The sequence below is a fragment of the Ciconia boyciana genome, chromosome 17, assembly GCF_034638445.1.
Source record: "Ciconia boyciana chromosome 17, ASM3463844v1, whole genome shotgun sequence".
NCBI classification, from domain to species: Eukaryota; Metazoa; Chordata; class Aves; order Ciconiiformes; family Ciconiidae; genus Ciconia; species Ciconia boyciana.
This window is the reverse complement of record NC_132950.1, coordinates 6,344,646-6,466,275: the sequence shown is the minus strand read 5'-3', so window position 1 is coordinate 6,466,275 and position 121,630 is coordinate 6,344,646. Positions and strand designations below refer to the sequence as shown.

At 42.2% G+C, this 121,630-nt stretch overlaps 4 protein-coding genes across 18 annotated transcripts; all 4 read right to left on the bottom strand.

Annotated features, from left to right (window-relative positions):
• Nucleotides 1-21,153: 21,153 nt before the first annotated feature.
• Nucleotides 21,154-38,458, bottom strand: TMEM248 (transmembrane protein 248). Its single transcript, XM_072882039.1, has 7 exons — nt 38,197-38,458; nt 28,658-28,832; nt 27,695-27,980; nt 26,270-26,420; nt 25,300-25,483; nt 24,685-24,828; nt 21,154-23,907 (listed from the first exon to the last, which is right to left on the bottom strand). Exons 2-7 carry the CDS (start codon nt 28,814-28,816, stop codon nt 23,887-23,889), a joined length of 945 nt encoding a protein of 314 aa, XP_072738140.1. The 5' UTR covers nt 28,817-28,832; nt 38,197-38,458; the 3' UTR covers nt 21,154-23,886.
• A 1,339-nt stretch (nt 38,459-39,797) lies between these two features.
• RABGEF1 (RAB guanine nucleotide exchange factor 1) lies at nt 39,798-65,782 on the bottom strand. 4 transcript variants are annotated; one of them, XM_072881883.1, is made up of 10 exons: nt 65,669-65,782; nt 54,963-55,148; nt 52,403-52,569; nt 51,244-51,363; nt 47,983-48,152; nt 46,305-46,386; nt 45,348-45,480; nt 44,856-44,947; nt 44,231-44,487; nt 39,798-43,187 (listed from the first exon to the last, which is right to left on the bottom strand). In XM_072881883.1, the coding sequence occupies exons 2-10, from the start codon at nt 55,139-55,141 to the stop codon at nt 42,789-42,791; spliced, it is 1,599 nt and encodes a 532-aa protein (XP_072737984.1). In that variant the 5' UTR covers nt 55,142-55,148; nt 65,669-65,782; the 3' UTR covers nt 39,798-42,788. The 4 variants fall into 4 exon arrangements, with proteins under 4 accessions (XP_072737984.1, XP_072737985.1, XP_072737986.1 ...); XM_072881884.1 differs by having other exon boundaries at nt 47,983-48,149; XM_072881885.1 differs by lacking the exon at nt 51,244-51,363.
• Nucleotides 65,783-66,809: 1,027 nt separating this feature from the next.
• KCTD7 (potassium channel tetramerization domain containing 7) lies at nt 66,810-82,853 on the bottom strand. 4 transcript variants are annotated; one of them, XM_072881889.1, is made up of 5 exons: nt 82,741-82,853; nt 77,372-77,564; nt 76,408-76,577; nt 74,533-74,711; nt 66,810-74,019 (listed from the first exon to the last, which is right to left on the bottom strand). In XM_072881889.1, the coding sequence occupies exons 2-5, from the start codon at nt 77,513-77,515 to the stop codon at nt 73,643-73,645; spliced, it is 870 nt and encodes a 289-aa protein (XP_072737990.1). In that variant the 5' UTR covers nt 77,516-77,564; nt 82,741-82,853; the 3' UTR covers nt 66,810-73,642. The 4 variants fall into 4 exon arrangements, with proteins under 4 accessions (XP_072737990.1, XP_072737988.1, XP_072737989.1 ...); XM_072881887.1 differs by lacking the exon at nt 82,741-82,853 and adding an exon at nt 82,511-82,581; XM_072881888.1 differs by lacking the exon at nt 82,741-82,853 and adding an exon at nt 80,309-80,369.
• Nucleotides 82,854-85,623: 2,770 nt separating this feature from the next.
• Nucleotides 85,624-116,441, bottom strand: TPST1 (tyrosylprotein sulfotransferase 1). 9 transcript variants are annotated; one of them, XR_012045471.1, is made up of 9 exons: nt 115,808-116,118; nt 106,093-107,036; nt 98,785-98,983; nt 94,995-95,120; nt 93,889-94,083; nt 91,524-91,639; nt 89,629-89,749; nt 88,543-88,593; nt 85,624-85,671 (listed from the first exon to the last, which is right to left on the bottom strand). XR_012045471.1 is itself a non-coding variant. In XM_072881868.1 (6 exons), the coding sequence occupies exons 2-5, from the start codon at nt 106,935-106,937 to the stop codon at nt 86,736-86,738; spliced, it is 1,140 nt and encodes a 379-aa protein (XP_072737969.1). In that variant the 5' UTR covers nt 106,938-107,036; nt 116,274-116,441; the 3' UTR covers nt 85,624-85,671; nt 86,705-86,735. The 9 variants fall into 9 exon arrangements, 3 of the variants coding, with proteins under 3 accessions (XP_072737969.1, XP_072737968.1, XP_072737970.1); XR_012045472.1 differs by lacking the exon at nt 91,524-91,639; XR_012045473.1 differs by lacking the exon at nt 93,889-94,083.
• Nucleotides 116,442-121,630: the final 5,189 nt, after the last annotated feature.

Here is a 121,630-nt window from a genome sequence, read left to right as displayed (position 1 = left end):
CACATGAGGAAACACACAGCCACATGGTTTGCAGAAACCACAAGTTTGTGTGAACCAGGGACCTCACCTGGCAGTAAATCTCCCCAGAGAAGGCAGGGAGAGGCAGCCAATTTGCTAATGTCAACAGTGAGGCAGCAGGAAGCAATGCCTGACCCCCCCAAGCAGCATTTTCCCCTGCAGACTCCATCCTAGGTGCAGCCTTCTCCCTTTAAAACGATCAGTCCTCTTCGTGCTATTAGCAGGGTGGTAACACATAACAACATCAAACAATCAAACGCTGTTGTGACCCTGCAAGATGCTGCGTGGGGCCCGTGTCCCAAAATCCAATTGAAGGAGCATCATTTCAGACCTGGAGCCTCATACTGTGCCCCAAAGTCGGTGGGAACGGGACCGGTCACCTCACGGATTCATTCTGCACTAAGGCAGGTTTCCCACCTGAATCAACTGAGCATCATCAGTACTTTCCTGAGCAGCAACTGCATGCTCAGTCCTGCCGAGACGTGCTCCTAACAGGAGCAGGCAGACAAGGTGCTTCCAGCCCTAAAATCCTCTGCCTGTCCCTGAGTTTCATCTTGGAGCCTGTTCTTTACACGTCTGTAAGTCTGTTGTACACCGAGAAGCCAGCAAGATCAGGTCAGTTCACCTCTCCAACAAAAATATTAAATAATGGAAAAGAAGCAGAAAGAGGAACCCTGCCAGGGCTGGGATCCCCCGCGCCCCTCGGCTCCTGCAGAATTTGAGGCTGGACAGCACATCATCCTGCCCTCAGTAACAGGGCCTCCTCCAAAGAGACATCGCCGTACGAACAGAGCGTCTCATCCAAGAAGAAGGGAAAAGTGTGCAACTCCCTTATGCCAAGAGCCAAGTTCTTACACCGCCAGCCCAGGAGACCGGTTACCCGCAGCCCGGCCAGCTGACGGCCAAGACCCCAAAGGTCGCATGAAGCCTTGTCTCTGCTGGGAGCGGGCAGCGTGGGTCCTGTGCCCATTATAATCTTCATGCTGGTCCATACCGGTGCTGGTAGTGGTTTGCAATGCAGATGCTTGTCCTACAGGAAAAAAGGATTTGGACGTGACCGTCCCGGCTGGGCTGGGAGGAGGATGCTCACACCAGGTCGGCTGAGCGAACCCAGCCAGCAGCATGTTCCTGAGCTCACCTGAGACCCGGCGGCCACGGGGACAGCACAAGGCCAGTTTGCAGCATCCTTGCTCACACCAAGAAGCACCGGTGGGAGCTGCTCATCCGTGCAAAACTGGGATATACAGCCTGGTCTGAAGAGAGAAGCCACTGAGGGGCACAGGGAGAAAACTTACTACTTTTGATAGTTCAGGATTTGACCTTCTAAGACTGTATCAAGCTAAACACCTTGTTTCTAGAGGCATAGGGAGAGCCAAATCCTGCCCGTCACTGACTTCTCCCCACTTTAAAAAAGGCTGTTTGTGCCAAGCCCCATGAGATGGGGCAGCTTTGTCAGCACGGGCTGCAGGACTGACTGCGCCAGGAAGACACGGCCATCTCTCCACCTCTTCAGGTCCATTTCACATTCGTGGGAGACCACCGTACCCATCCCCTGGGGGTCCCAATGGAACGGGAGCTACAATGTGACCTCCCCTCTCCCTTCCCCACCCGCTGCCCCGGGGGAGAGGGGGGCTCAGCCCGCAGGGAGCCCAGCCGGGCAGAGCCGCGTCCCAGCCGAGGAGGCAGTTTTCCACAGCAACCACGGCACCAAGTAAATAAATAAAAGCCAACCTTTGCACTTATGACACTTCTGTCAGCAGGGCAGAGAGTTTATCTGCTGCTCCTGATCAGGCTTATTTATAGCACACAGGACAAAGCCAGAAAAAAAAAAGAAAAAAAAAAAGAGTGCGGTGCGTACTCTTGTTACACCAATGCAAAGCAACGCCAAGTGCTGCCGGGTCGGGTTTACGCTCCCCGTGAGTGGATGCAAAGGCACCATGACCACTCGGGGCAGCACAAGAGTAACCTCCAGGCTCTGCACTGGTGGCTCGATGGTACCAGACATGCAGATCCCTCAGTAATGCTCCGTCCCAGGGCGTTACTCACTTCTACACCCACAAAAGGGTCTCATCCGGCTACAGACCCAACCTCATGGCAACGCTCAGCTTTCATGCCCACATTCAATTTTCCATACACGCTCAAAACACCCGTGTACAAACCGAGCCCACTCAGCGCTGAAAAACCTGACCCCAGCACTTGTGTGCTGGGAACCAGGTCTGCCCCGCAGCTCTCCACGGGCTGGAGCTCACTCTGCAGCTCTCTGACCGATGAAATATTCTGCTAAACTCATTAGCAGATCCACAGCCAATATGCATTTTTTCCTTAGTGCAGATGTGTGCAAACTGCAAATTAGTAGATGTTTGTTTAAGGGAGTTTGCTTTTTATTTTCCCCCTCCGTTCATACTCCTTATGATATCTAATATTAAGGGTGTGTTAGAAAAGTCCACTGCTTTAAAAGGAAATAACTTCAGATGATGAGACCACGGAAGAAAACCATTTCTCCTCTCCCACAAAACTCGGATTTAAGAACGTTCTCACTTCTACATCAAAATGAAACTAAAGCTTTCCAATGCATTATGCAGAAGCCAGGGAACATCCATACCACATGAGTCAATAACCTGGTGGAATAAACTGGCGTGCAGGAGATCAACATCAAATACCTGAAAACGGAGATATGCAGCCTCAGTTCCCTGACATCCCAGGTGGGGGTACGACCACCAAACCGCTTTGCACACATGTACACATATACATTTGGCTTCAGATTAGTCACAGATAAAACTAACTTCCCGCTTCCAGGAAGGACTGACTGGTTTTACTGGAAGATGACAATCTAGTTACACTTCTCTCTTGACAGCCAACTTGTTTTGTCCTTTCCAATGTGCTTTTTAAGGTGCTGCGACTATACCCCTGCATCCACGTACTCACAGGCTTAGATGGGGGAGATTAATTTTGCAGCTTGCCTAAGGTAGAAAACCCCTTTCTGATCCCAGATTTTGACCAGAACTCCCATCCTAAACTGGAAAATCCACTCTGGACAAGTACAGTCCAACATGGGATATTCAAGAGGGGCATTACTCAAAACACTTGTAGACCTCCATAAATGGGTGTTCTGCAAGACATCCTGACCATCACTTCTGTATTCAAGAGCTCTTGTGCTCCACCTGAGACACCCAGCTACATGAAACCTTGGAGTTTATGACTTCTTCCTCACCTGACAAGTCTTGGGGGGGTTTCTTGGCAGCTCAGCTCTTGGTCTAAACCCCACAGTTACTGTTCCTCTAAGAAACAGAGAAGAAACACCCCCAAATTCAAGCACAGTTGTTCGTTTTGCTTGTCAGGGCACACCCCCAGCATTTAACCATTTCATCACCCCAAAAATCTTTTCTGCAGCCCAGATTGGCAGGACTGGACAAAGCCACAGCAACTGGAAGCACCTGGAGCACCAACCATCTCATCTACATCTGTCCCTTCCCCAAACGTTCGGGGCATTCAAACCAGAGATCGAGTGGGGACCAAGCTCTGCTTCTCATCAAACTCCCTTGCTTTGGAGGGCAGCGCAGGACTTGCTGGTTTTTCTTGATAGGGGTGGAATGATTAGGATTAATTTTAAATGTCAGCATCAGATTCAGGTTAGTGCTACTTGCTATGTGGAAAGGACTAAGCTGACTATAAGAAATATTACTTTCAAGGTGGCATTTAAAGGAATCCCAGAGTTAATGTGATTTTTGTCTCTTACTTAAAAAAATAAAACAAAACAGCCCTACTGTAAGACTCCACCAAATCCAGCAAGAGGAGAGCAGTCAGTCTTAACAGACAATCTCTGGGGAAGAAGGCCAAACTGAAAAATACGATTTTAAAAGAACAAAAGGCTATCCATATCCTAAGCTTGATTCAATTCAGCTTTGACAAGGCACAGCAGTGAGACAGGGTTGAAGGGCCTTGTGAAATGCTGCAAGATGTAATTGCAGATGAACTAAACTCCAGGATAAATGGGGCAATATAATGATGAGAACCATTACATGTACTGAGAGATGTTTTTAAGGAGAAATGAATCTCACGTAGAAGCACTTATGTTTCCTCCAGGCAATGGATGAAGTCTTCCCATATTCACCTTTGGATTAATTCCTACATTTGGCCCAAGCTAGAAAAGTGAAAAGGATTAAAAAAAAAAAAAAATCCCTGTCTTCATCCCCCAATGCAAGGGAGAACACAACCGGAGTAGCCAGAGAAATATCGGTGCAATATAGAGGGAAGCACCTTCCTCCTGCTCGTCTTTGCTGCTTGAAATCTGTCCTGAGCTCTGGCGTCTCTTTTCAGCCTAGCCCAGGGGAGATGGTTAGAGAGGGGCCAGAGACGAGGAAAGGAGAGACGTGTTCATCAAGCCTGGGTACCAGGGTGAAAAAAGTTACTACAGGCAAGAGCACAGAGCTGCCAAAACCCCCAAACCATGATGTGGAAAGCTTTCTTCTTAGTTATTAGTTTGCTACACCTTATTACTTTTATTGCACTAGAATAACTGTACCTACACAAGCGTTTTTAGAAGAATTAGCATTCATATCAAACCCTAGACCCCTTCCACGCAATTCTGCTGCGACAGAAGGAAATTGGGATTTTTCATGCAACACCCTTGGCCAAACCATTTCGCCTCCAGATGCCCCATTCCCCTCACAAAGCCGGGCTCGCTGGGGGGCCACCAAAATGTGCCATCACCCCATTATCCCACCAGCAGCCACTGCCTCTCCTCCACCGCCCTGGGGAGGCACAAGAGAAGGTCCCTCCGCTGCTCACTCATGGGGCTTTTAACATTAAAAAAAAAAAAAAATCCAGCAAAGGCTATATTCATCTCCCAGAGAATGCATGCGAGGGGCGTTGTTGGGATTTTTGTTGGTTTAGGTTTTTTTGCGGGGGTCTGGGTGTTTGGGGTTTTTTTTTGCTGCTGGCGAGTGTTTAATCACTTAGCCCAATCAGAAGAGGAGAAAAATATTTGTTAGATGCTAGAAGCATTTCCTCAATAAAAAGGGATGGCCTATAGAGGTGCTTGCCTGCGTTACACCCATGGGTGCTGGGAGGATGGACCCCTCTGCATCAAAACTGATCCCTCTAGAGCAGAGGGGAGCAGGGACGACCCGCCTCCCCCCCACGCTTAGGTATCAAACGTGCATGGGGATTGCTGTCAAGAGACGCTTCTACAATCTCATATTTTTCCAGATTCAGGTGCTTTCCCCATCCAGTGCCACCTCTCTCTCCTCCCAGATTTCCCATGCAAAATATGTCCAAACTCAAACCCTTAACCCTGAGAGAATAGAAAAATACTTAAGCTGCCAGAAGCAATACATCTTCCCTTCACGTGATGGCTTCAGCTTTTTTTCCACTCAACAATCTGGATGCTGTGTTTATAAAACCAGAAGACTGTTTACACACTGTCCAAAAGTTGTTTAGCAAGAGGTTAAAGCTGCCAAATATTTTTCTGGAGTCATCTTGAAAACTACCCTCTGCTTTCCCTCCAGCAGGATGAAAACGGCTTGGCCAGTTTTCTGCACTTTGGTCTGTAGGGAAAAATTATTGCCTTGAGATGCTTTAGCAGTAAAAAAAAAAAAACCAAACCAAAATCAATGAGCATTTTTATGGAGAATTATCCTTTTGTGCCATTAGGGAATCGGGCAATTCAAATACGGGATTGGGAGTCAAATCTCTGGGACCGTGTTCTTGAATTTTTCCTGAAGATAGCTTTGTGCCCCAGAGTCGCATCCCCTCCCGGGCTCCGGTACCGGACCCGTAACAGGATGTGAATACCCAACAGTGCTAGAGGGGTTAATCCATCACCAGCCGAGCACCTTATCAGCACCAACGGAGGCCGCGAAGGGCTGTCGCACGCAGCCTAAACCAAAGGGCTGGTTGCTGCCGGGCAGGACAGGTGAATCACCGGGAAGGGGGAAACCCCGGCAGGACCAGCCCCGCGCCTGGGGAGTGCTTTGCAGGATGGCACCCAGCCCTCCCGGAGGAGCCGGCCGCTCCGCACCATTTCTGCGGCGAGGGAGAAGCAAGCACAGTGCCCATTCGAGCCAAGAGCCACGAGTCAGTTTGACTCACGCTCCTGATGCTTTCCAAATGTTTCCCAGCATCCAGCCGTGACGTGAAGACGAATGTTTTGGAGGGGCCGACCCCATCCGTCCCTGCCACAGCCCGACTCTGACCGCGTTTGGCGTTGGGAAGAGGGGTCATCAGTCATTACGGGAGTTTATCGGGTGCGTTTTGCATGTGTCGGTGTCTGGATTAAGCACTCTGGTTATTTGCTCTCTAATTTCTGTTTGGGATTAACACCCGTTTGGTGGAGCTGGCCTGGGGCGATGGATGTGCTGCTGCGAGCACCAGGCTGAGGTGGCTTCTGGGGACAACGTGGGGCCACAGGGACACAAACCAAGCTGGCTGGCCCATTTCACACCACGGGCCCTGCCTTTCCAGCCCATTCCTGCCCATTCCCCATTCAAATCGGTGGCTTCAAGAGGTTTCTATCACGAGCACCAACATCCCCAACCACGCATGCCCCCAAGCTCCTCCATCCCGACCCTCCTGCTCCCTGCCTGCATCATCTGCTGCTCCAGGACGTGGAGTTCAGCGCCAGAGATCAAGTTGCTGCTATTTGGCAGCCTCAGCCTCATCAAATCTCAGCGTCAGATGCCGGGGAAGAGCCCGGTTACCTTTACAAACGTGCACAATAAACTGCCAGCCGAGCTCACGGTGCCTTTTGTTTAGAGGAGGAACAAAATAACCTCCAGCCACCCGAGCTACTCAGGCTGAGTAGGAGGAGCTGAACTCGGAGGTTGTTTATCAGAAACAAACTGGTGCAAATCCTATTTGTGCAAAGCTGCTTAAACCCTCTTGTTTGGAGTCTTTTCGCTTTGCCCGGTGCAGGGGTTGGGCATGTTTGCTGATAAGGGTCAGGGAAAAGCAAATTTACAGCCTGGGTTTGCCATCAGCCTCCACACCTGAGGGCTGTATTTCAAGCAGGCTAGAAATTTGCAGCTCTCCAGGATTAAAATAATAAATAAATGAAAAAATCTAGGCTCAGTTACCTGCTGCTCAACAGAGCCTGAAAGGAAAATAAGTGCAGATGGGAGTGGGAGGGCAACAAATAAATCCTCATAATTTCATCTCCCTTTTGGATTGCGTACCTTCATTGACTGGATGTGTCCTCGGCGAGCTGTGCTGTCATCAGGGGCTTTATCTGGGATGAAGGAACTGTTCTCAGAGCATTCAAAAAAGCAGAAAATTTAGGCTTAAACTCTCAGTTACGAGAAGCAAACTCCATCCTGCGCAGCACAACAGCCTGGTCTTAGTTTAATTGCAAAAGTGAGTTTTACCCTCCTCATTTTAACTTTGTTAAAGCTGAAAAGAACTATATTCTATTTAGAAGAAAGAGTGGCATGGCATGTTTTTCCAAGCAAGAGTAAGACCCCCAGCATGGACTGCACCAAGATCTGGACCTTCCCGAAGTCCAAAGCGATGCCATGATCCAGCTCGGGCACCTTCTCTATTTGTAAAACTGAAAAGACCCTTCTTTTGAGAAGGAATAAGTGAAGTCTTTTGTGTTTGCAGTTCAAATCTCCCAAGTTTGGGGTAAAACTGACCTAAATCCAAGACTTCCTGGCCACAGAGAGGCTTAAACCATGGGTTTCTTTCCAACCTGGAGTCAAAAGTTGGTATTTCAAAAATAATAATTATAAATCAAAGTTTTCATTCACTTGTGCAAGGAAAACTTTCTGATTTTGGAAACACTAATTTTCTTATCGGTTTAGTGTGATGAAGTGACTGGAAGCAAGGCTGCTGGCATCAATGTTACCCTGCATTTCTCTAATAATGCATCTCCTCCTGCCTTCATCCTCCCTCTCGGGCAGGGTCCCTGGTCTGGCTGGGCTCCAGTTAGACCTTGCTGGGAAGCCTCATCCACGAGATAAAATAGGCAATAAAAAAAATAAAAACAACCTTGCATCATGCAATGCACCAGCAGCAAGATTCAATTTTGTTTCATTGAAATAATCAAACATTTTGGGGTCATTTCAGCAAAACACAGTAAGCGAGTCAGGCTGACCTGATCCAGCGTGATATACTCACTCGGTGCTCCCCTGGCAGGAAACACAGCCGTGTTTAGAGGGTTATTTGCTGAGCAATCCCGAGTGCTCGTGGGGTCACGGCCCTCCATCCCCTCCCACCGCAGCGGGCGAGCAGAGTGGCCAAGGGCTTTGCGAAAACCAAGCCCGGTTTTAGATTATATCGAAAGGATTTATTCAGGTATTAAAATCCCAACACTCCCTCGGTCTGGTCCCCGAGCACATCCCCAGGTAAGCAGCCCTAATTCCCAGCCAAGTTGCCCAAGACCCTCGTCGGTACAGCAGTGGGTACGGCTCAGATTTTAACCTCGCTGACGAACGCTCCTCTTCTTCCTCCGGTCACCCCCAAAGGGTCAGAAGAGTTGATGGAACCCAGGATTTTCCCTTTTCCAACCTGGCAGAGAAGCCCAGACCCAGATGCTCAGCCACCGGAGCTCGCTCTGCTCCAGCTCCTGGGCTTGTCCCTATCCGACAGCCCCATTCACCACAAGGCGATTAATTAACCAGCACTATACGAGGGGCTGGTGCAGTCTTTTTGCATAAAATATTTGTTTCCCGGGAAGAGGGGGAGGGGAGATGCAGCTTAAAACATTCCTTGGGATGCCTAAATAATCTAGTCCAGATGGAAAATGCGTTCATAAAAGGAAGATGTTAAATACAAAACAACTGTGGGGGAATGCAGAGGGCAGGAATGGAAGGGAAACGGCCGGGGGAATGCAATTCACAGCCTTCATGCTGCAAGTGACATCCAAAATCTGCTCCTCTCAATTTTTTTTTTTTTTCCAACAGCACAAACAGGATTATTTTTCTCATCATGACAAGCGGAGGTAGGACAAGGAAATAACAGCACAAACGTTCTATAGAAGGCAAATAGAAGGAAAGAAACTGCAGCTTTCTTGAGGAAAAAGAAAAATGGGGCTAGAGGAAGAGGATGCAGATGGACAGCCCTTTCCCCTTCACAGGTGGGAGCATCAAAACTTTAGGGCATTTTAGAAAGAAAAGACAAGCTGTGCAGATGAGGCGCAACCTGAAATTTAGACCTAAAATCTGGGGAAAAATTTAGAAACAGCGTTGAGAAGTGTGGATCTACTTTCCCTTTACTGTAGGGCTCCTTTCATGGCATTGCTCAGCATCTCAGCAATGCCACGTGCAAGAGGAATGCAGACATGAAAGTACCGTAGGATCAGAAGAGCGACATTTTTAAATGCAGTCACTGGACTTAATCTCAGAGCAATTAGAAATAATAGCCACCCTCACTTAGCAAAATTAACATTAAAAACTATTACAGAAATCAACCACCGATGGATCCGACCTTCATCGCGCCTCCGCAGAGACTCAACGCAGAGGCCGTCCTCCAAAGCCCTCTCCAGTGCGGGAGCTATCCTGTCCTCTGCAGAGCCAACACACTGCCGTGCCCAGAGCAGCATTTTTAGGACTCTGTCATCAGCACAGCGATAGCAGCGATCACTTCACAGCTCTTCAACGACCCAGAGCCTCTGCTACTACCAGCTGCCATCAGAGGGGCAAGAGCAGCTGGGATGCTGAGAAGCTCTTGCCCTGGGACAACCAGTTCAGATGTTCAGTGATTTTTTATTTTTTTTCAGCATAATGAGCACAATTTAACCCAAAGCCACAAAAAGATTCAGCAAAGAACAGACAGAGCTCATCCCAGTGCCAGATGGTAGCAGTCCTGACCAAATTCAAAGGCCTCTTCCCTGCTTAGTCTTCTCAGCCCTAATCTAGATAAAAGCCCTCGCTTCTTGAGCGAAGAGCTTATTTTCTGCAGTAAGAAGATGAGGGTGTTAAATCTTGGAGGGCCAGGGGAGTATTGCTATTTAGAGGAGGGGATGAGACCTCCCAAGACCCAACTGTGTCAGATCTTGCACTAAATGCTCCCAGTCTCGCCCTTCTTTGTAAGTGGGGGCAAATCAGTAGATGACCTGGGATAGCGTACAGCCCCATCAGGAAAGAAGAGCCAAAGCTCTTCAGAGTAACTTCAGTTGGTTGTTACCAAGGCTCAGACCCCTGAAATAACAATTTTGCCAACGTGTGTTCACATATTCAGACATTTTAGACCCAGGTTTGTAAGGCTATATAGGCTCCCAAATGCTAGAGTAAGGCCACCCGTAAGCAAATCCCTGGGGGAAAGCCAAGCACATGTCTCTTTGGATCACACTGAAGGCTATTTGCAAGGAATGGAGTCTGGATTTCCATATGACACCTTCAGCAGGAAACCTGTGCTTGGACACGGTACCCCAGGGGCACATCTGGCATTGGAAGGTCGATCCATGGATGGGCAACGGACACACCAGTTTGCCCCGTGCTGTCGTGTGGGAATGCCCTGGCCACGAATAGGAGGAAAAACTCATGAAAGCACAGGGAGACCTCCACTCTCGGGCACCTTCTAGTCCTTGCTCTTGCTATCAAGATGGCTGCCAACATAACCAGCTGCATTTCTGCTGCCGAGGACGGGAGCGAAGCTGGCTGTCTGGCAGCTGCAGATAAGGGATGAGCAGATGGACATGGCGGGGTGGATCCTGGGGGGTAGGAGGGAAAGTTACGGGCCTGAAAGTCTTAAAAGGTACAAGAAGAAAGAGAAATCAAATCAAAGTTAAATGCTGCAGCTCTCCCTCTTGCTACAACCTTCGGCATTGAAATAATCCAGGAGCGCTTTGAATTCCTGCAGGGAGGGCTCTGAACATCTGATTTGGGATTCAAGCAGCGGCGCAGAGCAGCGAGCACCAGCAGCGTGAACCCAGAGCGCGGCGGGAAGCACCGAGCCCTGCCTTTCTTCCTGGCCATCCCAGGGAGGCTTACAGACCTTGCCACCCCCACAAAATCATTCCAAAACACAACCTCCCATTTAATAAACATGGATAGAGAGGTGCAAGACTGCCATCTATGACTACAGCAGCCTCATGCCGACGCTCTTCCCTGCTGAGTCTATCGATCCTGTCCCAGTCTGGGGCTCTTTCTGTCTTCTCTACCATCAGGGCAGAGAGGTTTTATCCCTGTTTTGCAGATGAGGACATGAAGCGAGAGGCAGACTGGAGCAAGAGCACGAGGCGGTCTCCAGAAGCCAAGGTCAGGGTCTCTCTCAGATTCACTCCAGCTCGTATCTTTGCCACAACAGGAGAGTTGATTTTTTTTTTTTTTTTTTAAATTTAAAACCCTAAACTGCAGAGGTACAGCTATGCTTCTATTCAAGCCTGCTTTCTCTTATCGCACCCCTAGCTCTGTAAAGCATTTCCTGACCAGAAACAGCAATCTTAAATTCTTCATGAACAGCAGTTAGTCTCACCACAATTTTTATTGTGCATCATGAATTTTAATAGAAATACACACAAATGCAATCCCTCGGCACCAAGGTATCAAGACAGGCGAGGTTTGTACAAAGCGAGAGGTGCTACTGGTTTTTTAAACACAGTCACAGCAAATAGCTGTGGTGGGTGAGAGAGAGCCCAACGGAGCTACTTCCATCCACCGAGAGCATGGAGCTGCCTGCAACTTAGAAATCATCTTGGTCAGGCCCTACATCACAGCAGGGTTTCCTGACTTGGGTGCTCTCTATCAGCATTTGTCAGAGCTATGACAGCCCCCAAAAACACCCCAAAAAACCCAAAATGAAACCAGTGAACCCACCCATTCCCATCTGACATGCAGCACTTCCCACCCCATCCCTCCATCCATCCCTCCATCCATCCACGCGCAGGAGATGACCCCACGCACCAGCAGCCCTCCCTGCCGCTAACACCACCCCTGGATACGCAAGGCAAAAAGCCCCAAGCACAAACCCCAAACCAACCCAGAGACATCAAAGAGATTGCTGGCTTAAATGATCTTTCTGGCACTGCCGAAGGGGTTCTTCTCCGTTGTGGCTTTGGTAGCAGATAAATCAATCGCTTTGCTTTCTCTTTACGTCAGTCTCAAAAATGCCTCCCCATTTACAGACATCTGTGCTGGTACGACGCAGATCCCTGCCTCCCCACACGGAACGGGTTAGTGATTCACCCTCTGGTTTCAGCACCTCCGAGAAATTAAATTAAACTTCTCTAACACATCCTTGGCATCTTCTCCCGAAAGGTTAAAACAAACAAATAACAAACAAACCCAAACGCTTTCATTTGCCAGAAGGAAAAGCAACCCCTACTAATGCTCGGCATGGAGAAGCTTGGGTGACGTGATGGATGGACAGTCAGTTCAGTGGAGGGTTTCCCATTTCCAGGAACGGGCTTGCTCACAGGCATGCCGAAGGTTGCAGTCTTATTGGCAGCTTTCTGCAACAGCAAAAAACCCAGACGCTTGTGGTTGGAAGTGACCTATTTTGGGGAAATGAGCAGAACGATGCCCAGAGCACCCTCTCCCTGTGGAGAGGGCAGCAGGGAGGGATGTTTCCCAAAATCTTTTGGCAGCAAGGTGCCGTCTGGTTTTGCAATCAATGGCACACTTACGGGCAAAGCCGTGTGTCACATGAAACAAGGCTGGGAGGAGGAGGCAGCAGCATTGCCAGCATTACTAAGAAGCCTCAGAAGAGACAGATCCCACCGGGGAGACCTCTCCAGCAGAAAGCTGATGGCTCTCCGGGGCTGTCCCACGCAGATATGGCAGCTCCTGGAGACATTGTGCTTCCAACAACGTGAACATTTGCAAGCTGCTCTCAGGAAACTTGGCCAAAAATAGGAGACACACTGTGCTATCTGGAAGAGTCACAAGCTTTGGGCACCCCTGAAGTCACACCACGGGACTCACATGAAGAGCACCTGTAGTAGCTCCTACTCCATTTACCAGCCTCCTCCGTCACACCACAGCAGAGCTGTCCCAGTGCTAAAAGCTCCTACAGGCCATGCCTGTACCCGGAGAGATGCTCGTTGCTTTTGAAGGTCCTCCGAGAGATGCTCTTGGTGGAAAACATGCTACCATCTTGCCCTAAAGCGTGGCAGCAAACAGAAACACGGAGGCGTGAGTGCATCCAAGTCTTACCAGCACACAGAGGGAGCAGTGGCTCTAAATTCACTGAGGTTTCTGAAGTCACCTGCTGCTCAAAGCAGGTTATGAACCTGGAAGGACTCAACACTACCAGAAATGTTGATTTTGGCAAGTTTCTGTCGCCCACGACCTTAAACACCAACCCTGTTCATACGCAGAAGCTCATGCCCTTAAGCAAACCTTTGCCAGACCTGTCCCCATCCCGGTCAGGTCAGCCCTCAAAGCTAACGCTCGCCACGCCTGGGTAAAGACCACTCAGCTCTAATCTGATGGTTAAGATATTCACACGGCAGCCAGATCAGCAGCACCAGACGGCCTTAAGGGACTTAGAGCTTGCAAGAGTTTAGGGGAGATGCCAGCAGCAGATGGCAGGTAATGGGAGAAGCCCCCCGGCCTTGGCGGCAGGGCTGCGAGCACCAGCCGGCACAGCGTGCTCCTTCTCCTGGGGACCATCACCACGTCCTCCCCACCCCATCCCATCCGGGAGCGGCAGCCTGGGCTTCATTATTGGGCAGCTATGGACTTTAGCTCAAATTTAGCAGTCTCTGCTGCTATGATGCCACGAATGACTCGAGGGGAGATCTTGATGCTGCCGTAGCTGGCACATTGACCTGAGGTTGTATTATTCAGTGCATGCTCATACTTAGCCCTCCAGTTTTCAGCAGATCTGCTCCGATCCCAATTGTCCACGATGGGGAAGTGCTTCTCCAAGTATTTTGACTTTGTCAGGGCAACTGTTCCAGGGGGCCATTATCTGCTCCAGCATATTCAGCTACCCCAGCTGAGCAAGTCCTGGCAGTGCTGGACTCCAGCAAGCCCTGGGTGATGGGGGTCTCCTTCCTCCAGCCAGTCAGCTCAAACACAGCAGCTTTCAAGCTGCTTTAATTGACACTAGGGTCCATTCAAGTTGCTTTAATTGACACTAGGGTCCATGCCAGCCTCCAGCTGTGCCTGGGCTTTGAGAAGATGACGGCCACCTCGTGTGCCAGGGTACAGGCTTCCCCCCGTGCTACAGTCACTTGTTTGTTTTACGCATGTACAGTCATGCCTGGGCAACCAGTTGCTGGAGGGAGCTTTTCTGCTGAAAAACTGCTTTGTTTTTGTATTGGTCTACATCCCTTCTGCACACAAAATGCTGCGGGGAAGTAACCCCTGAAGAAGGGCTACGTTGACACCGGGCAGATCGTGGTGCTCTGGCGATGGCAGAGCGAGCTCTGCGAGCGGCGTGCCCGGGGCAGGCGCTGCTGGGAGATCTCCTGCAATGAAGGCTTCCTGTATTCCTACAAACCATTTTATTCATGCACAATGGAGTGTCATAAATAATTACAAAGTAGGCTGTGCTCCCGAAGCACTGAGTGCAGCATGGTTTGCCAGGAGTTTGCCTCGCTTGCTAACAGCCAGCAGGAACCATGCATGCAGCATCTTCATTCAAGCAAGATCCAAAGCAGCGGGAGAAAGGAGAAGAGTTCCCTCATCCACCACAGCCAGGAAATATGGGGACTGTGGCTTTATTTAAAATAGGAGATGGGGGAAAGCTCAAATCCTCCACTGAACAGTTAGGTACCTAATTCCTGTGGCCTTCAGAGCAAAGGCAGGCACAGAAGCTGGGTCCTGGTCAAGAGATACTAATGTCTTGCTGCCAGCAAGAGTTTGAGACATCTTCCTGGAAACATCGCCTCTCTCCTCCCGATATTGCTGTTGATATTAATTCTGATTAAGACAGACCCTGTGCTTGTTAGCCAGCATCAATGTCAGACCTGGGGGGCAAATCCTCTGCAATGCCTCCTTTAATTGATACCAGAACAGCTTGTCTAATTGCTTTGACCTTTGCTTGGTAAGCCTTCCACTCACCAGACTAGGCTTCAGCAAGGGGAGATCCACAAGCCCAATTTATTCCTTACAAATTTCCTGCTGTTCCTTTTCCCTGCCTAGGAGCAGGACCCAGGAAAAATGAACCAATTCCCCAGGCTTTCCCCAAGCAACTGCATATGTGGAAGGACCTGTGGGAACAGAACTGAGCTGAGCATCGGGCTGTCTCTGCCGCACCCAACGTATCGAGGAGCTACTTCTCTCTGACACTCACTTGGAGCGAGCACCAGTTTGTAGGACCAGCTTTGAGCCAGTCTAAAAGCCCTACACAGCAGCCCTGGGAATGCTACAGGGCCTCTGTTGCATGAAAGATTTGTTTCTAATTCAAAGAGTGCATCCGTGGCCTCGGATGCTGATCAGGGGCTACCACGCGCCTACTGCTAAGCGAGTGCTAAGGCTGGGTGTGTTGTTTATTGAAAATACAGACAGACACAAAGACACAAGGCAGTTTGTCAGGCAGGAGGTGTTTTGGCACAGTGTGGTCTCCTGCTGTGCTCGGTGGCAGCCAGGGAACATGGTGGAGAGCGGGGTGCAGGGGGGGAGCAGCACGGGCACGCTCCTGGCTGGCACCCAGAGCCCCCCTAAACCCAGTGCCAGGAAGGGCCAGAGACCCAGTGCCAGCTCCCAGGTCCCTGCATGCTGTCTGGGATCACCTCTCCCATGGGGAGATCTCACAGCTCTCCCTTTCCCCAGCAGCACCTTGGCTGGGTCTGGCGCAAGAGGAAATGCCAAGGGGAACAGTCTCGACTGGAAACTACAGATAAAGTCAACCTCGCCGAAAAATCGCCATCTTTGCTCCTACAGCTGAGCTTGCTGCACAAAACCTGGGCACTGACCAAGTCCAAAGGAGCACATCAACTAAGAGACCACTTGGGAACATCAGGGGAAAGGGCTGGATAGCTCCTGCTGTTCAAACAATTTTCCATCCCTTCCTAAATGAACCCCCTCTGTTTTAGGGGGTCCACAACATCTGACAAGGATACATTTATCAGGGGAAGGAGGGAAGCAGCCTACATTTGCAGTACCGTTCCTTACGCTCCTTCAGGAGACGCAGCCACGCCACCCGACTGATGCAGACCCTGGCTCCCCAACAGTCCCAACAAGGGGTGCTCCCACCTCCTTTTGGGGTCACAGACACCCCGGGAGGGCTGCGGGGTCCCTGCGCTGGAGCTTTTCACTAAGAAAAGGGCCCTTTTAGCTGCAGGCAGAGCCACGAGCCCTCGCTGCTGACCTGAGGCCCAGAAGGGCTCTGCCTGAGTCCGCTCTGAGTGGGTAGGGCGGCAGCACAGATGGACAGACAGACAGACACACAGCCCTGCGTGCCCTGAACAGGACTCAGGACACCTTACACCACATGCTAGATCACATGCGTTAATTTGTACATTATTCTATTTGACCCGATGCTCTCATTTCTCCCCCAAAGCCCTTTCTGCTCTGTTCCTCCTTGCAGAAGGCCTAAGTTATCAGTGGCTATGAAGCGCTAAAGGATCCTGGAGAAGGTAAGGGCAGAGACCCCAGGATGATGCGGGAGGAGGTAAAACACAACAAAAATGAATTCATTCTGTTCTAAAGTAAAGGTGAGCAACCTGCTGCCTGGAATATTTCCCAAGTCTCCTACATAGGGAAAGTCTTGCTGTAGTTTAGTGGCATAGCCTTAAGTCTGATTCTTTCAAGGCCCTCACGACTGCAGGACAGAGTGGAAACTGCCCAATCTCGGCCGCTCATTCTTCGCGTGGCTTTGCCGGAGTTGCTCTTCCCCTTCCCCCGCAGGATCGGAGGCAGAAGTGGGTTCGTCTGCCCGACACCCCACGCCCTCTCAAGACAAAGCCCCGCTCCCAGACCCGCACAGCCGCCGGCTCTGCCCAGCTTCGGGGCGAGGCTGCTCGGCAAAGGGAGCGGACCCGTTCCCGGCCCAGGCTGAGCTCCTGCCCCCACCTAGCGGTGCTCCGCCGAACGCAGCATCTCCCCCCGCCAGCCCGGGAGCCGCCCGCCCGGCGGAGCTGCAGCCCTGCTGCCGGCCTCCGGCTCACCCTGCAGAGCCCCCGGTAGGGTGCAGCCCCCCTTCCCCAGCTGACAACTTTCAGTTTCTCGCAGTGCTTCAAATTATTTTGCTTGCGGGAGTTTCGGGTTTCTTTTCCTGACCCAGATCAGCTCTTGGCTTCTCCTCGTTTCTAGGCGCTCTCAGGTCGCCTGCACTAGCTCCGATCTCACTGAGGATTTCCTTGGAAATGTTCATTTTCGAGCTGTTTGCTCCCTCCCTGAGCCATGATGAGCACAACCAGGTTTTCAGGAGGGTGACTCTCAAAGGTTAGGGGCACGTTCAGCCACCCCCATTGCTCTGAGCCCTGTAGTGAGCCCTTAGCCCACTGACCAGTCTCCTAAAACCCTCTGAGATCACTCTGAAGCCCAGTTTTGCCCCAAAACAGCAAAGGCACCGCTGGAGACACCCCTGCAGCCCCTCGCACCACAGCCCTCCCCACGGGCAGGCAGGGACTCACCAGGGCCAGAGGAATCCAGTAGCTCCAGTGCAACCTGTTCACTTCCAAGCAGTTACTCGTATCATGCTAAGCCATCACACCCAAACCATCAATTTACCGCCTGAAATACCTCTCCAGGGTCCCCTGGGGAGACAAGTCACCCCGCTGGCCGGGGAGCAGCAGGGAGTGGGGGGTGGTGGCTGCCCCAGCTCAACCACAGCCTCCCACCACCCAGCTGAGGAGCAATCAGGGTGATCAGCATCTCCTGTGCGGAACGGCCAGGCTGCATCTCACAGCCTTCTCCAGCTGTGCTGGGCCAGGGCTCCCAGCCTACCTGGCTCTAGCTAAATGCCAGAGCAAAATCCAACTGCTTCCCTCTCGGCGGCGTGCATGAGATTGCTCATCCTCGTTCCTCTGCAAAATGGCGAATCCACCCACTTGGGACCCTCCACAACAGAGCAGGCAGTCACCTGGCCCCCACTGCACAGCAAACACTGCTGCTAAAGGAAGGAGAGGGTTAGAGTCCAGGGGAAACAGAATTAAACTCCAGGGTGAAAATCCTGCCCGGGGTGTTGAGCCATGGTAAGTGCTGCTGGGAAGGAAACGCACACAGCCACGGCCTATCTACAGGCCACAAAATCACATTTCTTATCCGTTTGTGCCTGCCAAAAGATGATAATTTTGTTCATACAGGGCTCTGGGGTGAAATGGGTACAAGGACATAATGGGTTTACCCACATTTCTCACTCAGTCACTTTACCTGAGTTGCTCCTGGGCTCTCACCCTTTCCGCACAGACAAAACAACTCCGTGGTGTGATTTATACCAAGATCATAGAGAGGATATTGCCATCCCCCTCTTGCTGGAAGACAGAGGTCGTTACCAGAAGGGATCTTTTCAAAGGATAAATGATAATGTAGTGTATTGTGAAACGTTTTATTCACAAACATTAATAAGGCCTATGAAAAAGCTGGTCTATGGATTGTCCTACTTTTTTTTTTTTTGTAGTTACAGATTAAATCTTATGTTGTTATTTATTTCATCAAGGTGCAAGGATCATGTTGCAAGGAGCTAACAATAGAGATAGCACAAGGAAATCTAAGCTTAGGTCCCAACTGTTTCGTTAACATCCTGTAAAGAAACACCTTCAAGAGGTAAACAGGGAATATTGGTTCTGCTAGGAAGCCTTGCAGGTTAGGACATAGCCTCCCCCTCCCTGTCACAGCATGGTCAAATAGATGCATTTTCTAGCCGAGGATAAGTTACTTCTATCAGTAAAGGTCATAGCACTTAGCAGAGCTGTAAAAGCCCTTTATAAAGGAGAAACTGAGACCTACAAACACAAAGCAAGCTGCCCACATCACCCAGCGAGGCACAGCAAGGAACCCAGATCTCCTGAGCACTGGTGCAGTGCACTGAGGGACAGGGACACCGCCGAGCATCAGTGCTGAAGGAAGATCCAACTCCAGCAAGCTTGCACCTCGCTTCTCAGCATTGCTGCTATTTATTTAGCTGAGTTGTTTTCAACCCTGGGTTAACAGACACCTCTGGCTACCTCTGAAAAGTTGGCAAAAGCTAACAGAAAGGATACCCAGTCAATGGATGCCACAAAGGAACCTTTGTGTGTGCAACTTCTCGGGGGTCTTCCAGAAGGACAGTTGAGGGGCTGAGAAACCAAAAGTTTGAAAGTCACCAAGTTAGCTGGTTAACAGCAGGCAAACACGACGCAAGAGTTTAACGCATACATGGTTTGCTACCTTTAGCTACAGCTTTATTTGCTCACTCTGCCAGGCAATTCATCACTAGCAAAATTTTGATTAGAACTGGAGGGAAAAGGAGAATTTTTAATCCAAATTTCAGCAGCTGCCAGCATACCCATTCATATGAACTTTTGAGAACATTTCTTTGAAACGCTCTATTTTAAAAAGAAGGCTACAGAAATTTGCTTGCAGAAAGAAGGCGCTGCTGTGAGAAGACAGAGGCTGTTCCTCATTTTCAGCAATACTTCCACGTAATACCAAAATATTTGGCACAAAGCACCTGATTAAAGAAATGCCATCGCTGACAGCAGATGGTAATTCTCATCCCAATCTGTAGCAGCCTGCTAACGTCAGATGTAATCTGATTGCAAACACAGCACCTGCATTTTTTCCAGATGAGCAAGCTTTACATAATTTTTCATTGCCCTTATTTTAGTTTGTTAACAAACATCATGGTTATGAGCAAACAGCCCGATTATAGTGTTATCAAATCAATCCCTTCTGCTCACCCCACCCTTCCAACTTTCCAGCACCTGGCAATGTCCTGTTATATCAGCAAAACAGCCTTTTTTCCCCCCTCATTGTACTACCTGCTTGTAACACCTAGCTTTAAGCTGCTCATACTATCGAGCCAGGAGGGGGCCTTGAAAGAATCAGACTTAAGGCTATGGCACTAAACTACAGCAAGACTTTCCCTATGTAGGAGACTTGGGAAATATTCCAGGCAGCAGGTTGCTCACCTTTACTTTAGAACAGAATGAATTCAATCACATATTGATTTGCCAAGTACTTTTTCCTCAGTGGGAACTCACCATAGATCCTCCTATAAGTTTACTCAAGTGTAACTCCATGCAGCAAGCGCTATGAAAACAGGATATTCTTCAAGGAAGTTGCACTTATAAAAACTCATTGAACAAAGCTGTGCACTTGCCAAATAGTGGCTGTTCGAGTTATGAAAGAGAGTTTGTTTAACAGAAAACAAGTGAATACGTGTCCGACTGCCTTTCTCTTCCTCTTCACTGGCTGAGGGACAGGATTCAGTGGAGGCCAAAGACGACTGCTTTGCTCACTAAAATAGTGACAGACTCACTCAAAGTCGAGACCATGCGAACACAGGGCATTAATGCTCATTCAGGGCAGACATTTCAGAACTAGCCAGGTTTCCTAGAGCCATGCCATGGAGATTTGTAAAAAATATTCCATTAAAATAACTTTTTTCTACTAATTCTCAGGGTCCCTCTCCCCAGTAAAAATTATAAAACAATGTCACAGATTTGCTTTTAAAACAATGCTCCCATTCGCCACCAGATTTGAATAGGCACCATTTGGATGTTTTGAACTCTGTTTTTCAGAGAAGCAAGACAGGCTGGCCTTCTTGCACTTGTCAAATGCACAGTGTCTAGCTTTTAACAGGCTTCCAAGAGTAAAACGAAGTATGTTTTTCCTACTCTCTCAAGCACTGAAAACATGCAGGTGCAACTTGTTCCACCTGCCCAGTAACTGGAGCTAGAATTTTACAAGCCACACTATCTTGATTTCAACAGCCATCCATATACGTCCTCCAACCATCTCCAGGCATTCTGAAGCACTCAGCATCTGGTCTTGCTTCAGCTGAGTCAGTTACGCAGCACCTGTAGCGAGGAGGCAGTGGAAGGCATGATCATCATCAAGGAACAGCAACAGAAGAGAGGGATCCAGGTCACAAATTCTGCGTTTCTCATGATGGGCACCAGCTACATTCCCCCCACCCCATGATACATAAAGAAAAAAGTCTACGTAAGGTGCTCACTGCACCACAGGTACAACAAAGGGTTTGAAATTCCAATCTATTGCGGACTTTCACTACTAATCTTCTCCAATGGTCCACATAACGTAGGTGGTTTATGAAACCTCCACAGCAACTCGGCAGTAGAAATAAAGACAACAAGATAAACTTCATTGTTTTTATTCTGCAAAGCAATATGCACATCTTACAAACACAAAATTAATCTAGGAGAGAAATGTCATTTCCAAATCAGCTATTAACCATCATGCAACAAGACAAGTGAAATGTAAGACAAAACAAAAAAGCCATCTTAACCCTACAATCACCTGCAGAGGGTTGAAAACCAAGGCTCAGATTTTCTATGTAATGCCAAAGAAAAATGCAAAAGAAAATGGCAGCTTTCTAAGAACAAGAAAACACGTACAAATAGAATCAAAACTGATTCAAGTCATAGTTAAAAAGAAAAAGAAAACAAAAAAGGAAAGATCAATATGATCTGAACTTTAATATTAAGTTTTTACTCTTCTGTTTGGCTGCATTTAACTTTTGTACATTGCGCCTAGGAACAATCCAGTATTCCTCAGTATTACAGCATTTCAACCTGATGGACACCCTTACCTCTCTGCTGCAATACAGGGGTGCAAAGGGATAAACTAAGGCCCAAAAATACAACTCGTAACATTTTCCCTTTTGCATTTGTGGGTTGCAATCTTAGTATTTCTGGGTACTTCAATATAGTGGGTGATAAATTGCAAAGCAGGCTCCTCTAATTACCAAATAGCAAAACCAGATTAAAAAAAAAAATTCTGTTTTCCCCGACAGACCAAATTCCAGTTAGAACATTTGGGGTTTGATTTTTAATTTGCTGAAACAGAAAGGACTCAGCTTTGCTTTTTTAAAGGAGCTGCATTGTGTTGGGTGTTTTCTAGGTATTTCCAGAATTTGCAACACCACCCGAATCCATTTCCTATTCCTGCCTTTGGTCCCCAGATCAAGCCACCCTCGTAGGCAACTCTAGAAGTCAGTATTAATGCAGAAGGCTGGGTATGTGTAAATTAGGAACAGCTCAGATAGTTTTCATGAGAAGCCGTCTACCTGTTTTGACTTCACTGATTCATTTCAGCAAAGCAGTATGAGCCCATAGCAGCATCAGGAGAAAACTGGAAGCTTCATTTTATCCCTAGACTTCAAACTAGGCCATCTCTAAAGCTTTGCCTTAACATCCCTGGAGAAAAATGCATGTTAGTTAACACCACTTAAGTAACTGAAATTCTATAAAGGAAACATGTTCTGAAGAATAGTGCGACTATTTTGCTTCAGATGCTCTGAAGACTTGTGAACTTACTGAAGTCCCATACACACAGGCCTACAGACCAGTAGGGTACCATTCAATAGCGTCTATAGGTAATAAACTAAGAATCTTATGCCAGCATAATTGAGACTGTGAGATTTTGACTTGGGTTTCTTCTTTTGTGTAATTTAGAGCGAAAGGAGGAAGAAAAAAATGCTTCTGTGTGTGTATGCAGACCTACAGTTATACTACCTGACAAGAAAGCTGAAAGACAAGATGAAAGGTCAATTAAGGCAACCAGTGCAATTTTAAAAGCAGTGGTGGAAATGTCTGCAGGAAAACCCTGACTCCTGAAAATTAAGGAGGCTACTCAATAAGAAGCCAGGAAGAAATAGCAAAAGCCAGAATAGGAAAGGGAAAAACGCACAGAATAAAACCTCTGGTTTAAGAATGGACACAGAGAACAGTGTGTGTTTTACTGTGTGGTTTCTTTGACCTTAATCACAACAGCCCTAGTTCTCCCCTTGTCATTTTCCCCTGAGTGGACAGCATTAAATGGAAATCGGACAAAGCTAATAAAAGTGTCACTTTCAGCTGCCCTTCAGAGATGGATGGAGCGTCCCAAAGTGAAGCTCTGTAACAGACTATGGGATTTCTTTTCCTTTCGTTATTTGCACTTGCCCAACGCTGTGCAGAGCCCCAACAGACTGTTACTACAATATATCTTTTTATTAAGTTTCACTTTCTAGAAAAAAAAAGGGTTTACAGAAAGCTGCTCTGCAGCAGAGATGCACAATCCTGGTCTGAGGGCTGCGGAGGGGAGGCCATGTGGAAAGCTTTCCAGGTAGTCTCTATGCTGACTGATTCTCCAGCATTCAGCGAGCCAAATGGAAAGGAAAAAAAAAAACCAAAACAAACCAAAACCAACAACAAACTTAGCACTTTTCAATAAGAAACATTTTAAAATGGGACTTCACTTCTTAATTTTTTTACTATGAATAAAAGCACAAGTTTGTCTTAAATACAGCACTATTAAAATGTGAATATGTATTTCTTCTTTCAAAAAAAAAATCTAAAATGTTGATATCTTTTCTTGCAAGCAAGGAGCAAATGGAAGAAAGTATTAGGCCACACAAATACACATTTAATTCATGTAGTAGATTGGTGGCTTTGGAAATGCAGTATTATATCAAAGGTGCATACTGTTTCAAACACACTGTACATATCATTGGGCAAAAAACAAAGATCTGTTGGTTTGTTTGAGACACTTGCAAAGGCATCTTAACCTGCCCAGATGCAGCTAGACAAAAATATCTTGCTCTGACTATATGTAGCCATATCACTAAACATATCTACACAAACATTCGGCTATGTCCACAGGTAAAGACTGAAAGTTTCCGGCCGCAGTACAATGCGGAACAAGTGCATCATCTCACCTATTCTGAATATAATTTTATAAATATGTACAAATCAATTACAGGCACTTGAAATGTCTTTGGTTGGAATAAACCAACATTGCAAGATAATGTATTCACAGAGTGTTAAGACCCATTCTGGGTTCAGCAGGCAATGATTACGGTTCTCAGTCATTCTCAGTAAAAGGAGAGGATGGATTATGCTTCTGACAAAGCAACCTAAACAAAAGAAAACATTTAATTAAAGTCAAATTCTTAATCCCGTAACAGTGATATCACTTATCTCCATGCAGCTGGCATATCTGTCCTTGCCTTCTCAAAGAACCTTGCGAAGTCTAACTTGGAAAGGAAATCAAAGTGAGTCTGAAGGTGTTTTGTACTTAGCATAACCAATTTAAAAAAACCCAAAAAGCAAAAACAAAAACCCAAAACAGCTTATATTACAAAATATCATTACAATCAAAAGGTGCCAACATTAGCTTCCTACTTCACAATTAAATATATTCATATTTAATCCTTCGAGCAAAGTGCAGGTCTCCAAAGCAGTATTGAGTAATGACTGTTTCAATAGCTTTGTCATTGTTTTAATTTAATTCTGATTTAACAACCATTAGCATTACGTGTCACGTTTTATTCAAAGTTTTCAGTCTGTTGTGATAAAAGATAAATAAAACTACTCAATGCTATTATTCAATGCTTCATAAAAAAAGGTGCAAGTAACTTCAGAATTATGGCAGAAGAGTTGCATTACAGCACTTACTGAGCTGCAATAATCCACTTCTGTAGGAGAGAAATCTAACTCTGAGGATCTACAAAGCACATATATGTATTTTGTAGCACCCATCTGTACTGTCCACAATGAAACACCCACGTTTCTTTGAAAGGGAATTAAATCTACATCTCCAGAGATAAGAAAAACCAGTCTGTACTATGTAAAAAAGGAGGTTTTCTATGTTTTCTTACCAGATTCAACATTTTGTTATTACACAGACTTACCTTTTCAGAGCAGAATTCTGTATTGTTTTGCCTCAGTTTGCTTGGTCTGCCTTTAATAACTGCATAGCAGAACATTGTAATCACCATCACAAAAAGAAAGTAACTGGTATGCATGAGATGCAGGTTTATTAGAGAGCGATCATCCTGCACAGAGAATTAAAACCATTTACTGACAATGCACCAATAGTTGGCATTTTATATTAAGGCAATAATTATCAGATCAGCACAGAAATTACTTCATGAATCAACCTTCTCCCCTTTGTGCAGCTGGCATAGTAATGAAAGTGATTCCTAACTGTGGCACATAAAGAGCCAAAATGTTCCTCGTGTTAAAAATCTGTACTAGAGATCTCTCCCCATATACTAGCAGTATCTTTGGTCAAATGACTTCAAAATATAAATGTTAGTTATTAAAAGCTGTGAGGCACATGGCGATTACATGAAGACCATAATGCCCCCCAGGGGTAAAGCATACCCAACTCTGTCTCAGCCCTTGCGCTACATAATAAACCAGCACTGAATATGACTATTTTAGGACATGAACAGAACCATATTCAATTAAAACAGAGCTAAGCGTTTATTCAACATAACATATAAAAACACCATGGCACTTACATCTGGAACTATAACAGTTAGTTTGGGATTTAAAGCATGATACACTTTTCCGATTGCTCCTTTGTAACACCAGAAAGGGTTATAATCTTGTGCATATTTTGTATTAGAGTCCCTTGCTGTGGTAAAGATCTTGTACCAAAGTGTAGCATTGCTGTATGTTTCAGGAACACAATGCGGTGGCTGACTGCAGAAAAACAGAAATAATTAGCACCTCAATTGCCATTCTCCATGTTCAGTAAGGCTAACTTTTAGAACTGAGTCAAGCCCAGACTTCTCAACAGCAGCATAAAACACGATTTTATTTTGGACCTTCCAAAACAACAACAAAAAACAAAGCTTAACCAAAAGGGTGTATAAAAAAAGCACATATGACTCGTATACTAAGATTAGAATTTAACTGCATGTTGTTCCACTAAGTCAACATCCCACAGCTTAATCAGAAAAACACTGGTTTCCATAAGGCTTCACACAGTCATGTGAATCTATCTGGTGGTTCTCCAGGGTATATTGAATAGAGAGTCTAGAGAAGACAAAGGGAAACTGTTTTGATGAAAGGTCTGTACCTGCTGGGGTATGGTAGCAAAGCAGCATTCGGCTTACGCTGATCTCTCAGCAGGGAAGAGGATAAGAACCTTAGAGTCAAGCCTCAGCTCTCACACAAGGTAGTGAAACTAAATTATAGGGTATCTTTCTTAAATATTCACAGATTCTTTTGTTCCTAGTGAAGTTTAAATCACAGGCAGCATGTTGAAAGGCAGGTAGGGGCTATAGTTCAAAACATCCACAGAAAAATCTAGTGTTGCTAAAAGACAGCGAAAGTCTTAAGACTCGAGACAGGGTTTTTACTGGGGGGAAAGGAAGGCAGGTACATAATTTCCATGTTCATCAGGAAGTAACAACCTCAGAGAACCAGCTGAGGAATTAATCACCCAGTAACCAGTCTATGAAGAAGTGTTTAAAATGCACTTACACTGTAACAGGAAATACACTGCTGGCTGCTGTCACAGTCATGCAGGTTGTGAACACGACCTGCTCACAGTGGCCATGAAGCACGCAGTCGTCTGAATTCCAGGCAGCCGGCAGGGTGAATGTAATATTTATCTCCTCATGGGATACTCTGCCTTTGAGAAAGAGAGAAGGAAAGCTGCTTTTCGTTCACAAAAGTATCTGAGCAACAATCACTAGGATAAGGACAACACGCAAACGACTAAGGCAGCAACCATAACCCTGAATGTGTACCTTTGAAGTCATCCAGGATCTCTACCATCAACAAAGAGAGCAAAAAAAAGTTAAAAACCAAAACAAAACAAACTACAAAAACCCCAGCTGCTAGTCTTTCTAATCTCTCCTGCCCCCAGAAGAAGTGGGATCATTAGGCTCCTTTTAGAAATGAAAAACTCACTATTTATAAGTGAATTCATGCATGTTCAGAGGACTTTACTAGAAAGTAAAATCACACATCTTTAGCCTTTCTCCTCCCAAAGACTTTACTCCACGTTGGCTTTTTCTGACACTTACTTTTCAAACTGGAGATATTCGTGTAGACAAAAAGGTGCCAGCAGATATTGAACTGCAGATTAAGTAATGTACGTTAACTCCATGTGGGTATATTCATACTGAAAATAAATCCAGGCTACTGGAAATGGAACTTGCATTTGATAGCTCTTAAAGCAGTAGCAAAATAACAACAACATAAAATACCGTAATGCAGATTTACAGCTATGGCAAACATCTCTTCACAGCCCTCTAAGGTTCAAGACACCTTCAGGCATTATTATAAAGTGCAACCCTGGCTAAAAGCTAAAATTCAATGAGGTTCTATTATCAATTTCTACTAATTTTTTACAATCTCCTGCCAAAACTTATTGTCAGGGCAGCCACATAGCAGATCAGTCTCTTCACACCACAGAAATTGTAACCATCTCATTTGTTGCTGTTTGCAATATTAAAGCTTATTCATGTATGCGTTTTAAATAAACTCTATTTTTTTTAGACAACATGCTACTTGATCTCTAATGTATATACATTAATGCCTTTAAAGTGTGAGTTAAAGACTTGAAGATCTATGAAGACAGACCTGAAGATAGTCACTGTAGAAGCTTTTGCTGCTTGGAATTTTGCTGGCTTAAAAATTACCTCCCATTGTCATTAGGTTAATCATTTAAAACTGCAAAGCCTAATCTTGGCAAACCTGCAGGTTCTTTTCCATTCTGAATGCAGGGAAAAGTTTTTCTAGCAAACAAGTGAAGGGCTCTATACAGGAATATACTCACAACAAATCTGGAAACACATATATGTTCTAAGCAAAAGATTTATCTCACCAATAATAAGCTGGTGAGTTTTTATTTGATTATATAGTTACCATTCAAATTTATAAAGGTCAAGTCTTGCATACCTGAGAGTCCAATTTGGTGTCCAAAAATTGTGGAACTTAGATGTGTGACATTGCGAGAATATCCGCCGAATGGTCTGAGTGGGTCCAGCGTCAACGTGATTGTAACAGAGATGTTTATTGGACCAGAGTCCTCAAGAGTTTGTGGAGACTGTGTAGAAGATCTCGCCTGTCCGCTAGTCACAGTACTTTCTGGAGCTGTGGTATCGTTGATGAGATGCTTTAAGGTTTCATTCTCAGATATACAGAAGTCCAAATCATTAAACCTCAGAAGGAAAGTATTCCAGTCCTTAAAACAAATGTGAAGATTTCAACCAGATTAGCAAGTTAACTCTTGGCTGCCACTTCTCCAGAGCAGTGCAGACCTTGACATGTACCATCCCACCCGCAGTTCCAAGCCATTTAACAGAAATTACATGGCTCACAAATACCACCATGGCTATCTCAACAACGGGGCAAGTTGTTTACAGAAGTTAGACGCGTTCAATCGCAGTCAGTGCCTGACTGCCGCTCAGCACAGCAGCAGAATATCCTCCTTTAAACTACAAAAGGAATATACTAACTTCGTCCGTTCTCAACACGCTCAGGGTATGAGCGGTTTCTAGCAAGGTTTCCCCTCATTACAGAATAGTACTACTTGATAAGATCAGAAGTTGCACAAACAAGCTAGCTGGCACAACAGAATAAGAAAAAGAAAGGCTCCTAGCCATAGTAGGGAAGATCCATGTCAGATGATTCGGCCTCACCCTCAAACTAAAAAAAGGCTATTCAAACATTCATACCAATAGCCTCTTTCCTTATGAAATTAGAGGCAAGTATAAATGAAGACAATCTCCCATAAGACTCTGCACACTCCCATGAGAGGGTTCTTGGGAGGGGAAAAAAACCCCAAACAACTCGTTAGCTTTGGGCGTGTTTTTCAAATTAGTATTCCCACTGTTTAGCTCAGGAACTTTTTGTACCTACCTCTGTCATTTCTGGTGACTTGATCTCCTTGATTTTGAAGAAATAACCCAGTGTCAGAAAAGCTATTGCCATAGCACTTACACTGATCATAAAGACCACAAGCGGAGGTCGACTGCTGATGTAAACCTTCAAGTTCTCCAACAGGTTTATGTTGAACATTATTCTGATTGTTCACCTGAAAACAAAGAATATTACAACAGAGTGACTGGGCTCTGTGTGTTACAGGGTGGGGGTTGGTAAATCGCTTAAGACAAAAGTTTGACAACAAAAAATGGAATCACATACCAAAATGCGATGCAGCTATACGACTCTGTACTGTTCACTGAACACAGTATGCCTTAAATAAAGCACAAATCAAAACATGCTCGACTTCACCTTCTCAGTGCCTGAAATTGCCAGCTAGGAACAGATTCTAATAAATGAGGACAACTTCTAGTACAGTCAGATATCGCTGATGAGCAATAAAACCAGCTCTTTTCTTTCCCCACACACTTAGGCAGAATATACACTTCTACATGTTAATTCCAGTAATACTGGAATTCACCAAATTACAGTGCGGATGGAGTTGTAATGCAGCCCATAGATCAAACTTTGTACATCCCTGCATATACTTTGAAAACTGACACTGAAGCCTTAAAAGATCCCCTTTCCCCCATCCCTAGCCCCAAAGGACCAGACCTTCAAAACGGGATCCGAAAAGCAGCCTACATCATTTTAGGCTTCTGCATCAAGAATCCTGTGGTAAGAAACACCTAACTGCATTAGGGTGGAGGCTGGAAGACTCCTTTCTTTATTTGATTCTTGCAGGATCTAGAGAACTTTATTGCTAGAGTCTGTAAACAAAGAGAAGACCCTACATGTGCTGAGGAAGTGTACCAAATCATTAATTTTTGTCCAAAATATACTATTTTGTCTGATTCCCCTTCTGAATTTTCTTTTCATTTGCAGAGCAGAAAGACCCAAACTAAGTTTACTGTATCAGCTTCCCCACCTCCACTCACAACGGAAAGCAAACAGTCCAGTGATAAAGGGCAGCCTTGCGGCATCTACTTCAGAAGCTCTGCAAGGAAGGAACTTAAAGCAAACCTCTTATCTTTGTCTTACCTACAATCCTGGTTGAAAAGGCTTTTAACCCCAAATAAACTAGAAGGGCGGTAACTGTTCCTAGCAATGTGTTGCTTATCCCCAAAATTCATAGGAAAAGGCAAGCTTCAAAACTAGTATTTAAAGAATGCTGCACTGCAATGGTTAATGTGGGAGCATTCACACAGATCTGGTAACTTTTAATTAAGTCAGGGAGTCTGCTCCCTGCAGGTCTGGCTGATTCTCATTGACTTTTATTAGAAGTACACGTCATTTACAATCCTGATGTAGCAGGGCTGAAGCCATGGTAAGTCTGAGGATGAGAGAGGGACAGGTTCTGAAAAAGAGGGCAAGGGAGGGAGAAAGCAATCTTTGATCTGATCTACTGATTTAAAAGAAAGCAAGAGAAGGGAAAAGGACAAGTTTTCAGACAAAGTCTTTTTCAGATCCCACAATGTACAAAGATCACAACTTTCTTGCGTATACTCAAGATTTTACTGGCAGAAATGCTTCTGTTATTCTTAACAGAAGGAATATTGACAAAACCTACAAAACTGCTCTGGAGAGGGGAAAATTCCACTCATTGAGAAGAGACCCGAGATCCTGTGGCAATAACACAACAGCGAGTTGTGCATGCTGACTTTCCCTGTCTCCTCCCCACACACCTACTTGCTCGCCTCGGTGAAATCTGCTGAAACAGGGCTCACTCCAGAGCACAAGATCATGTCTTGGGTTTGCTATTTTGCACCATCGACCAGTTTTCATCCACTCTGCAAAGACCAGGAAAGCTGGCAGCTTTTTATCAGCAAGAATGACTGGGTAACAAACACCTCTACAAAAATACCTGGTGTGTCTGAGAGTGAAAAGCACAGTGCAGAGAAAGGATGGAGAGGAGAAGAGAGGAAAGAAAAGGTGATTACAAATGTGCACCTTACCAGAACTTCTATCTTTGTCCAAGACCAGCTGTGCTATGGCCAAACAGGCCAGTGAAGGTGTCAGGAGAACGCAGGAGTGAGAGGGAAAGGGAGAGCTGCTGTTGGCAAGGATCACGCTGGGTACGATCTGCGCTTCCGTACGTTCTGCCGCCTATCTCGTCACTGGCAGCAAATTTCTTAAATGAGCCCTAGTTTAAAATCCCAAACACTCCATCTAGAAACACTGGAGACACATGTTGAGATGGAAAAAGATAAACCAAAAGCAGGGTTGTATTCACTGTTCCCTTCTGAATTTCCTTTTGAAAATAACGACACAGATGCAGGCTTTATTACAGCATTTAATCAAAGCTGAATGTCACCCACAGCATATACAGTAACTGTGATTCCTTTTTAAAGGGGCTTCCAACAGCTCCATTAACATGCTTGTTTACCACAGGGTCTAAAATCAGCCATAAAACTGGATGTGCTGAAAAGCATACATATAAAAATATTTGGGCTAATATTTTTATGTAAGAGATCACCAGCTTTTAAGTGCCAGTTGTTTAATATGCTCCCATAACTCAATGGCTTTGAAAGCAATTAGAAAAATGCTATAAGCTGCAATGTCTGAAGCGTAATATGCCTTTTGAGCATTTGTGAGAGAAAAGGGAACAACTGTGGATTTCAATACTAAAGCTGACATGAACATAGCAACTGGACACGGTTAGCGCAAACCAGAACTAAGAAGGATGTTTCCACACTGCTGCCTGAAGAACTACCGATTTTTTATGAAATAAAGTGCTTAAATAACACCAATTATCAAAGAACTTGTGAAACAGATCAGCGCACGTAAATCAAAACGTATATTCCCACTAGATTTTAGTGGTTCAGTTAATGGTCCACACACTTAAACTCCTTCTTTCTGTTAGGACCTGTTAGAAACACAACATAAATGCTATTCTTCTACCAGCTCTGGTTGTAACTAATAACTTCCTCTGTGTAAATGAATAACCTAAAGAATATAATTTAAACTTTTATTTCTTTTTCACACAGTTAAAAAAAGAAACCAAATGCTATTACCTCCTGGCAGGTCAGGAAAACAAGATCAGATTTCAGTTTTTAGCTAAATAAATAATTTAGAAAGTGGCTCTAATAACTGCTGCCTGCCTCTCTCCACTCCGGCTAAGCCTTTTAATACTTGTGCAATAAAAATCTCCACAGTCAGCCTTACAAGTAGCTCAAGCGCAACGGGAAGAATGAAAACTGCCAGCCTGGAACATTGGCCACCAACTCCAAAGTAATTGCTTGGTATTGAGGTGTATATGTCAAGACCAAAAGCCACGTTCAGGCACAGTTACAGCTGACGGTACTCATCGGGAAACACTCGACAAGCACCGGAGAGATATTGTGCCCTTAAGTCAGGCCCTACAAACCCTGGAAATTCAGTTATACAGTTAAAAAGATAAAAATGGTAAATGACGGAAATACCCAACAGTTAACGTCAGAGTCCCAGGCAAACACAGCATTGGGTAGCCGTCTAAAAAGTGAGGAAATTGTCACTTATTCTACAGTTTAGGGAGTCTTCCTCCACAACAGCTCAAGACCATATACAGCAACCTCTAAGAAGTAACATTTTAAATTCCTCCTTATTTGTATATGAAAGTACAGAAAAGGTAGCTTCTGAAATAGACCTATAAGTTTTTCAAGAATAAATGACAAATAAGGAAAATCTTGAAGTCTATTGCAAAGACCAAAAAGTCAATGAAATGAGTCATAGCAGAAGTATTAAATTCCCATTTCGGGGCTTAATATCAAAAGGAACTGAATTCCTAACAACAATTAAAAAAACGCATGCTGTACTAAAGCAGGTATTAAAAGTAAAATTGCAGTTGCCAAAAGGAAAAAAAACCCAAACCATGATATTAAAGAGATCAAAGTAAGCGTCTGACAATTTTTACATGTATCTTGCCATGATGTCAGCTACCATCTTTCCACCAGAAAGCTTAAAATCATGTAATTTCCTTACAAATATTTCCCCTTCTTGTTGTGCACGTAAGATAGTCAGGCCTCTCTCTCTAGAGGAGAAAAACATTTGGAGGGGTTTAAATAATAAAAAACACCACTGAAATATCTTAAGGAAGAAAACTGTGGGTGAAAGAGAAGGACAGCAGGCCAGCGCTAACCCATCCCAACAGCACTCCATTAAGACCATGCATGTTTTCTAAGCCTGAACATCTTATTGCCCATAATAGCGTTTCATCTTAACTGTGCAGTTCAGTTTATTTATAAATCAATTATGTTTTCAAAGATGCCCCATTACTACTAGTACAATGGGGGTTAGGAAATGGGTCACAGCAGGGTTAACCACTTTGAATGAAAATAATGTTGTGTGCCAGAAAAACACTCATAAACACAAATCAACCGAACTGTGATTTTCCTAGCAAACCATCCATAGATAACATGCAAACAAAGCAATGGTGTTGATCTCAAACTAAAGTGCCTCTCATTTAAGAACAGTAAACAGTAGCAGGTACCAAAAATATCTTTAATTTGGTTTTCTTCTCTTCAAACCGAACTTGATGTCTAACAGCTGAAACACAAAAACAGTAAAGCAAAATAGATCACAGTTGTTGTAATTGTGAAGCTGCCTATTAAAGTTCAAAATATTCAAAATGGTCTGTCAAAGCTTTATAAAGACTAATTAATAAGAATGTCTATATCTCTAATCTAATATCACCAGCCTGTTGAACAGAACTAGCAAAAGTAACCTCAGCTGATTTTACAACTGAAAATAAAGCCTCTGCTGGTTGTCAGAGCAGCAGCAATTATTATTCCCCCCTCCTTTTTTTAAGGGAAAGAAAACAGGATAAAAATTAAAATTAAACAGAAGCTTCTAAACTCACCAGAAGGCTGCCCTTTTATGCCCTGAAATGAACTACTACATAAACTATCAAGAGCTTTTACATTCAGTTTCTTTCAGGAATTGGGGAAGGCTAATCAAGATTTTTTTTTTTCTTTAAAACTTTGTTAGAATTTTGCAACATAATATTTTTATCATAAAACATGCAGTTGGGAAGAAAAGAAGGGTTTCCTACTAATTTTATAGGAAGACTTACTTTACCATACTAATATCTGTGGAAAAAAAAGAGGTGCCAGTATCTGCAGCTGTTTCAGTTCATCTTTTTAGGAAGCACATCAAGACCCCGCGGGATGAAATTGTACAGCCTAAAACCTCTGTCAGCAGCAGAAGGGCAGGCAGGGCTGACTCCTAGAGGAATGAAGGGAGGGGAGTCCTCCGGAGCAGAGCGGTTTTTCTGTCCAGCTGATCCTCTTCCCCTTCTCCTGTCCTTCAGTGTTAAAACAAAGTAAACAGATTCATAGTAAATGCCATCAGTCTTCTTCACAAAGTAGAGGAAGAGAAGTAATCAAGACTTGCGGAGGAAGAAAGTTGATGAAAACATCACTTAGGATCCCTCAATCCACTGCAACCAAATATAACCAAGAGATCAGCAGCCAGATGGGCACAAACATCTACTCCCGCAAGACCGCTCCAGGAGAAAGCACCCAAGTGGGACATAACAGTGAATCGGCTCAAACGAGTCACTGGCTCATCACAGTTTTCTGAGCTATTTTATCCTATAAATATGTTTACTGATTAAAAAAACATTTTCCTAGAGCCCAGAAGCAGAAAGCGTGGCAGGAAAATGGCCTGGCCCTTTGCACATGCAAAGAGCACAGCCAGAAGACACTGTACAGCACAGAACGCGAGCGAGAATGTCACCTGTTGAAAAGGAGACTCCTTCCTCATGTTATTCTGATAATAGAGTCAGTCAGGAAGCAGATTATTAACGAAAGCCTGAGAGCCCAGGGACTTGCAAGAACAGAAGGAAGCAAAATGCTTCATACTTGCACGAAATGTTTCTTTTCACCTCTCAAAACACTTTTCAAAGCATACTTAAGCATTTCAACATCCCCAAGAGCTACATAAACAGCAAACATTTCAGTTCTACCCATAAAACAAAGCCAAGGAAGGGAAGTAATTTGGTCAGTTATAATAAATTTTAAGGATCAAATTGATACTGAATTTCAAACACCCAAGTTCCTGACTATAACTCGTTAAAAGACAGAAACCTTACAATAAAAAGTAGATGAGTTAAAAAAGAAAAAGGAAAATACGTGGATGAAACGTTACTCAATCTGTGTATGCGACATTTCCAGATACTTAACAGCCCTGCCCAACAAACGCGTGCTGTAGTTCAAAATGTCTGTGGTGGATTTAACACAAGCACCTGAGCAGCATGTCATCTAATGCTCCTGGAACAGCAAAGTTGACAGTAATTTACCACTGAAAGAAAAATTTATGCAGAAACAAACAAATGCAAACAAGTTCCAAATACTTGTTTTAAATGTTAAGAGTTTTAAAAAATTGAAGAACCAGAAAAGGGTAGAAAGGTTACAAGCCAGAAAATATAAATGATGCGAGGAAAGCCTTATTTCACTGGTTCAATGAACCCAAATTCTGATTTTTTTTTTAAAGTGAAAAACACAATTTAGAATATACCCAGCTGTAAAATGAAAGTAAACCTAACCTCTGGTTGAAAATAGACATTTTGCTGCTGAACTTTAAAAAGGCAGCCCTCTTTGCCAAGTGAGCCTGTGCCATGGGAAAGAGTATACTTTCACATACAAGAGTCCTGGCTTGGGCATTTTTAAAACCTTCCAACCTTTACAAGTCAAAGTCGTGACTTACAACATGACTTATCACAATCTAGATCATGCAGACTACAGTAAAACATACAATAGACTTAGGGGCTTTGAAGTTGTATTAAAAAAATGCTATTCTGGTTACTGCTGATTAGGATGAGAACCTGGGAGAGGAAGGCAAAAGTAAAATGATTCAGTTTTACAGGATCTGTCGAAATTCCATGAGAAATCAAATGCTGCCTGTACCATACTGACAACAGCCAAACAAATGCAGTTCACAAAAGGGCTTTACTCAAAAAGTATGAAAAGTCTCAGTAACAGTTTAATCATCAGAAACCAGCTTAGTGACCAATTTAAGAAAGTTAATCGTTGACTTCATTAAGGCTACTCTTTAAGGAATGCGGTACAGAATTCAGCAGTGTAAGTACAGAAAAATGCCAGAAAAAGGTTCTTCAGGCTGTTTGTAATGAAAACTGTTGCTTGTAATGAGAACCGTAAGGCGACGGAGACGCAGACAGATACACAGCTTGAATCACAAGCAGAAAATGACTGACAAGTTGAGGAAATGGCAGCTTTAGTGGAAATGGCAAAATCAGGCTTCTGGATGTAGAAAGAAGGTAAGATTGGCTGTGTGAGACGAGAAGGAAAACAGCCAGTGGCCACTAGTGAAGGAGAGAATACAAACAGCAGCAAAAATGACTGAAGTAAGGGACTTAGGCAATAGCTTAGATATCAAGGATATAGCAATAACATTACCATGTCTCTACACTTCATCCCCACTGGTCAAAAGAAACAGGACTTTAATTTGTTTAGCCCAAGCTCACGTAGGTAAGTACGGTCTCCGTTTTACAGATAATTAACAAAACTCGACATGCAAGTTTTCTTCCAAAACAAAAGCTGGGAGTTCCGAGTCCTGGGAAGCAGCTTTATTCACAGGTCAAAACGGTCTTCTCAAAAAAATGAAACTCTGAACAGAGACACGCTTTTGGCAAGGGTAGATTTGGGAAAAGCAACAAAATTCTGACAGCAATGAGTTTTGTTAATACTTAGTTTAGGGCTCATTTGATAAAACAGCCTCATTTCTACAAAAAATGTTACGCTATTTAATAAAAAAAAAAAAACAGAAGATCACAGCTAACAGAGCTGCAGGAACACTGTCAGAGAGTGTTGAAGGAGGGAGCTGCACTCCTGTGGTACGACATGCATCCAGGGGTGATGGACGTGCCAGCCTCCTGTCTCTTGCCGGATGCATCCGGCTCACACAAAGGACACCGAGGTCTGTTTGTTCGCGCCCTCAGATGCTCCTCTCCACTGACGGAGCACACTGCCTGTTTTGTATTATCAGGTGGCATTTCAAGTTCTTGTCTTTCAAGTGGAAAAGAATCACATTCCACCGGCCCTGAGCCACTCCTCAAATCACGGGAAGTAACAAAGCTACTGAGGTCTTAATCCTCTTTGACGGGCCTAAATCTAGGGTGAAAGAGCATTCAGTCTGGCAGGCACAATTCAATGTTATTTCTGCTCAGTCTGCCTACAAAAGTTGTCCCCTGTCCTGTGGACACCTGCTGACCAGAAATCGGATTGCAGCCATCGGCTCATTCCCAGAGACCAGAGGGAAAGCAGTAGATGAAGAGGCAGCAGCTCACTAGATGAACCTAGAACCATTTTGTATGTCCAACCTAGAAGCAAAAGGATTAGTATGTCTTCCCTGTAATTCAACCATTTATAAAAACACATTAATGGTTTACCAAAAAAGGTAGGCCCAGCCCTGACAGGCTTTCACTGCACAACATACTTGCCATTGCAAAACTTATTGGAAGTTCAATGAGGATGTGGAGAGTAATCCCTAATGAATTCTTATCTAGACTCAAGGTTTGTCTAGTAGGGCAAATTTGCCCATATAATTATACCGCTAGAGCTAATCATGCAAATAAATTTCCCCAGAGAAGACAAGCCCTCAAAAAGCAAACAAAGGGAAAGGGGAAAGAAAAAGCTAAGCTGTGATCTTTTCTTTCCCTTGTCAGGCAGAAACGTTTCCCAGGGTGTCCGTATCTGTGATTATGATATACAGTGCAAATTTAACGTTGGGTATCTAGCAGCCATGTTCTAGGCACGGTGCACCAGAAATGTTATTATTTAAAGCATCATAATATCTTTAGACACAAATTAAATCAAAAAAGTAAAACAGGATAAAAATATGGATATGTCGTGAATAGCAAAAAAAAAACCCAATGAAGGAATCGCTATTCAGAAGCTGTTTTGAAACGGAAATATTTTTAGTGCTGCCGGAATTATTCTTTCTTACTATTTTTTCCTGGTACGATGCCACACGTACAAAGTCCAAGCCAACAACCTTTTTAAACAAATCTTTAAAGTCAATAATAAAGTAAAACTAACGCTGAAACACATCAGCCAAGCCCAAGGACACCCGTTTATCGTGTGGCCGTCTAGATCTGAACCCCAACCGCCTCCAGCGAAGCCCTGCGGGGCGGGGCGGGGGGGCCCAGCTCGCCCGCTCCATCCCCGGCAGCGGGGCCCAGGCTCCGGCAGCCGCTCCCGCGGCGGCTCGCACGGCGCTGTCAGCCGTTACACAACCGGCACCGCAGCAACCCAACGCCCCGCTCCTGCCCGCGGACCCGCCAGCGGCATCTCGGCGTCGAGGAGCGGAGGTGCCGCCGCCGCACACCGGTGGGACCCCCCCCGGGGCGGAGGAGGACGGAGGCGACCCCGCATCCACCGCGCCCGGGCCCGCCAGGCTGGCGATGGCCGGCACCCCCGCGCCCGGCACGGGAGGCCCGCCGGCGCCGTCAGCCACAGCCACCCCCGTCCCCATCTTACCGGCGCCCGAAGCGGGGGAAGAGGCCCCCGGGCCCGGCGGGTCGAGGCCCGGAGGCAGCGGCGGGGCTCAGAGGCGGCGGGGCTGCCGTGCGGGCGGGCTCTGCACCATCCTCCTACCCTGACGGGGGCTACGGGGAGGGGGCCGGACGGGGAGGGGGGGGGAGGCCGCTGCCGGCGCCGCTGCCCGGACACCCGCCTCCTCCGCCGCCGCCTCCCGCTGCTTCCGGGGACGCAGCCGCGACCTCTCACCCCGGCCGGCCGCGCGGACGGTGGCGCGGGGGGGACAAGATTGCTGCGGCGCCGGCAACGCGCGGGCGGAGCCAAGGCGGCGGGCGGGGCCCCGCCGGCCCGGACCCCACCGGCGGCTGAGCGGGCACCGCCGCCCGGCCGCGCTCGCCGCCGCACCGGGACCGGGCTCGTAGGCGGCAGCTCAGGGGCTGCGAAGCGCTCACGGCTCATCTCGTACCGCCGCCCCGCCTGTCCCCCGTTGCCTTCTCGGGCCGGAGCGCGGGTTGTGCAGCCCGGCGGAGCCCCATAACGGAAAGCCCTGCTTGCGTCAAAGGTGTTGCCCACCAGCCCCTCTTCCCTCCGCCGCCTTTACCGCTAAAAACTATCCACACCACCACAGAAGCGTTCAGGATTAAATCCTTAAAGCAGAGGGTTTACCAAACCAGAAGAATAACGTTTTATTTATAAAGTTCCCAAGAGGAGACAGTAAGGTCTTGCCTCCGGGAGGTGTAACACGCTGGAGGGAAGCCAGCAAAGCGCCATGGCGATGGCGGAGGGATGGGCGAAGGGGACAGAGCCCGGCTCTTCTCTGTGCCATCCAGCGAAGGGACACAAGGCAAGGGGCCACGATCCAGCGGAAGGTACCAGTGCTCCCAGCCCTCTGGCAGTGCCGAGCTGTTGTGGCCAGTTACTCCATCGTAATCCTGCTGCTGTTCAGAGCAAGGACAGCTGCAACAGCCTGCAGTGTTACAGCCAGGGTCTAACCTATCCCCCGCTCCAGCAGCAGCAGTCTGACAAGCTGGAAGGAAAGCATGCGGAAGTATTTGCTATGGGAAGGTAAAACTACAGTATTTTCCTGAAGATGAGAAAGGTCAGAAATCACCCTGCCTCCACAGATGTCCAAGGACAGTATGGAATTACTCGCATTAGTTAATGACTGACTCCCTTCTTGACCGTGGCTTTTGGAAAGCAGGAGGGAGTAGTGCCAATGCACGCTTGGCAAGCCTCTCAGACAGTTAAAAAACCCCCAAATGCTATACACTAGTTCTGTGCACGTCTCTGACAAAAGGATGATGGCTGTAGGTAAAGCAAAAGGACACCTCATCTCCTACTGGATACCTAGATGAAGTGTCAAAACCATTTTGTCCTGTGTTGCAGTCACTATAGTGTACGAGCCTCCAAGGTCCAGCTCTTTATCAGGTGGAACACTGCTTCCTCTCCCCTCAACCATTTTAACCCTTTTTTCCAAATTGCTGTTAAATAGCACTAGCTCTATATATCAGCATCTATCTGTGCCTCCCTACCTTAACATGAGATACCCTGCCACAAGAAAATATACACCAAAGAATTTGTAAGCATTGATGACAACTGGGTAGAAGAATCGATTTAATTTCATCAGTTACGTGAAACCAAAGATGTTGTACAGTTTAATTAACCAGTACTTCCTATAAAATAGGTTCTTTACTACAGCAAAATGAATAGGTAGTTCACATGCAAAGAAGTAGTTTACAACTTAACTTCTGATTCCTAGTAATGAGCTCACAGTCCTCATTTTGAGGAATACGGAACTAGTAGCGGGCTCTTGGAAAAAAAACCAAATAATTTCTGCTGCTGTGACTGTCACCAAAGCAGCCTGTATTCCAATTCACTTTAAGACAGTATTTCAGTTAAACTCTCTGGTTCACAAGCAACTTGTTCACAGACACTATTTCACCACTTTTTGCATCACTGGGGGCCCCCACTATATCTTACCCCAAACTTGCCTGCGGGACGAGGGCATCTCTACACTGCAGTGATGCCCAGCACCTAAAGCCTGGAGCAAGTACCAAGCCGATCTGGTACTACTTACTAGAGGGTTCATCAGCTCATGCTGAGCCCAGGACTGACGCAGCATCTTCCCAGCTCAGCGAGCAGCACCTGGCAGCGCCCTGTGCACGGTGGCTTGCCCAGTCTGAATTTTTAAACACTGGGAAGACACGCTGCAGTTATTACTATGGCAACAGAACTACCTTACTTTTAAGCAAGACAAAACTATTTACCTGTTTTACCTACAGACAGGTCATTTGCCTTCTGAAATATTGACGAGGTCTTATAGCAGTCCAGTTACTCAAACACCGGAATGCAAGTTCCGGTGAGAGCTGCTCCCAGAGTTGTTACCACTTGGGCTATGCTACGGCTAGGAGCAAACCACTCCCGCTTGCTAACTTTCAGATGGGGTACGGAAACCCATCTTACCTGCCTTTGGGGGGAGCCTGAGGATTTGTTGGCTGCAAACACTCCCACTTTAGTGGCTTGATAACAAGATGGCATATGAATAAGAGATACTTTAGTTACAAATGCACCAGCAAGTCGTTCTTAAGTACTTAATCACTACAATGATCTTTCTGCAAAGAAAAAGACATTGTTACCTAGACTTGCACTTCAATGGCTAAGAATTCTGTCTCCCAAAACACAGAGAATGCAGAAGCAGTCACAATTATATTAATATTAATCATTAACAGCATAACAAAACCCAGTGACAAGATCTTTAGGAACTCATTAACAAGGGCATAATGTACACACTTTTATTTAAACATGGCAATTTACACAATAGCTAAAAGTTTGCTTTTTTTTTTTCTTTTTTAACCACTACCTCAGGAAAACCTGTGTACCTGGATATCAGAATTAGCACCTAGTGTTTATAAAGAAAATAAAGACTTTGCAGTACTATCATCTGCAAGCACTGGTCAGATCCTAAGCCATTTAGGCGCAGTGACACATGGATACATTAAATAATCTAATTTCTTGTGATCATCCAATTAGCTCATTGCTTCACCTCAGCAGTGGAGTTTTGGGGAGGTGGTTCTCTCTGAAACACTAGGAATGCATAGGTCATAGGCTAAATACATTTGACAAAAAGGGACAAATCACAGTTGTGGTCTGAAATTATTGCAGTGCAAATTTAAAACAGCAGTGTTTTTAAAGCAGTGGAACATAATAAAGAGGTAGGTACTTTCCTCCTTGATGGTAAGAATTTAACATTGCTTAAGAGTAGTTCAAGCTAAGTAGCTTCATGTTAGATATCTCAGGTACACAAACAAGTCATGGCAGACTGGATTAACTGGAAGATATTTAAAATGATATATAAAATGTTTCACTGGCATAAAAAAGTTATATTGCAAGAGGTTACTTTTTGTGGAATGAGCTATTACTCTTAACTTGAAATACATCAATTAAACTTTTAGTGACATAAAGCCATATTTACCTTGATGTTCAATATTTTAGCAAGGTAACTCTCTTTGCTAAAGGGGGTCACTAAAGATCAGAAGACTGATGTTTCCTGAAAATAAAGTGCACTTTTCCACTCAGAGCAACAGCTCATGCTTCTTCTAAAAAACAGCCTCTAATTATATGAACTTATTTATCTACCGGGATTGTCAAAAAAAGCAATAAAGACCCAAACCACTGATGGAAATTACTAGGCAATGCCAGAAAAGAAAGCCACTTTTGGTGCAACTCTTGCCGTCCCCTTTTTGTTCCACATTATGGAATTTTTAATAAAAATATTGCCTTCCTTTCTGAAGCTTGGCTCAGCATTCTCTTCAAAAGTAGTAATACCAGCACTTATGTGCACCACTGAAGGCTATCAGGTGTACTGACAAAGCAGAGAGAATGTTTACATGGAGAAATGTCAGACTTTAAATAGCACTTTTTTTTTTTTTTTTTTTTTTTTTTTACAGAGCAGATTGAGATGAGTGTCAAGTTTTCAAATCATTACAACAATATCTTTTCTGACTGTAATTCATCTGTTATACCATCTAGCTTACGGAAACATTAACAGTGTACTTGCCTTTATACTGCAACGTGATTTAACTGAAAGGTGCTAAAATGAACACTTTTATATCATTTTCACGCATACACAAGATGTCATGCACAGTTGAGACATTAGCTTTTAAATCTATTTACAATTTTACATATTTTACAATATATTTCATCTTTACAGCTACAGAATAAATTCAGACTAACATTGGTACCTTTCGAGTTTCTGCTGGAACTTGAATTCTTTAAGTTAAACTAATTATTAAAAACAAGTAAGTGCATGCCTAGAAGGAAGCTTTCAGGAAAGATGTCAATGGACTAGTGTTGCTTAAAAATTACACCAGTTTGTGTAGAAAATTTAAATTCAGTTCAAAAATCCACAAAAGCCTAATAGAAATCTACTTGACTAAAATAAATACAATTCATTACACTTAACAAAAAAATGTACCTTTAAAAATGTACTGATTTGAGCTCATCTGATTTTTAGCCTTAAATTTACTTCCCTTCCCAAGTAGCAGATAGTACTAGGTGAGGATAATGATGCTTTTCAAAGTTAACACTGATAATTATCCTGCATAAACCTGAGGCTGCAGTGGTGGGGGCAGCTTGTCATTCTCCACATTTTCAGAGTCAATAGCTGCTAAGGCTTGATTTTTTGGTTTTATTTCTAATGGATATTTCTCAACAATATCTTGGACTTCCTTTGTAATTCCATCAGTCCAATCTATTAGGTCTTTCTCAAGCTTCTTGGCTTCATTGACAATTCTTTCCTGTCTCTCATTCAACTGAGATAGGAGGTCTAAGTTTTTATACATTTGCTTAACACCCAGGCACACATCAGGTGAAAAACTGTCAGATTCTTGCTTCTTTGGGGATGTCTGACCAGTCATAAAACGATCAAAATCTTCTTGGCTTAGATTTAAAGACTGAGCATCCAGTTTTTCAATGAAGGCCACAGCACAGCACTACAAACAAAACAGAGAGTAAGCATCATTGCAAGCTACAGATTGGAACTTGTGTTCCACTTTTTTATCCTGCTGTTAGACCAGTAACTGATTACTTTATTTAATGCCTCAACAGGTTGCTCCTAAAGAGCTTTTCCAGAAGCTAACTACATCAGACAGTTCACATGCCTCTCTCCCCTCCCCAGAGTTTGAAGAAGTTGAAAACTCAGAGAACGATACAGGAAGACACCATTTCAGCTGAACGGTACTGACTCACTGGATAACGTCCGTTACAAACCTCAGGGTCACTGCATTTTGGAGGTGAGAGACAGAACAAGAGAGAAAGAACAAGACATGACAACTAGACAAAAGCACTGTATTAATATTTAATAATCTGATCAGCAGAGATCTGCTATGCTCTCTATTCATTTCCTGAAGGAAGGAATGTCAAATGCCCATCTTACTTTGTGGATGCTCTCCTCCTACTGAAAGGAATTTTTAACATTCCAAGTATTTAATTCAACTACATATGTTCCCTCGAGAATTGCTTTACAATGAAATGCAGAGAAGCCAAGTTCATAATCATAATTTCTTCTAATATAAACAAGCACATGAATAAATGCCTCCTGCAGAAGCTTTAAAAAACCTGTTTACCTCCGCACATTAATGGCCTAGTTCTGCAGTCCCTTCAAGAGAGAAACTCATGGTTTAAATGGGGAACTTCGCATCCGTAACATCTGCACAGTCCAAACTCAGGATTTTAGGAATAGAAAGTACTTATCTCTTCACAGAATAAAAATATACCCAAGTCTTAGCATCAGACTGTTCAAATAAAGGGTTTAATATTATAAAGAAAGCAAAGCACTGACTGGTTTGGAAAGTAGAGAAGAAAGATAGAGGAGATAAAAAGACCTTGTTGTACTCTAAGTAACCTCAACCACTATTTGAAGAGTAGTTTTAATTTTCCTTCTATGTCATGCTGTGTTTGCCCTTGCTGGAAATTCCTACATGCAAATAAAAGACAATCTTGTTGTATAAAACATCAACACTATTCCTGCACTTACCAGATTGGTAAAATAGTAGCCATCTTCTCCTGTCATTAGCCTGCTTGGATTACAGAAGCGTGTTATATACTGGATGTTAGACTGCAGGCGGGGTGGGTTTCCCTTCAAAACAATGTATATAAGTGTTGGAAGAAAGTCATCAGCTGAAGCTGGTTCATTTTTTGTTATTTTAATAGCATTAAATATATGCTTGCTGCACTTGGTGATGCATGCTAATTTATCACGAGGGACACGCTTTGAATCCATTTCGATAATATCTGTAAGATTGAAAAGTTCTCAAATCATTAAAACCATAGTAATCAGATACCTGAATGAGTAGGACACTTACTAGACAATACTAAAATTGCATCATTTTTATCTGTGGTGCTTGATGTTCCATAAAATTATCTGTTTATTCAACCTTCTCTTGGTTCAGTCCAAGTATTTCAAATAGATCAGGTAAGCCTAAATGCTTCTGTGATGGAAAAATTATTCCTGCTTCACAAACGATATACTAGTCCAACACCACAAAGACTACTGCAAATCTAAAAGCCTGGACCCCCTTCTGATGACAGCAGAAAATAATCTCTATGAACAAGATATCTAAAATTTAAAGCTGTAAATGTAAACTTCATCATTCACAAACCTGTAATTGCTTTTACAACCATATCGGAGACTTCTGGAATTTCTTCATTGACAGGAACACACAGCATTTGTGGAGTTACCCAGTGCAAAGCTCTACAACAAGAAAAAACATTAAACCGTTCTGTGCCAGTAACATTCAGGTGTTTGAAACCAGCCACTTCTTGAATTCAGTGCACAAGGAGTGCTTTGTGTAAATGAGGCACTAGTCCAGTTACAAGCTAGTTTATTCCACTGAAGTAATTTATTTCCAGAAAACATGTTCTCTTTTTTTGCTATAATTTAACAAAAGCACACCAATTAGTTTTCCTAGCGTAGTAGCTTTCATTATTCATTCTATTAATTCCTTCTGTTTCTTAAATAAAGTGTTTTTAACTCTTTCTGGTTAAAAAGCTTGCCATTTTTGTATGCACAGCAAAAGATTTTTAACGTGCTTGATTCAGAGCTCATTCACAGGACTGTGGATTACTCAACTATTTTTCTTTCAAACACTTACCTAATTCTCTTTTGGACAGCAAGATCTTTCTTCTCATCATCAGTTGTTTCAGGGCAAAACACATATTTATACTGTCGAGTCATAATGTATTTTTCAATCTGATCCATTGCTTTCTCAACTTTTTCAGGGGGCACTGAAAGGTACAAATCCGACCCCAATACAGTAAATAAAGTATTCTGTGGCTGTTTTGAAGATTTAATACAGTTGGGTCTTAATACCACCAAATCAGGACTACTGACTTGAGCCAACCTGAGTTAACAAAGAATGGATATACTTGGAGTATTTTCACTTTCTACAGCAGAAGTAAAAATATAATGGTGAGAACAGGATAGTGACATGCCAAAGTAAGTACACGCATAGGTTCACAATGAAGCACATTCATTTAGCACATTCAACACACAAATTAGATTCAGCTGCTTGTAGCTTACAAGAATATTTCTCAAAAACACAGCCTTTGAGAATAAATCCAGTGAGGTCTTCCAAGTCCTCTGTTCCTGTTTATGTCTAAAAAAAATCCCTGGGTATGTTTAAGCTGTGCCACTTACATACCAGGCACATAAAAGCAGTCTGCAACAGCAACGCTCCCCTCTCACTGGCTTCTTGTGCATTACAGTGTAATGTAAGGCTCACAGCCTGTTAATTGGGTTGAGACTCCACATCTAACCTTAGTTTTAAACAAATAGTATTGAATTTAAAACAAGAAATGAAAACAACTGAACCACATTTAATTGAGAGTTTAAGAAAAAACTGTAAAAACAAATAATTTAGGCTACAAAACTTTATAGAACTGGTGCTGCTGGGAATAGTTCTAATTATGGTACTAGAACTTGTTAACAGCATTTCCGAAAGCCAGTTAGGAATGCTTTGTTTTCACTTGAAAATGCAAGAGGCTTTATCCTCAAATCATTACTCTTTCAGCAGTAAGATATGAGGAAGAGAGGAAGAAGAACATGATACCTTTCCAACGTGTCTGTAATTTCTCTGCTACATTTTGATAGAAGTCCTGGGCACATTCAGATTGCTCCTCAATACTTAAGTCCTGTAACAGAAAAATTATTAAGTGTGCATGTGTGGAAGAGATGGCAGCGATGACTCTGATGTTCTGTTTTTGTTTAAGAAAAGCGTCCAGCTGCGGTAACAGTCTGAGAATGCAAATACATCGTCAGAGGTGTTTATGTTGGCTAAATTATATTCAAAAATATGAGAAACCAAGACATACTGGCTCTTTAACATGTGAAAAAACTTACATTTATTTGCTGAACAGATGTGTATTAGCAATGGAATTGGACAGGTGCAATGCCATTTTCCCAACACGTCCCTGAGTAATGGTGACAAAATAATGTAGACTACTAAGCAGAATGCTTGCTCCCACCAATTTTGTGTCTATAACTTTTTAAAGAAAGATATACAGTATACCAAAAAACCAAGAACATACATCATATATTTGAAAGAATATCTATACAGTAAACATTTCTAATGATAAAGTTACTGTGAAATATATTCACAATGTTATTTGTGAAACAACATTGTCTTTTGAGCATTAACTAACTGAGCTCCTGAAGAACATAATGGAGGTCTGAAGGGTTAAAATTAACTTTACCTATCACGTCGCTTTTCACCATTAAATGGCAGCATAAAACCATACATTAAAAAAAAAAAAATGGCAAGAGAACTTAGTTTCTGAATTCTCTAAGGCCAAAAACTAGACAGTTACCCTGAACACAAAGTCTCGGCTCTGATGGCAGTGCTGCATTTTAGGCCTGGTTTATGTGTAGTAGCAAATTGTACATTTTGAGAAAGACTTCTTTTTGACTAGCACAAACTGTCAAGGAACCAGGAAATGAGAGTACCTTCAATGTTTATAACCAATAATAACAATACACTATTTTCATAGACTCTATGCTCAGAATGAATTCGTTCTAAAAGAAAAAAAAATTTCAAGATGTTTTCAAAGTGGAGGGCATGTAAGATTGCACAAAAACTCCCTTTAATTTCCAGTCCAATTTGAGGATATAATTTGAGTAACTACATACTAAATAGGAAAGGTTGGCACAAAAAAAAAAAAAAGTGTGCTGAATACTGACTCATTTCAACCATAGGTGGCACTACAGACATATTAATATTTCAAGAACATTAAATTTTTTATATGGAGGATGAAGATGTAACCCTTATTCCATATTAAAAAAAAAAAAAAAAGCACAGTCAAGTTCCCCTTCCCCAAAGAAAAGGAGACATGTGGTTTGATACTCTATTATCTTTATAACTTTTTAGACTTACGATATCTAAAAACTCCTTATGTAATGTATTATAATTTCCACAAGTCATATTTATCTAGAAAATTGTTTGTTCAACAGACATTTTATCTTTCAGAACTAATTTATTCAGTATGCAAAGGAAAGTTCTCTCAAGACACCTGAGATACTGGGGTTTGACGGTTTCTTTGGTCATATACCATACCAAAAAGGAAGGCATTCAGAATTTAAGACTGCCACTAGATCTTAATTCAACTAAGCATATCAGCTGAAGACTCCCATATACAATATATAAAAAACAAACTGCTGGAAGAAAAGCAGCATTTTCTCCATCTCTCCCTAATTTCCTCATTTTATTTACGTAAAAGGCATGCAAAACTTACCCTTTTATGATTCATTGTGTCCAAAAATAGTTTACATTGCTTATAGATATCTTGTCCAGGTTTATGATATGTCTTGAGAAATTCTATGAATTCCTTGGATACTCGATCTGTCTCGATGCTGGCCTGCCTGTTTATAGAAGGACTGGGAGCCTTGGCTTCTTGGATCTCTGCTGGGAAAATTTGGGCACATAAGATTAGCTTTTTTACACTGATGGATGAATTCAGGAAGCGTTTAACATGTATTAAAATTTCAGGGTTTTTTTTTTTTTTTCAACTGTGCAGATGAATAAGCATTTATTTCTCAAGCTTTACCAGTGAAATGCTGGATATTATTAAACAGAACTCTAGGAAACTTGAGTATTCCACTGAAATGAAACGTTGATAGCCACATACCCATTTACACTAATGGCCTTTTTATATGAGCAACTTACTGTAACATGGGTTTGTTTTCCCGTTTCTTACATTTTCATTCCCAGGCAAGATATCTCCGTATAAGGTCAAGGCTTCCAGATGGAATTCTGCAGCAGTTTAAGATAATGAAGCAGTCCCTTTTCCATTCTCCTTCACCTTTACATTCCTGCTCCTTTGCTTGCACCAACACAAGTATTCATTCAACTGGCTCATGAACTAGCTCAGGGAGTAGTAGTTCGGGGCAGTCCTAGTCAGAAATCAGTGTTTCTAATGGGGTTATTTTTCAGCTTGATCAGCTCCCCAAGCTGGCTTCCTACCAGGTCACAGGAGCAGCAGCAGCACAAGACAAGGAATGGGACCATGAGATTGGTGCAAATGCAGAAGCCCTTCTGTGGCTAGGCAGCAGATGCCACAGAATCACACCTGCAGTGTAAATGAGAACTTGGCCATTTGTGTTTCAGCAAGAGCAGAAGCACCGCATCTGTTCAAGGAAGAATTTGCTTGGCATTCAAGAAGGAGGTACGAACACAGACTGCAAACAGCACTGGATGCAAGTTTATACAGCTGCAACCACAGGGTTTTTCCACACAAACACATTGGATTTTCCAAGGTTATACGTTGCAAGTTAATTGTACTGATCCGATACCTTCACTACCCAAGTTTAGTTCACCCACCTTTCAACTTGCCAGCCAACACTGTTCAAAATGAAGGATTGAACAGAGATGTTGTAAATGAACATGATGAAAAGCAAGCAGCAAAGAGACAGAAAACATGAAAATATTCATGATCAACATGACACAAACATATCTTTCAATCTGAAAATACTAACATGCACAACAAAAATCCTTGTTTCAATAAGCATACATGCAGAACTCCAAAATAAAAGGAAATAAATGGGATTAGTATATTTAAATTGGTATGTTTCATTTGAACTTGAGGTAGCTTATCGGGATTTTTTTTGTTTGTTGTTATTTGCTTTTAAAGAGATTCAGCACCATAGTAAATTCAAAGCTGTATGATCCAGTGACCAAGAAACACTTGATCATTTGACCAAAGCACAAGACTCATTAGGACCTCTACACTTTAGCATAACCTTCTCTGGATAATTTGGTCAGGTACCATTAGAACATTTATGGTACTTAAGTTATAAGAATGGAAAAGGTTTTACAAATACTTATATTTCAACTGTAGCAATCAAGATAGAAAGTGCAAATCAATCTCCTCTCTGGTTACACAAGAACATTTTTTCCAGAGGGGATTTCCTCCAACCTTCTTTATACCTAAGATTCAAAGTAGAATGCCTGTACAGTATTCAAGCTGCATGGCAACCATTACTATATGTTTATCTACATTTGTCACATTTAATATTTCATGACCAGTAAGAAGAGAGCATAGTTTTGAAATAATAAACAAAGAAAGCGGGTACACTTTTGAAAGGGTAGAATTATAAGATTTTTTTTGTCCAAAATTAATTACTGACTTCATTTCAAAGAACAGCTGAAGATTTATTTACTTAATTCAACATTGAGTTCACTGTATTATAAAAATAATGAACCTCATTCCGCTACTTGACCTTAAGGAATATGAATATGATTTTTTTCCGTCACAAATGTAACAGATTAATTTTTAGTTACTAGAGAGATGTAGTCAACTGAGGCAGATTACTGTTAATGTAGGCATTAAAAAAAATTGAATGTTAGAATGAACTGTCTTTTTAATGAGTCACACCAAGAACTACATGTAGTCACTCAGAAATGCTGCAACTTCATTAATCTCTGCGTTGCAATCCTGATTTAAGGAAAATTAATCTGTACAATATGCGCTGATTACTAAGGACTGCAGGAACAAATGTAATTTCAGCAACAAAATATTTTCAGCTTTGTCATGTACTCTAAAAGAATTAAGTCTAACTAAAAAGAAGTTGATTACAGAAAAGAAATTCCATCTGAACAAGTTAAAGAGAACCTAGTAGAGGAGATATGCCAAAATGAAAAGAAAGAGTATGGGAAGAGTTAAGAAAGGATCACCTTTACAAAGAATAAACACTATTAATATTAAAATCTTTCCCAAGGCATTCTACAAAAATGCTAGTTGTCACAGCAGAACATTAGCACTCCAGTGATTCACTATGGTTGTGCCATGGTCATGGATCCGAGTCCAAGTAAAGAATATTTTTAAAAGTGTTGTCATTAGCTCTACTACACACACACGTTCATCTTCTTCATATAATTTGCAAAATAAAGAATGGTACATCTTCAGATTTCTTTAGTCAGCAGAACACATCAGAATTGCATACAAATAACATAGGACAAGATCCTAAAGCTGTTTGTATCAAGGGTTTTGGCATCCTTTTTGTTTAAATGAAACCAGTATGTCTTCTCTTGATTTTAAATTGTCTTCTTGATTAATATAAGAAACATCTGGAGATGTTTTGAGAATGCACAAGTTCTTCAAGTGTGAACTATTAAATTGAAGTAGTTTCAACTTATAATCAGATTTATAATGCCAACCTGGAATTATTTTTTGATAAAAATATGAAGCAGCACAAGATCTAGCTACTTCTTACAAAATTCTTATTTTTTTGAAACTGCGTAATCCTTCAGATGTCACACTAAGGTAGAGCTCAAAGAAGCTTCAGCTTTATTCCTATACTCTCCCTACCAAAAAGTAACGAATTAGTTTAGAGAGTTGAGTTCACCTCAAGGTGCTAGACCTGCTTTTTTGGTCATCTTCATATTCAACAGCACAACTTAGAACTGGCACAACCCTAGTTTGCATTTTGCAAAGCCCAACTAAGAAGTAAGCTTACTAAAATCAAGCAGACAGCTTGCTCAAGCTGTACTGCATTACCTTCAGTAGGGGAAGCCAGTTCCCAGGAGGGAGTAAAAATCTCCTTCAAATCCCTGAGAATGTTATCAGCATTTCGCTCCCTCCCAAGCTGTCCTTGCTTAACGATTTTCTCTTGAGCCACTGAAATAAATGCAAAAGCAAGCAAGACACTAAGAGCGGGAGCATGTCAGGAGAGATGGTAAGGGGAATAAAAAAAGAAAATATGGGAAGTGAGAAGAACGAACATAAAAAAAGTTTTTAATACATAGCTGAATGCCTCATTTAGCCAGCTGCTGCCCATGCACCAAGACAAATTCTAAGATGAAATACAGACACATTTAGAATTTCTTATTAAGGAAATGCATCGTCTATAAGGCTAAGATACATTAATGTTGCTCTTCTGGAATGCCTCCTCCACGGTCTACTATTTTCTGGGTTTTGCCCATGTAAGCTATTGCTATGCAAAGACATCAGTGCCATTAATCATTCTTACTTACAACACATGCTGTAGGATAAACATTCAGCCAGCCACAAACTTGATATTCACAACCCATATACACATAAACACTACAAGTTTCCTTTCACATTTATTTTCATTTAAAGGCACCCTGCTTACACATTCCATTTTTTTCTGTTAAAGCTGTTGAAGCAAGCCATTATGGCAGCATCATCTGATATTTTATATCAGCATTTCTATCACACTTAGACATATCAGTTTGTTTGAGGTGACTGACAGCCAGTACCTTTTCTCCTGCTTTCTTCAGGAAGAGTTCCCCTTCAAGTCCTAAACCACAGTATCACACTATGGTTGACTCATGAATCTAGCAAGAACGTGCGTCACACGAACAAGATACTTCCTCTCAGCAGTGCGGTGGTAGACCACCACCAGGAGTATGTTTATACTACACTTTAGTGGAAGAACTCCAGTATAGTTAACACAAACACAGCCACAGATTTAGAAGTGCACTGCTCTATTTAAAAGATTGTTTGGCATCACTCAAAAGCTCACATTTTTCTCTGTTTTCAGTAAGACTTCACATGTCGCTCTCCAGAAGCATCATTATTCCAACTTTTTAAAGTCAAGTCACAGAGCATTACTCTGCCTTTTAGTACATCTATCAAAAATACTTTTTAACTTAACATGTTGTACAGAACCATTAAAAGCAAAGGAGAAAGTTACCCTTCTTAGCTCCTGTTCTGGAAGAAGCAGTGAAGAACTTCTTCACAGTAGTGACCTTCCGTGTTTTCTCATTGGTTTTCTTTTCTTCAAATTTTGAAAAGGTCAGTGACTGTGCCCCTTGGGTACTCTGACTACTGGCATACGCTTCTTCCTCCTCACGCTGAAGCCTGGAATTAGAAAAATGTAGGTCTAATTTAAGTGCTTAAAACCAGCACAAATAAGCTAATTTCCTGTGCAATAAATTAATACTAATTTGACATGCTAATTCTCCTCTATACCCTTCTTCATTTCTTGCTTCCTACCACATCTCCCTTCACTACATTAAGTCCACTCTTTCCACGTTGTAATGGTGAAAGTGAGGGAAAGCTTAGGATGGCCAGGGAGGATTAAATAGTAAGGTCAAAAGGGAGGAGACTGAAGTATAAACATGGTCACCTTTCCCTCATGTCACAGCCCTGAATTCTACAAAGGTAGAGGTGAGGGGAAAGACTGCAGGAGCGCTTCCGATAATCGATTCGGCCACCTTCCTCCCTGCATCCTGTTCCGAGTTTCACCACCTGTTACCACAGGCAATCCCTTACCATCTTACTGAAGATAAAAACCATAGCTTGCAGCTGAGCAAGTGAAATACCCTGTCACAATCTCAGAAATATTCTGGGTGACATTATTGTTGTCATAATTTGTTTTCAAAGTCTTGGTAATACACATGCTTGATTGAATGAGGGCAAATCACTTCACTGCAACATTGATGGGTGCTTTGCAGAGACCAAGCCCATCTTTTAATCTACAGGTACAAAGTAGGGGAGGGCAAACATACTCATCTTTCAATGGCTACTTTTCTTCCTGTGCAGGAGGATTAAAATAGGTTAAATTATATTGCCCTTCAAGATACTAAAAGGTTGAGCAATTTTCTTTAAAAATCCGTCCAGCTCAGGATGGACCATAAATGGTCTTGCATTTGTAACCCCTTGCAGCAGGAATTGTGTCTTATCTGTGCTGACAAGCCTGTCTGTTCACTCCAGCAAACAATCACAGCTCATCTCTTCCTTTAGCATCTCCCTACTGAACAGTTACTTATTAAAGAATTCCTTAAATGCCCTGTTTTATTGTACATAGATGTTATAAGGCTGACAGCATATCTGCTCGAGTAATACTAAAGTCCTTATTAACTGTTTAAGCCAAATTTATGGCAGAGGAAAAAATGACATGTCCTCTGTACTGTACTCAACAGCTTACCTGGCACCTTCTGATTAGGCTAGAAAAGGTTTCAAGCACTTCTTTCTACATGTCTTTGCAGTTAATCTGTTCCAGTGCCAGACAGTAAAGAGAACTTTAAAAACAAACAAACTACTTCAAGGACTAAGGTAAGAGGGTCTAAGGTAGTTCAATACCAGAAAACATGGGGCTTCCAAAACATAATGGTGAGTTTGGACCCAGCTCAAGTTCGGAGAGCTTCCACAGATGTCACCTTCTTCAGGCAGGCTGATGTGAGCACTGCACTTAATGCCTTCCTGCCCCTCCCTTTTTTTTTTCTTCTCCCCCCGCCCCCCATGACCTTCGTTAACGTACCACTAGGTAAACTCAAGTTCACCGACGGGTTCCAGACTCGAGTGCAGACATGTGTCTCAGTCATTTGCACTTTTTCCTAGAGTTCTGGTATACACCATTAATACATTAAGGTAAGCGTATGTAGAAAATCTGTGTCAATATGAACAAACATCTTGGCCAGTTCAAGTCAACTGCCAATCAACTCTTAATACACAGCTAGATGCTCCTCCAACTCAAGAATTCACATAACCCTGAAACAGTTAATTCTGAGCGGATGTCATGTAACTCACACCTGGAAGTGACACAAAGGACAGCTGTAGTACAACAGAGGATGCTTTGCAGTTTCTCAGGCAGTAGATAACACTTTTGCTTTCTACCCAAATCCAACAAAAAGCAGTTGTAGCTGCTCTTATTTTCTCACTCAAGTGTAGATTTCCTCCAATCTCCATTTTCAGGGTCAAGCATTTATCACACTAGGAAGACTAGACTGTTTCGCAGAAAATACGTGCTTGGAAAAATTAGCTGAATTATTAAAGCTAAAGCTTTGATGCTTTTGGGCTTAACGCTGCAGTTCAAAAGAATGACTACAGAGCCAATTTTTTTAATCAGTAGCTGAAATGTAAAACCATTGTGCGGGCTATATTCAAGACAATAACTGTGGTCTCCAGAGGCAGAGGTGTTTTAATCAAAATTGTCACTTTCACCCTTCCAACTGCTAGTTAGAATTACAGATTTCAGTATGCAAATTAGGTCAAAGTATTTGTTGAGAGGTTGGGGGGGTGTTTACATTTGTTACTTCACAGACTTTCTTTTGAAACCTCTTAAATTAGAATGTCATAAATATTCATCTTTGCATCAAAAGGAAGATTTTAATTCCTGCTGGAAAGGTCAAATTTGAAAACTTATGATGCAACTAAGCCAGAGCAAACAGGACTAGAAAATAGGAGACAGGAACAGTATTTAGTGAAGTCACCGTACTGTAAAAGATGAAGGAGTAAAGAGGGCTCTTTACCGCTCTGCCAGCTCCCAATCCTCTTGAATCTGTTTCTGCCTGGCCCTATGGTATTCCTCTCTCCAGCACTTGGAGCAAAATCCCTGCCAAGCAGGATTGCCATAGTAACCACATCCCTTCTTGCACAGTAGCTCTGACTGATCAACGTGAATTCCTCTGCGTTCAGATTTCAGGTTCATTTTCTTCCTGTTTAAAGACAAAAGGGTTAAAGACAGAAACATAACAACAGCCTGCTAGAAATAATTTCTTTTGAAGGCTTGTCTTTTACAAAGCAAGTCACCTGTTTTAATTATTGAATAGTTCCATAGCAACAAAATAAAGTCCACAGAAGGAAGGGCACAGTTATATAACCATACAGCCCCGAAAGCCAACTGCAGCATTAGCATGTTTGCATAGCTTTGACCTGCAAACAGTACTAGACAGCTGGCCTAGAAAGCAGGCCAGCAGTACCAGTCATACAGCTATGTACACACGTGGAAAAAGGCACAAGTCTCTGATCTCACCAGCACGTTGTTCTAACGGTCACAGAGCCACAAAGCAACCGAGGAAAAAAGAAATACAGAAAGTTCCAGTCACTGCCAAAGAAGCAAAGTGAGTAAGAGACAAAATGTCAATAGGTTTGTATTCAGGCTGACACCATCTCTGCGAAGAATCACACTAGTGAGACTTCAGATAATGTATCTTTGGCCTCAAAGAATATGTCTTCACAGCACAGTGTAGTATCACAGCTAACTCAGCAGGGTATGTTAACATGGATGAGGTGCACCTCCATTTCCTTCAGCACTCAAGTTACTTCAGAGTTAAGCTGGGCATCTGTATAAAGCACAGCTCTACAGAATTTATATATAGTGACTGCAACAACAAGATTTATTTTCATGCCTACGCTACCACTGTGCAGAGCCTGTATTCCAACAATCCAGCCCTCCCCTTTCTTTTTTTGCTTGACAGAAACCATCCCACATGCCAGCTTGCTCCCAAGGGCATTGCAACTACTTCATTCTAATTCTAAATGCTGGATTAATTTTAGGAGAAAAGCAGCACAGGATCACTAGCAGCACTAGCAAGTTTAAGGTCTGCATATTAAAACACTGACGTATGGATTGCAATATTGACATACATAGACACTAGAAATATCACAGCATGGCACTGGAAAGCAGCTCTTCGTCACCAAATCCAGCCCCTTTTTCTTCCAGCGATCCTCAGCAGAGAGTGCTTTGCATAAGCTGAGCAACCACCTTAGCAATTTGGTTTCTTGCTCTCACATTCGTAACCAAAGGTGCCCCTAGGACTTACTTCCTCTAACAGGAAAACCAGAAGAATTTTAAACCAACACTGCCCCGAAGTTTGAAGACCCTGCCCTCCCCTCCAGCACATTACTTAAGATCAAGGAAAACAGAACACACATTGAGATGCAATGTATGGAAAGCAAGATGAAAAGCTATTTTCTTCAATTAAAGAATGTCAGTAACTGTCAGAATAATCTTGTTTTTCCCCCGAGATTCATAATGACCCCTAAGTTCATACGTTTGAGGAATCTGGATCTCTGGTTGTTCATGTTTCTGCCCAGCAAAGGTTACTCACCCCTGGAAGCTCTTGCACTCAACAGTCTCAGAAAGAACCCCAAACTCTTCTCTGGGTCATCCAGCAAAACAGGTGTGATATGCACAACTGTCATTACCAAAGATAGTTTTCTACTATAGGAAGTAACAGCTATTTTGTTCCAAGCTGAATTATATAAGTTCAACCACTTTAAAAGACTGATAATGCTTAACATTTCCCATTAATTTAAACAAGTTATTTTAAGTAAAGTAATGGGAAACACATATGATTTTCTCTGAGGGGGGAACAAATTAAATATTCCATCTTATCTATGTAAATATTAAGGCTCCTTCCACTAACATATTTTCTATCTTTGAAAGAAGTAATGAGTTTCTAAAAATAATCTAAAAACAGTTTCATTGTAGAGACCTGTATATTAAGGGAATCAGTTTCTTAGTGGTGCAATTTATAAAGATGCGTTTTCTCATTTATATAGATGGAGAGCAGCTGAATACTCTTTTCTTTCCCACAGAAATGTTTGACAGCTAAACAGACATTAATACACTTCTGCAAAGCAAAATGAAAAAAACAACTAGATTTTAAATATTTGAGAGCACTTTACTTCATTCCCATATGGACAAATTAACCGGGGAAAATAAGTACACTGCCTTCATAAAAATCTTTTGGTTTCTGTACTATCTTCATTTTCTGATTCCTCAAGTAAGGTCTTTATGTTGACTATAATGGTACACGGATCTGCTGACTGACAATCTATCTAGCAGACCAGAAATTAAACATCAAATGTTTGTCAACTGCACAGCCTGGGATGGAAATTGCATGTTGGCGGTATTTGGAAACACAGCCCATTCCCAGAGCATCACACATGCCCTTTATCACCAATTCTGAGAAGAATGGGGAAGCAAAAGCTTGAAACTCTTCAGTTGCTCCTGATCCCATTTACAGACCACTTCCTAAAAACAGAAGCTGCAGCAGCATTTGATTAGAGACTTCTATTGCAGGTGCCTGTACTAGAAAAAAAACCACCATGCATAAAATTTTCAATATTGCCATTAATGGTAAAGCTGATCAGTCTGAATGTTTTCATTGTAAACTACAGGGAGCTATGAAGACACAACAGATAAAAACATTTTCATAACACAAACTTCAGAGAAATTTTACACCGATTGCTATCACCCAGGGAAATAGCATCCCTGATCCTATCACCCACTACAACGGAGTAAGTTACAACAGTTTTGCAATTGCAGTCTGTAGGCCAATTTCATGAATTCAGGTGTCTTTGTTCTTATGCACTGTGCTTCGGACACTCAGATTTTTTGAAAACTAAAGGAGTAGAATGAAATACATGACCTTGCTTCTATCCCACATCAACATCTTACTTTCTGAAAGCTTAACAGCATACTCGGTTTCTATGCCAATTGTGCACTTTCACTCTATACAGACACACAAAAGTTAGCTTACTGTATCCACAGAGCTTTAACCACATCCTAGTGCCACAATTACCTTTGGCATCCTGCTAGCGCTTCGTGTACTTTAGACTAAAAATAAGGTTCTGTTTAGTGTCAAAGTTCAGCAGCTTTCCCTGGAGTAAGCAAAGAAGGTTTCTTAGTAATAAGATTCATTTTTTGGGGTTTTTTTCATTCTTTCAGGAGAGGTTTGTAAACAGCTGCAAAGCCAAGCCACTAGAAAGTAAGCTGTTCTGTTTCCTTCCCTTCAAGTATTTTTGATTGCAGTTACATCAGTTTCAGATCCAGGGACAAAAGAGGTCACCCTGAATCAATATGAAGAAATCACATGCTGCACTTAAAGCAGACGCTTTCCTTTAAAGTTTCCTTTAAAGACATATGGCCATTACAAAAAAAGTTTCACAGCCAGTTTTTGCAGGTCAACATTTACATTTTAATGAATGGAACGACTCAAATTTTAATAAACTGAATATGAAAAATCCATCTCAAGTCAACTTTCTGCAACTAAATCACTGTGTACTTTATGACCTTTCATTCCTCAAAACCTTTTGTTACAACTTTTCAGTGTCTGAAATGCCTTTTTTTCCCATCCGTTCTTTCTTCCCTTCTCTCCCTCCCCCTCCAGCCAAAGGTATATCATTCTTTATTCAAGGATCAACTACTCAATGTATTTGCATAGTCACACCTCTCATTTTGCATGGTCAGACCTATTATTTTCATTCCTGCCCTGAATGCATGACCTGTTCAAAGCTCACTTCTGAGTAACAATCCAAAAGAAAGACCAAATTTCTTGTTTTTCTGGAGTCGGAGAAGTAGGCAACTCTGAACAGCTTCCATACTGCCTGACCACTGAGAAAACAATAGTAACGAAGGTAACAAACTTCCACATTAAAAAAAAAAACAAACCACCATCTAATCAAGAAGGACAACAAAATACCAGAAGATCATAAATAAAATTAACTAGTACAATTTGAAGAGGTGCACTGCACCAAACATCCTTTTTATATCTCCTGTATCCCAATTAAAACACTTCTCAACAACTCCAAGAAGCACCACATCTCTCTCCCAGGAGCAAATGCCTGTAATTTAAAGTATACTCATACATCGCTTTGCTCAATAAGTGCTTCAAATAGTTCTGCTGTGAACATTGTCAGAGAAAGCAGAAATGACACTTTCTTACTCAGTTGCTCACAAATACCATGATATAGAATCTTATTTTAAAGCATTTCTGTACCAGTAGTAGACCTCAAAGGTTAATACCTATGTTAATTAGTATCACCCCTTTGAAAAGTTTAGAAAAATAACAGGCTCTTAGACTTAGTTATTAATTTATAAAATCCCTTTCCCCTCGTTACTTATTTGCAAGTAAAAGCTTCTTCCCTCCTCTGAAATGGAAAAATCGAAAACACCCAGCCCCTTTCTATGATCATGATCTTTAGACTCCACCTAACACACTGTGTGTGTGGGTCCTAGAGGATCACTCCTAACAGGTGTTGTTACATCATGGCTGCAAAAGTGGATTTATTCTGGACAATTACAACATGGAAAGCTGCCCCATTGCTAGCAATCAGCATATTCGTACCACAGCTAACAGAGGACTAGACTGTAGGGACACCAAAGAGCTCCTTGTCTTACTGCCACATTCATTCCCGGGCCAGTACCCACCCGGCCTGACAGCATACTAACTCCGAGCTACAGCATCATACTAACTCCGAGCTACAGCATCAGCTGCCCGTGGCTACATCTTTCCATGCTGTTCTAGATGTCGAGCTTTATTTTTCCAAACTGCAGTGATATCAAGAGCAGATGAATACTTGGGCACCGTCAGTAGATGAGGCATACGATACATGTTACATTAGATATATTTGAAGGGTTGCACATCAAAGGTGTGTAATGACAGATCAGATCTCCTCCTGCAGCTTTGTCATAAGCATCTTAGAATATGTAGTTTTGTTACGATGTCTAGCATGTGAAAAAAAACCAAAAAACTGTGGTTTAGTTCAAAATTAGCTTTTTACTTGCTTTAATGTAATTCATTCTGAAGCTCTTGAATACATCTTCCTATCAACACATTTTTCTTGTTGTACCGAGACTCATTTAAAATTCTTCTTTTTATTCAGTAGTATTTTAAGCACCCGTTTACATAGAGCAAATACTTTTAAAAAAGAAGTACAATACCAGCTCTTGTTTCTTGTCCCTTGCTCACACCCCTAGATTTTTCCTGTCAAGTTTGTCATCCAAGAAGAATATCTAATAAACGATGGCTCTTACTTCAGAACATGGAAATTCACATAATTTTTTTAGGAAGGATAAACCAGCTGTCTGCCCAACAGTTCCTCTGTGACTCTGTCAAAGCTGCAACTGAAAACGTATGTGCAAACAGTACAGGGTTTCGGTTACCACAGTCATGGAAGCAGACATCTGAGCCAAAGCCAGAAAAACCAACTTTTCTGCAAAATACTGCTGGCAGCCAGCCACATCACTTTCCCTTAGTCACATACTTCAATCCGTCTTTGAAGATTTACTAAAGAAAACACAGAAAGAGTTAAGACACAGGAAACACGCATTTTGTTGCGAGTATTATCAAAGAAAAAGAACCAAAGCGTTAAGGTCGGCCGGGGGAGGGGTGGAGTCAGAGGAGAGTGGAGGAAAGAGGAAAGGGGTTTTTTTTTTAAGAAACGTTTTCCCTTGACCTGAAGTGCAACAGTATTCATTGAATGCGGGTGCTTAATAAAACCTATATTCTAGTTTTCAAGGATTTTCAGTTTCAGGTCTCAGGAGCCCAAGTTTCTCACGGGAAGCAATAAGGATACATCTAAATCTACAAAGGGATTCCATCAAAGCATTTAGTCTTCAGACACTTGCAGACTGCAATTACAATCTTAATTCCCTACACACCACTGGGAAACAGCTACAGACACCAGAACCCAATCTACAACAGTCATCAAAGCTCAGGCAGCAACACCTTGCTTACATCTCACCTTAGATGCCGACATTCCTGGATGGGTCTAGTCCTGCGTACATCAGGCTGGACATCCAACCTCTGGCATCTTGACTGCTCATATAAAAAGACAGTGAAGTTCACCAACATCAGTGCAGAACTAACCAGATTGCACCGACACAGAATTAGGCAATCAGATACTATTTTACTTCTTTTTTCTCTGATGATCTTCCACTACATTCCCATGGGACTAAAGATAAAACCTTCATAGTCAGTGCTATTTCACAATTAAAACCATGGGATAAGAAGAGAGCTCAAAAGTTTGCCAACACCTGATGATCACACATGATATCTTGATATGCAGGTCAGTTACAGAAAGCACAAAACTAGCTCTAAGTTTCCAAAAGGCACTCTCTTCTCCAATTATAAGTCCATAAATCCTTAGGCCATTTTTGTCAGTACCCCATATCAGGGACTGAAGTAGCAGCAATTATTGTTCCAGGACATTGTACCTTTCGTATCAGACTCAAAGCTCTCAACAAAAGCAAAAGACTACATTCTAATTTCACACAGACCAGATTACAAAATAGCTGGAAAAATTCATAGTAAACTTATTAACACAGGTATAGTAGTCACAGCAAAGAGCAAATGCATTCTTAGCTTTTATGTAATATGAAAAAGGGGCTCCTTTCATCAAAATAGGATCTGTCACTAAGGGCTGATTTAACGCACACATGAAAGAGACTATACTTACGTAACACATTCTTTTCAGCAATAAATTGAAGATAATTTTCATAACACATTAGGGTTTCCAAAGACTGCAGACACAGCTTTGGCTTCAGGAAAAGCACTGTGTGTGAAATAAGGTTTAGAAGTAGTATAGCTTTATCATGAGTTCAGACACCACTGGCTTGTTTTTCCTGTTCCTCTCTGACATGTACCTACGTTACCTCCCAGGGACCGAGCAGGCAAACAGGTACCTTTACTGTCAATGCAGACTGCATCACTGCCACAACGACAAGATATTGACTTTTTCATAAACTATTTATTAGTCCTGGATTGTTTAGGTCACCTTTGATGGAAGAGCTGGTTGAAAAAGCTCACATATCAAAGCTGTGGAGAAAGGGGTCTCATTTAATCAATTTATAGATGCCTTTAGTAAGAGGTACTTGCAAGTCAATTTATAATTATTACAAGCTATGAAAAACAGTTTCTAAATAACTCTGCATCCTAACTCTGGAAATGAAAGCAGTGGCTTTGTAAGACTTTTGTAAACAAGTTTCAATATTGGTACCAAAGTTCATTAAACATATCTAAAAACCAGAAAAGACTTCACAGACTCAAAACAGGCAGACTGACACAAAGGTATGAAACTGCCTTTGATGTCTGGTAAGCCTGTTTTAGCCTTCTACGCTTTTGATCACAAACACAAAAAAACCCTGTCTCCTGACATCCAAATCCCTCCTTCTGCTTTTGGTTTGGGTTTGTTTTGTGGTTTGGTTTTTTTCCTGTCTCATCTCTTTACCTTACTCTACTTCCTGAAACCAAGTCTTCTCAAAAAAAATCTTGGCACAACTCTTAGCAACAGCCTACACCAGTCTTTTCACTGGACTGAAGTGAAAATGATTTGGCTCTTCAAGTTTAAGTCTTCATAGCGCTTAATGAACAATTTGCATTAATTCTTCTCATTAAAAAAATATCAAAGTGCTCCAAAGAGTGCTCACAATGTCTGATGCAGTATCACACACTGAAACTGTCTGGTCATCAATGGCCATCCCCAGGCATGGGATTTTAGAGCAGGAAAAGAAGAAAAACTGGGGAAGTCTCCAAACACACAATTCTTACAGTAATGGTTGCTGGTTTACATTTTACTGGTGCCCAAACAGTACACCATACATCAGATCAAGAGAGCAGCAAGTCCCACTTAAAACTGCATGCAACTTCAGTTACTGAAAATAAATTCACAAGGTAGACTAGAAAGGGAATCAAAACAGAGGGGGTGGAAGGATGGGACTGGGTTAAGGTCTCGAACAACTACAAATTTTGTCAATGGAAAAACATCCTTAAAATAACATGTATTTATTTCAAAGAGCAACCACTGACCCAAATGCCACAGAATTCTTAAGAGCCATGTAAGCGTTGAAACAGTCATGATTCATGTGCAACCCTAAACATTCAGGCATGTAATTAGCAGAAAGGTAATTAAACATGAGTTAATTTCCTCTAAAGGAAAGGGTGGGGCAATATGATCTAAGAGACTCATGAACAGAAAATACAACAGCCATTAGACAACTTCTGAACTAGGAAAGAAACACGGTAGCTATCTTTGCAAAATAGACCATATGAGTCTTCACAGTTTCAATGTGTATCTTTCTTGCAATTAAGACATTTCAGCTACAGCAGTTGTTTCCTAGTATAAACAGTACAGGTCCCTAACTAATGATCCTGAGAAAAGAAACTTGTTAAAACTGTGATGAGAGAGATACAGTCTGATCAGCCACTTGAAAATAACCGCACTGTTTGGTACTGTAATTTGGCAGGGGAAATTGCAGCCACTACTTAAAACCTCTGAAACCTAATGGCCATGCGGCTTCAACACTCCACCCACAGAGCTCACAATTCACTTCAACTTGACGATGCATCTTCCCCCTCCAACGTCAGTACAGACCTTAAGCTACAGTTTTGTTTGTACGCATCAAATTCTTAACTACTGCCTGTAGCAATGACCGCTCAGCTAGGAGTAGCATGTATTCATGAACTAACAGACTATGGCTCACCATCTACATGTGACTCATGGTTGCGCTTTTAAATGAGATCACAAGAAACATCTAAAAACTGCTTTGTACTGCTTGGGACTTCAAATAAGAATATGAAGAGGATTAGCTAAAACTTATAAAATCTCCTCAGAAACAGCAGCAATCGGCTTCTACACGCTCTGTGGTCTTTGCCAACATGTCAACCATGCTCACCTGGATACAGTTTAAAACTAAGTTTGCTATAACCTCAGAGAAAAACCTTAAAACATCTTATGCACTTTGTACCTGACTTGTTACTGACAGCATTTTAATAAAACTTAACAAGCACGATTTTTAGGTCTAGTTTTAGGTCAGGAGTAGTCCATCATCAGGAGAAAAAGAAAAAAAAAGCATAATTGGGGATTATATAGCAAACATCAGGAGGGGAAGGAGGGAGCTGAGAAAGACTGTTCTAGACTGCAAAACAAAATTAAATACCAGAATCATGGACTATCTTCAAGCTTATAATCACAGTTTGTTGTGTAAAGCAATCTTATGAATTGGTATAATTGGCTTTATATTCCTATTCTTCCCTTCTATTCTGTGTTGGTTTTTTGTCAGCAAAGCATTCCATTGAGTTACAATTCTCTTCCTAATCCTCCCCGCTGCAAAACACTTGTGTAACCATGTCCAGAAGGCCAACACATCCAATTCCCAAGTAAAGTACTGTTCCTGGAAAACACTACATCCTTCTACACTGATCAATCATTAGTCTCAAAGGAGTCTTGAGTAACTGGAAAACCAAGAGCTGTTCAGTACACGTCCTGGAGTACTGGCATGAGGAACTGCCAATACAAAGCACCGCTTCGAAAAGTTTCACAACTATGAGACCAAACAAGAAAAGCATCGCAAGACACACCAACAATGGATTTAAATCCCAACCTCCACAATGCCACCTTTTTTCCAAAACTGTGCAGTGCCACTAATTCCCAGCACCGGGCCAGACCAGGGCCCCACTCAGCCCAAAAAAACGGATTTGAATTTTGCCTCTGACAACCCCCTCAGTTCATCCAGCACCCCATCACACAAGCAATAGTGCCCCTGCCACAGACTAAGGCAGCCCAGACCAGCAGAACTTAAGACAGCGTCGAACCACCCCCTCAGAGAATTTGTTACTTGAGGTGTGTCATTCATCTTTCAATATCTCACACCCTCTCTGAAAATACAGGCACTCCCTACTTCAAAGGAACGACCTGAACACTACAAAAGGTGCTCATACAGTGACAAACACCCACAAAAGCATCCAAAGTGCGCTGCTCAACGTCTGAAATATACTCCAGAATTCACTTGGCTTGAGTTTAAAGGACTTTGATCCCCAGTCTTACAGTAAGAAGCCACGCAGCAGTAATACTCACAAGCAAAGAGTCAAAACCCCCTTGATCCACAAGGAACTTAGCAGGGAAACAGGCTGAGGGGCCAGATTTGCAAAGTGATCAGTGACACCTTCACCCTGGTTAACTATTGAAACGTACCCACGGAATTAAAAAATAGTAAAAACATATATTATAAAAACAACTTAGTTTTAGGAACTGCACGTGGAAGAAACTGGTTTACTAAGTTTCCCTGTATCCCGGTGTGTTAAGCCCGATCACAGTCTACCTCCCGGCGCCCGGTGACCCCTTCGCACAGCCGCACCCCTGAGGAGAGGGGCCGGGTATGAAACACCCCCCTCAGCGGGGCCCGCCTGGGCGCGGGTTCAGCCGCCCTATCACCGAGACTATCACCGAGTTACAACGACCGGCGGCGGAGACGGCGGGGGGACGCCGACAGCCACCAAACTGTCACTAACTGTCACCGCGCGGCTGCCAGGGGAGGGGGCTCCCTCGGCGGGAAAGCCCTTCCCGCAGCCGGGCCCAGCGGCACACGCACCGGGCAGCCCCTGAGAGGGGCCCGGGCAGGCCTGCGGCCCCTCAGCGAGAAGCGAAGCGGGTCAGAGCTGCGGCTCACCGGTTGCCCCGGGCGGCGGGAAGGACCCGCCGCTCCGCTCCGCGCTGCTCCGCTCCTCCCGCGGCGACGCTCCCCTCACGGCGGCCCGGCGCTTCCTGCCCTCCGCGGCGGAAAGGCGTGCCGTCACTTCCGGGGCGGGGCCCCTTCCCGGAAGGAAGCGAGGGGCTGGTTTGGCGAGCAGGACCCTCGCCGGGCGGCTCCGGGCTCCTCGGGAGCAGGGGTCCTGCGGGAGGGTGTTCGTGCTAGCCTGCACGGTGGAAGGCTGGGCAGAGCTTGGGACAGAGAACATGGCCGGAGGAAAGGATGGTGGCCGCGAGCTGTACTGGGAGCGGCCGGCGTCAAGAGCTGCCACACGGCTGAACAGGCCGTCGTCAGGCCTGTTTCACACCCTCGGCGTGACATGCAAGCTGGAAATAGGAACAGACCCGAGCTTTCAGGGTATCGCGCTGTCTTTCTCTTCAGATTGTCATTTTCTGCCCCTTCCAGCACGAACAGCAGCATCCCTTCTCTCCCTTCAGACACACTCCCCGCCACCGCTCCCAGCAGCTGGGGTGATTTTACTTCAAACCAGCACCAGCCCAGAGCCCTCTGGAGCATGGGTTCATGTGACTGCAGCAGAAAGAGAAATAGCTACTGCTATTTAAAACTGACTCCTTTTTCCCTTCTCATTAACACAGTGCTGTCGTGGTGGTTGTGGTATCTCCCCGCCCCAGCTCAGCTCCGAGCTCCAGGGATCGCTTTAGCAAGACAACGGGACAGCAAAGAAAATGTTATTTGAGTTACTTCAGAAACAAGGGGGAATACTTCTGAACACAGCCAGCTAAGCAAATCCAGAAACTTAACTTTCTTTCTGAGCATTGCACAAGCAGGGCCAGCGACAGCCCTTCTCAGGGCTGCTTCACACAAACGGGTGGGTATGGAGGGAAGGAAGCAGAACCGAAACGATCTGATACCAGTCGGTCGCCCTGAGGAGACTGCAGACACTGCGTAAGTGCCATCTGTTAAGGAAGTGATGATGAACAAGTTAGCAGTTGGTGCCGTTAAACAAAGCCTGGGACAGAGACTGGTGGTTTAATTTTCAGGCAGACCAGATTAGCCAGATTCCAACAATTTTCAGTATAACATACTTTTATTGCACAACACAAACTTTATATCCACATTTGTCTTCTATGTATTTTAAATAAAAAACATAGACTATTTATTACCTGAACTGAAAAGCGAAACATAGTAAGAAATAATACGCTACAGTACCCACAGTATTAAACATCACACATCAACTTACTTAAAATAAAACACATTTGGAGATAATTCCAAACCCTGATCATTAGCATCCAGGCTGGATTTTCAAAGGCATTACAGGTTACAATGCATAGACACATACAATTTATAATTCAGCAAAACAAAACCCATTTATAAAAGTCACAGTGAAAGTGTAGGTAAACTTATATTAAGCTTGTGTAAGTAAAACGAGTAAGAACTGCTGTTCTGGAAAGCAATTTCCAGTTAGAAGACTATATACAGAAGATAATAACAGAACATAATTACCCTCTGAAATCTAGCTTATTTGCAGAAAGATAATGAGAGACCAGAGGTTTTTTTCTTTGTTAAATGAAATCATGTTTCCATAGCACAAAACTCAAACTATCCTGGGTCCTCTCTGCTGTGCCTGAACAACCTGAAAACCTTTACAGTTGTTTATCTACAAATAACCAGAGATCAATACAACTCCAGGGTTCAGTAATACCAATCATTACTTAAAGCCAGCAGGGTCTATAAATCATCCAGAGTAAAGCAGTTACTAAATGAAGAAAGTGAACCAAATACCATGTCCCAGAGATTTATAATGAGTTAAGAGACCATCTTTCTACATTCTTTGCTCTTAAGTCTTCTCTTACCTGTCAGGCAGTTGTGTCCCCAACTTATTACTGTGCTTCGCCACGCAGAAAAGAAAGTCCAATGCGTAAGCTGTGGCATAAAGGTCCTCAGACCACTAAACAACCATGCTGAAATTCAAGTGGTGTGACCCCCACAGCCACCTCACTGCTGTATTTCCCAGTGCAATCCACAGCCACTGGAGTTTCCCACCCACTTAACTCAATACATTGCAATACAATGAACTTACACAGAAAACTGAAGAACACAGTCAAGGTTAGCTAGGCTTCCAGACAGGCTGGATCCTCTGCCTGACCTCACATAAATGGTGATGAACGTTCCTCTGCCTCACACAGCACAAGAGTTGGAATAAAACAGAAAGAACACTCTGCAATGCAAACAATCAGCTCTGACATGAGACTTTCCCTGTTGGCACTTCCATCATTTTCCTCATCATGTCACCTGTCCCAGGTCATCTATAAACAAGAATGAGCAGTGAGAATAAAGCTGGGCAGGAAGGCTCCCAGGGGTTGAAAATGCCAAATGAAGCTAGAAAATCATGGCATTTAATTATATCAGGTGTTTTTGGTTGGTTTTTTAAGAAAAAAAGCAAGCCCATGAGAGATGATGCACTTATCCTTCAGCTCATAGCAAGCAATAAACAGGGCCCTCAAACCCCAAAATACAGGTACTTAGCCTGAATACCTATTACTATGAAACAGATGTAAGCCCTTAAAAGAAGTAAGAGGTTATATTTCTTAACAGTCTTTAGAAAAAAATAAAACAGAAGAGTGAAATTAAAGTGATTATGCTATAAATAAGGTTAATTCATTTATTCAGGTATTTTTATTAGTAATAAGATCATCACAGATTCTTTAGCAACTATCGGTCGCTATAGTGTAATATTGAAATAATCCCTTTAGTTTAAAACAGACTAAGTATTCACCTTGCAAACAATTTTGAGGGTGCAGCAGAGAGAAGTAAAACATTTCCTGCACATAGAGTTGCCCATTTTAAAGGTTAGAGAAAGGGGCAAGGACCAAAGGGGAAACCAGTCAGAGTCATTCTCTCACTGTGAATCTTCAGGCTAGACAGCTCATCTCCTTCTGCCTCTTACACATCATCTAACAAACGGAGATGTGGGGGAGTGTGGATCAGGATCTCACTTCGTCTTCCTTCAGAGCTAGTGAGGATTGTCCCTGGGGAAATACACTGCAGAACTAATTCCCTCCCGCTTTCATTTTTGCAAAAACCAGCACATGCTCAGTGCACAGGATACATTTGAAATGGGCTGTATTCAGTTCTGGGGAGCAGTGATCAGCGACCTTACTCAGCTTCAGATTTCACTAGGAAAACCCAGATATACCAAGAACCATAAATAAAAGAACTGGCCAACCTCTCTGTCTTTCACAATACATACACTGGAACAATCTGGCTCGAAATAGATTAGGGTTTAACAAAGCTATTGTTTAGAACAGTTTAAAATATCAACGTCCTTCAGAGTTTGCTGGAATTTTATCACTTCAGTAAAGGCCAGATTATTTGCTTATGCAAATCAGTACCTTTCTCATCTGACAGAAGTCTTTGACTTTTGCCTTCAAGGACTTGTGCTAGCCAGACCCAACCCTGTCACTACTTTGTTTCACTGTTGAAGTGAGAGGCATCTAAGTGGAGCAGAAGAATGGAGACTGCAATTGGATTAACAAGTAGTGATTCTTGTAATGGACTCGTTGAGAATCAAGGAAGATTCTTGATTTTCCTGTAATTGTAACAGCCTTTACTTTTTCATACATTGAACACCTCTGGGATGAGTGATTTTACAAAATGGGGGCAGGGGATATCTAAGGCATAAGCAGGTTTATCAGAAAACCTATGTTTAACTCAATCCTTAACTTTCATGCTAGTTTCAGGAAAGAGTATTACACAACTGAACAACAACAACAAAATCTCAAAAATATTCACATTAACAGATTCAGGTATTTGCATATGTTACATCATGAGGTGTCTCCCAAGCAGACTTCCTAAAACTTAAAAAAAATCCATCAGAAGAGGGTATGCAGAACTTTCTGCTGCCATAACTTACCACTTTTGCTATTCAGGTAACTAAGACCTGAAAACCCCCAAAAACCAAAGAACCCACACCCTCATCAATGCAGAAACTGATCCCTCATTATACGTTTTGGTTAAAATCAGCTTTAAAAAAAAAATAATCCAGCAGTCTCAGAAGAAAACATGCACCACGAGGACGAAAGAGAATTTGCTAATGGCTCAACGGCTTCCCAGATCAAAGATACTAGCACCTTCACTTTCCTCCAAGGAGGATGGAGGTTCGACAATAAGTATTTCAGATTACTATGTAGAGTATTGTGGTATTCAAGTTAAGAAGCCCGCACCAAGTTGAAAAGTTATTTTTAAGGGTTTTTTTAAACTCTTGAAATCAACAGTTATTAAGTGGATACTGCACATAAATACCTTTGCATGTCATTTTTGAGTGCTTTATAAAGACGAGTAGGTATCCTTCCTGTTTTACAAGTGTAAAACAAATGCAGAAACATTTAATGTGCTGTGAAGTTGGGCAAGTCATTTGATATGAGAACCTGATAGTAACACCTCCCTTTGCTTCCTGTTAAAAACCACTAGACTATGCATATATAGAGGAGATGTTAAAAAGATTAGTCTTGTTATGGTTTTGTTCAGACACACAGCAACCTAAAAAAAAAAAAGCTAACAATTCTACTTTTTAAATAACCATCCCTCAACTGTCCCACTATTACTCTCAGTATTCATAAAAAACGGAGTAATCACTGCAATCCAGATATGCAATCTGTGCTTTGAAAATATTTGAGACTTCTTATTTAGGAGAAGAAAAAAAAAAGTTGATTCTAACACACTTGTTTCTGTGTATCAATTTGGAACCAAAAATAGCATGTATCCTGCCTCAGAACACAAAAGAAAAATGTCTTTCCTTCATACTGAATGAGCTAAATGGACTGACATGCATTGTCCTTTTAATAATCTGCAAACACGGTATTCATAGCAACATTATATTGATGACATGAGACCATTTACTGCATGGCCAATTTGTCTATGGCGTCATCTTGCAAACACAGGGTATTTGGGAGCGTGGGGGTGGAAAAGTAGCAATGTAGATGATAAAGTGGCAAAAAAGCTACGCAGAAGCACAGAGAAATAGGTAAGTATGTTCTAGCAAACCTCTGGCCTAGCCAGATATAAAGAAAAGTCCTAAAGAAAAAAAAAAAAAAAAAGCAGTATTACATAGGCATTTAGTTTAACTAGACAATTATAAAGCATTCATGAGATACAAAAACATCACTCATCTTAAACATGGATTTAGTAGATCAGCTACTCACATTTTTGTTGCAAATGCAGAATTTAAAAAATTACGCTATACGCCAAGAAAAGATAAGTCAATAATGTTATATAAACCAGTTATTAGATTATACTCCCCTGACATCCGCCTGCACAACTCTTCTGTTTCTGTCAAAAAATGAATACATATTAGGCAATACCACCATTGTAAACAAAGACTGCTTAGAACAAGTGTAGTCTATAACAATATTGTTAACTTGCACAAATCACAACACAGAATGTATGTGTTTAATGAAAGCGTGTCGGCTCAAATCTGTGTTTTCTTTTTCAATATTGCACTTAACATTTGCTGTCTTCTGGAGGATCTGAAGGATGAAAGCTTCAATTAAGATACAACTGATACAGACCAAGATTTTCATTTTATCTTTTTGGTTAGGTAGCCTTCCTTGCTTATTTAAGCAATAAACAGGAAAAAGTTATAAAGTATCAGTGTGTGCATATTAAGAAATAGCAAATGTGATCGAAACAGGAATTTTGTCATCATAGCTTCTCTAGAATAACAGCGGAAAAATTCTTAAAGCCAAACCAAAAAAACATACTGTTAAATCAGACTGTGTTCCATTTCTGTAAGTAGTGCTGAAGTTCAAACCAGAGTTATGTTCTATGTAAATATGCATATGGGAAGTGGCAAAAAACACCGAATAACCCAGTAAAACTGCAATTCTTATTGCAGTCTCTAAATAAACTGATGCTGAAAACCCTGAACTTAAATGTCTGAAGTGTACAAGCAGCCAAAACTTTGTGAGCCTCAGCTTTAAGATCTTACATCAATTTATTAGAAATTGTGGTTTGCAGTTTAAGATTCCTTGGAAAAAAAAAACAAACATGAAGCCAGCAGAGTAGTGAAGAAACCATGCAAGCTTCCTCTTATTTTAGGGAAACTTCACTAGTCTCAGTTTGATTGTTAATTTGGGTTGTCAACACAAGTACAACAACTTGTAACACAGAGGCCAACATTTAAGAAAATTTAAATGAACTTAAAATAAGATCTAAATGCACATAATTTCCTCCTTCCCCCCACTTCAAAATTTAAGCTCTGGACTTGAAACTCAGCACTTGACAATGATCCTCTGTAAGTAAACGTTTGAAAAGAGACCATTAGAGCTATATGTCCCCACCTCAGAGAGACAATTTACTAAAGATTCCTAAATTAAATACATAAAAGTGTGACAACACAAACAATTTGCCCTTTTTTGCAAGACAATTTGATCACAAAGTTCTTAGAATTATTCTAAAAGTTACCCCAGGTAACTGAGAATTTTGATTGTTGTAATTAACACATTTCTTAAATGTTTTGGTCAAAACATTTAATTACGCAATATTCTTGGATTAACTAATCCCATGGAATGCAATATGCAACCATTTACTTTCTATCTCTCCTTAAGATTATTTTGAGGCCACTTCAAGTGGGGTCTTTTAGAAAAATACTTGAGTTTTCTGTACCTCACAAAACAGTAATATCTTCAGATGTTTAGATCTACCTTTCAGTTTGGGACATAAAGTAATTCAATTTCGGGATGTGGTTACTAATGTCAGAAGTGCAACAATTACCTTCTGAAAAGAATATGATTCTGCAATGGCTGCCTCTTTCAGTGTGGCAAGAAATTTACTGCCCAGATATACTGGTTTATAATTGGAGAAATATCTGAATATGAAAGTTGAATTTTTTTTTCCTGATATTAAACCAGGAAGGGTCAACAAGACCGTTAAAAATGAGACTTAGTTGTCTGAAGAAGGCGAGGTGAAGGAAGCACTTGTCTAGTATCATCATTTGACTCTAACTCTAGAACAAAGTTTACTATCACAGAATGTAAAAAGAGTCAGTAATAAAATAATATACATTAAATATTCCTCTTACTTCTGCTAACAGGAACATACATACAGGGTTTTCTCATTTACCAAAAGCCTTTGTAAATGACCTGGTTCTATAGAGCTTCTTTTTTTGTAGATACTGTAAACATTTAGAATTTCTAAGGCTAAAAACAGGCACAAGTCTTCCATGAACAGTTATTATTCCTAAAAGCATTAAGGAATATATTCCAAATCTGCTATTCCTTTTTATAACAATGGAAATAATTGAAATATAACATTATAATTCACAATGCATCTTCTTAATTAAAAAAGAAATATAGCTTAATCATGACAACAATTAATAATATATAGGGAATACTCCTATTTTTTTTAAATTATCTATTACATCAAAATTACATTTCCAGAATCTTTGTGCTGGGTGTTACTCAATTTTATAAGGTGGTAAGTTTAAGTAGTGACTAAAACATTTCTAAGAGGGTAAAATTCAACCACGTTACGTCAGCATTATTAGCACCCCGGCTTTATAATAATGCAGGCGAGATCTGCAGTATCCATTTTGCAGACCATGATACTAAAGCCACACAGTAGGTGGCACCTTTTTAAAAGATGTTAGACGCTCCTCTCCATAATTTCCATGAGGTGATTTTGTTTTGTGCCTCGTTAAGGTACCTGAGCCAACAGTCTTGTTTCAGGCTGGTTTTTCAAGATTTCAGAGGTTTTTCAACCTCTGTAACAGGTTCCCTTTTGCTGAGCAGCTAAGCATTAGCCAACATTTCGGCAGGCTGATTCCAATACATGTTAGCAGCAATGCATTTCCAGAGACACGTTGCAAAAATATTAAAAGCAATTGTCGTCTAGAAGTCCTTTCATTCCCTGCACCACCATTCTGGACAAAATAACTCACCACCAAGTAATCTTGAATTCATAGATAGGACGCTTGCAATAATAGTGATTTATCAGGTGTTTATCGCACACACCAATACACTGATGATCCACAGTTATCCCTCTATCAGACAGGTCTGTCACAATACAGTGCAGAAGATCATATACATCAGCTACAGCCTCCCAGGGGCCAAAAGATACATCTACTTCACAATGATGTTCAAATAGCTTTGTCTCACTTTCACTCCTTTCAAAACGTAAAGAATTGAAATGTGGGCATTCATAGGGAGTGATGGGCATCTCTTCTTTGAAGACACAGACCTTCAATTTTGCAAATCTTGCTTTTCTTTGCATAGCTCTAAGCTTAGCTATTTCGATTATCCGTTCCAAATGATCTAAAAAAAAAAAAAGTTTAAAATAACAATGAAGCACCTAGTAGAAGAAAACAAATGCAATTATTTAATGTGAAACATATTACTGCAGTGTTGAAAAAGTTATTCTTAACATAATATTAGCAGCAATGGGAAGCTGCAGGTAGGTAGAAATATAGTAATTGAATCAATCTCAGTTATCTTGTGAACCTGGTGTCCCTACTATATGCCCAAATTTATTCAATTGCAGGTCCTAACAGAACAAATGAGGCAGAGAAACCTTCTCATTTAATAAGCCTTGCATGTTATGGCCTAGATCTTGCTCCCTTTTAAGACAACATAAAAATCCACATCCTTGGATACAGCAGGAACAAATCTGACATGGAGACCTCAAAGATCTAAAGAGCGTGAAAGGTACATAATAAACTTCTCAAATACAATGGAATTTGTTTGAAAGCTGAAAGCAGACCTGAAAGCACCATGTATACTACTTGAATCACACTAGAAGAAACAGTCAATACTACTTTGTTTATTTACCTTTGTAATATGGCATTAGGCCCAGGAAAGCTTGTCTAACTTTTTCTCCTTTAAGAGGCTGGATATCCTCTAGATTGTCTAGCAATGGTCCTATGGAATAATACTGAGCTTCCTTGTAAACTGACCTCACTCGTTCTCTTGGTGGCAGGTCACCAGATCGTAGAAAGTTAAGTATGTCTCTAAAAAAAAAAAGGGGGGGGGGGCAAAAATACTATTAAGTAACAAGTTTCCACCAGAACTGCTGCAGGTGGGAAAGGAGAGAAAACACTGGATATTCATTGTTTATTCTATTGAGATAGAAATCCTTACACTTAAGACAGTAACTGAAATAAATGCGAGTCATATTTCCAACATATGTTTTTAAAAGCATTTGCCATGTTCAAGTTTCCAGGTCATCATTTCACATTTTGCCTCTGTTAATGTCAAAACTCATTCAAAAAAATACCATCCTATTTTAAACAAAAAGTTAAAGGTGGAGTAAGCGCTTAAGATAGAAGAGGACACAGTATTCCATGGGAAAGAGATTGTAGTCACTGTATTTCAAATTTAGGTCTGTGACAAAATAATCTTTTCTATTTTCCTGGAGAATCATATGCATGGACATTTTATCCCACACAGAACCAGGATTCTAGCTGAATGGATAGTATATTTGCAAAGGAGGTGTTCTCTTCACAGGATCAGTGTCATATACACTTGTAGTACATATAATATTATTATTATTACTAATAATAAAGAGAGAGAACATTTCTTTGTAGTTCTGAAAACACTGTTAAGCTACCAGAGTTTTAACAAGAAGAGAAATCCCTTTATAAGCATTAACCAACAAAATTATTACTGACCATATCAAATAAAACAAGCATTACTGCAATCTTCATTAGAATGTCAACAAACACAGCACGTGCTAACTTGGCTCTCTGTTCCAGCTATATTTTCAATTCAGATTGATAAAACCACAAATAAACTGATTTTCCAACAAAGTGGCAGGCACTTCCAAATTGCCAAATGTAAAGAAACAATTATTTTCCAATAAATATAGTGGCTTAATCTACTTCTGTCCCAGATTATGGTACAATCCAGATGTGCTTTGAAAATAATGCAATCCTTCTCTGTTGAAGAGATTAATGAAATGTCTACAAAGGAGAAACAAAAAATGTAAGTTAAATTGCAAAGTGTGCTTTGGGCGAAGACCATGAACCCATGAACACTGCTTACCTTTTCTAGCAATCTTACACCAATTCAAACAGAACATTAGTAAGATCATGGTTAGTTTAATTAAAAATAAAACAAGAGCTAAACACATAACAAGGAATCCTGAAAGTCAAGGAATATGGCACTACCAGCAAAAACAATTTAAAAAAAAAAATTCTCTGAGGCTTGTGCTTTTTTACCATTACTTTATATCCTGTTTAAACACTGAAAACATCATACTTGCAACTGTTTAAGAAACCTAGATGCATTCCTTCCACTCCCTCTTTATCATAAATACTGTAGTATCAACTAAAAATGCAGTGTTGTGCAGAAGAGCTTCCTATGAAAAGCAATGCCAAATACAATTTTTTAAAACACCAAAACAACTTGATACCTTGAAAGGAGGGACTCTAGAGCAGACAATGCACAAATACAAAACATTACTTGTTTTTCTTTTCCCATTGTGAAACTTAAGCCCTAAAGAATAAAAAAAAAAGGTTTTTAATTGCAATATACTCTTCTCTTGAGATGTTTTGAAGGTGTGGATGCCAGCCAGTCACATTTACCTACTACAGAAATATGATTTAACTAGAAGGGGAAAAAAAAAAGTTAAAACTTACTTTTCTTTAAAAATAATTTTCTTCAGTAACAACTTTTAAAGTATACTACTGAGGACACTACACATACCCAAAGTAGGTTCCATCTCTGTCAATAAAGTATCTGCCTTCAGCATCTGTTGGAATATAGTGTCTTCCACTGAACATAGCCGCCAACATTGTGTCCTCGTAACGTCTCAGTGTTGACAGTCTTGTTGTAAAATACATGCCTCCTACGTTTAGTGGAACAACTTCTGGAAACTGCAAAAGCAATCACATCATCAGAAATGAGCCTCTAGTCCTTTGCAGACATGTTCAGGCCAAAAGGATTACAAATTGTAGAAGACACACCAGACAGTCTTTGCCACTGTGACATAATTTGGTCTGACAAATGCTTCTTTCCTGGCCTGTTGGCACAAAACAGTGAGGCTCAAGGGTTAATACCTTGAATACTTTGGCCGGCTTCTAGGTGTAACCAGTGAATGCTTTCATTTTAGCTGGAAATCTGAAACAGGAGTAATTACTCAGCTTTAAAACCAGATATTCATTAAAAGCATGAATGCCTCTACTTGGCTCTTTTAGGGAAAGAAAAAACAAAACAAACACCCCCCCGCCTCCCCTTCCATACACACACATTAAAAAAAAAGGTAGGGAATCTCAGGCCAACCTTGGGACTGGCACTCAGTTGCTACTCTACTGGTTCCTTTACGCTACTATACCCTGCTACACCATACTATACACTGAAAAAAACAGTGATTCTGTATTACATTAGGTTTACAGCAGGCCTAAAGTCTTAGTATCACACCTTAAGATGCCTCAGTACCAGAAGAAAAACTTACTTGTATTTGTCAACTCCAAACATGGATGGAAATTCTGAGTAATGCTGCCAAGCTACTGAAGAGACTTAGGTTTATTCAACCATTTAGCTACTAATGGAAACTGAACTGGGTATCCACAAATACTCCAACAAAGAAATCCTGAATTCTTTGGCACCTGAGCGGTATGTGCTGCAATCACTGGACCTCATCAGATGAACAGTACCAGAGAGCTCTTACCTGCTGAGGCAGCAGAGGTAGTGCTTGTCCTGCCTGGGTTGCAGTAGGAGTGGCTGGCTCTTGGAAATCATCCTCTGCATCTGAGCTCGACATGGCATCATCCGGGTTTCCACTCACTTTGTTCTGCCCTGTAACTACCACCATCCCTCTGGCTCTCGCAAGCAGGTCTGCTGGGCAGGCAGCCGTGGCAGTGCTAAACGAGAAACAAGACCCCAATTACCGAGGCACTCTCCCCACCAGCTGCAGCAGATCACGTGGCAGGCACGGCACGGCACTCCCCGGCTTTACACCGGTAATTTACAATGGCACTGGTATTACTGGGAGTGAATCACAGCCAGGATGACTCCCGCGCTGAGGAACAACCGCGCAGAGGGCCGGCTCTGCGGGACCGCAGCTGGCGGAGCCCTGCCCAGCTCCCGCAGCCCCGCAGCCCCTGCCGCTGCCTGGGTAAGAGACCGGCGCCCATTGGCTGCGCCGCGCCGGCCGCGGTTGGCTGCGCCACGCGTGTGCAGCACGCGGCCATTCGCCGGCAGCAGCGGGGGGCGCCGCTACCGCCCGCCCACGGCAGCGCCCCGAGCCGCGGGCCCGGCCCCGCCCCGCCCCGCCCCGGCCGCCGCCCGGCCCCCGCCGCCGGCCCGGCCCCCCGCTGCCGGGCGCTGCCAGCCCGGCCCCCGCGGCCAGCCCGGCCCCCGCCGCCGCCGAGCCCGGCCCCCGGCTTCCAGCCCGGCCCCCCGCTGCCGGGGGCTGCCAGCCCGGCCCCCGCCGCCGCCGAGCCCGGCCCCCGCCGCCGCCGAGCCCGGCCCCCGGCTTCCAGCCCGGCCCCCCGCTGCCGGGGGCTGCCAGCCCGGCCCCCGCGGCCAGCCCGGCCCCCGCCGCCGCCGAGCCCGGCCCCCGGCTGCCAGCCCGGCCCCCGCTGCCGGGGGCTGCCAGCCCGGCCCCCGCGGCCAGCCCGGCCCCCGCCGCCGCCGAGCCCGGCCCCCGGCTGCCAGCCCGGCCCCCGCTGTCACCTCCGGCGGCAGCAGCGCGTCGGCCCCTGCTACGGGCAATGACCGGCACCGGCGCTCTCTTCGGTGCTAGCATTTCCCGTGAAATGCCAAAACTGAGCTTTCTAAGCAGACAGAGAAAACAGACCTTTGCCTGCCCTACACAAGGGCGCGCGTCTGAGACGCGCCTATCTACCTCCTCGTATTACCTCGTGCGTTTACTGCCAATTATCCTTTTCCTTTCCTGCACAGAAAAAAATGCATAGCAACGCCAACTACGATGCTTTCACAGCCCATCTTCAACCAGCAGACCGGACGGACTAACAATAAGCTGCTTCGATTAAGCTTCAATTCAAATAAGCTTCAATTATTATAAAGATAATAATTGAAAGAGCAGAGTAGGGAAGACTGGAAACCCTGCTGTCTCTTTACACTGCATTCTTAGCAAAAAGTACCTCTGTTTCCAAGATTGCTGCGGTGTCTCCAGCGGCATCACAACATCCTAACAAAGACATGATACTACTGGAGGCTTTATCTAGCTCTCTAACCCTGCAAGCTCCTTCTCTCAAATCACTATAAAATGTAAAAAGAGAAGGAATAGTTGCACAAGCACATCTGGTACATTTATTTATTGACTAAGCAGGTGTTTCATAAAGGTTGCTTCCAATCAAAATCAACAAGCAGAAGTGACATAAAATTTTAAGAGCCCTGATTAATTATTCTGCCTTACTAATTCTGCTAATACAGTCATTGCGCACATCGTCAGGCTGTCTGTAGATCTCAGCTCTTAAAGGAAACGCTGCAAGTTCAAAATGAACCCAGACAGAACTGGGATGCTCCTGGTCAAAGCAGATACTCTTTAGAGAGCTGATCAGATCAAAACCTCCACATTCTGTGGGACTGTACATAGTCTTCTTTCACCAAAATTTGGAGGTAAATTCCAGATCCTGTTTAACACCCTCGTAAACCTAGATAAGTAGGTACCGTCAAGTTCCAAAAATGTCTTTTTAAACTGCAGCTTGTTAAGAGGTTTGTCTCAGCTCAAGAAAGGTATTTAATTTCCCTTCTCTACAGTTCAAAAGATGGACTTCCACTTCATAATCATTTTTCCACCACAGTACAATGCACAGGCAGGTAAATAAGGATGGAAGGGCTCCTCTATGTCCACACACTATTAACAATTTTAATATTTGTCCTGAAACAACGTTTATTCTGACATCACCAATTATCAAAACAAGTCAACTATGCCTCACAGATAAAACAACATATACAACATAAATGAAAGATTATTTTGGTAGGGACTCCTTTAAGGAGGTAAACAAATTATCATCAAGAAACAGCTTGCAGAAGCTTAATTTATAAGATGCATAGTCAAAATTGAGCGTGAACCTGTACTTACCGTGAATGTATTATTTATAATGCTGCTACCTGACACCAGTGCTTTGACTGCTATATTTCCAGTTCTCTTAAGACTATTCAAAAGAACTCAAGACTGACCAAAAATGTGATCTTTAATTGCCTACATTTTTCAAGGATGTCCCACAGATTTCACGTAAATGGAGCGCACTCTGAATAAACAATATTCAGCTCCATTCAGTATATCGGAATCATGGACCACAGAACGTGTTTTGGGTAAGTTCATCCATTTGGCACTGTACCAAAAAGGTCCTCTTTCCCAACAGAAGTAGAGGTTTGAGAAAAAGGAATTCTCCTTCCTCTTTCATAATCCTCCTTCAACGTGACACCAAGGTTTAGGAAAAAAACATGAGAGAGCATACGTTAATTATGTTACACCCATGAGTAATAACCTTCTTTGCTCTTGGAACATTCACACAAAACAATCTCCTAAATAGTGAGGTTTAGCGTACAAGATCTCAGCCCATAATTAGTCCAGAATTTCAAGAATAAGATCAGTGGCAGTAAGATGAAGAGACTGATCATTGACAAGTTTAACCTGGTTTTTGACGTTCATTAAAAGGTAAGTGAAGTTCCCCTCTAGGTTTGCTTCACTTCCTGTTCATCCACGGACACGGAGTAGTGGAACAGCAGCAGTATGCTGACTGGAACAGAGAGTCTTCCTAAAAGAGAAACATAAGCTAATCACTGGTCAGTTTTCTGACATACAATCTTCTGCATTTTGGGTCTCTGCATTTCGGTTCTCTTCATTTCATGAGGAACATGCATCCATCTGAGTATCCTTCTTGCCACTTCAAGCATGCACAATAATTAGTATTAACTAGGCACAAAAATATTTCTCTGTTAAATATCTCATTAGAGTTACAGGGTTTGTTTTGTTTCTTTAAACTAAGTAAATGCATCCATTTAACTTTCAAATATGTCCAGGTCCAGATCAGCAGATAATTAATGACAAAATATCACCAACAAACAAAATGATGACTAAATAGAATATTTAATTGAACCATATGTCAGCACCATCCAACTCTACCAGAAATACCTCCTTCCAGTTTACAAGCTTCCTGTCATTTAAGTGGCAGAGATTACCTCCCAGAGCTTTGTTATCAACAGCTCAGATACTGTCTCACATACACACACCAAAGAAAGCTTACTAAATGAACTGGACCTGCAAGTTTTGCTTCATTCCCTAGGGAGTGATAGCAACCCTAGAGCTGCATTGAGTTTTACTTGATGCTAAGATTCAAAAAAGCTTTTCAAGGCTCTGCTGTTCCCTCAACTTCTTCGTATCTGTTTAAACAACTTTCTCTTAAATATCTTCTGAGGTTACACCGGAGTTGGGAAAGTTACATGCCTATAAAAAAGTGACATAATGATTACATGGTCAAAGTCTTTTTCATCAAAGTACTGATGTATTAATCCATCATAGGAAACCTACACAAACTGCTATTCAAAGCTAACTCATTGGAATGTGCTTGTTTTGGGGAGATACCAACCAGATTGTTAGGAAGGCTCTCCCTTTTTCAAGAGAAACTGAGTCCCTGCGAGGACGCAGAATGAGACGTCACTTAGCAGTCTCTCCATAGCATTCTTCAAGAGACTCACATGATCAAAGGTTTGTGTGAACAAAGCGGGAAAAGACACGATATCCAGTTAATTCTAATGAATCTGCATCAGAATAGTGAAGAAAGGTCCTGAAAAAGGGCAGGGATCCCTGAGCTGCAGTAAACTGTATTATATATTTGACTGTAAAATTCTGGACGTACTCAACATCTCTAGTCATTAGCAAAAGACAACACAGAGTATGATGAAGAGATACTGTAACTTAACTTTTGCATCAGAGAGCAAAGACACACTGTATGGGAGGATACGATGGGATGCTTCATCACCAGTGACCTTCTTGGGTAGGAACAGGACGGCGGGGAGGCCTAACTGGAGGCTGCCGAACGACCAGCAGATAAAGGCTGCTCGGGCTGTACGCGCTGCTTGCAGCAACTGCTGCCTTACACAGAATTTCACAGCACGGACAAGCTGTTATGAGCTTGAAGCAGCTTTCCAGTTTCACCACCGCGAGGTGTAGAGGCATCATCCCATTTGTGGACAGGGCAGCACAGTCCCAAGAGAGCTCAGAAACTGAGCCAGATGTGTGGGTAAGCCACGTGTCCAGCAAATTAAGTATTAATTAGGTACTTAAATATTAACTGTCGCTTAGCGCCTTGCTAGGTCCTTCTAAACAACCTAAACGTTAACAGAGTTCACCAGAAAGCGCCTGCAGATGCGGGAGCTGTGACAGGCCCAGGCCGAGGTCCCGCCGTTACCCCGCCCGGCGGTTAGGCGGCGGCCGCAGGCAGGGCAGCAGCTCCCCGCTCCCCCAGCCGTCACCGGCAACTGCCGCTCTCCAAGCGCTTCACTGACACCCTCCGGTTCCCCGGCCCGGGCCCGGGCAGCGCCTCGGCCCGGCGCCGCGGGGCGCTTTCCCGCCCCTCACCTGACAGGCTGCCGCCGGTCGCTTAACGGTGCCGCCGCCGCCGCCGCCGCGCCCCCGGCCGCGCTCATGCCCCCTGCCGGGCCGCGGGGGAACCACCTGCCGCCGCGTCTTCCGCGCCCAGCCCGGCGCCGCGCCGCCCGCCCGCCGCCACATCTGCCGCAGGAGGGAGAAGGGCCGGCACCGGGGCGGCACTCGCTGCCCCGCCGCCCAGGAGAGGAGCGGGCCCGCCCGCCCGCACCTGCTGCCCGCCCTCACCTGCTGCTCGCCCGCCCGCGGCGGCGCCTCCGGAGGGGGGCGCGAGAGCGGCCGCCGCGCCCCCGCGTCACGTAGGGCCCATCCGGGTCCCGCGCGGGCGGAGCCGCCGAGGCGGGGACGGGGACGGGGACGGGGACCCCCCCCCAAGCACGCCTGGGTCTTGTCTTGGTTTTTCCCTCATTTCTGCTCATCGCTGAGGGGACGCGCCCCATAACTCCTCAGTTAATTACCGCTCCGTTAGGGAAACGCTTGCGCTGGCACCTCGCTCTCCCTCCACCGCGGGCAGGCAGCCGCCGGGGCCGGGGCCGCCGGCCGGTCCCTGCCGCCCCAGGCAGCCGCGGGGCCGGGGTGAGGAGGTGGTGTGTCAGCGGCCAGCGTTTTCCAGGGAGAAAGCGAGGGGTGGCACTTCCCTGCGTTGTCACTAGGGGATGCTCCGGGTTTACTTTTGCAAAGAACCGTATTTGGTACGGATTTACCAAATCCGTACCAAACTGTAAAATTAATTTGTTTCCTGAAGGAAACGTCGTTCATTCACTGGTTTTACAAATACATGTTAATGATTTCAAGATGGAGTTCTAGCAACAAAAGAAACGGGGGAAAACCAAAACCGTTTCAAATCTCAAGAGGCAGAATTTGTAGAAGCACAAGCATTTTAGAAAGAACTCTTCTAAAATCAGTGGAGAAGGCTGAGGCCGCTTTCCGTATGCCAAGAACCACTGAGATGAGCAGAAAATGAGACACAAAAACCATCCCAAAAACCCCTTACTTGAATAATCATGTTCCACACTGACTGACATGCTCAAAGCTTTAGGATACAACTTTCACAGCAGGGTTTTCAGAAGCAGTTTCATCCCAGCAGCACCTGTCTGAACACAATTGCTTTTGAGGAACAAATTCAAGAGGTTAAAAATTACCTACTTTTCCCCGCAGTAAACAAATCTCATGTTACGCTTTTATACCTCTCAGTAGGATACTCTAATTTACTTTTTCCTCATCACCCAGCTATTAAAAGCAAGCAAAACACATTCAGCCACAAACCTTAAAAAGAGATCCAAACCCAGGACATTAGATTATATCTTGCATCTGAGTAATATCAATATCTTGAATTATTTAAATCTTAACTGAGGCAAACACAGTAATAAAAAAATAATCACATTTAAAGCATTTATTTTGAAAAATAAAATACAAAAGATCATTGAATTGTAGTTGTACATGTAAATTATCAATTTTTTAAATAAAAGATATTTAACAATTTCCACATGTGAATAAAACAAACAACTGTTCCACCAAAAATCTTTTAGGACAAGCACAGACCACTCTTTTGAAAGCTTCATACATTTAAAACGAAACTGCTACAGGAAAAACAAAAAACTATCTTTGAAGATGGAGTTTTGGAATTAAGACAGAATAGCAATTTCGGAGACAGGCATTGCTTTGCATTTTTTAAAACCTTAAAAACCAGTTGTGCGAGTGTAACAGTTCTACATTAACATCAGTGATTTTTTTTTTTTTAGACAAGTTTACATGCGCTCACAACAACAAAGCTTTGAACAAAAACATTTAAAAAATGGGGGAGAAAACTCTGAAAAAAAGCAGGCCATGAGCAGTACACCTCACTGATCTCAGTGGGACAGTCCTTGTAAGATCATTTCCATTGAAAAGGCAGCAGTCTTTTCTCTGAAGAAAAAGAAAAATAAAGTTATGTTTGAGCTTTCAATGTCATATTCTGTTTTTATCCCTGATAACATTTTGTAATTACAAATAATGCATAATTAAGTGTAATCAGTTACCTCAGAAGGTGAAAAGTGACTGTCAAGACTAACCCCAGCCACTAAAAACTTTCCTGTAAGGAATGTGGCTGCCTTTTCCATCACTTATCATTAGAGTTACTTCTTGGAACATATTTAGATGTAAAAAAAAAAAATCTGAATTTCCACTTACATTCAGAATACATGTGAAAGTGGGCTGCATTTACACACTGGAAGTGTCTCATTACAATGTACCAGTGGTAGTTACTGCTGGGAAGTTAACACTTTGATTTCTCAGAAACTGGACAGCAGCTTTAGATAGACATATTGTAGTTTTAAATACTTTTTTCACAAAGTAGATGTTTTACTCATTTTAACATTGACTACATGAAGAGATTATGGTTTCTCTCTACATGATCTCTTCTACATGAAGAGATTATCGATTTCAGAGTGAAGGCCTGCAATTAAATCTTTGGAAAACTTTTCTATCCATTATTTCTAATTGGTACGATGCTTTTGGCTATATTTAGGGCTATAGAGAGTACTATATTTATGGCCACATAATCAATATCTGTGCTGGGTATATTTGTGTGGCATGTTGTTTTTGGCTATATTTAAACTGGATGCATTTTGCCATCTTCTCTTGTGAAGCTAGAACATTTGATAACATGGTTGACAAGTAAACATCCTGGATTAATACAGTAAGTCTTGCACCATTCATTCGTTAACTATTCTGGATTTACTGAGTTCCCTGCACAATCTTGCCATTGTTAATTCAACAACTAAAATGCAGTTTATTGAAAATACTGGCTATGGGACATATTAAAAGCAAATTATACAAATCGGCTCATCATTAGCAGTTTCCTCTATCTAGGAAGGGCAACTGATTTAAAAATGAAAGACAAAGACGAATAAGCGTCATCTTTAAAGTTTTGCCATTTTGCTAAAATGGGGACCTGAATCTGTTGTGCAAGCATGCCATAGTACGGCAAGACACACAGATAGTAAAATGAACAAGAAACTCTGCTAAAGAACACCTGGACGAGTAGTGGTACAGTTTTATGTACTCCTTTCACTTTCAAGCTCTAAAATAGTGCTGACAATCCAACATCGTAGCAGATACTGCAAACTGTGATGAGCCATGTAGAACTGCATTATGATTCTTAAAGCACATGCACTATGCTTTTGTAGCTCTCACCACTAGGACTTAGCTCAATGTGGTTTTTACAGATTCTGAATCAAGATCCATATCTTTGTTTTCTTCTTACCCAGCATCTTACATGGAGTTACACAAGTTTATTAAAAAAAATCACCTTAACTAAATCAAGAAGAGCAAATGAGCAGGACTGCATGCTCTTTTATTACCTTCTGTGCAAGAAATATCCATTGTATCTTCTATTCCATGGGTTCAGTCTGTCAAGTAAATAATTAAAATGAAATTAGCTATTTTACATTAGAGAAAAAATATCATTACCAGCACCAATGTTTGTACTCAAAACCACCTAGCCGCTTAGTTACATTACGTTAATTTTATCTTTAGTATAGTACTAAGGGAGAACACTATCAGCATCAATTTCAACTCCAGCATCAGTTTTTATGGTTTAATATTCTCTTACTATTTCACAAAGCTTATTTTTGCTTTTTAGATTATCTTTCCTTACTTTGAATAATTCTGCTCAGTTTGGTAAATACTGTAATCATACCAAGCTAACTGTATAAATTGACCTCCTGAAATTTAGCAGAATCCCATTTTGAAACCTCCCTATCATATGGATCGAAAGGGGACATTTACTAGTAATAGGGGACCAAGTTCTTTTGATGTATCCCAAGATAACTGGAAAATACAAACAGCATAATTTAACTAACAGATACTGTAGACAGTTCAAGGATTATTTATTTTGCTGGCACACTATCTATATGCAGTGTGCTAAATTTTAAAGACAGCTCATCTCCCTGCATTTTCCAGAAATCCTTATCAGCAATATTTAATCTCCTTCTGTTCTGACACACCCTATGCTTGCAGCCATACATGCTGCAACTTTATCTGTAAAGTTGTAGATAATCTTGAAATAACCACAGTAATCGCATTTGAAAGCATTAGAAATAACTACAGCACACTTTCTCAATACAATTTGCTGACAATAACTTTTAAGCAACACACATTTAAATAGTTGTCTTGCCGTTAAGCTGCATAGACATTTTGGCCAGCAGTTGAGAGTGAACAATGCTGTGAGCAACAGCACATTTAGCTGCGTGGTGCCAGGTTCTTAATGGTTTTCTATTAGCTGAGCACAACTTGCAAAGCATGAGCACTAACTGTTCAAAGGGTGAGAGCAGGCAAACATCCAGTAAGAGAGCGAAGCCCACATTAGAGATCACACAAAGATTTATCAGAAAGATTTGGTGTCCACAGCAAAAAGTTATATTCTGGAAACATGAAACAGACACTACAGCTATTCGACTTTACTGATCCATGTTCATTTTATCTTGCCACGAGACTTCCTTTCTACTGTCTTCTTTGGCTGGAACAAAAGAAACCAATTTTCCTTTTTAATCAATTAATTTTCGTTTGAATGAATGGAGTAAGGCAAAATGCTTTGTTTGCATGTGGTAGATTCCCCTGTGTATTCTTCAATCTCTACATCTAACAAAAGTCATAAAGAGTCCTTTCCCAATATTGGGGATCCAAAGTCAGGGAAGCTTGTGCCCATTAGTTGTTTGTTTTTTTTTTTTCTTTTAGAAGTAAAGACATTGCAAATTCTTTTACTTTTGATAGGCTACTTACACTTACATTCTAAATAATATTCTGTACTGTATGTATCATTAAGGATGGGAAATCAAGTAGAAATACAAAGTAATGCAAGCAGAGATACACAATTCTGGAGGCAGAGTGCCCCTAAAAATGCTTTCTCTCCCAATTCTGCAACGCTATACTCTTGTATATGCAGGAGAAATTGAAAAAAAACAAGTATTTTTCTACTTAGCTTTACTTGAGCACACCCCGAGACAGTAACACTCATGAGCCACTTCCTGGTTTTTTTCTATCAAAGCACAATTAGCACTTTAGATGGCATTTAGACATCAATTATACAGCCTACAAAAACTGGTATTTTTATGAGCCTAGTTGAGCAGCTCTTACCCAAGAAAAGAAAACCAGTTGCTACATGTTCTACTTATTTCATATAAAATGTTTCATTTAAGCAATAGAATACAAATATTTTTGTTAGTTCTCTGATAAAGGTGAACTAATTATTTGCTCCTTGTCTAGATCGTCTTGCTCTGATTTTTCATGGCTAGATTAGCAGAGCTTAAATCTGCAAGGCTATGGGAGGGAGAATTAATTTCACTTCACATGGGAGAGGAAAAAAAAGACAACACACACACAGAGAAGCCCTTCAAGCTACTGAAACGGAGCACTCCAACAGGCAGCTCCATGGAACAAGTCCATCCTGTCTGCTCTGTTACCTTCAGGAGACACGGAGCCCAGCAGCAAGGGATGCCATCTTCCAAACTGAACTCCTATGTCCATCAATGGGCTAGCGGTTACAGCCCAAAACCTGTCCATCATGTCTACATGAGGAAAGGCCATGAGGTTGGAAGCATGCCTCCCACACATTCAGATAGCTGGGGGGAAGGTGTCAAGAGATCCTGCGGTTTAAGAGAGCTCCACGATAAGGATTTTGCTTTTGCAACCGCTATTGCAAAGGTTAGGTCCCTTAGGTAGCTGATGACAATTAACAGCATTTGAAGGGTACCAGATTACGAATTCTCGGTAAATCTGAAGTTCAATAGCTCACTTGAGTGTTAAATCAACACACCATGACTATCCATGGCTGAACTGTTTTTGTTTGTTTTGTCCGATACAGTAGTATTTCTTTTTAAAAATCTCTCATTACTTATCTCTGCTCTCTGTACTATAATTGCTTTAAACCTTTCCATGCAAGGCAACAAAAGATAAAGCTTCTCTACAAATAACAAACTTTGCAGTTTGATCTACACAAAAGAGTAAAACTTTCCTTGAGTTTCACAGCAATATTCAGTCAGCTCAGGTTTACAAGCACCATACTATTAACACTGGAGTTACACAAAAGAGGCTTGGGACTGCTGAGTGCAGGAGTGCTGGAGATTCAACCTCACAGACAAGCTATTCTCTTATAATCTCTAGTCACCTATTCTCTTACGATCAAACAGAAAATCAAATTTATGAAGAAGCGGTTTATAAAGACTGGTTGCATACTAACTTGTCGCTACACCCACAAAAAGGAAACTAATCCAATACTGTACCTGTGGCACTTCTTTAAGAAAGTCAGGAAGCTGAAATTCACCTTTATAGACCTGGAAAAACAAAAAACAATATACTACTCAAAGCTAGCATTCACTACTGTTTGAAATGCTAAAAAGCTTGGGGGGGGGGGGGAGTGGATGGGGATGGATTCTTTTGGATTATTAGCATCCAGTAATGCTAAAACAGATCTACCTAAACTGAGCACAATCTATTTGTAAAAGCAAGTTTTATTCACAAGGCTTGGTTGTCCAAAGTAGTTCTACAGCGGTACGCTCAGTCACAGGCTTGCTCCGTACTCAACACTGACCTTGTTTGCATTAAAACGGTAAAACTATGTAACTCATCTTACATTTCAAGCTTGCTCAAATTATTAAGTCCTGTGTAATCCATTCACTATGCTTTTAGAAAAAAATTTTAACAGGATAATTAAATACCCTAGGAGTGAGTTGCTACGATACGTACTTTTTTGAAGTTTATAAATAACACATCTGTTGCTTCACATTTTAGCATCTTCAATAAATTAAGTTCCTTTTGGGCTTTATTACAATTCACAGTTAAAAGATTCTCCATTTAAAGCTTTTCAAGAGAGCTACCTGTTGTGATCTCATGGACTGTGTCAGAACTGATATACCAGCCAGGCAACAAACAACATTCAGTTCTCAGCCATTTATATTTTACAGTTAAGAAACTCTACAAATGTCACATAATACAACATTTCCTGATGTGTCACAGTATTCATTATGTACAAAATATATATCATTCACACAAACAGAAGTATCACACTTGAACAACTGATCCCATCTTCCTGTCCTGTCAAAGGAAAGTTCTGTTACTTTTGATATAGGTCATTGAGACAATGCGACTACAATCAAAGTCTGAAAGTGCTCACAACTTAAGTTTCAATGCTGTTAAAATGGTTAACACTCAAGGAGCGTCAGCATCTCCTTCTACCCTATTTTACACATATCTATCCCTTTATTATACATAAGTAGCTGGTGTAATTTTCAGGTTATAAGAAAGTTAATATATTTGCTTTAATCCTTAAAGACACACAGATACCATTATAATAGGTACAGATATATTACCAGCAATTTTCCCCAAGTACGCCATGCCAGACCTCGAGTCACTTTGCAAACACACTGCATGAGATCAGACACTTAACTCCTTCCCCCACAGGCTGTAACCACACATCTGAAATCCCAGCTCCTGGAGGGAGAGCACAGGGTTGGATAAGGCTTAAGTTTTTCTTTATTATTTTCATACCATTTAGTCATTAATTTGCTTTTCATCTACAGAAATGTAAAAAAAAAAAATCAGTGGGATAATCCTTTCCTATAGTAACAGACATATAGATTTAATAGCTGCACATACCAGTACAGAAGAGTTCCACATACTAGTAGAGCTGTCACAAAGTTACAGCCAGGAACTCTTAAGATTATGACTTTCTACAACAACTGTAGCCTCATTACCAGCCTGAGTTCATGAGAGTTTGTCATTACCACAATTTCTAATCTTTTAGAGCATACTACTACTTTTGAAACAACATTGTTTGGAGAAAGAGCAAGCAATAAATATCCCCAAACACACCAACAGCCACACCAAACAAGTGTTTCCACTATCTGACCAATTAGGAAATAAATTGGCAACATGTTGCCTTCTCTCTAGAGGATCCTTCTTAAAAGCTGTTTGCTTCCGAGATTAAACTGGAATACATTCCAAGGGGTGGAGGAGGTATTCCGGGTTTTGGGGGTTTTGTTTTGGTTTTTGGTTTTTTTGGGTTGTTTTTTTTTTTTTTTTTTTTTTTGGGGGGGGGGGTCTCCCCACCCCACAAAAATAAGTATACTTGAAAGGAAGAGTTTTACCATCTACTGAAACAAAAAGACCAAACACCTTAATGTCACAAGTTTTGTAGTCTTGTGTAGCTGTAACCATATAAAAATCAAAAGCGACAAACCTATTTAGAAAATTCTATAAAGCCATAAAATGGAAATGGGGCTACTCTAAAGCCTCACTCAGAGTTGCACTCCCTGGTTTGCAAACTGCGTCAAAGGAAGAAGATTCAGGAAGTCAAGGGATGCTTATTAACAGCATCCATTTTCTCTGCTTTCCTGTGAAGAGATGACCAGAATATAGACGCACTCATTTTGTCAGCATACTGCAGTGGCCTAGGACTGCAGCCGCGTCATCTCAGAATTTCCTGCCTGTAAGACACCTCACCCCAAACCAGGCCTGCAGCATTAAACCATATGACTCATGTGGAGTGGACTTAGGAGCTGGCAGTTCTTATTACTCTTTATCACCAGGCTAAACATATCCAAACAACAAGGCTTCACCAAGTCCCAACATGCGAGTAGGAATTATTATACACACATTGCAGAACCCTGTTCCTTCCAATATTCTGCGTTTTAGATAAACTAGAGAGACTGATTCAAAATGATAGGCACAGCTCATTTATATTCAGCTAGGGGGTACTGTCATTCCCATGGAAACCTTAATGAAAGCCACACTGGTCAAAAATTCGGTGTGTGGCTTACTGGAGCCTAGATATACTATAAATATTAATAAATGAAGGAGAGTATTTCATATTTTCAGCTTTTCACCAAGCCATTAAAATGCAGGCTGGGTTCTAGACGGCAGAAATGGAAGTTAGAAATCAACAATATCACATCAAAAAATGCGACAGAACAACCTAGGCAAGGTTCACAAGAAAAAACAGTATCTTTTATTAGACTAGTGCTGATGTTGGGAGAAACAGACAAACTTCTTCACCTTTTCTGGCAAACCACTGCAGTCATTTTCTGGGAATTCTTAAAAAGAGTTAATGCTGCTGATGATGGTACATTGTGACTGGTTCAAAACCAGAGTGACCAAAACCACGTTTGTCCCTCTGGAGCCCTGCTTCTTTCCTTCTCCTGCAATTATGACTTGGTCTAATTTTTATATTATATATCTATATATACACATGCTCTAAAAACCTTACCATTGTAATGCCCTTTGTAGCAACAGCATTTACTCCTAATGAGCACCAATAGTGGATAGTCAAGGGCATTTGTCCATCAGCAATATTAAGAAAAATAATGACACTAATGTCATAGCCTGGAAAGTAAGAAAATGTTTCAGGGGCATTTTTTATTACATTCACATTAAATATCATGATTTACACACCACAATTTACAAAGGCAAATCTAACCAACAACAGGCCCAAGAAGAGGTGTCTAGATTAGGTTTAAAACACAAGTGTGCCTAATTTTGGTTCAGGACATTATCTAGAATGCGGGTTTTGTCAAGATTAAACCAGTTTATATGCAGTCTCAAGGCAGTTCCAAAAACACTAAGTGGTCCCTCTTGAATCAAAACCCAGGGATCAACTGCAATCCAGAAATTCTAAAAACAATGACTCCATGTGCAGCCAAAGAAATTAAGAGGTTTCAGATTCAAAATTCTTTTCTGACCAATTTCTAAGTCTGAAACACATTATTCAGAGAGTGGCAGCAGAGAGGGAGAAGCAGGACATAGGAATGATTTCCAGTCTAAGCAAGAATTCAGTAAAATTGAGCAGAAGAAGTGGTGTTTACCATTTCTAAGGAAATTATTTTGCAAGTCCAAATGGATTTCCAAGGGCGGGGGGGGAGGGGAGGGGAAATCTGAAGTCTGTGTTAGTTTGTTGTTCAGTGTTGGCAGTATTCAAGCTGTTCAATTAAAAAAAACAAAACAAACCACATTCTTATAGCCAAACTAAATGTATATTATTCTCAAAAAGAGATCAGAAAACAAGTTTCACATCTAGTTGTCTACAGAAAACCCTTATAAATACACAAGGAACACTTAAGAACAGAAGTGTAACTCAGAAGTGTAACCTATAATTCATCTTTATAGAAGATTAAAGCACTCCTTGTCACCCAGTTTCAAGCCTGGTTTAGAGAGTCACATTATATTTGGTCAGTTCCAGTACACAGAGATAAAGGATCTTTTTGTCTAAACGTTAGCCTGCAAGTAAGTATACTTGGGCTTGCTAGATTTTCAAAACATCACAGTTGCAGAGTAAAAAGCTATTGATGTTTAATTGTAAAAAAAAAAAGGGGGGGGGGGAATGTCAACACTGGCAAAAAGAGAACAGAGCCCCTTTCTAGAGACAATCCTGTACTGGACAGTACATGGATGCACCCTCATCTTGTTCTTTCAGACTTTCCTTAACTTTTAAGGCCGCTTACAAGGCTTACACAATTCTTCACCTCTGTATTGGAACTGCCAAGAAATAGGACATCTGAGATGTAAATATTTACCCAGTAGGAACAACAAGAGCAAGATTTTAGACAGGCCTATGAATGTCTGCCAAAAGGCAGCTTGCAACCATACCTAATTTTGTATTTTGTTTGTTAATAACTCTGTACGCCTTACTAATCACATATGCGCATGATTGGTTTAAAAAAAAAAGAAGATATCAGCACCTCTGGAGAAAAACAATGCAGTTGGGAATCCATATGCTGGAAGACACACCCACTAAAGAGGGTATTAAACAAATTTAAAGAACACTGAGAAAGTCTTGCTGTTGGTGGTCACAAGACAGATTAAAAAAAACCCCAATTTTTGTTTTAAATATTAGAGAAAATGCCCACAAAGCCAAATGCCTTTATGCTTAACTTAACCAACGTAAATAGAGATGCACAGCCTTGAGCAGCCTATCATTACAGCATACCTCCACAATTACACATCTTTGACAACACAAGTAACTTCTCATGCATCAGTATAAATATACTTCGCACCCTTTATCATAGATTGTTTCTGTCTTTAAAACCTCAAATACAAAGTCTTGAAGTCATGATTGTCATGGATGTCTCTACTCTTAACAGCAGGAGACATTTCCTCACAATTTAAAACAGGCACAAAACAGGAGTTAACAGAACTCTGTTTTTTCCTCTAGATGTTACTGCAGAAAATACCATCAACAGAATATAAAACAGACACAGATAACAGCTTTCAGATGTGATTAGAAGAATCCACACGTATTTAAACAGTTATGATGAAAGCCATAGCTTTTTTCTATAGAGTTCTGTACACTTCTGTCTCTTGATCTCTCCAGGGCAAGGAACATAACTTCATGAAGAAGTTAAAAGAAGTGACTGGAATATGTATTCCAAGCATACAAATTCATTTAGTGGGAAGTATGTGCCAAAGAAAATCTGATGTAATATGTTACAGATGTGAAAGGAAACCACTTAGCCAATCATAACATAACAATAAGCCAGTTTCTACTGGGCATAAGTCGGAGTCTCGCAGTTATGAGCTGTTCTCCACTTTCAGTATATTCTGTTAAACTGCTGACATACACTTTTACACAAACTCACAATATTGATAAGGACGTATCAAACACTCTTCTAACATGGAGTGATTCTACTTTTGTAATTCGTCATAAAGTGATTGGGCTACCAGTTCAGACAGCTTAATTATTTGCATTTTCTGCATCATTTGCTGACGAAAACACCTTTTAGTTACAGGATGTTATTTTCCTTTATGTTCAGGATGTAGAATTTGTTAAAACTCTAGGGAGAAAGAAAAAGTAGTCAGTTATGTATAAGGAACAAACCCCTGCAAGCATGATAAAATGAACAGACCAGCAACAGACAAGCAAAACACAAGATAACACAATTCTGCAGTCACTGCATAACTAAAGGTTGCCTCTTGAGGGTCACATGCAGAGATATGCTGAACAGTGCAATGCTATTCAGACCTTGTTCTCTCTGCTCTACGTTCCTTAACCGAGACAAGACAAAGTGTCATAAGAGATAATATTGTCAGGCCTAACATAAAACAGATGAACAAAAAGTTAATGGCTTTGTTATTGAAAACATCAGAAAAATCTGTTATACTCATGTTAGATTTGTACTCCACCAGTGCAGATACTGTCAGAGATGTCTTATTTCACAACACCACACGCACTTGGAGACCAACATAAGAAGAGATCAAGTTAGCTTCACACTCTGTTACTCCCTAAAACAAAACCAGAACTAAAACGACAAAACAAAGTACAAACACTGGTTGCATCTTATTATTTTGTGCTGTGCTACAGGAGCACAGAAAACCAACCTAACCATTTTGGTGTCCTAGGCAGGTAACGTTAAAGTGAAAAATCCAAAGTTAGCAGAGAGCATTGTTTTCCTTCCATTACCTACAAGCACACAGAAATTGTAATTCAAGCACTGTACTTTAGCTGGTGAGAATCATCATTTTGTTTCCAGACTGAAGAGAAAAAAAAAATATTGAACCTGTACATAAGCAAGTCACTGACACAGGGATAGAAGAGGAGAAAAGAGGAAAAAGAAAAACAAGAACTGGACTTAACTGCTTAGAAAGCTTAGGGGAAGCTAACAATTTGCACCACGCTAGCCATTCCTTTACATTTTACTCCAGTACTAGCCCTTGTTTTAGGCACCCTTATGCTGTCGGTTCTTACCTTCAGGACTAACAGCAGCAGCTTTGAAATTGCTGAACAGTCACTGTTAAGTCTAATTTGTAGTCTTTTCCAAGTGGCGATGGATTTTGCTCAGTGCAGTCAGTGCAGTGCAGTATAAATGCAGTTCTACAAGCAGCATTTAAGCATGTTTTAGAACAAAGACATCATGCAGTTTAAAGTTTGGAATCTTTTTAAATTATCTTCTACAACTGGGCAATACACAGACTTCTAGTCATAAAATACTGACCTGTCTGCATTCAAAAGAGGCTTTCTAGCTATGAGTGTGTCTTACATCCTGACCAACTTTCATATTTTCATTCCACTTGTATGAATGAAATTTTAATTCCATATCTGTATGATTTTATATCTACAGCATAAAAATGCTTTTAATCATATAAAACAAGAACTCTCCGTAACAACAACTGATGATTTGTTTGTTTTTTAACGTATCTGATAGCAATGAACTAGATGACACAGTGTTGTTCCATCTTTAGGTGGAGCCAGAATCTTCCCTGCCAGTAATTTCAGCGGTGTTGGGCTTCCACCCTGTTGTTGCAACTTCCACCATCAATTTAAGCCAGCATTACATAACCCCCACAAAACTGAAAAACTCCCCCCCCTCAAAACCACACACAAAAAAAAAACCAGTCCTTCCCCCTTACTATTGCTTTCTGTTTGCCAGACAGGGGCAACTACCTTTATCTGAAGTGCTAGCTCACACCATTTTAAATGGACTAAGAAACTACGACGCTATCAAAGTAGCAAGTGTCAGAGAATTCAACATTATATCAAGTTAGTCACTCTAAGGGGTTACTATACTAACACAGTTCAGCTTGAGAAGTCTAAACTTTATCTGTTTTCAATGAATAAAATTCAAATTCTCTGCTCAGTTTAAAGTTCTCAGAGACCACAAATGTAAATATAATAGAACAGCTTCCAAACACAAGCTGTGCAATAAACGGTTACATGCAAGATTTATATAGATTCTTATTATGTACTGAAGAGTAACTTTGGGAAGACTTTATTTGGACAGCTTCATCTCCAACAACATACCCAGTACAAAACTCTGTGAAAGACTATCCCAGGTGAAGAAATGTAAAAAGGGAGGAAGAACAAAAGTAGTGCTACAGTAATTTACAAATTCACCAGCTAAGAGTATGCAATAACACACTGACCAAGTGCCAGTTCCTAAAGGCTGGAAAAAATCTAGATCAATAAATTTTTTTTTTTTTTTTTAAATAAATGCCCTCTTCTGAAAGCTGTAGCAGCAAGAAATAAATTAGCATAGGTTCACAGAAGAGAAGGGGAAACCCACAGGGCAGCATATGCCATCCCTGATGGGCAAAACTAACACATCAGAGTTCCCTCTCTCTCCTTCCCCACCACCGACTTTTCCCAAACACCTTAAAGTGTTTTGAAATATCCGTCCCCCATCCCCAAATACAAACAAGTTAAAGCTGTGGAAAACAAAGCAAAGCATTTTTCAGAAGTGAGTCAGCTCCCACTGATCACCAACCAGAATATTAGTTATTTCAAAACTTACTTGGTTTAAGGCCAAGCTCAGTGGCCAGCATTTTGGCAATTTACTATACAAGATAGACAATGGCCCGGAAGCCTGGCACTTCTAGAGGGTGATGAGCCTGCTGCCCTGAGAATTAGGCAACCTAAGCAGCAAACTGGTCTGGGAGTCGGGAAGCCTTAAATCTTGAAACCCTAGGAAGCCAGGACATCAATGTTTCCATAGTCACAGAGAAAGACAGAGGACCCAATGGTCTGAGCAGGGATTTGCTGGGAACCAGCTGGGAGGAAACAAAGCAAAGTGACTGGGGAGGAATTCAAGCCCTCGAACACTGATTTGAGCCATCGCTTGAAATGGCTCCTTGGGGTACACGACATTTTGAAAGCCTCATGTTTCTCCATTTTCAAAAGGAATATTGTAAGTTTTGAAGATTAGCCATCTTTAATCCTTTTGCTTTTTTTAGTCTTAATTCAGGACATCTCCCTCATTTTATCTATACAAACCATATATGAAAAAATAATTTTGTTAAAGAACAAGTGACTGGGAAAATATATGCTGGGTACTACGATAAATAACAAAGTTAAAATGCTGTCTTGGGCTGTAAGTAAAACTATTAACTTAAAATAGTAGTCAAAATATTAACAAGTGTTCCATATGTTTGCAATATTTGGATCAGCTATTATAACAGTAACCTCCAGTTTTTCACAGCTGTTCTTAACATTAGTAAACAAACTAATTATGCTTCAAAGCAAACTTGTGAAAAAGCCTCCATACACTTTAGCCTTTAAAATCAGGCTTTAATTTTTTTTGAAGGTATGCTTGTGGCTTTGTTTATTACCTGAACTTCTCTCTTGCATTTTGAACCGAAATAGATTTCAAGAAGCCACCCAATAGTAAGCAACTGAAATCCATCCAATTTTTACAAGTCAGACTGAGCTTGCCATGCACAGGTAGAGGTCTCAGAAAGGTCACCGTACTGTAAAAACCTATTTAAATTGTATCAGTAAGAGATAACCAACCTTAAATTATTGCACTACAATACAAATTTGAATCTGAGTCACTGTTTTATAGTATATACGGGTAGGTGCATGAGGATTTTGTTTTCAAGGCTCCGTGAAGTAGTATTGAACACCTGGGTTGTTTTTTTTTTTTAAGGGGTTGAATTGAATGCAGAAAAGTTAGTTTGTTTGTGAGCCTTTTAAAACAGTAAGTACCAGGAAACCTATAAAATGCTAACCACTACTCCTACCAGAAAAGGTGGGTTACCTTTTCCATGCTGAGCCAACAACTATTAAAATAATCAACCTGCCATCCTTTAACACATTGATCAACTGTTTAATGAAAGTTTCCCAGGGAGGGCTCCTAAAAAGAAACAATGCAAAATGTTTACAGACTTCACAAAAAGCAATTATTTTTTTCATTAGTATCTAGCCCATCAGTATACCAACCCGTTTGGTTTTTTTAATATTGGAAGGCTAGTGGAAGACAATCCTTTTAAATTGTTTAATTCAATTTTTCCAATTATTACTTTGCTGCAGCAGCAAAAGTCACCTTCTTTTAATAAAATATACATTCTCAAAAGAACAGAAGTAAACAGTTAATTATTCTTATTTCAAACAATGGTAATGAGCTTTTCAATGGATACCTCCAGGGATAAACAGCTGTATAGCCTAACTACTCAAATTCCAACAACATCAAATTCAGACTAAAATCCTTAAGTTTAGGTTAATCAGCACCAGACCCTCCTCCATCTTTTGTTTGTTCTCTAAAGGACAACAAAGAATTGGAAAATCTGACATTTTGATCATCCTGGGCCATTTTCCATGGGTCACTTTTCAAATTCTACCAAGTATTTGGGGTGTAATTTTGTGACAGAGCTTCTGCCAACCCTCATGTATAAAAAGCTGAGCTCAATCAATCAAGTTTGATGCCCAGGCGAGAAAGCTAGCTTTTTTCCACTACTAACTAGTTCCCCAACTATCTGGACAATTCTCAAGAGATTCAGCTACGTACACCAAAGAACACAGCTCAAGCCTGGGGTTGGGGTAAAAGAAGATGAACCAAATTGAAGACAAACAGCAGGAACCAGATTTTCAGTGCTCAAGGTCCCACAGAATTCTTCCTTCTTCCCCCCACAGCAGGAAAAACATATTGCTACATGTCAAAAGGTATTAGGAACAGACTTAAAAAAACCCAAACAAAACCCAAGACTCTTCTGCTCTATAGCTCATATCCATTTGGTCAATAACTAAACACACAAAAATGCCTTACCCTCCTCGTGTTTTCCACAACTTTCTGATCTGGCTTTCCATAATTTGGTGGATTGGCATATGGATCATAGCCCAGTTTTGCTAGCATGGGTGCAATCACAGGCATATCTTGCAGAACATCAGCAGGTATCTTCCCAACCCACTTTGATAGTGCTTCCACATTGACTGGCTTGATTACTTGGTCAGTAGATCTTTCAACCCTGTGGAGGGAGAAAGAAAGGTTATATTTTGCATTCCAACCAATACTTGCTTCTTCACTAGCATTAAGACCTTTAGCTTGTTTGGTTTGTTTTTTTTTCCCCCCTTCCTCTTCTTTCCCTCTCAAAATTTCATGTTTCTACAGAGCTTATGGGAAGTGAAGTTTTACTACGTAAGGCTAAAATGAGAATAATTAGCACAACATTCATGCATGCTTTCTGGTTTAGGCTTTCACACAGAATGTACTGAAGCAAGTTCTTTACATAAAGACAGTAGTGAAAGCCAAAGAGCTGTTAAGTGAAAAGTACGCACACACCTATATATAAAGCTGTTTTCCCACTGGCATATTCCCACATTTGCTGTTTCACTGTCTTAAATGCTCCTGAAAGTTATATTCTAAATTAAAATCCATGTGCAATTTATTCCCCCCCCATACTGTGACTAAACTCTTTTTTTTTTTTTTAATAAAAGACACACCTATGGAAATGACAGAAAGCTATAGACTGCAATAATATTCTTCTATAAACACTCCTTTTACTGACTGAGTGTTTGGTCATTACACAGTTCTTAAAGGCAAGTGCATAATCATAGCAGTGTCATATGTACTGTATTTAGAAAATAGTTGATTTGTTGCTCAATTTAATCAACAGTCCTAAAGTCATTTTCGTTCTTGTACCCTAGTTTTGTTGTGTGTTTTTGTTGGTGCGGGGTTTTTTTCCAAGGAAAGAAATCTGGCATCACTTTGTTTTTCCATATTCCTTGCTTCTTTTAGATTAGAAGACGTACAAGTTCATTACTGTGTTTACTTCTGAAACAGGCCAGCAGGACTCAGAACAGGCTAAGTAATTTAAAACTCTGAGTAATTTAAAACTTTTTTCTGAACTCAGAAAGAGTGCGCATGCATTTTGGATGTCAAGGTTTATCTTCCTTTTAAGGCAGATTAAAAATCAGGTCTGTATATACAAGTTGCCTAAAGGAATATTTGCATCTGCATTGCAAGTAATACCATAAGGTACGCCACTATAGCAGTAGTTCCTGCTGGCTGGCTATACCTGCCTCAAGCCTGATGCTAAGCATACAACTGTCACATCCACTTGCAGCTATCATCCTTCCTGGGCCTTATTTACATCATAAAGAATTTTGATCTCAAAAAGCTCCACCACCCAGAGAACAAAATTGTTATCCTTGAAAGTAACAGTACTAAGTATAACACCAGTACCTCACCTACGGAAGATAAAATGAGAACAGTGAGATTCAAATTAATTCTCAAGCAGCTAGTTCTTCAGTTATACAGCAGGCAGAATATGAGAAAACATCTTCTGAGAAACATAAATGGAAATCTCCTGAAATACTCCCAATAGTTTCTGAGTCCAGAAGCCTGAACTAAAGTCAAACTGCTCTGACGACTGACATCAGTCAACCTACAAGAGGAACAAGTTTGATTACAGTTATCTAATTAACCTCATGAGTCCAAGAAGAGGCTGAATTGTTGCACAGCAGACAAACATTTAATCAATAGCAAGAGGCATCCCATTCAGATGCACACTGTACTGTGCAGTGAAAGCCTTAAATTACAAACTATGCATGCATGTCTGCCAGTCATGAACTCCATTTGATCTGAACACCAGTCTTTACCTTGTTACTCTTTTTCACTTGTCATCATAGCTAAAATTCTTCCAGGACAGAGGAAGGAAGTTAGTCATAAAATACTGGAAGGTCAGTAACTTAAGTACTTTAAACACAATCAACAAAGACCAAACCAGACAGGGAAATGGTCACCCATGGGGAAACTGTCTTGGCAAGCAGGGCCTTCAGATTGCTGCAAAGGATGTTTAATGGAAGCTGATGCATAAGCACCTGACAAACAAGAAAAACTGTAAGTCAACCCCCAGAATCTTCAGCCTTATTCTCTTCAACCATTTTCAGTAACTCAAACCAAAGGCAGGAACTCAGAATGGCATTTTGGGACCAGGGAGTTGCGACCGAATTTCAGCCTTCCTGAAAGCATTGGACTGAGATCACAAGTCTGTATAGCAAACTAAAAAGTCTGGGCATTGCCTTTTTGATCTTTCTAATTAAAAGATGAGCATCTGACTTCAAATTAGCAAGAAAATAGCTGTTAAGAGTTGAGTTTCAGAAGCTCGAAGTGGCAAGGCAGAGTACGAAGCACCACAACAACCAGGAGTCCGCAGAACCATGGTGGGTGGGACCCTCAAGAAAAATTTATCACTAGGTGTTTGAAAAGTGTAAGATTTACGGTCCTCTCCCTCTCAGACAGAGCCAGCCAAGCCCCAAATTCCCTTCACCAAAACTGAACCATTTAACTAAGAGAACCAGGTAATGGGCTTGGCTAATAGTTTATTGGAACCCCAAAACAATGGGTGCTATACATCAATTAGGACCTAAATTAGTACACATATGAATACCTCATCCTGAAGTAAAAGCACATTTAAAATGTGTATGTTTTGCCCCACTGTCACTTTAGTCTTTGGTAACAATAAGCTCAGCATGAAACATTTCCTGGTGATTAATAGCTGGCAAGAGATAAGCATTTAGCTGCACCTAGGCACTGATTCAAAAATATACAATACCACATTTGGTATTCTGTTTAAATCCTTTTCTGTCCTTTGAGTTAAGGTGGGAAGAAAAGTAAAACACAATTCATGGGAAAGATTCTTCAGACCAAAGAACATCTGAGAAGCATGGGGGAAGAAGAGGGGATGGGAGGAAAAAAAACCCAAAATCCAAACAAAGCAAAACAAGGAAACATACCAACCCTTGGCAAATTTGATTATCTATGCATATGGCAAATGCTGCCTGGTCAGTGCTTCCAGGCTCCACTGCAAAACCACAGAAATAGCTTCAGCTTTGAAAGCAGCTGGTAGCATGGAACACAGGACTAAACCCAAATACTTCTACATCTATACTAGAATCAAATGAAAGGTATGTATTAAAAATAGTAAATTCTGAAGTAATTTTGCCTAGACAGCTATTTTCATAATAAGCCTAATAAAAATTGCTATAAAAGGGTTGACATGTCTTTGCATTTGTGGTCACCACAGCTGTTTTCAGTTAGGAGGCAAATGCCAGAGCTATATTAACAATACTAGTTATAGCATGTAGTCCAGCCATAATACATTCCTTGAACAGCCATGTTGGCAATTACTTCAAACCACAGGTTTCGTGCTACTACAAGTGCTGTGGTGCACATCCTTAGAACCCTTGCAGTGTTTCTCCTTGCAGCTGGATAAAAACCAAAATAAGGGGCAAAAATACTAAGTAAAATAGAACAACAGTGAGGCTAGGGCTGCATGAGGAACAGAAAAAGCAGGGATTACTAAGCAAATGCAGGAGAAGAGACTAAGGCAGCCAACAGTTTCCTCAAATCAAGCAGCCAGGGGAACAGACGAAGTCAGAATCTTAAATACAGACTGTCTATTATCTAATATTGCTATTAACAGGCCATTGCATAAGAGTTTGAGTCTGGAATAAGAGAAAAATGGAGTCAGCTCACTGCCTGAAGAATTCTGCAAGCCACTGGGTGGCTAGCTCATCTCTGTAAGAGAAACAGCCTGCATGCACAATTTAACTCTATATACAACTGAAAATAAAACACCTTACACTGACCTAAAGCCTTATTCATCTGATACAGATTTCATTTGACAGAGTTAATTTTTATTTCAGATGAGTTAAAAATATATTCTTAAACATTCGCTTTCTGTTACCGGTAATATCATTATAAAGATCTTTTCACAATACTGCAATCTCTTTCTCAAAGTGTTTTTAAGCATTTCAAGACAACAAACTCTTGTCAGATTTCTTTTCAAAAACCCTTCAACAGTTAAAACACCTCCAGGCATCTTATGTTGGACCTGACTTGAGCAGGCATCATGCCTCTGAAGTGGATACTGAGCCTGTCTGAAGGTCTTAAAGGTGAGTGGAAGATGATTGAGGCAGGTTTCTCTGCTCATTTTCTTAAGTCTTTACACAGTATCCCAGCCTTTGCAGATTATAATCACTGTTCACTCTTTGACTTCAGAGGTTTTTCTACCCTACCTAATACTTTGCAGACAACTAGGGAACTAATTTTAACTAGGTCTTCATACTCTTCCCTAGTATGCTACAGAGGCTAGGCCTATGTGGTGGTATCTTTCAAATATCATGACATTTCAATACAGACTATTTGGTACTTGCGATACCCTCCTCCTGCCAGTAAAAACTGAAATGTAATTTGAGTGTTCCGATTTTAATATACTCTTATGAAACAGCCTGAAGCACTTGGTACCAGGCATGTGGCAAATTAAAGCTCTGTGAGAAGACAGGGTTGTAATAGGCAGCAGTGTTTTGAATTTCCTTAGGTTATCTCTGAAGGGATCTTCAGCACCATCCCTTTGGACAGTCAGGTGGGAGAAAGCTGCTAATCAGAATATGGAGCTCCACTGCTCCAGACTGTTGTTTCAGCTGAAAGAAGATAGTATTCACTCTGTGAAGTAAAAAGCACTCTCCTGTAAGCCTGAAGAGAAATTCTAAGTCATAAGAGAACAACATTGGTTAGAACCTGACCCAGAACGTGACAGCCATGCACACCTGAGGCCATAAAGAACTTTCCTGCAACTGAGAACAAGCCAAATGCAACTTGATAGAAGGAAAATGAAGTCTAATGCAAGGTATATTTTGTTCAGCTGTCGAAATTTGATAAGCTGTGGCAGACTCTAAAGTTCTCAGTAAACTACCTAGCAAGTATCTTTTCAAAGAGTAATTTTTCTGGGCAGTTACCCGCTACTCTGGGCCAGGACCCCCTAGACATGGAGCCGTCCCTGTCCACAGCATTCTGCTGCACACGAGAGGGCAGCGAGGAGCTGGGGATGCCAAAAGCAGGTGGTTTTAACTGGTACAAGGAAGTAAAATTGGGGAATCTCAAGCTCCCCCTGCACAATTTCAATTAGTATCATATAAATACACAAACCAGACATCCAAGTTAAAAGAATTTCATATTCACTGTTTTTTCTGCAGCCCTTGAAAGACTGAGTCACTGAAATCATTATCAAATTATAAAGGTCTCTTGCAACTGAAAAACAAATCTCACCATATATTTCAAGGGTATTTGATTAGATACACACCACAGACATAACACTAATAAACCATTCTTTGTCCACCATTGCCAAAGCCTTCTGAAATAATAAATTACTGTCACATATCATCTCATGAGAGATAATAAAAGCATAAAGAATCCCGTGAACAGACTGAATCAAGGGTCATAAGAATACTTCTATACTAGTTTGTCTTAAATTTGAAAGTTTGATTAAAAAAAATAATAATGAAGCCACATCTTACTTTCAACAATCCATTTTCTTAGTTTTTAGAGACAAGAACAAGTATTTTCAACTCCTCACATCCCATTCCAACAGATTTAGCAAGAAATATTACTTGAAACTGTATGAATTCAGCAAGGCTACTGAGTTTCATACTGTAGAGGTCCATTAATTTTTAAAAACACTAATCTGGAAGCTGTAAGGTAGTAATATTTTCCTAGAAGTGGCATTATGCATAGTTATTTTTACAGGACACTTAACAGAACTTGGCAACCACCTATTTGTATCAGGAAAAGTGAGTTTACTCTCCCCTCAGCTGCCACTGTGAACAGTGACGTGATACAGGTAACTAAAGAGAAGTTCACATACAGATACAGCTTGCAGAGAGTTACAACAGTACACTGCTTCAGGTTAACAATATCAGAAGGCTTCAATCTGCTAACGAACAATACCGCAAAAAACAGGTTGAGATGCCTTCTCGATAGCTCTGCAAACACAGTGGTGGTGGCTGTGTTTCTTCAGTGGGAATGGTGACGCGAAACCTCCAGACTGTAAATATATAACCATTACCTGAGCTTTGAGTTCTCCTTGTAGCCACTGACTAATAATTCTATGATTTGCTTTAGATCCTATTCCCCTACAATATATTAGAAAATCCATACAGTCACTTCCCTACGCATTAAATAAACAAAATCTCCCAATTTTTATTTCTCAAAACTGTAGTTTTTAAAAAATGAAATCACTTTGTATTCAACAGTTTGACATGGCTCTACCCAGCCCACACTGCTTGCTGTGTAACGTGCCTCTGTTACTCAGAAGCACTTGGGCAGTGATGAATATTCAAAAAACAGAAGCCAAGGAATTTAACTGGGCATGCCTTGCTGATGGAATAGGGCTTTTTAATCAATATTTTAGAAACTTAAACAAGACAATCTGGTAGATGTATCCATCATAGAAAAAAAAGGAAGAAGAGAGATTCAAATATTCACACCTTTCCCCCCCATAAAGACTAGCCAGCTTCCATATCTCAGAAGCTCCACCGTAAATAATGGCCAAGAAACCAAAAGGAGTACTTTAACTGGAGAATTAACTAGCTTTTTTTTGTTGTTTTCTCCTTTCACAATACCTATCTAGGTTTTCTAAGCAGAGCTGGATTTTGGTTTCTGAAAGTAGCTAAGTCAGGTGCACAGATGGCACGACAGAATACTGAGAGATTTGCTTACAAGAAGGTTAATTTTATTCAAAATGCTTGTCCTTTTAGGAGCACATGCCAACAGAAAAGCACGCCAATTCTGCTTTCTATTTTATTGGAACAGTTTCTCAAGTTTCCTGGAAGAGTATGTTCTTGGCAAATGTAACTTGAAGGCCGTTCTTGCATTGACAACAATACTTAAGTTCCCGAAAGCAAACGGGTGATCTTGCTAGGATGAACACCACCAGTCTAGATAAAACAGTCCAGCTTTATTTTGGGGCGCAGGGAAAAGCAAAGCTATATTGGAAGAAAGGCTGATACTAGACATCCAAATTCAAGTTAGACTGACCATTAATTAAAAGTGCGTTCATATGCTCCATGCACATATGTTAGCGGGACAGTTGTTTAGTGGGAGCAGTCTGCGATTGCAAATTGTTAGTTAACAATCATTCTTACTTTCCAGACAAACTGCATTATAAATCAGCTTCCCGAGACATCATTAGCTACTTAAAAACTGAAACCAAGTTATGACTAGTCTTTTAGATGCAAAACATACTATTTTATCTCTTACAACAATACAAGGTAAAAGAGGAATGCTCATACTCACTTTGAAAGAGAAACACCCCCTGCTTTTCCAATCATTTCTTCATGGTGCAGCACTGCTTGGTTCCACGGTATACGAAGAAACTTTAAGAGAGTTCTCATCCATCTTTCAGGATGCAATACGAGTTGTTCGTAATGTACCAGCATACACCTTTCAAAACCAACCTCCATACACTGGTTATACATAGTTTCTATAGCACGATTCCACTTCGTCAAGCAGTCCCTGTAGCTGTTAAGGTCAAATCCAGCTATTGTGACTTTTCTAGATATCATGGAATGTACAGATGCACGGCCATCCCGTACCATGAGAAGAAATTTGGCATTGGGGAAAATTCTAGCAAGATAAGTTAAGGATTTTAAAGCAAAAGGATCTTTGTTACACAAATATGGAGCAGGCTCTCCATGTTTCACAATTATTTCCAACAAAAATGCTTGCATGGCTGAGTCCAGAACCTCATCTGTGACTCCAGCTTCATCCAGTCGGATCTTCTCTTTGCTTGATCTAGCCCACATCTGCTTAACTGCCAGAATTCGTGGGATTACCCTTGTCTCTTCTCCGCATCGAATATCCGGATGGGCATCAAGCATGGCACGCATTAAGGTAGTGCCACTTCGAGGTACTCCTCCAATAAATATTAAAGGCATGTCTTTGTTGTAAGCAAAGGTTTTGTTTGCATTTACATTGGAAGCAGTTCTTACTGTGCTTCTCACACTTTCCATCCTTGCGGGCTGGCTGCGTTCTTCTATTCGATGGTGACACTCCATAGCGTGTTGGCCCAAATAAAACACTGTCACTGAACTGATCACCAGACATGCCAATAGCAAGTTCTGTTTGAGTTTTCCAACCATTTTGATAAAGACTGTCACTTCAAAATAAAGAGACCTTCTACTTCAAATTATCTTCTAGTTCACATGCCATGGGAATCCTAATCCAAAATAAATTAAGGTCTGGCGAGGGGGGGGAAAAAAAAAATAATTTAGAACTTTGTTAAGAACTGCTACAATAAATCAACAACAGAAATACCTCACAGCATTCAATAAAACTATTCTCTCCTGGTGTTGCATTAAGACCAGTAAATGCAAAGCCTGAACACAATCATCCCATAATAAAAAGCCTTTTTGTTTACCGATAGAACAACACAAAACATGACAAGATTCATGACTACAATTACTATTTACATAGACGTTTTCTGGTACATTTTAACAATATATTTGAAAGAATTCTACCACTGGATAGCTACTGTTAAACTTTACAGTCAAGCAAAGACATCATTTATACGGGACTCTACACATTAAAAAAAGTAATTATTAAGAAACCACTCTTCTTTACTTGAGGTTTTACAGCAAAAAAAGACCAAAAAAATGACCTCTCTGAGCTAGAGTCACCTAGATAAAACAAAATGAACAAGACACCCCACACAAATCATGTTAGAAATCACAGAAGAATTCAAGTATTAGACTAACTGTGGCTTGCTGAATAGACAGTAGCAGCATCCTGCTCATTGTCACATTTTCACATAACTACATCATCTCCTGTTTTGCTTGAAATGCTCTATTTCATTCACAGGAGACGAGATGATAGTAAAAGATGTTTCACACTTGCGTATCAACACTGACAGTGTCCAATTTTTTATCAAGGCCTTTAAGCAATGAAGAAAAATAGTTTGCAGCAAGTAAGGGAAACTTCAATTTTTACTTCAAGGGAAGCTTTGATTAAAGAAGTGTATAGTCACTAAAAACTACAAGCACAATCCAGGATTAAAGTTGACTAAGATCAAAACTAAGATCAGTCTTGATCTAAATAAGAACAACAACAGAATCAACCCATGCTGACTTAAAAATTTTCATCCATCCCAGTATCCAGATAATACAAAGCAGGGTATACAAAAGAAAACTAATGATTTCATCCTAACTTCCTGCTTTATTGTTGTCTTTACCCAAAATTTGGCCCTTAGAGCTATTTCTCTCAAAAAACAAACCCACCCAAACCCAACATAACCATAATCATTCACTATTCCATTGATTAAAATACACAAAAAACCCACCAACCCTCTCCCCACATCTTATGCAGTGTTTTGAACTCCAGATATATGTTAGCTGAAACACTAAAAAATTGAATCAATTAGGAAGAAAGAAAAATAGATCCTGTTCTCAATCAGCACCCCAGGGAAAAAGAGTTAAAGCCTTGCATAATTTTAAGTCATGTAATAAAGAACTGCCAGGATAAAGTATATACTGCATTCCACCTTCAAATAAGAAGGTTTGGATTCCTTTTAAGCAGTGCTGGTAAGCTTGCTCTTTCTTTTAGTCTCTTCTACTTCATCTAGATAAGCCTGCATTTTTGCTGGTATGACAGCAAGAGTCTTCTCCCTCCAAGATAAAACGTAACACTTCCGAGTTAAGAATCTGAATATATGGTTACTACACAGAAAGGTTTATGGCAAGAACCCATGTAGCAAAATCAAAAGTCAAATGACAATAACAGTAAGACAACTATGCTTTATAAAGCATCATGGCAGCCCACGTTAATGAAGTTTATGGTTATAGTCATTTCATATTTAGAGCAAGGAATAGAAATATATACTGTAAAAAAATTTAACTTAGTATAATAAAAATTTAACATAGTATAATCTTCCTTCTGGTTCTACAGTATCACATTTAAATTAATCAGTCCATTTTAAACTCTTACAACTATTACAAAAAAAGAGAGGCAAATCAAGGACAAGCACTCATCTATTTTGTGAGGCGTCAACAACATGGCTTTCATTCCACTTTCTAATCTACAATTTAAGCAGTGATGATTGCTCTGTGACAGAACAATTTTTCAGTACGACTATTGTTTGAACAAAGGGAATTTTACCACACCAAAAGCCACCGCTTTTCTCCTGGAAGTTTTTTTTCAGATAGGTATGTTACTATTTTCTACAGTGATAGTATGATTCAGTATTTGAAAACAAATTAGACATGTATTAGAACTAAGGGTTTGCACAGCTAACACATCTATTACTAAATATTTTATATACCTCCTTTTTTTTAAATTCTAAAAGTTATTTATCCAAGCTGTAATGAGAGGATATTAAGCCTGAAACCCCAAGATACACAAAATAAAAACAAGTTTTTCATTAATTTTTTTTTCCACTTAGGATTCTTAAAATTGCATTATTCAAAAGGAATTTTCATTTTTACAGATGAGAATAAAAACAAAGACTATATTAGATGATTTTTGGACATGCATGTAAGTCTGAACAAAACTTTTAGGTAGAAACAAAAGATTTAAAAATCTGTCTGCTAAATTCCAATGTAGAAACTTACAAGAAGGCCTAAGAATATGCCATGACTTACAGTGAATACCAGTGAGTGATATTCAACGCTGACTTAGACAAATTTGCTACTCTGCCACCCAGATGACTTGATCTGTTATATGCCATCCTGTACACTGTATCTTTATTTTTTCTGTTCCTAACAGTTAATGTATAGACAATTGTTTTACCTGTATTCTGTAGTTCAACAGCTTTGGATTTTCAGATAAGGTAGGCTGAAAACTGACTCTTCCTCTCAAAATTCAAGTTAAATTAGTCCTCTAATTGAAATTTTAAATAAGAGCTTGTTATTTCAGCTCTGAAAAGCTCCCTGAACAGTATGAATCACAGATGCTTTTAATTGTAAGGAGCTCCAAGTACTGAGGTACCGCCAACATTTTAAATGACTGGCTTCCTCAAAGCTTTTCCACCTCTGTCAGCAAAGCACGACACATCCCTGAATGAAGAACATGCTTATGCCTAGTCTCTACCCCCTCTCCAAAACATTATCCACTTAACTTTTTCCTCCATGCAAATCCAGTCACGAACTCAGAAATCCTCAAGTCACCATCTGAGCAAGACTCCCCAGACCTCACCAGACCGCTGGCCTTCCCAAACTGGTCAGGGGTAGCAGGCAGGCTGCCTTGCAGGTTCTGCTGCCACAGCTTCTTAGCAGGCAAGTAAGCGCCTTGCACTTCGCAGTCCCTGTTTTACGAGGCTGTGCAACCAGACAGCAGCAGACAGGCAGAAGACAGAATTCCCACTTAGCACCATAACAGCGCAGGGGCAGAAGGAGGGAGGAAGGGAATTCCTCTTGCAGGCATCTGTCACAGTGGTATTTTTCTCTTGCAGCGCATCCAAGAGAGCCAGTCACCGAGCTGCGAGAGAATGTCTTGCCCCCTTCACACTAACAAAGCTTATTCCAATCAACAGTTGTCACAATACTACGCTCAAAGTTCAGCCTAATAGTTTTTGCTTCCAAAATTAAATTGGAATCATAACCTAAGAATAACTCTTACTAGAACACCACTCTGTTATAATCATTTCATCCTCTGTAACAAGTTTCATTCTACTTACATACCGCTCCTTGCTGAAGAGCTGGCTTTAACTGTACCTAAAATACCTGGACATTAAAAGGAACAAAATCCCAGAAATTTAAGTGGAGGTCATCTGAACAATGCTCAAAAAATTTTTTTCAGTAAATACTCCCACAGCACCAAGAGGCAGAAAGTCTCACCCCTGAACAGATTCCGTATGAACACTTAACTTTCAATTAGCGAAGGGAAACTGTTCTGCTTAAAACTAGCAAATAGTACACAGAATCTCTTTAAATGCTTTGGATATAGTAAAGATTTAGTTAAAAGTCAGTACCCATTTGAGAGAAGAATTAACACAACAGAAACAGTATTTTGCCACAGAGCACATAAGACCTGCAAATATTTACACTTCACACAATCCCTATCATTATTCAGTTTGAATAAATTCCATAAAACTAATTTCCCCCAAAACCCCCCAACCCCCTTCCTAATCCCCCCCCCCAAAACCAAGCCATCCACAAAAATCTTCATCTTCCAAAATAAAAACTACTCCTTGAAGACACTAATGTTCCCCAAAAGCAAAAGTTAGGTAGCTGATCACTAGAGAAAATCATATCAAGACCGAGTACATCAACTGTTTTACTCTGATCATTAGGATAACACATTAACAAACAAACACACACAAACCAGCACCAGCTTTCAGAACCAAGCTGAAGAAAAAGCAGCATCAGAGGAAAGCCTGTTGACTGAAGGCTAAAATCCTCAATGCACAGGTTGGGTGAAGCAGAATGACAACTCACTCTCAGCACAATTCCAGCTGTGAATGCAAATACGCGTTGCAGTCTGTGAGCAGATTTCCTAAATTGCTGTAAGTACTGACCGCTCAGGTACAAAAACAAAAACCCATCCACGTGACCAAAAAAACCCCATACCAATCAACCACAAATACTTTCATTTGATGCAGTAACTTTTTTGGTAAGTTCAAAGATGACAAAGGCTGAAAGACTACAAAGAGGCAGTATTAACCTGTCCTACAACCTTCCACGGACACTGTTTTCTTGCCTGGAAGCAATACCTGGAGCATGCAACTGCCATAAACTGTGGCAAGGCCAGGGCTCTGTATGTCAGGAAACCAACAGAGGAGCAGTCAGAAACAGCACCTCTCAGTGAACTAATCTATTTTACAAACAGCAAACTCCCTTCTGCGTCTGAAGTTACATATAAAGCTCTCTGGGACAAGTATGACGTATGGAAGTTACTGCCCTTCTAGCAGCTTGCAAACAAACCCCACCTTCTCCCTCCTCTACATGAGTAAGCACTCTGGATCACATCCGTCAACCTGAAGGATTATTACAAGTCATTAATGGTTCTGCTGTTAAGGGTAACTAAATTGACAGCATTTAAAAATCACAGCAAGGCAATCAGCAATCCCTTGTCAGCATTTAAGTAGAGCTTTGAAAAATTGTGTTGTTTTTACCCACTGTGACCTCAGAAGAACAAACTGCCACTCCACCTAAAAACAGACAACTATTAATAAAAAATAAAAAAAACCAAACACCCCCCCCCAATAACTAAAAAACCCAACACCAAAAAAAAACAAACACACACAAAATAAACACAGGCACCCCCCCGAGACAACACAGTCATAAGCTGAGGAAGTTGAAGGCGACTACAATGGTAGAGAAGGCCTTTAGCAGCAATAGTTTCAAATGACAGACTAAAACAAATTCCTAGAAAAATGTAAGTGTAACTCAAAAAAAAGACAGAGTCAGGATCTACAGTTTCAGTACGAGAAAGCGCAGCTAAACAGAAGTGTATGTAACTGAATTTTATTCCCAGAAAAGTCAGACCTATGAGTCAGCCACAAGATAATGTTCGCAAAGCAAAAATGACTGCTTTGTTTCCTTCTTCTGCACACACTAATTCTCTCTCCCTCCTTCCCTCCCTCCACATGCAACAGGTCAAGACCTTTTTCCTCAAGTTCATCCAAAAAATGTTGAAGATTTTTAGCTTAGTCAAGAGGCAAGTCATTCATTTGTATTTTATGTGAGAACAGTTTGGGTTTTGTTGCTGTTTAAAGCATGCCCTGCCAGGGGAAAAAAGATGATCCATTACCACCCAGTAACAAGCAACCCTCATAAGCTCTAGAGCTCAGACTTTCACTTTGGAGGCTGGAAAAGTGATGATCACCTCCCTTCTCATGTTCAACCAGGCAGCTTTTTCCAAGGCTAAATTAACAGGACAGCTACACTGGCATTATCCATCTCAAAAAAAAAAAAAAAACAACCCACAAAAAAACCCCAACCAAAACTGCCACATATATAAAAAACATTTTTCAGTTATTAGCTTGTCCTCTGCTTCTATCTCATGAACTTCTGGCCCAGATTCTGATAACCAGACCTCCTTCTAGAAAGAGCAAGCATAGCAGTACTGCTTAGATTTTTGTGGAGTGTATCTTGTTCCTGCATCTGCCCAAGCGTTCATCACAGTGCTTGACCTCAACGCTACTGGAGAACTTTGCTGGGAGGAAAGATCACACTCAGCTCTGTGTCAACAGGCCATCAGGCTTCATAGCCATCCTTCTCAAAATGCTGTGCCCTCCCCCCTGTGCTGGAAAGCAGGAGCAAGATAGAGGTGAGGAGAAGAACGCTCAAGTTCATACTATTGGAAAGCAGTCTTTCCCCTCACGCTCTTTTTACAGTTTACCCTCATGTCCTCCAACCACATTCCTATGATTTTCTTTTCCTACTTAGGAGGTCTACTCAATCCCTTAGTCTCTGGGGCTACAACACCCACCCCCTCAAGGCTTTATGCAATAGACTCCAAAATACAGACTCCAGAAATAGAAGATTCTCACAGTTCAGAGACGCTTTCAGATGCACAATCGCAGTCTGACTACTACACCCAAAGCTTGTGGTACAAATCTGCAGAGGGAATTCATTTTACAGTGGCAAGGTAATTAAGTTGAATGGAAAAAAATCCTAAACTGTTGTTATCCATTGTCACTCTCTGCTCTTGACTGTAGAAGGAGAAATGAAAATGCTGCTAGGACTTAAAGAAGCAAATGTCAACCATGTCAGTACCTTCCTTCCCTCTTGTTGCACCTTCACTTTTCCTCTGTAAAAATAAATACTGGAAAGGCAGCAGATGCTGAGAATTCTCAAGAATCATCTTCAAAACAATATACACTTAGAAAACTGGAGACCAGATATTTCTTAGAGGCAGTTCTATATTAAGCTCATCAAACAGTCCAAGTAAGAAGCCCTTGCATACAATGCTAGTCTATCAGCATTCCTAAATGAAAGTTAAAGAAAGGAATTCCATAAAACCTTTCCTTCAATAAACTGGTTTGTTTCTGGTCCTTCGTGTTTGTTCACCACAAAGAAGATTGCATAGGAAAGCCAACAGTTACATGATAATGGTATAGCACAACACCGAGGAACACGACTGAAATATTCGCAGTATACCACTTCAAGAAGCTATCCAAACCGTCGTAGGGTCATTTAGAGGATTGTTCCAAAAATCATTTACGTATTTGGGAAGCATTTTTATGCCTTCAAAGCAGCATTTGCACAATCACCTTAATGATTTCCCCAAAGACCGGATATCATGTGTTACTACCAGTCACGTAACAGAATCTGAGAGAGGAATGTCAAAGTAGAGCACAAGCAAGCAAACCCCAAGCAAAATACTCAAAGCTAGAAATAAAAATCAAGAAGCCTTGAGTACCAAGTCCATCTTTAGCTTTTTAAGTCATCATCGCTCTCAAGCCCTGCAGCTGTTTTCTCTAGATTTCCCCTCCCATTAGTTATACAGGAAAAAAGGATGATAAAATAGAATGAGCAATTTTTATTCACCTCCACAAAGAAATAAGCAGTAAGTCACCTGGCCAAAAGCATCTGGGCTGAGAGACAGCCAACTAGACCTAGCGAAGCCCATCTTCGTGCAGAGCAATTCGACAAGTAGAATGATAGGACAAAGCTGGACAAAATTAGTATAAGGAAATGCAGATGTGTGAACAACATTCTCTTATAGTTCACTCTGTAGGAACTATAGGAATGTTGTTCACACATTTGCATTCCCTTGAACCTACACCTTTTTGGTTTTTCAAATCTAAAGCTCTGAAAAATTGTAAAGGCCAAATTAACCTTCACAGCCCTAGACCACCGCTGAATCCGAAGCTTCCGTATTGGGGAAAAATGCATACAACTATGTAATAATTCCACAATTTCTAGTACAATCACATCACAAGGAGTAAAAAAAAAAAGATGTGCTCATGTTTATGCATTTCCCTCATATAATCTATAGGTAAAAGATGAAGCAAGCTGTACCCTTTCCTGTTAACCCCCCCAAAACAACAGCTTTCTTCGTAATCCTCTACTGGACAGATATATAAATACACACATTAATATATATACACACATATATAGAGAAATTCAGAAGCATTTGTCTTTCCTCTGGATCTACCAACACTTACAAGCTTTCTAAACAAGCAAGAGAAAAAAATGTACCAGACTCCAAACAGCTAAGAAGGTTACCAATGCACTCAAACTTAAAACACTTTTAGGGTTTTCACCATTTAAGACTTCTAAAATGAGCTTGAAGTACAGCTAATTAAAGTGTTCTGCTTCAAATGAAAGCAAAGAACTCTATATATTCTGCTCTACCTACATATATAATACATACAGCAAATTATCTGGATTTGCATATTGAATGGTCAAAAAAGAGTTACCAACATGCTCCCAGTTATGCAAGAATACACAGTACTTGCTAAGTACTACAGTTACTGCTGGAGAAGTATTCAACAAAAGGAATTTTACTGGCAACACATAGACTTCTAGCTCTTTCAATTTAATCTTAAAAAAAAAAAGCAAAGAAAAAAGAGAGGAAGAAAAAGTCAGTAGCACACTAATAGCAGATGAGCTACTGTTCTGTGCATTTTTATGTGTACTGTGCCTCCTAAGAGGGATTTCAGCACTCCATTATACGATAAGGTACTTCAAAGAATCAAACTGCTTAATAATACTAAAAAGATAAAGACCAACAAAAATTTGCACAATGCGTTCACACACGCAAATGGCTTCTTCCAGCAATACCACCAGCAAAACCACTTCCAGCTAAGAAACGTATTAGGTCTACTGCTATAAAACTATTACTAAAATGCTTACACGTACTATGACTATCATACGTTGTGCTTGCAGATATAAATGCAGCGCTATAAAACTATTTGTGTGCCTCCGCTACTCTGCCGCGGGTATTTACAGCAGCGCAGCACCCGCGGCCAGCCTCCCCCGACACATCTCAGCTGCTGAACAAAGACATCAGAAGCGCTGGGAGCTCCTTCACTAAGTTAGCCCGCCCGTACGGAAACTTTCCCGTTTACCCGGCTCGGATCCGCCTCGCACCCCGCCACGGCACCGGCGGGAAGCAGCGAGCCGGCCCCGCCGCTCCCGCCGCGCATCCTCGGGCGCTCCCGGCTGCAAGCTACGGGACCCGCGGCGACGCCCGGCACAGCCGAGCGCCCCGGCCAGCACGGCCCGGCTCCCCCGGCCGGCAGCGGCGCCTGCGGGGCGCGGGCACCGCACGGCCACAGGGCCGACCTGCTCCCAGCCGCCGCCGCCTCAGGCCGCGGCCGCCCCCCAGCTCGGCCGACAAAGGCAACGGCTCTGGCAGCGCCGGAGCCGCCCCAGCGCCGGGCGGGGCAGGGCAGGGCGGAGCACGGCGGCTGCCGTCGGGGCTGCGCGGGCGGTGAGGGGGGGAACGGCGGCGCTGGAGCCCGCTCCGCTCCGCTCCGCCCCGCCCCGCCGCAGCCTCCCGCCTCAGGTGCGCGGCGGGCAGCGGCTCCTCACCTGCGCTGCTGCCGCCGCCCCCGCGCCGCGGCGGCCGCTGCCAGGGCTGAGCTAGAGCCGCGCAGCAGCAGCACTGCTGCCCCTCCTCCGCCGCGGCTCCCCTCAGGCACCATCGCAATGGGCAGGGGCAGGGACCGGGACCGGGACCGGGACCGGGACCGGGACCGGGACCGGGACCGGGACCAGCTGCGCCGCCGCCGCCGCCTCTCCTCAACCGCGCGGCTGCGGCTGCCATGGAAATCACAACCACGCCCTGATTGGTCGCGGGCCTCGATGTGTCGCGGGACGCGGTTGGGCCGGCGCTGAAGATTGACAGCTGAGGGGGCGGGGACGGGCAGCGGGGGCGGGGCCGTTAACCCCTGCGGGCGCGGCGGGAAACATCTGGAGCGCACAGCTGGAGCGGGCGGGGCGCGCGGGCGCACATCTGGGCGGTGGCGCCACGTGAGCATCTGGAGGCGCCCATGTGCACCAACGTCTGGACAGCTGTGCCAGACAGCTGTTGATAGCTGGGAACAGCTGGATTTTGTCACTGCTCACTCCGCACAAGCACGCCACCATTGCTAAAGAAGGAAGGTAAAGGCTTGACCCATAAGAATATTTGAGCAAGAAAGCTCTTCACCCACTGGCTTAGGTTTCAGAGGTCGGTCTTGCAGGTGAAACCAGCCAAAACACACAGTCCCGTTGTCCCGGGCAAACGGGATTTAAGTGCAGCGCTGCAGCTGTCCAATAAATTGAGAAAAGCCACAGTTAAACACTGTGATAGGCATGAGGCACTGCCAGCGCAGGACAGCAGGGAGTACCGCCTGGCTCAGGTGTCCTCTGGTGTCACGCACTTATTTTGCGGCAGCAGGGAAGCACAAGCCATGTGCTCACCACGTGTGCAATTGTGGAAACATCTGGAATAGCATCAGGCTGGAGCACAAGCTCAAGTCCATGCCGCCTGCCGGCACATCTCACAACTCCTCTGACCCACAGCTGGGTGAAGCAGCCAGGCAAAGAGCAAGGATGATTTGCACCGGCACTTTGCCCCTGGAGGTGTAGCTATATGAGGAGACTCATGCCTATAGATTAACTCACCTCTAACAAGGACTGGCCTTAGGCCGTCCTAACCACTTCCGTCTCAGTGCTCTAAGCAGAAAGCCAGCTTTTACCCCTAAAGAGCGGGAAAATAGGTTGAATTTGACTTGTACAGTGAAACACACAGACTGAATCCAACTGAAAACGTATTTCTTCTTTACATGCAGGAGCTCTGGCCCAGCCGCCATCACCGTATGCAGACAAACACCCCACAGAAAAGTCAGCGCTGCTGCAGGGTCATATCAAAGGGAACAATCCCATGGGACATTCCCCAAATTTGGGCTGTTTGCCAAACTGGGGCGGGGGGGGGGAATCAGCTAAAAGGATTTAACATGATGCCAGCCCAAAATTCAGTCTGGGAAAAGCTGCCTCTGCAATGAGCAGTGGTAATCGACACTCATCCCTGCTCATCCCCAACGGATTTTGTGCCCTTTGCCCTCTGCCTCCCAAACCCTCCTGTGGCTGGGGCATCCCCTCCGCCGTCACTGCGGCAGGGCAGCGCAGCACAGGGGCTGGCAGCTACCGAGAGCCACGGCTGATTCGGTGCCACCAGGCTCAGTAAGGGCTTGGCTGGCTGGGGACACCGGGGCCGGGAGACAGCACCGGCAGAGGGACCTTGGTATAAAAAGGATGGAAACCACTGTGTGGGAGAACATCCCCTTTTAATCCCAAAAGCCCTAAAATCAGGTCTGACTTACTGTCCCATCTCCCGGAGAGACGGTGCAAATCCTGTGCGGCTGGGGAGATAACCCGCTGGGCTTTGCCCATGAGATGCAGAGCAACGGTGCCTGAGCTGACAGCAATACCGTCAGGATGCAAGAATTAATCACAGCCCATTACCTCATGTCTCATAGCCCTTGCAAAGCACCTATCATAAAACTTTTATGAGCCTGTCAGGACGTGCTTTCCACCGATACCGATGAGCCAACGCTCGCTGCCGGCACTGCCCGGAGAGCAGATACGGATGAGCGATTGTTCGGCCTCCTGCTTCCCCAAGGTGATGAAGAAGCATCGCTATCGAGAGGGGTGAACACGGCACAGCTCATGCGTGTTTTATTTGCTAAGAAAATTAAGCGAAGGCAGCCGTGTGAGCAGATCCCTATGTTCAGGACAGTGACAAGTATTTTCATGGTGGGAAAAGCTCTGCCCTGTAAGGACTGAGTTTCAAGAGTACCTAACGCCCGTACGTCTTTCAGACGTGCTCAGGGAGTTGCTGGGAGCGTAGAGAAACCAGCAACTCCTTTCAGGTGGTAAAATCCCTTTCAAATTTCTTTTCTCTGACAGCTATTGACAGGGAATAAATGTATTTGCTCCTGAATGCAGCTGGATTTGAACTAATGATTTAAAGATGAAACAGTCTGTATCCTGTTTCCAGTAAGTTTGCCTCAATCCATTAAACAGCACTTTTCAGATCGCTTTATTGGTTTTTCTTTTATGGCTTTAACTGTGACTCACACAGATCTTCCCTTTTAAAGGCTTCTAATCTGTGGCAATCAAACAGTGCCTCCAGGGGGGAAAAAATGCCATTCTCCAAGGGAAAGGGGAAAAACGCTGCTGTACGAAACAGATGGAGCTACTGTACGTAGCGGGTGCCCCACGCTGGGCCCTTCTTTAATCACTGTTCATCTGAAAGCCACGGATCAAATAACCGATCAAATATTGCATCACGCAAAGTCTCGGTACGGACAGAGCTTAACGCTTGGCCGTGAAGTTGCTGTTGCCAGTGGATAAACACTACCAGAAGCAACAGCATTTAATTGCTCATTATTTGACAGTGGCATTGGCTGATCCTTGTTGGCTTGTTCCTGTTTTGTTCCTTAAAGCTGGGAAATATTTCTCCTCGCCGGGGGCTCGGCTGCATGCACGGGATGAAGGATGAGCCCAGGACTGAAGCCGCAGAGCTGGGGGGAATGGGGCTGGTGCTGTGGGGCCAGAGCCCAGGGTTTGCTGAGCTCCAAGAGAAACAGAGCGGGTCCTGGTGGCTGTGCCTGCTTTGTGCCTGGTTTTCCCTTGGCAGTGGCACGGCTTATGGTTGTTCCCATCCTTTAAGTTCTAGCAGTGCCACACGGCGCGTCTGGGGCCGCTGGTGGGAGGAGGAGGAGGAGTGAAGAGCAGCCCTGAGTCCTGAAAGCCGGTGCTCTTTAGGAGCCTACATTAAACTTTTTTTTTTCATGTTATTTCCGAATGTGAGCCACAACATAAACCAAACTTTTTCTCCAAATCACTGCTACGGCAGAGACCGGCCATACAACATCGTCTGGAGGGACCGAGCCCGGAGGCTGCATCCGCACTCCCTCCATGCGTTGGTCCCGGGCACATCAGGGCTCCAGGGCATGCCAGAGGAGCCAGGAGCCATCCCGCACGGCCTCAGGCGATGCGAACTGTCACAGATCCAGCAGCAGTGACAGACTGTGCTGCCTTGTGCTCGTACCAAGGCCTGCCCGGTGAGCAGCAGCTTTCCTACCACATCATACAAGTAGCTGGGCCAGCGCGCGAGCAAGCAAAGTCCCCAGCACGCTGCCCTGACCTCTGCTAGCTGGAGGTCTGGCACATTCAGAGACACAAATGAGTCTTTTTTTTCCCTCCCTGGACTTCCAATACAATGCTTTTCCTGACGCCAACTCCACTCCAAAGGTAGTCCTGAATACAATTTGAGTGTGATGTTTAAAAGCAAGAGAAATCTTGCTAGTCCAGATATCCTGGCCCTCATCCAGGAGTATTTTACCTTAATTCCACCTTCCCAATCCTAAGAATGTAAAGAATTTCCCTCTGGCTCTGCCCAGCTCATTTCCCGGCCCAGAGCAAGGAGAGCTGTGCTTGCTGGCTTAGGCACGTTCTTGCCAGAACTGTTAAATATTATTCTTTTTCCTCGAATGCCTCAGCAGCGATTGCACAACCCGGCTTTTTGCTGGCTGTCTCGCATGGGGAGGATCTCTCCTTCACTGAGAGACAGATGGAGGAGGGTTGGTGCTTGTGGCTTTTATCCCCATGCTCACTAAAGGCTTTCACCCCCATGCTTGAAAGCCAGGGGGGTGAGAGGCTTAGCTGTCACTTCTGCCTCAAAAAAATCTCCGTTACCTCCGTTATAGAAGGTTATATATAGATAGATCCATTCTAGAAGGAACTGAGGGAACAGAGGAATTTGGGGGAGGATACCGATATGATAAAGCACAAAGAAACTCAGCTGGATTTCAGCTTGTCCTGTGCATCTGGGAAATTCATTTGGCCTTTAGGTAGAAGTAATTCAGAAATCCCAAGCCCTGCATGTGCCTGTGCTGTCCCGAAGCCCAGAGCACGGCTGGGCATCCTTCCTCCCCCAAGCAACCCCGCTTAAGTGCTTAGTTGGCTCTGTGTCAAAGACACAGATTGCTTAAGTCAATCCTGTTATCTTTGCCTTTATGAATACGAACAAACTGCCCTCTGAATAGGGGAAAAGGATGGACTTAACACCTTACTGACAAAGTAAACCGCCGACAGTTAAACCAGCACAGACTCCAAGCCCTCCGCTGGTGCAGTGGTCAGGGGAGGACCATGGGGCAGCATCCCTCTCCACATCCCGGCCTCTGAGATGCCCTAAATTTATCTGGGGCTGAGGGTTATTCCAGACCCCAGAAGCAGGGACAGGAATACTCCTGGCTGCATGTCATGGCAGGACGGGCAGCAAGGGGGGCAGCTGGCACCCAGCACCGCAAATGGATCCCAGTGGTGTCTGTAAATGCAGACTGATCCGAAAAAACCCAGCCTGGACGTTCAGGGAAGACTTACGATCCCCAGAGGAGGAGAACATCCAAGGGCTGTGTTCACAAGCCTCTGAGTTTAGGGAAAACAGGCCCCCCAGGACATTAAGCTGATGACATTCCTCTGCAACCCCTCACAGCAGGAGAATAAGATGTTTCTGCTGAATAGATGTTTCTGCATCCAGATTCACGCCTTGCACTTAACGCAGTTTGTCTTACGAGCAGAGCAAACCTGTCAGCTGCGAACCCAGCGAGGACGCTGTTTAGCTTGGAAGGATGCTAATGTCTCTCTCTGCGTTTCCCAGAGGCACGCTCATTTTAATTGCTTTTCTCTGCTACCGATATTATTTTTCTGGCCCAGCTGCCTCGCGTATCAATCATGTTAGCAGTGCAAAGTTTGCCCCAGGGGATACCGGAGCAAATGTGGTGCATGTACCGATGGGCTGGAGCCCCGCTGGGCATTTTCGATAGCCACACAATTTGTATTTCGCAGCCAAAGCCAGAAAAACCAAGCCGTGGGAATCACCGTGGGACCAGAAAGGT

What these genes read in the sequence shown, in the direction of transcription:
- TPST1 (XM_072881868.1), bottom strand. Translation starts at nt 106,937, where the DNA reads ATGGTTGGAAAACTCAAACAGAACTTGCTATTGGCATGTCTGGTGATC. An exon ending in TTGTGGAAAACACGAGGAGG is followed by an intron (nt 88,594 to 98,784) that starts GTAAGGCATTTT and finishes TTGTTTTTCCAG; the next exon opens with GTCTATAAAGGTGAATTTCA. An exon ending in TTCTTAAAGAAGTGCCACAG is followed by an intron (nt 86,781 to 88,542) that starts GTACAGTATTGG and finishes CTTTTGTTCCAG; the next exon opens with CCAAAGAAGACAGTAGAAAG.
- TMEM248 (XM_072882039.1), bottom strand. Translation starts at nt 28,816, where the DNA reads ATGTTCAACATAAACCTGTTGGAGAACTTGAAGGTTTACATCAGCAGT. An exon ending in AGTGTATTTCCTGTTACAGT is followed by an intron (nt 25,484 to 26,269) that starts GTAAGTGCATTT and finishes GTTTTTCTGCAG; the next exon opens with TCAGCCACCGCATTGTGTTC. An exon ending in TAACTGTTATAGTTCCAGAT is followed by an intron (nt 24,829 to 25,299) that starts GTAAGTGCCATG and finishes TTCTCTGTGCAG; the next exon opens with GATGATCGCTCTCTAATAAA.
- RABGEF1 (XM_072881883.1), bottom strand. Translation starts at nt 55,141, where the DNA reads ATGAACCTGAAATCTGAACGCAGAGGAATTCACGTTGATCAGTCAGAG. An exon ending in GATTGGGAGCTGGCAGAGCG is followed by an intron (nt 52,570 to 54,962) that starts GTAAAGAGCCCT and finishes TTCTAATTCCAG; the next exon opens with GCTTCAGCGTGAGGAGGAAG. An exon ending in ACTGGCTTCCCCTACTGAAG is followed by an intron (nt 48,153 to 51,243) that starts GTAATGCAGTAC and finishes AAATTTTCCCAG; the next exon opens with CAGAGATCCAAGAAGCCAAG.
- KCTD7 (XM_072881889.1), bottom strand. Translation starts at nt 77,515, where the DNA reads ATGGTGGTAGTTACAGGGCAGAACAAAGTGAGTGGAAACCCGGATGAT. An exon ending in TACCTCTGCTGCCTCAGCAG is followed by an intron (nt 76,578 to 77,371) that starts GTAAGAGCTCTC and finishes TTGCTTTTGCAG; the next exon opens with TTTCCAGAAGTTGTTCCACT. An exon ending in AGAGATGGAACCTACTTTGG is followed by an intron (nt 74,712 to 76,407) that starts GTATGTGTAGTG and finishes TTTTTTTTTTAG; the next exon opens with AGACATACTTAACTTTCTAC.